Here is a 130,588-nt window from a genome sequence, read left to right as displayed (position 1 = left end):
TAATAGTAATATTAGACTTTAGAAAAATGATTTAATGGAATTCTCGTAATTTAAATACTCATGTAAATATAAATAATTTTTCACAGATAGAATTTTATAAAGATCTTGTATGAGAAAAGAAAATTTACGTAAAGCAGCGAAGTTATATTTTGATACGTGAAACTTTGCATATTGATTATCATAATTTATGGGGTTATATGAAAAATATTCCTCTTCCTCAACATTAAGTACTAAAATATATTAGTATTATTATGAGATAGAAAGAAGTTGAGATGAACAATAATTGAATGTACTACTTTGCATGTAAATACTTATATTCAGAATTATATCAATCATCTTCCAAACTTGCACACAATGGTTTTGAACAAGCCACCAATCATGCTATTGCCCAACCATTACACCCATCAAGTCAATAAAGCCTTAATTCCAAACTAGTTAGGGTCGACTATATAAATTCTTTTCCATCTTTCGGCTTGTTTTATGGCTACACTTTCTTAAAGATGTAAAAGATATCAAATTCTTCCCTTTTTTTTTATCCCATATGATTTTCGATACACCTCTATTCATCTTTTCTTCTATATCAATCAAATATTCTTTGTCCTAGTGCATCTCTCGGCATATGTTATATATGCCTAAACTATTTAGGTGATCTTTCTATCATTTTGTCCTCAACTAGTGCTAATATCTATCCTTTCTGCGAACAATTTTATTTCTTATTCTATATTTTCTTTTATTATTATACATCCATCTCAATGTTTTCATTTGGGCCATACTAGTCTTGTGTGGATGTAGCTTTCTACTATCCAATAATTATATACTATAAAGCAAAGCTAGTCATGCAGCTATCTTATAATTTTTTTTCTTCAACTTGGCAGATATCCTACGATCATATAATATCTCAGTTATACTTCTCCAATTTGTCCAACTACTTTAATCCAATGGATAACATCCTCTTCAATCTTCCCTTATGAAATCAATCCTAATATTGAAAATGATCACTCTTGGAACTTCAAGATTTTTAATTTACTCCTTTCATCTTATCTCTAATTTTATTAAAAACTATATTATATATATTCCATCTACTCTTACTTAACCTAAAACTCTTACATCCTAATATAGTCCTTCATCATTCTAACTTACAAATAACTCCAACCTAATTTCATGTACTAAGACTATATCATTTGCAAATAGCATGCACCAAGAAATATCATCCTAAATATGTATAATAAGTTTATCTATAACTAGCATAAAAAAGTAAAGACTTAGAGCAAATCCTTGGTATAAACCTATTTTGATTAAAACTCACTATTATTACTACCAATAATTTTCACCCTAAAATACTGCTCCACTGTTCATATCCTTGATCAAATAAATTTAAAACTCCTTTTTTATAAACATCTTACTATAAAACTTTTTTAATTACTCTATCACATGCTTTCTCTAAATCAATAAAAATCATATGAAGATATTTTCTCTTTCTATACATTTCTTCATTAACCTTTAAAGAAGAAAAAGCGTTCATACTCGACTTTTTTTGGTATAAATCAAATAGTTCTTTGATATTTTTTTTATTACATCTAAATTTGTATTTGATTACCCTCTTCCAAAATTTTATAGTATGACTCATGAGTTTAAATACTATGATAGTTACAATAATTTGATTATCACCATTTATTATTATAAATTGATGCTATAGTGCTCTTCCTTCATTCATTAGGTTTCATTTTAGTCTTTGGAATCTTATTAAACAAATCCATAAAGTTATCCTATGTCACTTAAACACTTTCAAAACCTCAAGAGGGATTCCATTAGGTCCAACTGATTTTCTTTTTTCATCTTTTCATAGCTCCTTTATCTTAGATATATGTAGAATTAACAACTCTATCCTCAATTGAACTAGAAGGGCATCCCAAATCTTTTATATGACCTCCATTGAATAGCTTATCAACATAGCTCCTTCATCTTTCTTTGATCTCATCTTCTTTAACTAAAAATATTTTGATTTTTATCTTTGATATGTTTAACATGAGTCAAAATTTCTAGTTTTCTTTTTCTAGTCTTGCAATCTTATAGGTATATTCTCTGTATCTTTAGTTTTCAACTTGTGAGATAACTCTTTATATGCTTAAATCTAGCTCATTGTACCACCTTCTTATCTTCCTTTTTAGTCACCTTATAGCTTTTATTTACTTTTCTATTCCTACATTTAGGAAGTTTTCAATAATACTCTTTGACCTTAACACTAACCAAATTTCTCATTTTTTCATGAAATTTCTTTACCATATGGTCTTTTCCTCTTTGATTCTTCTAATATCTCTATCGCACTAAATTTATTAGCCATTTCTTTCCATATGGTATTGATTTTTTGATTTAGACTTTATTTTGCTTCCTTCAATATTCTATCCTTAAAAGATATTTGTTTTCTCTCCTCACAAATTCCACCACCTAGTTCTCATATTTCTATTCTCTTTAGTCCTTCAACACCCATTACTAATATGGATAGAAATTTTATATCCACATCCTAATAGATATTTGTGTGTTTCTAAGACACAGAGAACTCTAGTTGGTGATTCTTCTTGCATTAACCTTTGGAAAAAATAAAAAGAAAAAAGCATAAGTGAGTTTGGGCAATGTGTAGACCAATATATAACTTGCTTCACCAAGTTTACATATTAGGTAAATTAAGAAAAAATTCATTGTCGTGTTAAACTAAGTTTGAAGACTAACATTAAGGTCAAATAAGGATCTTGTATTGGAAGGTCGGTTGCCTACCAAATCTTGCATAAATGTTTATGAACTTAATGAATTATTATTTTGGTAGCATAATAATAATAACGACATGATCAACAATAGCAAATGTTAAATAAAAGAGAAAATGTACTTATCACCCACTTTTTCCTTTTTTGGTTAAACTAATATAATTGATAAATGATAACTTTCTTAACTTTTTTCCTACATGAAATCAAACACTTTTATTAATAGGTATTTTAAGAAATATCTAAACAAAAATGTGCACTACAATTCTACAATTTTGATGTGCAAAATAGATGGTTACATAGAATAACTTACAAGAAATAGGTTAATTATATGTATCCTTATTATATATCTTGTCATGCGATGGCTTGAAAATAGTGTAGAACCAAATAGCTTATGCTTTAAATTTTATATCTGCCCTCATAAGGGCTTCTAGACTTCTACATTATCTTTACAATTTAATCAAATAACACAAAATCTAATTGATATTATAGATTACATATATCCAAGGAGTTGAAATTTTGCAGCATTAGTCACTTGAAACTGCATCTTGAATAGCAACCAAAGAGATTTATCAATAGATCTTTTATGAAAAGAGTTATTGTGTCAAACTCTTTAGTAATTCAACATCAAGTGACCTTTCAACATATTTGAAAAATCATTGTTAATTGGAGCCAAGATGAGGGATCAAAACAACAAGTATTAAAGTTTATTATATGAATACTAGTTGAATAGCTATTCAGTTACTCGATACTCACATGGTAGTTATTGAACCATCTAACATCCATAAATTAGCATATCGTATATCTGATGCATGCTACGTAAGTGATAAATCCTAACATCAACTTAGTATCAAAATCTAGTGTTTGAGTACGAGTCAGTATACAATTTGATGACATCTATCTGTATTCAATGAATTTGATGCCTTACATTCATTATCCAAAAAATAGCCTAACATTAACTAACAACTGGGTGATGGAGAAGAAAGTTATCTAATTGGAGAAGTGAAAAATGAATCTAGATATGTAATTGGAATGCCCAAAACTATTTTGGTCATGAAGAGATATGTAATTGAAATTCGTCTTTTTTCTAGTGGAGCTTTGACTCTAACAAATTTATAATATTAATTTAATAGGATCTTGAAGGCACATTTGTGTTAATTTAGAGGAGTCGAAAGATTGATACTTCTCTAAAACTATATTTTTTGATTCTACATGTAAAAATGTTTGTGGCAAGGTGACTCATCATGATTATCTTTGTTTGCCATTTGTTATCGTTATTTATATTATGACTTGAACTTGTTAATATTATTAAAATCCCAATCCTATCCTAGGTAAAAAAAACGCTCGTCGAGTTTAATGTATGGTTAGGCCAAGTCTATATATTTTAGAAATTTAATATCTTAATTTGTAACCTCCCAAATTGAAAACTCAGCTTTTATGTGACTAGTCTCGCATGTCCACTAAATAGCTATAAGTGGGCTAGAGCCATGAAGGCAAAGCATAGGAAGAGAGAGAGGGAGGGCCTAATATATTGGAAGAAAATTCTCTAAAGGAGTTGGGATAAGTGATGGACCAAGAGTATGAGGGGCTTGTGGTGGTGAGGATCCTACTAATAGTGTAGACTTTAGTAACCCCAGCATATAAGCAGAGTAGGACTCATCATCTACGCTGAATTGATCGACCATGTGGTGGCCAGAGTGTGTTTAGGAGGTTGTGGGTAGATGATGTACAAGGGAAACCGAGGTGGTAGTGGGAGACACAACTTGCATCGACCACATGAAAGATTATAAAAATGGTTTAATAAGACCTTTGATTGTGAGGAGCTTCAACGATTGCAACAACCATGAAAACTCTACCTTGTTGATAAGTTTCTTGGGCGTTGGCCAACACTAGAGGTCATTGTCATGAGTAAAGACGAAGAGGAATCAAGACATAACTTCTAGCTATTGCTTGCTTTGGCTAAGATTAGGGGGTTTAGTTTATTCCTGCATTCTATACGGTGATAGAGCGTGGGTGATCATTGACCATGTGCTTGCACTAGAAGCCTGTTGTCCCAACTTCATACCAATCGTCGATATTATCAAGATAGCCTTTGTGCGAATGCATTTGCAATCTTTGCCATGGACTATTAGGATAAGGCTGTTGAGCATCAGTGGTACTCCTCTTCAAGTGATTTTTATATTGAATCTCTATCAATTAAGCCATGACTCTTGTAAACTATGTCCGGTGGTAGTACGGCTAGATCTAGCTAGCCCAATGGTGCTTAATATTTAGGTGGGCTCATTTAAGGCTGGTGTGGGCAATATCGACTACAACCTTAGCAAATGGCCTTCCTAGAGGGCCAATGAGGACAACCATCATTCCAAAAATAATGGACCAACACTGTTGGTTCCACTATAACAACTGCTTGAGTGGTGACTTCTTTGGGGTATCGATAATCCTAGCCAACCAGTTAAAGTCATCTTCAAATCGTAGCTGGTGGCTCACCATATTTGGATAGTTGAGCCAAAGCAACTTCGACGTGGTCCAATGCATCGCCAATCGGACGATTTTCCATCTTGGACAAGCCATGAAGGTAGTCTCCAACCATTTTCAAGGTGCCTCAAGGCAGTGCTGTGCAACAGTCCAACATGGACTACCGGCCCATCGAGTAGTGCACCTAAGCATTGATTTCTAAAGCAAGGCTCATAAATTCTAGGATTCATGAGACATAGTAGCAATCTGATCATGCTTATCCAGATAACCTACTAATGTGGACAATCTTGGTTTTGGTTCGTGCAGTGCCTTGCTTGCATTGGATGTTCTTGGGACAGACTCCCTAGGTCACGTGCCTTGGATTATTGGCGATTGCTAACAGATCATTGATTCCCAGACTAATCGGAAAGCAGGTAGGTATTGTAAACGAAATGACATAATTCAAATTGAACTTCGAAATCCCAATAATGGGGTATCGAGTTTGACCGTCAGTCACCTCTATGGAACTACCTCATAAGAGGAATTTGGAAAGTGGTGTCTCATCCATGACCTCCATCTTTGGCATTGCTACTTCAGTACCAGAAGTGGATGTACCGCCTATTGACATGGCCATCAACTTGGGTCCTACAACAGTTTCTCGGTCACATGAATGGAAGGCTAAAGTCAAGTAGGGACTAGGAGAGTGGCCACTAGACCCTATTATGGATGAAGGTCAATATCCAACAACTATTATTGGGTCCCCTGATGTCTACAAGGCTGTTATTGCCAACTTGAAGCCAGCCACTCGTGCATCCTGATCCAATGAGTTGTTAATCATGCTTGTCCATCTCTGATAGTGGACATCCTAGTTTTTGCTATCTGTACAACTAGACTGAATGATAACTGGTGCATCCTGGGTTAGTTTACTAGCCCTCCTATGTATCTTATTCAACCTATTGTCTGCCCACCCATAACCACCAAATTGTTTGGGTTCAGTGTCTTGAACTCATAGTGTATTGGTCTAACACATATATAGGTTACGTGGTACCCACGAGTTTGACTTTGGTATCTCTGGCCGTAGGAAGCTTCGGTACTTTTTGGGTGGGTTTGATACTTGTTTCATATTGTTTTGTTTGACATGTCGGTAGCTTTCATCCTTGCTCAGTAGGCTTATTTTGTATACATTTTTCTTTACTATTTTGTTGATACCTATGTGTTATGTTCATCTAACTCTTACTTGTATGGTTTGACTTTGTGAATAATATTATGGGCATTGCCCACTTACACATCAAAAAAAAAAGAGCCATATGTGGCTTGTTAAACGAGTCCATAGGGTGGCTTTATAATTTTTTTAGTTAAGGATCGACTTCATGGATGTTTAAGGGTGTTTTTGTGTTCAAGCCTCTTTTAGTAATACTACTTAAGTCGAGATATATAGGTACATTACTTCATATCCTTGTCCTTGCATGTTGAAATAAATTAGATTTGGTTGTTCGCTTGTAAATAGGTTTGAATATTGGGCTCTAATTGAATTTGTCCTTTATTTGCATTTTCACATTTGAAATATGATGTAGCTGCAAGCTTAAACATATTGGGATTGGCAATAGGTTTCATCAAGATAGGATTTAGTTCACCTTATGGTTGAAAAAAGATTTTATTGACATAAACTCAACCACCTACTAACAAATACTTATGTTCATATTAGTAGGTCCATTTTTTTTGCCAACAAAACAAACCTTACCTAGTTTAAAAAGAAATTTTGAATCATCAAAATTACATAAATCTTGTTAGCAAACCAATTTCTCTTAGAATAAGAGGCCTTTAAATCCTAACATGATCGAACAAAAATGTATTTGAAATGAGCTAGGACTAGTCTATTCTAATTAATTTCTAAGTTGGATCAAATCTACGTGATATTTTCGTCGTGGCAAAACTAGGATTTGGTTGAGGGGGCAAAACAACAAAGTTATAAAACCATGACACTTGGAAAATTAATTTATATATTAACTTTTCACTTCTATACATAGAAGATACATATGTTATACACTAAATCATGCCATTTTTTTAAATTCAATGTGGACCCGTATAAGATTAAGGACTATGGCATTTTCAATTGTTATTGGTTTCTTGATTTCTAGTATATGATACTGAAGAAATTTTAGAGCAATAAATCTTCTCAAAAAATACTAGAAAACTAGCATCTGGGTTTATTACATTTGAGCATATATTGCCTAGTAGATCAAATAGTCTTATGGACTCAATCTCCAACACAAATTACAAAAATGATAACTTAGATTATATAGATATCAATCATCCACAAATTGAAGCTAGATTGAGAAAGGGCAGAGAAAAATAATTTTAGAAAATAGAAACTAAAAATATTAGGTTATATAAAGATCAATCATCCATGCACAAATAAGAGCTATATTGAGAAAGGGCAAAGAAAAATAAATTTAGATAACAAAAATTTAAATACAAAAGTTCATAGTTTAAGGTAAAAAAATCTTGGAATTCAAAATAATCATTATTTGTTAAATCTAAAAAAAATACAATTCATATGGTTATACCTAGATCAGATCAAATATTAAACATTCTATTTTTTTGGTAGGCTAAATGTTAGACATAATAATATCAAACAATCATTTTTGGAGCATATTATGATCATTCACATTCCAAACTAGTTAAAATGGGAATTTCTTGCAACATACAATACCAAGATATCTATCATTAATAAACATAAATCAAAAACTTTATGTGACCTAAATCACTGCAAGAAGATAGCTAGCAAATATATTTTGTCTAAATAAAGTTCTTTTATAGATTACAACTGGATCTAGCATAAACGTATCCTTTTTAAAAATTTTGATGAACACGCAAAAGATATGATATCTCAGATCTGATCATGATTCTAGGGTTTGATTTTTGATCTATACATTAAATAAGAAAATTGTAAGGACGAAAATAAAAGATGAAAAGAGACAATAAGGTGAAAGAAAAACCGAAAGAGAGGAGAGAGAAATATATTACCTCTGGCGATCAGGAGATCTGGTTATGGAGATGAACAGGAAAGGGGAAAGTTGCCGGCTGCTAGGTGGCAAACATAGCTTCTCTATTGTTCTTTATAATAAGTTTATGAAGATTTAGAAAGTGCATCCAAAAGGTATAAGTGCTTTTAATATAATTACTATTGGATCATACGTTGTAGAAATCAAGGAAGGTATTAATTATTTATATGCAATTATCTTATTTCTCCATTGAGGGAGAGAACTAAACAAAGAGGGATGTATTTATAAATAATCTGAAAATCTTTTGGTATGTGGAGCATGCATATGTCTGGAGTTGACGGTCGAGGCCGAGAAATTTGTGTTGTATTTATATAGATGGCATAGCTTAAGCTGTCTGCAACCAAAATTCAATAGCTAACAAGATCCGATGATATCCCAAAAAATATGATACCTCAAATTTGATGACAATTCTAAGGTTTTATTTTTGATCTGTAAGTTAAATAAAAAAATCCGAAATGATGAAGACAAAGATTAAGAGAGACAATAAGGTGAAAGAAAAATTGAGGAGAGGGAAAGAAAGAGATTACCTTTGGCGATCAATAGATCTGATTATGGAGACAAACTGGAAAAAGGAAGGTGCCAACTACTAGATGGCAAGCTATGGCTTCTCTATCGTTCCTAATAACAGTTTCCCGACAATCATAAAAGTGTAGCCAAAAGGTCTAATTGCTTTTAACAAATTAGCGTTGGGTCATATGTTATAGAAATCATCAAGAGAGTTATTAATAGTTGCAATTCCCATCAACTACGGACATTATCTTATTTCACCCAAGTGGGAGAGAATTGAACAAAGAGGCATGTATTTATAAATAATCCGAAAATCTATTGGGGTTGTGGAGCATGCCTGAACTTGACCATCTAGACCGAGACATTTATATTGTACTTGTATAGATGGCATAGCTGAAGTTGTCATCACCAAAATTCAATACATAAATGGGCTTCATTACAGCTTTTGCAGCCTCCAATGATGATTGTGCTGCACTAGAACAAACTTAGGGCCTGTCGAATGAAGCTCAATTAGAACCATCCAGAATAATCGAACAGTTTAGTTGCAATGATTCAAACCAGCAAACTACAACAGCCTACCATTTGAAAGCTCATGTCCATCCCCCTATTATGCTCGGCCTGAACCATGCTCGAGTGCATTGATTTGAGTGAAATGGTAAAATAGCTTGCCAATTGCCTTTCAGCTTGTATTCACCCTTTAGTCGATGAGTGAGCTGTTGGCCAACCAGTAGGTTACTACTCACTCGCCAACGCACGGAAGCAACTCGATAGTGTAGGCTAGTGAGCATGGATAGGCCTCATGGACAGGCAAGTAGGAATCTTTGGGCTTGTTTCGTTGATCGAGACTTGATAGGTTCGAAACAACATGCTCCAAATACTTACAGCAACAGCTAAAACTACAAAGATAATGAGTGAATCTATGATCATCTATTTGTGTCTGAGTTATTGTTGAAGCCTCCTAAGCTTCCTTCTCAGCCATCCCATATAGTGCATTCTTTTGGCTGCCATGCTGCCATCCAAGGATGGGAATGTGGCAATCAGGGTGGTTCTGCTAATTGCTTCCATGCATCCTATTCCATCTGATGCCTTAGTAAGGTCCGTTGTTCAAGTATCGAGTGCCAAGTGGCTGGTACATACGGTACCGATTAAGTATTGTATTGATATAGCATACCTGTTCTATATCGATACACCATTTTCTTTTTTTTACTTTTTTATTTTTTATTTTTTTAATCTTTAGGGATTATTTTAATAAATGTGCCCGTTTGAATTACGGCTGTGATGCTAATTTGATGCTTTCTCATATCATAATAGTCTCTAGCACGATATGATGATCAACGAATGCAATTATAATATAATTGAGTGTACGAGTATATATAATTGAATATATACGTACCAACTTTTAATTTCTCATGGCATGCCTATATTGCTTGTAGATAGCGAGATCTAGGTGACAGTCTGAGCTTGAGATCTAACTCCAACCTGAATAATCTGCCCACCCATGCATGTTATAAACTGAACCTCTTAGATAGCCATGCTGACACTGTTCCAATGTCTAATATTAGGGTGGGCATACTAACTAAGGGAAGATCAAGGTAATAAAATCCAACCCATGATCTAGCTGAGGCAGTAGAGGGTAGTAGCCATTGTATGTAGCCATTTGAATACAATGCTTCAGATGAAAGATATCAATATAGGTCATACTCTAGCTGTGTGGAATAGGATCCGATATCCTACTCCGCATGTAAAGTCATTTGTAGTAGTAGCCTTATGTCCCGAACCATCTCAAGACACCCATCTCGTGTATGCACTTGTATTCTTGTAGCCTCCAAGTCATGCATCTTGGTCCATATCCTGCATGGCACTACTGAATTATGACTCTCTCCGGCATCATATGCATTTTTGCTCAAACTATCATCATTATCATCATCATCACTCATATTGTGAGATGATCTGGGCAATTAATTCCCCGAGGGCCTATTGTTCTCAAAATTAGAGCAAACATGCTTCTCATCCACTCTCTTTAATAGATTTGCAGTTCTTTGTCCTTTCTCTTTCTTGCTGATTTGAGAAATTGCTTTCTCATAATCATAGTCACAGCAGGATATCCCTTATAAATGATATGGTGGGAAATATTTCTCAGCAATTGGAAGAATTTTCCAGTTAAAGTAAACTAGGATAAGCTACTATGGTAGTCTCTCTCTCTACGCAATTCAGTTATGCTCTTGGCAGTTCCGACCTCAGATAATTGGTCTAGGCATCCAAACAGGCTTTGGCTAGTTTGGGTTTTATCCAATGGACAACGTATTCAGGCATCCAAACAGGCCAAGAGAAACTTACCTGACAGGCAAGACATCCAGGAATGGGTACCAGACGTTAGATGGCTTCTGTCCAACTTCTAGTCCATAAAAGCACCATCACTGACTTGCCCTCGGATTAGATTCCGGAACATCAAAAGCAAGCCATTATAATCAGTTGATTAGATTCCGGAACATCAAAAGCAAGCCATTATAATCAGCTCACTATATCATCTCACAATTTGAGTTTATGGATTTTGCCATTCCGGAAGCCAGCAAGGAGGTTGTCCGAGGAGGAAGACAGCACACTATATCATGGAATTATGGATTTTGCCTCCACCGGACTGCCTTGGCATAGCCAAATAATCATTTTTCCTTCCATGCAAACCGTTTGGCAAAAGACAAGCATAAGAGTGGGCAGAGCAAAGCTTCTATTACGAAATGAGAAGACTATAATAATGTTCTTCTAGAGTTTGAGCTCTCTCAACTCCGAAGGAGTTGAGTTGCAAATGAGGACCACTCTCCTTTATATAGACCTAGGTAAGGAGCTCCAAACCTTCTTTCGTCAAACTGCAAGCTTTTCTGCACACTTTTCCAGGCAAAAAGTCTACCATGATATAGAGTTCATGTCTTTCATACAGTAGCCATAGCTAGCTCGTCTCCAAGAAAAAAATTTGCAATTGGAAAATAGCTCCCGAATTTTTAGCCTGGAGTGCAATCTACTGTTCATACTGCCAAAGGCAAGGAGACAAATGATATGTGCATTAGTAAACTATAGAGTCCTATGGTGTTGATAATGAGAAAAAAAGGAATGTTGCAATTGTCATTTGGGGGCTAATGATTTGATTTTCACCACTCAGCTGGCTACAAACGCATCTTGAGAGGATGTACACTGTTCAATTTGACAAGGAATTGAAATTGTCCAGCAACTATCAAAAGCTTCATTCAGTAACGTGAAATAAAACAACAAATTGAATAATGCCTCATTGTTGTTTATAGATAATGCTTCAAACTTTTCCAGCTAAGAACTAAGCAGTCTACTTTATGCAATCTTCTATGTTGATAAATAATACAGAAATCAAGCAACACTGACTCGATTGTTCTACTGCAGAAAAAAATGGATGGATCATAGTAGAATGCTCTAAATTTCAGTAGCATCCATACAAGTTTATAGAATTTCTTACCCATCATAGCCTCATGCAAATGTTAATAGACTCCAAACAGGGAACCTTGATATCCACATCTACTACACTGTCATCTTGCCAATAAAGGAACCTGGTTAGAAAACAAGCTTGAGCCTAAGACAACTTCGGTATACGCTGGATTGTATTATTCTTAGAGTTGAATGCACTTCTGCCATCCTGTTGTGTATACATCAGTAAAAAAATATGGCAAATGTTTATAAGTTCCCTAAAATATATAGTATATGTCGAAAAATGGCTTAAACTAGAGTACAACCAGAAATGTTATCGAAACTACCCAAAACAAAACTATTTGATCTTCCAAAACTCGCATTTCTACCAAAAGTCATGGTAACACTATGCAAAAGAAATATGGGAAATGAGACAGGAATGAGAAAAGAAAAATTACTTAAGAGTCATTCTATGGAATCTCAAATCATTTAAAATTACTAATAAATACTGGTGCAGTACAGAACTATATAAGTCCCTGTTGACAGAGACTTCAGTAGATCGTAGAATGCTTAGCTGCCATTAATGTATAAAGACAACTGTACAAGGATCCAAAGCTGAAAGACTTGGGTAATTTGCAGTTTCACATTCATCCTTTGAAGGGACTTAGGCAATGATTTTCCGATCTTCCGAACCTTGATACCATTTATTCCTGGGAAGATGTTCTTATTCACAAAGGAGATCATTTTCAAACAATGAATCCACTTCCACCATTCTGAGATCTAAGTATTACGCCGGGGTGGGGGGGAAGGGAGCGAGGGAGGGAGATTCACTAGAAACTCTACTTAAGAGATAATGTATTTTACCTATCCATTTTTTCTTTAAAAGTTATTGCATAAAAAAGAGGAGGAAGGGAAAGTTATTCTACTTGAGAGATAATCCGCTAGATAACCAAGTATTTACATCTTTTCTTGAGTTATAATCACCTAAAAGAAGATATCACCTAAAAGAAGACATGAGCTGCGAGAAAGATACATGAAGCCATTACTTCAGTCAATTCAGGTACAATTACTACAGCTAGACATCTAGAATATACACAGTGCTATGTATATGACTGACAACTATGCTGATACACCAACATGAACACAGCTACAGTTACTGCGACATCATTGAGACTGCAGATATATCATGATAAGCAACTACTCTCTTTCTACATTCTCAAATATATGCAGAAACCCATTCAAAGTCATCCACCAGTTGATGTGCAGCTATGAGCGGACAGTCTAAGCACTTTGCGCTTCGTAATTTTGTCTACTACTGTGCATCAGCTCTGTAGAAATGCAGCAATTTTAGCGGCATCACCTTTTCCTGCACCAAGAGGAAATGGAAACATTTTAACAATTTTGACAGGGTGTATTCAAAATAATACAGATCCAAAAGATCTAATAATTAAACCTGAGAATTATCTACAGACTCGGAAGGAAAATGAAGACCGGTAGAGCATGTCTGCAGAATTTCAGGATTTTTCATCCATGCCTTGTGCCCCTCAAGGGCTTTCAGTTTATAGTGGAACATCTGAAAATGATGGAATGCCCCGTCAAGAAAGTGAAAATGTGTAAATATATATAATTAGGATTGCATCAAACAGAAGAAAAGGAATTTAATTTGGGGAAATTTGAAGTATAATAAACAAGGTGATAGAAGAAATAAGAACCTCAGACAATGAAAGGTCTGGTTTTTCAAGTTCCTCCCCTTTAATACATATGCCAGTTCCATGACAGTCTGGACAAAACACAGAAGAGAAACGGTCTTTCTGAGTTGCTTTCCCCTTGCGTCCTCGAGTGGCTTTTGAGTTATTTGACTGATTAGACAATATTTCCATCTCACAGAGAAGAACCCAGTGTATGAGGCAGGAAATGTGGAATAGATGAAAAGCCTACAATAAAAGGGAAGACTCTAAATGAAATCCTCATCAGAGAAAAAGCCCAATTTGGCATACAATAAGAACAGCTACAGCTAATTTAACCCATTAGAAACACTCACCCCGTTAGTGTTTCTGCTGCTACAAGCTAATTTACCAGTCTTGCAATTTAACAAGGTCGCCACATCCTTTCCAGGAAGCATTGGTTGCCGACAAATATCACAGGCTCTTTCAGACGCCAAGCGCTTCTGCTTCCTCAACTCTTGCCTAGCAGTCTTGCTTGATATAAGTCTTGTTTGAAGCTTCTCTGGAGCATCTGCAGCAGAATCATCCATCCCTGGACAATCTTGGACAGAGGACCCACAATGAATTGTCGGATCCTCAGTAGTTTTTTCCTGATTCAAGCATGATTTCTTTCTCTTCTTTCTCTGACGCCCAGTGTCATCAATTTCAAGCACAGAGCCAGGGGACGCGGGAGGGTCTTGATCATCTGAAGGCCAATTTCTGCCCAGGCCATATGTGTAAGAAAAATTAACTATAGCAAACTCACAATTTGGTGACGACTTCCACTTGTTGCTGCCGTCAACCTCCCCCTGTCCCAACCAAGCACACCACATTCTGGTTACCTTACCACAAACTTCATTGGTTTCGAGGATTCTACATGCAATGTGACCAATCCCTAAAAGCCGTACATTCAAATTTGAAACCTCCTCCTTAAGCAAGACCCCAGGAATTGTCAGACAACTATCTGTCTCGTTGTGGTTTGAAGTCTTTTCAAGACCGTTCCGAGCCAGGTCCAAACCACTGCCTCTTGAAGAACTTCTTTGGCCATCTACATCGACTCCAATACTAGGATCACCAGCATTCCTATTAAGATCACAACCAGTATCTGCAGAACTTAAATTCACAGTGCTGCTATCGGCAAACCTTGAATTCAATTCATTTTTATCCCCAGAACTATGTTCACCAGCAATTAGAGACTTCTGAGAAAATAAAACTGATAAGAATGGATCATCTGCATAAAGATTAGTGAAGAACAGAACACCATCGCTAAAAGGCCATGGGTTGGGGGCAAAGAGAGTAATTTTGGCACCAGCATATCTACGGGCATGGAGACTTCCCTTGAGATGATCGGACAGCACCCTCTCATTGTAGCATTCAGTGAGGCAGAGGGTGCAGAAGAATATGCTGTGCTTCCCAACTTGTCTCAGCTCCACATATGTATGCCCTTTCTGCCGGACATCATGAAGAGTTCTCCTAGCTGACACCTCCCTCAGATCCAGTGTGGCTGCCTTCCCAGGTACTAATTCTTTTCCCACCATCTCAGACGATTAAAGCACTTCAATCTCTTCGACTTACCCAAGAAATTTCGTTTCTGAACCAGATAAACCCTAAAAGCAACAAACCTTATGTAGAAAGTTCAAGAGACCATAGATTTACAACTCTTCTTTTCTTTATAAAGTAACTGCGCCGAGTACCCAATAACACGAAGGTATTCAAATATTTACTGCCATTTAGAAAAAGGAAACTTCACAGATCACTCAAGAACCCTGAAAATTCCTCAGATCTCTTACAAATCCTCTTTTCAGCACCCAAAACAGCACTAAGAGTACCAAATCTTCAAGAAGGCAGTTCAAGAAACCCTTGCTTTAGAATTCTGCCCCGGTTCTAGCACTGAAGACCCAAGAGCACAACAAAACAGAGGTATTCGAACATTTGCTTCCATTCGAACCCAAGAAAACCACACAAACAACTCTAAGAACCAGAACCACCACGTAGGAAATTAAAGAAAGAACTTTTTTTCCTTTGTTTTGGGGTAGGGGGCGTGGGAGGAAACAAACGACTCTAAGAACCAAAACCCGCCACGAATCTCATGAATTCCCTTGAATTGAACCTAGGAAATTAAAGAAAGAACTTTTTTCCTTTGTTTTGGGGTGGGGGGGGGGAGAGGGGGGAGGAAACAAACCCTCACAGACCCCAAGAACCACTTAATTCTTTCCAGAAACCATAGAAAACACGTTTTACAGAGCAAAAGCTTTTAACCTACAACAAGAAACCGTTCGAAACCCTAATTTCGAAAGTTCAACGTCGGACGACAACTGCATACCGTGGGAGCCCTTCGAGTTCGCCGCTTCGTCGCCGGAAACACCTTCCGTGAGTGGGAAAGAGCGCGATCGACACCGGAGCCCGCCATCTCCATGCCCATCTCCATTCGATTTCGAAGATTTTTGGAGGGAGGGAGGGAGGAAACGGAGACTTTCTCAGGCGATTCGGACCAAGGAATATAAAAACGAATGGGGAGGGGTTGGTTGAGAAGGCAAAGGCTCGAGAGATGCCTTTTATTATACTGAGATGCCAGCTAGATTCTCTTATAAGGTTGCAAGTTTGGATAAGACGTGGCTGCCTGTATTTAAAAATAAATATTTAATATAAAAATATTATTTTTAAATAAAATATTTATAATATATATATATATTAATAAAATATTCTAATATATAATTAAAATATATTTTTAAATAAATATTTAGTATAAATTTTATAAAAAATATTCAAAAATTGGTAAAAGTATATTGTTTAATTTTGTTGTTTGATCCTTATTTAGTATTTTCTAGAAGAAATTATCCTCCACGTATCCGACAATATATGTCCTCTGCAATCCAGATAAAATATATATTTTGACAAATTATATCAACTTGATAAGGTGTTGGAAGCCTTTAGTAAAAAGAACAATACTAGAAAAAAGATTGACGATATCATCGACAAAATTGAGGTAAGGCTTATGAACGAGGATAGCATTCTACATAATGGCAAAGGAGAAGGATTAGATTTGAAGATAAGGTATAGTCAACGATGGGGTTGCGTAAGAGGTTGGTGGGTAGGATCAGCCTTGATAGGGGAAAACTGAGGAGGTGGTTAGAGCGGCAAATAAGATTGGAGGCATTGGCGAGGGTTGTTTTAGATGTGGAACGAATTTCAGATCCAATGAACAACATAATGATATCGACAAAAGAGCGTATATGGTTGGGGTTAGGGTAGAGGGAGAAGAAGACACAAAGGTGACGATGAGTTTTCAAAGACATGCCATCTCCATTGACATACATGGAGAGTATTCTTTCTACATTAATAAACACATATTGACTGATATGCACAAACTATCTTTACTTATACACACCTTTTAACAGGTGGCACACAAAACATATAGAGATGCTCATGTCTTTTTTGGGTGTATCCTTCTATTCATCTACCCTCTACTAACAAAAGACCATTAGAAACATCCATGGCCTTGTTTTTGGGCAATACAAGCATTACCTGATTTCATACATTCATACTATTTGTTAATACATAATCTTTTGACCTCACAAGCCAAGTTCACAATCTCAATATATTTCTTAGTAGATTACAAAATTTCTTCAAACAGAAAAGACAAGCCTGATTGACCTTACAAATGAAATTCTTTTGGGCCCCTCAATGCATCTCTTTTGTCCTTGCTTTTGTGCATATGTGATGGTTGCTTGGCTTTATAATAAATTTTCCAATTTTAATGGGGATATATGTATAATCATGCTCCATCAATAAACCAAAAAAAAAGGAGGGGGGGGAGAGGAAAAAAGGTCATCATGTGAGATTGATCTCGGCATACTTACTGCCGTAGCCTGTTAAATACTGCCATGGTCTCTCATCCAATGGGAGACTGAACTGGAAAACTTCATCAAGTGAGCTAGAGTAGTTCCATAAAAAGCCATCAAAACTTGCCACCAGCCTAGTTCTATTTGGAGAAACTATTCGGCATGCTATTCTCCATCCAGAGCCAACACCAAAGACCACAGGAAATCCCACCCGGGATCACCAAATGGATGAGTGACGTAGATGCACGTACACCATGGAAGTTGTTACATGATTCTAAAATTATGTTCAAGATCATGCTAACAAAAAAAAATAATACTAACCGATACAGAATCACGCTAACAAAGAAAAATATTATGGGCTGATACAGGTTGTTATGTGATTCCTAAAACTAGGCTAACAGAAGCGTAGAAATTGAAGCTAAAAGAATTATTGAAACTAGATATTTGAGGTAAAAAGCTCATATATAATCCATCAATGTCCATATAGGATCAATGCTGTACTTTTTGCATGTGCAAGAGAGGTCGATGGTTCTTGAGACGCAACAAGAGCGATCTCTGTTAAGAAAAATTTTGACACTTCTTATAGATTTTATATAAGAAAAAATTGAATATACAAGACAATGGTATAAACTTCAGCTTAAACATCATCATTAGTACTTGAGATATAAAGTGCAACTCTAATACATAGGTGGTTTGTATGCACAAAATTCCCCAGTCGGACTCTGCAATCGAGCAAAAACTATCAAGATCAGCATGCTCTATTTCAGTTTTATTCAGGTGATGTTCTATTCCAATTTGATCCTTGGAGTCACCAACTTCTTCAGTGAGAACCTATTCTTTCCTCGCTCAGCAGAGCATCAAGCTCTGTTTCAGTTGAAGAATTATAATATGTGTTTCCACTTAAAAATCCTTATAAAAGAAAGAAAGAGCCTCCAGTGGAGCTTTCTTAACTTACACTTTTTTCTAACTGACTCTAGCATATTTGGTTGGTTTTGAGTTTCTAAAATAGAAATAGAAATGAATGACTTTCTTTCATCCTTCAGCAGAGCACCAAGATCTAATTCAATTGAAAAATTATAATATGTGTCTCCACCTAAAATTCTTTACAAAAGAAAGAAAGAGTCTTTAGTGGAGCTTTCTTGACTTACACCTTTTTCTAATTTAGCCTGCATGTTTAGCTGGCTTTGAGTTTCCAAAATAGAAATAGAAATTAGTGGCTCTTACTCTAGATAATTGGTTCTATTCTTATTCCAATTTCAGGAAAGAATAGAAATGCTCCGATATTCCAAAATTCAATCTTCAATCTTTTCTTATATTCAAATTTTATTCCAATTCTAGGGACATGGCTATTCCAGTTCTCGTTCCAATCTATTCCGATTCTGATTCAAATTCCAGTCACGAATCAAACACACCCTAAATGTCATTCTGATACTAATTAACAATTAGGATTAATTCCATAAGATTGGAAGTCTATAATCCCTCATCAATATTTAGCTCTCATTTCATCAATTAGATTTAATGGATCAAGTCAGCTCTGCATAAAGATCGCCGATACTTTTATATTATTTAAGACAAATTATTGATGTTATAATTCCTTAATATTTTGTAAACATCATTATTGTTGTTGTTATAAATAATAAATTGTTTCTGTTCGAAATAAGAAATAAATTTGATATTTTATTTATTAGAATTTTCAGTTAGCCCGTATAAGAGAAAATAATCTTCAATAACAAATTTTTATGGCCACTTAGAATTAGCTTCTTCAAGAGCAACTACTCATCTTAGAGTTTTTCTTGCAAAACTAAGATACTATAATTTTTGATAGACACATAGTAGGGGATCCAAAGCATTTTTCATTACTATTATATTAATTTAAATATAATTTGAATAGAGATGGAAATTTAGGAAAGTAGAAGTCCTGGATCCAGGCTAGATCTCATGCTCCCTCGCTGCCTCCCACAACCTCCACACCCAGTAGAGAAAGCCTGCCAAGATTTGAGTGTGGCTTTGCAGCTTAACTAATTATCACCTTCAAAATAAGAGAAACTCGGATGCTCTGCTCGTATTTGGACTAATTTATAGCAATTGATTTTTTTTCTTCGTTTCTTCTTTTTTTTCCACCTGTAGAAGAAGCTCCATCTAATTCCACGTTCTGTAACTCGTACTTTTCTTCATTCATTGAGAACTTTATATTTTGATTATAAAAAAAGTCACTTATTTGCAGAACTTAGATGGCATACTTGGATCGAGCTCAGTTTCTAGCTAAGTCAATGACAAGCCTATGTCAATCAGCTTAATAAACATAATTCGAAAGACGACAATCAAAGTATCACAGCTCGTGGAACAATCCTTAAAGGAGTGAACCTGTGAGATTGGTAGAAAACCTGTAAAAGAAAGCTGATAGGCATCAAGCCCTATCACCTCAGACCCAGCGCCCAGAGGAGAAGCGCAAGATATGCTTAAAGTTCTACTAAATAGTATCTGCTCATGTGTGCTTGAAGAGCTTTTACTTTTGGCTTCTTTTTAGTAGCAAGTTGCAGCTTTCGAAATGGAGCTCCCAAAAAGAAAAAGCACTATGAAAAGAAGAGCTCAAAAGGCACGGACCTGAAAGGCGGACTTGTACTTGTAGCATTAGCATCATTTCAAAACTCATGATGTAACAACCATTTTTACATTCCTGTGATCTAATCTTTACAGCTCTCTGTTCCAAAAAAGAGAGTTTGACTGCCATGACATAGGCTTTCCACCTACAATCTTTTTAATGAGCCAATATCAATTCAAAACACCATGTGTCAAACTTGAGTCAAACTTGATTTGAGTTTGATTCAAGATTCAAGAAGCCTTGTCCATGCTTCAATCAAGCTTGAATCAAAGTTTAACCTGAAAGAATTCGGCTTTCTCAAGCTAAACTTGATGGTTGATTACATAATTACTAATATTTCATGCTATATAATAAGTTTAAGCAAAAGTTTTAAAAAATACAGAAAAAAAATAATGAGAAAAATTCCATAATATCAATCATTTAGATTTAGCCTAGTGAATCTACCATCCTAGTAAATTGGAATGAGACTTTCCAGAATTTAGGCCAAGATTCTATTCAACATAAAATTGAATAAATAAATTTTGTATCTTTATGTGCTCTAATATTCACCCTAAAATTCTTGGTAGGAACCTTATTCTTACATTTTAAGTTGGATGAACATGCTTCCATGAGAAGTAGTCCAAGCGATCTAGTTTGATGAACATTAAATAAGATCAAGAGATTAATTTACATCATGACCCATATCTTTTTTCTTCCAATCCAAATAAAAATCACAAAAACTCAGAGTTTTCAACCAGAAACCATCAGATTCTCACATCCCTAGCTAACTCAAAAAACCCAGGACAAAAAAAAAAACAAAAACAAAAAAACAAAGACATGAGATCGACCTGCATAAAGCAAACATGATAACAAGAGATGTCCATGAAAGACATCATCATCATCATCTTCATCAAGTTGGTTTGGTTGGTGTCAGCCCCTGATCTTGAGGACCCTGTGCCAGGTTTTCTTGCACCCTTCGCCCACCACCTTCACCCCCTTCTTCACCAGGTGTTTCAGCCCTATGGCTCGCTCCTTCAACTGGCTCTGGAACCCTGCCATGACTTACCGAGCTTGGAGAGAATTAGGGTCACAGCTCGCTCTCTCTCGTTTCTTCCTCCTCGATGGATCTGGGAGAGTTTTGGGTATATGTAGAGGGAGAAAGACGAGAGAGCATTCGGTGGGATCGCCACATCAGTGATGACACGTGGGGACGTGTCATTGGAGGTGAGACTGATTCAGATTGACACGATTCCACGCCTCTGGAGAGAGAAAGAGTGGGGATGACGCTGGATTTGAGATAAGAATTACATGGATGTGTTTGGTTGGGTCGAGCTATATATAGGAAGCTCTATTTTTATCCTGTTTTAGAAAGAAATAAAATTGTATCACTCCTAGTATTTAAATCCAATTCCATCATATTTGCTTGAAAAAATTAATTTAAAAGAAAATCCCTCTATTTAATTAATTTTTAAAAAAATTACTTGAAAATATTTCGAGTTTTGTTTCGATTCTAATTTCAATTGAACTAAACGGTCGGGTCGAAAATATAGCCATTCCAATTTCAATTCCAATCCATGTCACGAACCAAACGCACCTAAGGTGTAAATCAATAGGCTTAAGAAAACAATGATTATGGATTGATTAGGATTTAGGAAGGATAAGAGCAAAATAATTTATTTGGAGATATGATAAAATTTAAAGTTTCAAATCATTCTTTATCTCCCAAACCCAACTCAATGTGCTACGAGTAAGCATGTAATGAAATTGGAAAGTTAAAAAAGAAATGGTGCTTCAAATTTTATCTAACAAAATAGTTTAGGATCCTCTTAAAGATGACAGGATCATGGTTACATAATTTCTCAAATTGCTTGATTGATCTACACGTCATGGTAGATTAAGGAACCCTAAGATTTAATAAAAATAATCTATGGCACATGATTCATAGATTCAAAGGTCGTTCTTTTATTATGATCTCCATAAAATCATTATTAACCATTATAATAGTTATGATAGCTGTTACTTTCGCCATCTTGCATGATTTAGAATTATTCAATATCAAAATGATAATTACTATAATCACCATTATAACGACATTATCTTCATCACTATCTGCTTAACAAAAATATTTCTGAGGTCCAATAAACTTTTTAGCTGGGAAATTTTGAAAAAATTTAAATTTGGAAATAAAAATTTCTTGGTTAAAGGAACAATGATAATGTCAAACAACTGCCATGATTTGTATTATAATGGGTTGTTGTAACACTATATAAACAATTACAACAGTTATTATCTTTTTTCCATTAATATATATAGTATATTGTTGCCCAAGCTAGCAACCCAAAAGGAGGGATGAATTGGATTTCTTAAGCATAAGAGGCGACTCCAAATCATCTGGAGATAGCTCATGTTCTTGGTCTGTCAATTCTTAAGCATTGAAGGCAGGTCCTACTCTGCAGCTCTTCTTCGAGGTGACTCCTCTTGGGCTCTTAGGCATCAGGTTTGGCTTTTAGCATTGGAGGTGACTCTATTATTTATAGAAAAGTTAATAATGACAATAAAGACAATAATAAAGAGTCTCAAAATTTGAAGTTTCAAAACTTTAGAACATCAAAATTAGCATGTTTGGGTAAATATAAATGTGGAAAAAAATTTGAAAGATAAATAGAAATGACGTAAAATGGAAATAAAATCATGAAGAATAAAAGTGAATTATAAAAATTATTTATTATTATTGATTTTAGAAGGTTTCATATTTAAAAGTTAGAGGGGAATAAATTGAAAGAAAACAAATGGAAAAAAGGTAATAAAATCATGAAGAATCAAAGTACATTATCTAAATTATTTATTATTGAATCTTAGAAGGTTTAAATAAAAATAAAATATAAAATAAATAATTGGTCATGAAAGATGAAAAGAAAAAAGGGCATATAATTATCTTTGTTGATTGAATGGGTACACATACACACATAAACCAATTGGTCCCGGCGAGGCTCGAACTCGCGACCTTCGGCTCATAAGACCAACGCTCTAACCGACTGAGCTACGGGACCAACATTTCATTAGCATATAAACATAGTAGTAGTTCATTTGTAAATTTATATGAATTTCTTCTGAAAAGACCGCTTGACGTAAGCATTGCCTCTCCCCTTCTTTTTCTCCAGATTCCAGTTCCTAATAGATCCAATCAAGAGGGGCGACGTGAACACCTTTTCAAAGGAATTGCCTCAACCAATGAGGTATCATGTACTTGGAGGTTTCCCAATTTCCAATAGGGAACATGGCAGCACTTGGTTTGTTGTTGAAGAAAATCTGGTAGGTGCCTAGACTTCCAACAGAGGACAAGGAATATAAATATCTTCTTTGAGGGGATGGATAATAAAAAAAGTATTGGGTGGGGCCGGTAGATCCAAGTACTCGGTTTTATCAGAAGTTGTAAGTCATATGATACCACCATTCATGGTTCTATGGCCCTAGATGTATATATCCTAAAGAATGACCCTTCTCATTCACTCATTTTGATTTTGTTATGATAAAAAATAAAGGCTTGTTTGGTTCGCAAAAAAAAAAAAAAAAATGGTCAATAAAAAGAATAAAAAAAAAATCTTGTTTGGTTAAAGTTTTTAAAGAAGAGAAATATAAAAGTAGCTTATTTTCATGGGAATAAAATTTTCATGTTTGATGAAAAGAAAAAACCCATGAGAAATATAAAAAAGCTACTTTTTCACCAGTTAGAAATTAGCATCTTTTTTTTTTTCCAAAACTACTCTTAAGCCATCAAATTCTATGAATAAAATCTTTTTCTTATTGTTATAATAAACCAATAATTTAATAATTTTCTATCATAAATATAAAAAATAATAACATAATTATTATACTGCAATAGCAAAAGCAAAAGCAATTTATCATTTCCATAGAGAAAATCTTACTAGATTATTTGCCGGATTATTCATCCATAGGACCAAACTCCACTATTTTGGGGACTCCCTTCCCTGAATCCTAGACTTCTGCAAAAAATACTTGGTTAACCGTAGGGCCAGAAAAAGGCACAAGTGAAACAGGAAAAGGAAACCATTTCTGTATACATTATATAAAGAACTATGACAATGCAGTTGCTATTAAAATCCCTGCATTATATACAGAGTGAACAGTAAAAGAAGAGGCCAAGTTCCCAGTCCAACAATATACAGACCCAAGAACACACCCAATGAGGAAAAGTTGCAGAAAATTCTCACCAGAAAAGTGAGCTGCGCTGAAAATACATGAACTAATGATGACAGCTTGCCACCATTTCATTGTGGAGGCAAGAGAGGTTAGCAGAAATCCACGATAAACAGTCTCTTCTAGAAGTGGAGTAATGAGACAGTAGAGAAAAAAGCATGCCATCTCGGATGTTGGGCTGTACAAAAGTATCTCCTTCAATATGGGATTATTTACATCCTGCAAGCAGCTATTCAAGTATTAGTATACAGTGGGCAACCTACAAAAAGCAATACTGATTTTAATATGGTTGTTGTATGCTAAATTACAACACAATTTACTCATTCTTCCATTGAATTCCATCATCAATCCATCTCATTATTAATTAAGTAATCAGCACTCATAATCGATTGATTATCGTAAAAACTCAATTCCATAAGGTTTGCATTTACATGGTCAAAGTCACTATCAGATTAAAATTACTGGCGGTAAACCTCCATATCATTAGTTTATGCCAACATTTTTTTATAGATAATCAGCAAGGAGGACAATAAGATATCAATGAATACACTTAGAGGATTAACGTATGAAAACACAGTAACTGTCCTGTATTATGGGCAGCTCAAATATTGTAAAACATGGAAAATGATGAACTAGCCTTTGTTGACATTCGATGACTAAAAGCACTCAGTGATAATCACCTACTTAAACTTATATCTGCACAGCCTTTCTTCCCCCAGTCAGTGCTCCAGCAAAAAAATAGGTCCTCTCTCAAAATCCTTGAACAAGAAAAAATCCCTTGCCGCATTTAATTCTTTGAAATCAGAGGCTTTGAAACTTTTCCAGAATAATCACAAATTCCACCAATACTGGCAGACCTGAATTACCAAAAGACTCCTACCAGAATAAGATTGTGGAATCTAAGCAAGGATTGAAATCTCATATGTGCTGGCCTCATACCAGGCTACCAGCCAACACATACTTACTGGTCATAGGGTCTGGTATGCGCTAGCATCAGGCAAACCAAACCTATAGTGCACTGTATCACACATTGAAGAGTATCACTCTCACATTGAGGTGTACTGGCTCTGTACTACTTGGTACACTTTTGTCTAAAAATAATTCATTGCTCATTTGTACAAATGTGTTTGAAGGTAAACCAACCCCACACCACCTCTGTTTCAAGGATTGTGCCATACTGATCAGCCACTGATACAATATTGATCCTTGAGATTTGAATCCTTGATTCTGACATAGAGAGAAATAAAGAACCGAGTAAGCTTGCATTGGACATATTAGAAGTAACCGATGCAGAGTATTAGGAGTTTGATCTAGAATATCATGGAGAAACTATTTATTACAATGTGGCTGGCCTGGGGTCAACGCATGTTGGGATGTATGAAACCCTCAACAGCTTGGTTAAGACTACCTCATTTCTTTTCCTTCCATTCATCCTAGGATGTCCATGGCGTATCCCACCCGTGTCACGGTGTAGTGTCCAGGTGGGGACGTGACAAAAAAATCTGGAAATATGCCATGTCCAGGTAACACGGATGTTGATGACCTCATTTTACTACTCAAAAAAAAAATATTTTAAATTTTGTTCACTACCTAAATCCATATTCAATATGACATTGTTACATCTTCATTCTTAAAAAGGATACTATGATACATGAATCCTTTTGACATTTCCTTGTTCTCAAGATGCGTTAGCTAGATGATACCGGGCACCATATTCAATACACGGATGTTCACTCGATGTCAGCGGAACCGGTACCGGGCACCATACCGGTTGCCCGGCAAGACGAGTCGGTACGGATCTATGAAGTGTCGTGTCGGGCCCGTACCAACACAGTAGAAGAGACAGAGGAAAGGAAGAACAAGAAAGAAAAAGAAAGAGAGGAGGAAAGCAGAGGGTGAGGAAGGAAGAGAGAGGTCGGCTGGGGCCGGACGCCGGAGGCCAGAGAGCCTCTGCATGGAGAAGGCGGAGGCCGGGAACACGCGGAGGCGGAGCTCCGCCTCCAGCCCCCGGTTTCGTTCGAAGCAGGGGCCAGGAGGGGCCCCTTTTATTTTTGCATTTTTTAAGTTGACGTCAGCAAACCTATTGCCGGCTTCACTTAATTTTTTTTACCCCAGCCTCCACCTCCTCTGCGCAGAGGCTCTCCGTCTTCTGCCAGCCGGCCCTGGCCGGCCTCTCTTCCTTCCTCTCCCTTTCCCTCCCTCCCTCCTCCAGTCTCTCTCTCTCTCTCTTTTCCTTTTGTTTCTTCTCCTTCTTCCCCTACGGCAACAGCGTCTCGGTTTCAATGCCGGAACCATCCTGGTCCGCCACCGATACGGCTTAGGACACCCCGAACTAGGCAGTTTGGAATGATTTGTGCAGACCTTGGTCTCACTAATTCAGTAGGGCCCAGTATGGTACAATGTTGCACCAAGACACAGTACACCTCCATGTGTTGGCATAGTAGAAATGGGGGTACTAGAAATGCGTCGGTATGGTACCAGGGGTGCACCAACACTGGTACTTTATTGATATGATTCACCTAGGACTACTATGCATCAATAATTAAACCCTAGCGTTGAACCTAATGCTTTTACTAGTTTGTAGCATTTCAAAAATTATTGCTTCCATGTTATCAAATTAAAGGATGATACACATGTCAATCTCTAATCACGGTTCTTTTGAACTTTTAGGTAACTTATTCATCAAATGATTCCTTGAAATGTTTTCATCTTTTGCAATTTTGCCATTCTCTACCAAACTCATATCCTTAGTATTGTTCAATTCTCCAATTTTAATCTCCCTGGATACGTGGTTTTCACTCTCACTCTAGCACTATCTTCTTTTGCAATGTTCCCTGAGCAAGTGATTTTAAAGTAGTTGCCCTCACAAATTATTGTATTTGTTTTCTTTGCTCTAGTGACACATCAAATATAAAAAGAGGTCAAAAGTGCCAATGGTATGCTGTACCATCATTGCTACTGCCATTGGTAGTTTCTATCAACTACTAGCACAAGTTGGTTTCTCCTTGATCCATTAAGCACTCCTGTGCAACATAACCATTGTCCAGAAGAGTTTTTATAATTTAGTGATCATTCACAGTTTTAAACATGTTAAGACCCATGACTAAACATAACCATCAAGCCTTGTCCCAGCTGTTTGAGGTCAGTTTTGCGATCCTCATTCATCAAGCTAACAAACTTGGATCCCTTTCTTATTATGATATGATTTTAATTTTACAATTGGCTTTTGATCTAACATCAACCCTCACCTTTTCCCTGGGCTTGGGACCCCCATAGACAGTATTATGTTAAGTCCATTTGAATTAAAAATAAGGGCTAATAGTCTTCAAGTTGCATTATTCCCTGTTCCTTTGAACAAGAAGCTTATTGATATTTTAGTAAGATGACTGCTTAATTCATCAAATCATTATTACTTACCAGGATTTTTTGCTTCCACTTTCCCTCACTGACCTAAGGCACAGTATGAAAAGCATCATGCAGCTAAGCTAGGTTAAGGCACTAAAAGTTTCTCTGCAATATTACCCTAAATATAAAAAGTACTGAGCATTTGAAAGTGGGCACACTCTGCTGCATCTCTTTACCTAAGCATGTCAGATGAGTTTTCATGAAGCAGTATAAGATTTGAATGAGAGAACTAAGTGATTTAGGAGATAAAAGTACAGAGCAGAAATGAAAGTTCCATATTATACCATGATAATTTTTTTATGCCATGATAAAATTTGGTTCCTTATCTGCTACTTGAACCTTATCAAACAACTTAATAATGAGCTTTCTCACCTTTAGAGACAAACTAAAGCCTAATTTGCATATAATTGAAAAGGCATGTTTTGCCTCTCCAAAAGCATCTGCATAACAGTCTTTCGAGATAGAAGACTAGAGAACAAAATTGCTTTTCCCCAAAAACTGATAAATAAGATATAATACATAATTAAACTCTACATCTTGGATCCCGAACGACTAAATCTTTACACTTAAAAATGTTGAAAAACCCTTAGGTGACTGCTAATTTAAGCTTTGGAATCTTAGTAATGAGGAATTGGTCATCATAAGAGTTGAAAGAAAATGGAATTCAAAAGATGGACATCGTAATTGCTTAATTCTGGATTTTTGATCCAAAGGATTTGAGAATACCATGATCTGGATCTTATGATTGAAACTGATCTCCTTCAAGGGATATGATCTGGATAATAAATGTCACTTTGATCTGGATCACATCATCTGAGTTGTGAATCATAAGATCCTCACAACAATTTTATGAACCACTGACTAGAGAAAAGCATCAAGATATATTCTCCAGTTGTAAAATTAACCAACTGGGTATTTTCTTCTTCCTGGCACTGTCATCTACCTAACATCCCATGCAGCAATTAGCCAATTTGTTCATTCAAGAAATACAAAGTGATTTTGTTTCTAAATAAGAGATATCTCACTTGGAAGTGTTTAATGGAGGCGTTGAATTAAATATCAATTAATATGACATTTCTTATTACAGTCAGGGCAGTTTTGTCCTAGATTCTTGGCATGATTTGTTGTGGTTGGCCTTGTCCTAGTAGGCTGCTTGAACAGTGAATAGAAGGTCCAACTTTTTCAAGATGCACAACTTCCAAAATTCTTTCTCTAATCTGGCAAAAATATTAACCAGCCAGCAAGGATTAGTGTTACACGCAAACTTGCCTAATAAAAGCTGTCCAACTTAATGTCATTATTCCTGTTTGTAAACTATAGGTGCGTTATACAGCATACTAGGAGAACCTATAAACTAAAAGAATCCTATGTTCGACTCTACCACTTCTCTTATTCTGTCCTATGAAGCACTAGAATTGCAAAATGTTAAGGACAGCATGTTGAGCAACAGTAGCATCTGAAATGAAGTGCATTTTGTCCCTACAGTATGCAAATTATTCCTTTCATTATACTAAAAATCAAACATAATGGTTGTGATGATAACCTGAACATTCTGTGAAAGCATTCTAATGATGAAAATATGAGAAATTGACTCTAGGCATCATCTCTATACATGTAAGGAATGTTCTTTAAAGGAAAAGGAGTCATTTAGTTGTAGCCTATAAGAAAAAAAAAACTTGCGACAAACAAAGCGATAAAAGGGATTTTCAAAATATGTTGTATTACGGCACTTTTCTTTACCTTTGGCCCAATTAGTCGATCAGCAAGAATTGATGTGAACAAAACCAATGCTATCAGAAATCCAACAGCCACAGCAGATGCCTTTATTGAGCTTCTTTGTTCTGAAAGCAACTTTTGCAGGAAGAAGCAGGAAAGCTTATATTGTGGCTTGGTTGTGTAATGCAACAGTGCCAAAGCCCCAAGGTACTCTGTTGTTTCAAGTATATTGATTGATACAGCCTGCATTGGTTCAGGAAAAATAAATTTAGTTGCAGCCGCTCCATAGAAGCTGGGAAATGTATGCCTATCCCTGATAGCAGTCTAACATAGACTGATGGTGTATACTGGTAGATATTGTAATCATGATGTTCTCCATTTCTAAGTATTTAGCGAGCATTTAACAGCAAGCAAATATTTTTCTCACCATTGTCAGTGGGTCAAGCACAGGTTGATGAAGCATTTGAGCAATGACTGAAAGTCCTCCAAAACTTAGAGGAATGTGTAAACTAAAGAAATATGCTGCAAATGTTACCCATATGCTCTTAGAATCCCATGGTATATCCAGTGAGAGCACTGAAAAACTCTGATAGCAGGATTAAAAATCAACAGTCAGATTTTCAAACTATGCATAACAAATAATGATGCAACTAAATTAACCAGTATGTATTTCTCATAGGTCTTGACAAAACTCAAAAGCTTCCTCAAGTAGAGAGCATGATGAGATATTAAAAAAAAGAAGAAAAAGAACAAGTTTAATACTGGTACCTACTTATTAATTTGTCTTTATATGATAAAGTTGACATTTAAAGACATTGAAGACTGATTATTTCTCACATTAAGTTTTAACTAGGCAATCAAAACAAAAAGAACTTATGCCAATTTTGAACAATGATTTGAGCACTATATTCTGCATAAAAAGAGAGTCCAACTCAAGGTACGCCGAACCGGCACCGATGGCGATCCGGACCGGTTCGGTACCGGTTCGGGCCATACTGAACCGGTTTGGCTGGTTCGGCCATATTTTGGCTATGGCGCCATTTTTTTTCGGCTGTGGCAAGCATGAGCGCGCGCAAAAATGCCACAACACAGCTACAGTGGCATTAAATGCCACTATAATGATACTATATCTAATATCTGCACTGTAGCTGCACTGTGGCTGTTACAGTGGCATTAAATGCCACTGTAATAATACTGAAGTTGTACTGTAGCTGCACTGTAATGATACTGTAACTACATTGTATCACCTACAGTACACTTTCAGTATTATTACAGTGGCATAAATACCACTGTAATGATACTGTAGTTGTACTGTAATGATACTGTAGCTGCACTGTAATGATATTGTAACTGCACTATAACTGTGGCATTTAATACTACTATAGCACACTACAGTGCATTTAATGCCATTGTAGCTGTGCTACAGTGGCATTAAATGCCACATTGGACTGAACTCAGTGCCGGTTCGCACCAAATCCTGGCTGAACCAAACGAAACCGAATGGAACCGGCCAGTTCACACCGTACGCCCTCTATACCGGCCCCTATGGGGCCGAAACCGTTTTCTACCACTATATCGGACCAGTCCGGTACGGGCTGAATGGGTCGGTTCAGCATACCATAGTCCTACATAAGCAATTAATGAATATAGCTAACAAAGACATTATAATCATATCCTTTTCATCTTGCTTGAGGCTTTAATATTAGCATATAAATCTATTTAATTGACAAAAAAATCTACAAAGGAAATTGTTTATGCATTTGAATGAACTAAAATACATACAGGAGTTTCCAAGTAAAGATTTCTTACCCATATAATGATAAGTAAGAGCAAGTACACTTTCCATCTCATTAAAGTCTATTTCAACTCTCAAGTCATTGAACTAGGCATCTGACAACTCTTTCATAAAGAAATGCTCATCCCTTCAGAAGAGAAGCAAAACAACCACACACATAGACACACACCAAGAACAAAAATTCAGACTATGCATGAACACATAGATATCAGGATCCCAACCAAATCTAATCTATTCAAATATCCTAATCATACATCAGTGACTTGTTTTTCTTAGCCATATAATAAAAATGACCCCACAATACCCTTCTCTTGAGAAGGGAGTGAGAATTTAAAAATACCTGGAGCTTCCACGACAGATGAGAAAGGAATCATAAAGTTCCAAGGCTGGCAATATTGATCATATAGAATTTTAGGCACCAAGCTTACCTCATTGGTTGCTTCGCAACCACCATCAGCTTCCCAAATTTTTGAAGAAAGAAATATATATTGCAAACTTCAAAGTAGTTAAAGATATAATTATAAACAAGTGATCTTGTGTAGTTGCTGTATGCCAAATTGCCAATTATACATTCAAGTAAAGCATTTTACCACTATATCAAAATGAGAGTCGGAGATAACCGTCAGCAAAACTGTCTCATTTGACTTTCAAAAGCCCTTCGCATGTTTCATTTTTCTAGAATGCTAGTGCTCTTCACCCATTTGACTCAAATCGCTCCTTGTTGACTACAGCAGAGTTAATTCGTCCAGAACATATATTTTGAGAAAAAAAATTCCAGAACATATTAACCACCATCATCTACCTTAAACTATCAGCATTTTAATGATTTCTAATGAAACCATTGTTCATTCCTGTAATGTGATTGGGCACGACCCGTGTCACCGTGCAACATGGCTTTAGAAGCAATTTTCTAGGTATGGTGATTATGGCCCAAAACATCATAACAGACCATCATTTTAGCTACAAAACCTTAGCATCACTAAAGAAGTATTTAGTTATCAGTTATAGCAGTTCTTACTGGCCATTATAATGGAAAACAACAGGTAATAGCAACTATTTAACAGCGTTGCAGATATCTTTAGATAATACTTTCATGTATTTAAACAATAATATTGAAATATGATGTCTTGAATAGTGAAAATCAAACATTGACCTTTACCATTATCATAAAAGTCCCATCTTATGTACACATGCATGGATATGCATTTGTGTGTGCATCTGCATATGCATGTATGAAGTAGTTGCCCAGAAATCATTATAATAGCCATTATTTAAAACCATATCATCGAGAACTATGTTCATAGTTGAAAGCAAGATGATTCTCCATTGTGGAGCTCGTGGAAGAAACTAATGAGATACAGAGTATGCTCTACATTCTCATAACAATCATAACATAGAGAAGATTGGCCTAGAATTAGTTAGCGAGCATTTGGTGCCTAGAATTTGCTCCATGGAAGCATGCATATGCCTTGCTTAAATGAAAACAAACTAAATGGCTTTGCGAAGTTGTATTTTGGATGAGGTTTATAATATCCTTCATAAGATGACAATCTTGGAAGGTCCACAATCTCGGTACCAAGTACCGTATTGGTACCTTATTAGTTCGGTATGATACAGTACGGTACACTCGTGTATCAAAATAGATCTCTAATTATTTTTCTCAATTTTTATCTCACCTCGATATAAGTCGGTACAGGCCGGTACGTCCCTCGATATGCTTTCATACGAAGATTATACCGACTTGAAGTTAAGTTTTGCACTGATTTTCTTCCGGCACCGTACGCCCCATATTGGATGGTATGGGGTAGTACGGCATACCATAACATAAATACTTCAAAATATTTTATGTGAAATACCTCTACAATTTTTGTGGCAGCGAGCAGTGAACACCTCTAAGCCACCTCTTTTGCTCCACCCAAGGAACTATAATCCAAAACCATAATGTAATCCAGCACAAAGCATATATCCAAATTTATTCCATTCAGATGGCTAGTCTTGTAGATTTAGGTTAGAATGAAGCATATACAATTAGCAAGTCATGAGGACTGCGTGTCTAAAAAATTTTCAACTCAATGAAGCTTTATATGGTTTTAAAAAATCTCCATGAATATGGCCTAGAAAATAAAATTACATCACCAATTGAGGAAAAAATCATAATTTTTGCAGTCAGGCTTACCTATTTTAGCAACCAAGCCCTGTTGCTCTGTTCGCATTCTTCTTGCACATATTAATGGCTTCACCAACACTAGCAACCAAGTGGATTCCATCCATCATATAAACACTTAACTAGGAGCAATTTTTATTGTGAATGCATGCCTCAAACAGTTGATGTGCTTAAGCTTACACACATATCTCCAACAAATATCCTGCTCACTGCTATCCAAACCACCTTTTGACATCTGCAGTAAGTATGGCAATGAATTTGAACAAAGGTCATTCTTCTACATTTTTTTTTCTTTTTTCACCAACTCCAGAAATCCTAAAACCAATTCAATCAGACACTGTTGCATTACCTAGAAATTTAAACTAGTCCATGTCACAATTAAAACTAACATATACTATTAACATTTGTACAGTGCTATAACGAAATGTATCAGTGAGTTCCTAGCACTTCCAAATGCTTAAAATTCAAAAAAGGGGCAACAGACAAGTAGCCAATGACATAACAGAGATGGTATCTATGAAAGTGAGAGAGTTAATCAAAGGAACAGATATAACAGTTCCGTTTTACCTCGAAGGGATCTTGGGCGCCGTTTTTCTTAGAGCAGGAGCTTCTGAAGAGAGACGTGTTGCTTCGACGATTGAAGGAAATGAGGGGACAACGGGAGGGAGCATGGGGAGCTGACAATGGTATAATCTTTACGGCAGCGAGACTTGGGCCAAATAGAGACACAGGATTCGTAGCAGCTGGTAGTGTCATCCTCGGTCGGGCTTTGATTCGTGGAGTTCTAGATCAGGCCAACGATGAGCGGTGGCCACGGGATTAAGGGGAAAAAAAGTTGGAGAGGAGCGCAAGACGCACTCGCGCGTGTAGGCGTTCCCAATTCTACCCGCGACGGGGCGGTCACGCGGCGCTTCACCGCTTCGCTAGTGGCACTTTGGCGTCACTTTTTCTCTCTTTTTTCTATTTTTAAAAACAAAAATGCAGGAATCAAGATTTTTTCTTTAAAAAAAACATAGTAAGTGCTCTTCTTCTATCTTTTATTTCTTAAAAATAATTTTTATTATTTCTAAAAAATAAAAATAATAAATTTTTATTTTTAATACCTCGAAAAGTAAGAAACTTGTGTTTTTTATACATCCAATACCATTAGTGCCTTTGCCACCGTTATTTATATCAAAAAGAATTTATCATCATTATCCCTATTTATGCTATATTGCCATCACCCCTATCATTATTATCATCGCCACACTCGAATGCCATTAATACGTCATCTCTACCGCATCACTGCTACCATAGTCCCTACCTCTACTAGATTACCACCACCAACACTATCACTAACTCCACAAATATTTTATATTTTAAATATACAAATATACAAATACTTTATATTTTAAATTAGAAAAAAAATTCAATTTTGAAAATAAATGAAACCGGTGGCAAATCAACAAAGATCTCCCGTAATTTATTTCAGATGTCTCAATTGGTTACAAGTCAAGCAACTTTGACTTTTAATATGACAATAGCCAACAAGACACTAAGAATTTACCTAAAATCAACAAGTTCTAATAGTAAAGAAAATATCATTGTTCAAAGAGTGCTATCATGTTTATCTAATAATGTCCACAAAATGGGTAGTTTGAGGGGTTAAAAATATTTAAAAACAACCTGGATTAAATATCTTTTCTTCAATTAGGATATCATTCTTTATATATATATATATTGATTTTGCAATTATAAAATAATGAAATAATTATAGACGGCCATGGAAGAGAAATTTGATTGCACTATGAAACAGAAGTCCTATTTCTCTCGATAGGCAGTTCAAAATGATCATCAGACACGACATTACTTTCTACTGCTAGTTTTTGGCTTGTTTGGGTTCTGCTGCAAGCATCTGATGGTAATGTTGATTCCAGCAAACCCAACCATGACAGCGGCAGCGAGTGAGTCAACAATGGCAGCTATCGGAACCTGAATTGTAAGGCTAGCAGTTGCTCCAGTGGTTGTTGTCAGAATGAGGGCCTTTGCTCACAAGTAATCGCTCAACACATTATCCAATAAACCTGCACAAGAGGATTAATTTAAATCAGTGAAATCAGTGCTCTACTGTCTCCTGAAGACCATTTCAAAACTATAGAATAATTTAGCATAATTTGAACACGATGCAATATTATCCTTTTATGATGCAAAATGATGTGCTAGAAAATGATAATAATATTGTGATCAGCAGATTCATACAGACTGCCATTAGAGGTACCTAACAAATACATAAACCATATTAGCTAGCAATATAGGAGCTCGCCTGGACAACTACTAAAGACTTGAGCAATCCTAATTGGACTCCTAAATGACTCATGGAAGAATAAAACGTATAACCACAAATGTAACTTTGGCTATCTTTCAGATTGTCACTCATCCTCCAGTCAGGACCTGACAGGACAGAACTGACAAGCATGTGGAACCATGTGTTTTCGACTACAGCAAGCTTATAGCTATTTACTGATGATATACTAAGCACCGCTGAGCACTGGAACATTTTAGTTCCCCATTTCAAAAGCAGATGAAGTTTTGCAGCAAACAAATTACAAGCACTGCAGATGTGTGAACTGATTCTAATTAGTGGAAATCAAATTTAATGCATTGTTTCAGACAACAGGTTTCATGGTAGATAGTCATACCAGACATCCATATTAGCACCATAATCTCTAATCTATTAACTCACATTGCCACCCTCTAGAAGCACATTCCGCCGTGTCAAAATGAATTAAAGGAAAAAAAAATAGCAGTAGCTTTTCCTTTTCCTTAAGGCTTGTTGTAGTTAGAGATGGAGAATAACACAAGTAGCATGAGCTCAGAAGAAATTGTGATGTTCAAGGTATGTGATACAGTTGATCCGTGTTTCTCAACAAGCTTTTGCGTCTTCCTTAATACCTCTATTTCTCTTTCTTGTTCACCCTTTTTTGATAATTTGAGTCTCAAAGGAAATTCCATTTAGCCACTAAAAGAAATTACAGAGATATCCTAGAGAACCAGGTACTTGAAATATTGAGAAAGAGATTTGGAGGCAACCAAATTTTCCAGACTTCTACAAAAGTCTTATATGGTTAACAAGCCGATCATGTATAGTTAGTTTCTCTTAGAGCATGTAACTATTGGTAATTAGCTTCTGAAAATGACTATCTTTCTTGCCTCCCTTACTATCTTTCTAACCTCCCTTATGATGTCACTAATCTGCCAATCCAGAGGCAAGGTGAAGCACGGTAGAGGTCACGCCATTACAAAAGGTTATTTGGCATCATGGGATTAGCTGACGACTTACATACTATATTAACTGGTAAACTCCAAACCAAATACCAACCAAACTGTCAGAAACTTTATTGTTTCAAGAATGAGCAGAGCACTTGAATAGATGGTCACTTCTTGTCCCTCTTGTTTAGGTTGTTCTCACTTTCCTTTGCATCCAACAATGCTTTTGGTATCTTCTATGCAAATCCTTCATCTATAGTACATTATGAGCTTGTGGAGGCACATCATACACATTGGTTGCCTATTATTGTATAATGTATAATTGTATATAGTTGCACTCCATAATCAAATAGTGTCTAGGATTACATATGAAGCAATGTAGATTATTATAAGGGAATATGAAAAACAAGAAGCAAGACAATTGCAGCAACAAGGAAATAGCGCTAGGTCACCCGTCACTTGAGTCTACGGTCGCTACAGGGTCCAATCAGTTCAGCCAGTTCAGTCAGCTTGATTTTATTTTAGATTGATTTCATGTTATTTGAGTTTATTAGGGTATTTTGTTATTTGACAGCCTTTAGGACTTATTTTGGTATTTCATTATTTTGAGGATCTTTTTGTGAGATTAGTTTTTTTTAGGGGGGCTTTTGCATTTTCTAAGTCTATAAATATATTGGAGCGTACATTGTTTAGGGTTATGCAATGATGAATGATGAATGAAAATTAGCCTCCTTTCTTTCTGAAGCCCTGATGTGAAGCCATGGCCAGAGCCATGTCCAGCCAGGGTCCAGTTCAGTCCGCCCAACGCACCACCCAAGCCCGAACCGCATTCCACCTCCCGTCGCCGCCGAGGCGCCCGCCGCGTCCACCGGTGCCACCCCGCCCCGAGCTTCCCGCCGAGCCGCACGTTTGCGCCACCGTGATCGCACGCCAAGCCGCACGTTTGCGCCACCGTGATCGCACGCCAAGCCGCTGTCGCCGCCCGAGCGCCTCTCCTCTCTCGCCCCATCTCTCACGGTCGCCGCCCCTTTTTGCCGCCGCCGCCCGTGTTCCACCACCTCCGTCGTCGTCGCCCTTGCCCCGTCTCCTCCAATTGCTACCGCCGAGCCCACTGTCCTCCGCCCCTTCCTTTCTTCCATTTGCGGCTGCCGACCCTATCCGCCGCCCACTCCTCCGTCCCCCTCCCAAATCGTAGCTCCCCAGGGCTTCGGTCAACACCCACAAACCGAGCCACCTTATTCCAACTCCTCTCACAAACCGAGCCACCTTCTCCTCCTCCCACCAAATCATCTGAGCCGATTTCATCAGACCACAACCGGTCCTAGCCACCCCACAAATTCCTTCTTCGGGACCAATTTGACTCAGCCCGGCCGTTCACCATTCCACGGCCCATCTTAATTCTTCTCGAGCCCATTAACCCCAATTTCGCACCAGGCCCTCTCCACAGCACTCCCATCATCAGCAAGTTCTTCATTAACCCATCATTAGTAGGTTCTTCATTAACCCGTGCGCCATCAGCTTGGTATCAGAGCTCGGTCTGCCATCAATTAGATAGCTGTTCAGGAAGACCAATGATGACCTACCAAGATAATGGGCTTGAGGTGGTAAGGGTTTATGAAAATACATACAACAACGAGTAAATGCATTAAACCAACATACACCACTGTATGCCTTCCTAAATATTAGTCATAAGTTCATCTTTTGTTCGTGTTAAAAGTATGGATATTATCCTTGAGGCAAGCCTCAATATTGAAATCCCTAGGATGGGGGCATTAACCAATTTCCCCATGGAATGGGATGCGCCACCATCCCACCCCCATCCCAATGGCCATCCTGGTCAGACATCTTGGTATTCCTTTGGATACCTTTTTAATATTCTTTTCTTTTAATTTCTCTTAGAGGTTTTATTGTTTTATTTATTTTAAAAATATTTTTGGACTTCAAAAATAAGGTGTTAGTTTAAATTGGTTTTATTCAATGTATCCTATTCATATCCATCCCCATGGTTGTTTCATATGTTTTTCCAAACCTAAATAGTAGCAATTTGGCAAGGATAATTTTAAATTAATTCTCTTTGTAGGTTTGGGTGCTACTGAACATGTTCGAAATTTATTCAAAACACGCAATAATCAAGCAACATGTCCATAATAATAATCTAAACATGCTATATTTTCTCCTGAAATTATCTTTCCATTATTTTTTATAATAATTTATCCCAAAAAAATAATCTTATAAAAAATAAATATATAATAGTTCTGTAAGTTGGTCCCTTACCCTACAACATATCATAGTTCATGCCAAACATTAAAAGGGCATGATTTCTCCCGTTTTCTTTATTCTTGGTCAAATTAATAGCAAAAAAAAAAAAAGAACAGCACATCTCTTTGATTCTGGGCTTTTCGGTGTTGAGTAACTAAGCACAAACATCGAAATCCTAAATTGCATCTCTCTCTCTCTCTCTCTCTCTCTCTCTCTCTCTCTCTCTCTCTCTCTCTCTCTCGGTTCATTGGGTAGTAGGCACTAGAGCTTGTAGCCCTCAATAGGGGCATATTAAGTGTGGGACTTGGTCACAAACATTTGGAGGAAAAAAAAAACAAAATGATCACTGAAGCAATAAACTAGTTTAGTGCTAAGATGCAACAGGTATCAAAGCCTCAAAACTGGACTTTCGTGGGCCCCAATCCTACTCTGCTTTGGGAAAAAGAAAAATCAAGCTGATCCATGAGGTGTTAGAATGGCAGGAAGATGCTGTGGACCATAATCTACACATTGGTCACCATGTCAGAAACCTTGATTGGGACATAATTGATTAGGAGAATGAAAGTGGGGCCCCGGGTGGTGAGGCCAACAGCAATGGCAATACCGTGCATCACCACCAAGTGCTGCCCTTAGAATAGCATTGGCAAGACAGCCCTCAGTAGGGGCCACAACATGTTGGCCGTGGAGGTAGTTGGGGCTAGGATCGTGTTGCTTGCCCATGGATCCGAAAACCGAAGCCACAAAAGCCAAGATGGGGCAAGGATCACCCGTTTCGCCCTCCATCCTAGGCAGGACCACCATAGGATGGGCGAAGTGCCCCATGTGCAAAGGGTCTTGAGCCCGTCCGACACCCCAATTTCTCAAAAGAACAAGAATAGGACGGTCGGGACGGCCCCCATCCCAACTTAAATCACTTGTAAGCCTGCGATGATAATAAAAACACTTGTACCACAAAAAGTATCACAGCTAGTCAATACTCCAGAGTCTAGAATAAATTACCTCAATGAATTCAATGTATGCATACAGACTTCTTAAAGATTACCACTACCTTTCTTAGTGCTTTTTCTCCATGTCAATAAAGACAAAGCCTATTCCCTTTTCTCTATACTTTTCTATTAATTGTCTACGTGCAAAATGGATAACCTGTATCACTGACCTCTAGAATTTAGCACGTGCTTACAATAGATGGATGGCTTTGATGCCATCCCAATTAACCAAATGGTTTAGTCTATTCTTTTAGAGGAAAGCAATGGCTTTGTAGGAGTTCATGAAGGATGACTGGCTTCATTTTTTTTTTGAGAGTCGGTGAAGCTGGCCTTGACCATTTTGTGCTATATATTAGCAGATTAGTTGTTTGAGATTCATATTTTTTTCCTTGAGCCTTATTCAACTACCCTTTTGAGTGGTTTATAAGGTTAGTTGCCTGATATTTGAAGCAATTACATATATTACCTTTGTCGTTATTATACACAGGTGCCACTATACTCATCCAATCGTTTGGCATTTTCTTCGTTTTCAAAATCTCATCAACTAAGGCCCTCTTTGGCATTAGTTATAGTTTCCAATTTTCAATTTCTTTTTCAAAAAAAAAAATCTGAGACAGGAAAGTTGTTTGGTAACCCAGTTTTTATTTTCAGTTTTTTGATAACTCTTTCCCAGCTTCTAGAAATTATAGAAACTAAAAAATCTAGTTCTCAAAGTTTATGAAAACCATAACCGCCTATAAGCACCATCACATCTATCACCATTGCCACCACCAATTCTATTTTTACTTGCCACCTGCAGTCCTTTGCCCGTTGCCTCCCCCACAACCACCAGCCACTGCTGCTGCCGCCACCAAACAGCCCAAGTGACTGCCAAACAAGTTTTGGATTTTTGATTTTCAGAAAATTGAAATTAGCCTTAGTTTTTTAAAAACTAAAATTGAAAACTGGAAGTGATGCAAAATTTAGCCTAAGTTTGCAAGCCAAGTTAAACCAATATCTCCCATGATTTCCAAACCTCAATAGATATTTCGTATAGCCCTAATATGTCATGCTTTTGCATCTTTTTCAAAGCTTTGACTCCTTTATATGAATTGTATGAAGAAAATCCAAAAAAACTTTTGATTGTGCCTCTTGAATACAAATTCTCTAATAATTTTCTCATTTAACAATTTTGAGAATAGCATCTCCATCTTTCTTTAGATTCATCATCTTACACCAAGATCCCGTTGCTCACTTTGATCTAAATAAATCAATATCTTTGGATTTCCTCTTCTTGCTTAGCAATATTATAAATTTCTCTCACCTTCCTTTGGATCTAGTTTATCGCGTGAATTTTCATATGCTATATATTCAGCCTTACCAGTCTTTCTGCATCTTTCGTAGCCTTCTTATATCTTTCATAGTCTTAAATATCATTCATAATTTTCCATTTTTTAAAACAAATTCTTCTTGCCTTATTGCCTATTGTACATTATTATTGCATTACCAAGTTTTTTTTTGTGTGTGTATTGTCCTTTGGCTCCCCAAAAACTTCTCTAGCTACTCTCCTAATATAATAAGTCATCCAATCCCATGTTCAAGTTGGTTCAGTTTTTAACTTATAGTTTTCCTCTTATGACAATTTATTCCTGAAATATGCAACATTTTCACCCTTTTAGAATGCACCATCTAATCACCGAGCATTAATTAGTTTGATCCATTTCTTCTTGCACTTAATATATAGATCTAAAACGACTAGCCTTTGTTGAGCGGTCAAGTTTTCTCTTGCTATCAAATTACAACTCCTGCTTGTTAATTGTTCTCCTCTCTTTATAACAAGGTAATCTATCCGTAACAAATTTATCCACTCTAAAGGGTACCTAAATGTTCATCTTTCTTCTCAAAATATTCTTTTTTGCAATTGTTAAATCATGTATACTGCAAACTCAAGAATGGAATCTTCCACAAAGTTCTCATCACCAAAATCATATCCACCATGTACCCTCTCATGTCCCATATTACTCTTCCTTGAACGCCCATTTAGGAAACAAACTTTAATTACCCATTTCCCTTTAGAATATATTATACACATCCATCAACCACCTCCCAAAACTATCTCTTACTATTGACAAAGCCTACTTGCAATGCACAAATGCTAACTACACTAATAATCTCCTCGTCTAGCACTAACTTGATGTCTCTTAGTAATATCAATTTTCCCTTTCACATCACAATTTTATCCCTCATCCACTTCTATTCCAACTCCATTACTGTTATTATCCTTCCCTAAATATAAAAGTTTGTAATTACCATTAATATCTTAGACTTTCTATCTTTCCATTAAGTTTCTTGTGAGTAAGCAATATTGAGTCTCCTTCGTATCATCATAACCACTAGAGCTCTACAATCTACAATCAAAATTCCAATAGAACCTCAATTTAATTGTGTACCGCTTTGTCAAGTTACTTCTATATGACACCCTAAACCTAAATAAGCCTTGTTTGTTCATCACCACAATCGTGGTGATAACCTAGCTAGCCATTACCCAATTCTCACCAAAACCAGCTCATATTGTCATGCACTACTTAAGGACAACATAAAAGCCCTAATTATGGGTTGAGGTGCCCAAAAGAGGGGTTAAACCAAAGGCAATGAATGGAAGTATAAACGGGGAGTTGCCAGAGGGGCTAGCCATGAAGCATAAGATACAATTTAATAGGAACAAATATTTGAATAGGATCTAGGACAACAAAAAAGCATATAAAAGACAAAGATTATTTGGTTACTTATAATAAAGATCTGCAAGAATCAACTTACTACTAATATTATGAAAGTAGGCTTTTAGAATTAGATAAGAAGATAATTGAGCAAATCATAGGATATATAGAGTACAAGATATATTAATCTATAAATTTTTATACTATAGTGCATAAGATATATTATTTCCTCCCATCATAGTAAATCTACTGTCAAATTTCTTAACTTTGTAGAATATAAGGTTCAACCAAATTGTTGATAGTATGGTTTCATATAACCTTACAGAGAATCTATAACAATCTAGTCCATTTCCATATATTTGGACTGGTGACAACAAATAGAAATTGTAAATACACTTTTCTCTCAACTTTGCTATATCGGTAAAACTAATTCCAAACCATATGCAGTTATTAGAACTTCCAAGGTTGCACTTCCCAACAAATTAGTAAACTGTTTCTATTATTGCAGATAAAATTAATACAAAATGAGAATTTTTACCTATTGATCACTTAAGAATATATTAGCATTGTTTGGCAAAGAGATGCATTTCTTATATGAGCTAGTTAATGACATAATCTATATACCTGGTGTAGTTTTTGACTATGGATAGCCTCCCTAGGAGGCTGAAACTATGTCATGCTCTGTGGGATGGAGTTGCACCAAAACAAAACAAAAGGGAAAAAACCATTAATGTGCTAAACAGCGGATCATTTATAATCATAGCCTGTAATTCTTTTTTTTCACTTGTCTTGCCAATTAGAATCTTTCAATCAAAAATTGAATATATACAGATTGAGCTGCTTGCAGAATTTTTAAGGAAAACCTGCTTGCAAAATTTAGTATATATGTCTACCAAATCAGAAAAATATTATATGATGATTAACTTCTGGCGTTAAGAAAAAAAAAATTATTTAGTAATAACCAAAAATAATAATTCATGATAAATAGTATGCAACAAACTATCATATGTATAACTGAGAAAGTGACAAAAGTGACACGAACCTTTTCCAACAATAAGACCAAATTGCTTCCATGTAAACTTCTGAAAAGGCTCTAGCTTCGTAAAACTCAACAGTAGAGCAATAGGAAGAAAGATCAAAAGATTAAACAGCCCAAGAAATCCAAGAAACTGAGATGTACTTGCTTGACCTTCTCCTTTTGTCTCATCAGGCAGCTTTTTACGAATCAGGGTGATGTAAACAGCATACAGGCCTGCTGAAAGAACAATTTGCTTATAATATTTTAATAATTATATCCATATTAAATATGTAATAATATGACAATATTATCATAATAATTCAATAATATAATCATAATACAATATATGGCATATTGTATTACAAATGAGCACTCTAACCATGGATTCTGGAAAGATGAAGACAACCATGAACCTTATAAAACAAAAGCTTGTGCAGAAACAATGCATAGATATTATACACTTGTTGACAGAATCATCCATCTAAATCACCCAATTAATTCTGTAGACTAACACTGGAAGCAACCCCAAGAATTCTTGCACGACCCCAAAACAAGACCGAGGATGTACTTCATCCATTCCATGCCATACATTTGCATTTGCTGGAAATCTGGATCTTCGACAACTCAGCTTGCCAGGACAATGCATCAATATAAGCTTTGAATAATTCTGATGATCAAGAAGATATTTTGCTTGATAAATCAAAAAATAATGAAATAATTATAGACAGCCATGGAAAAGAAATTTGACCGCACTATGAAACAGAAGTCCTATTTCTCTCAATAGGCAGTTCAAAATGATCACCAGAACTCCTATTTCTCTCGATAGGCAGTTCAAAATGATCATCAGACACGACATTATTTTCTACTGCAAAATCTTGGCTTGTTTGGGTTCTGCTGAGAGCATCTGATGGTATGTTGATTCCAGCAAACCCAACCATGACAGCGGCAGCTCCGATGTAATCCATGAGACGAGGGGCATTGCCAGTGAGTGAGTCAACAATGGCAGCTATCGGAACCTGAATTGTAAGACCAGCAGTTGCTACAGTGGTGGTTGTCAGAATGATGGCCTTTGCCCACAAGTAATCGCTCAACACATTATCCAATAAACCTGCACAAGAGGATTAATTTAAATCAGTGAAATCAGTGCTCTACTGTCTCCTGGAGACCATTTCAAAAGTATAGAATAATTTAGCATAATTTGAACACGATGCAATATTATCCTTTTATGATGCAAAATGATGTGCTAGAAAATGATGATAATATTGTAATCAGCAGATTCATACAGATTGCCATTAGAGGTACCTAACAAATACATAAACCACATCAGCTAGAAATATAAAAGCTCGCCTGGACAACTACTAAAGACTTGAGCAACCTAATTGGACTCCAAAATGACTCATGGAACAATAAAACGTATAACCACAAATGTAACTTTGGCTATCTTTCAGATTGTCACTCATCCTCCAGTCAGGACCTGACAGGACAGAACTGACAAGCATGTGGAACCATGTGTTTTCGACTACAGCAAGCTTATAGCTATTTACTGATGATATACTAAGTACCGCTGAGCACTGGAACATTTTAGTTCCCCATTTCAAAAGCAGATGAAGTTTTGCAGTAAACAAATTACAAGCACTGCAGATGTGTGAACTGATTCTAATTAGTGGAAATCAAATTTAATGCATTGTTTCAAACAACAGGTTTCATGGTAGATGGTCAAACCAGACATCCATATTAGCACTATAATCTCTAATCTATTAACTCACATTGCCACCCTCTAGAAGCACATTCCGCCGTGTCAAAATAAATTAAAGGAAAAAAAATAGCAGTACCTTTTCCTTTTCCTTAAGGCTTGTTGTAGTTAGAGATGGAGAATAACACAAGTAGCATGAGCTCAGAAGAAATTGTGATGTTCAAGGTATGTGATACAGTTGATCCGTGTTTCTGCTTTTGCGTCTTCCTTAATACCTCTATTTCTCTTTCTTGTTCACCCTTTTTTGATAATTTGAGTCTCAAAGGAAATTCCATTTAGCCACTAAAAGAAATTACAGAGATATCCCAGAGAACCAGGTACTTGAAATATCGAGAAAGAGATTTGAAGGCAACCAAATTTTCCAGACTTCTACAAAAATCTTACATGGTTAACAAGCCGATCGTGTATAGTTAGTTTCTCTTAGAGCATGTAACTATTGGTAATTAGCTTCTGAAAATGACTATCTTTCTTGCCTCCCTTATGATGTCACTAATCTGCCAATCCAGCGGCAAGGTGAAGCACGGTAGAGGTCACGCCATTACAAAAGGTTATTTGGCATCATAGGATTAGCTAACGACCTACATACTATATTAACTCGTAAACTCCAAACCAAATACCAACCAAACTGTCAGAAACTTAATTGTTTCAAGAATGAGCAGAGCACTTGAATAGATGGTCACTTCTTGTCCCTCTTGTTTAGGTTGTTCTCACTTTCCTTTGCATCCAACAATGCTTCTGGTATCTTCTATGCACACCCTTCATCTATAGTACATTATGAGCTTGTGGAGGCACATCATACACATTGGCTGCCTATTATTGTATAATGTATAATTGCATATGGTTGCACTCCATAATCAAATTGTGTCTAGGATTACATATGAAGCAATGTAGATTATTACAAGGGAATATGAAAAACAAGAAGCAAGACAGTTGCAGCAAAAAGGGATTATGATTGATGACCCAAAGATTAGATAGCTGTTCAGGAACACCAATGATGACCTACCAAGATAATGGGCTTGAGGTGGTAAGGCTTTATGAAATACATACAACAAAGAGTAAATGCATTAAACCAACATACACCATTGTATGCCTTCCTAAATATTAGTCATAAGTTCATCTTTTGTTTGTGTTAAAAGTATAGACATTATCCTTGAGGCAAGCCCTCAACATTGAAATCCCTAGGATGGGGGCATAAACCAATTTCCCCATGGAATGGGATGCGCCACATCCCACCCCCATCCCAATGGCCATCCTGGTCAGACATCTTGGTATTCCTTTGGATACCTTTCTAATATTCTTTTTTTTTTTAATTTCTCTTAGAGGTTTTATTGTTTTATTTATTCTTAAAATATTTTTGGACTTCAAAAATAAGGTGTTAGGGTAAATTGGTTTTATTCAGTGTATCCTATTCATATCCATCCCCATGGTTGTTTCATATGTTTTTCCAAACCTAAATAGTAGCAATTTGGCAAGGATAATTTTAAATTAATTCTCTTTGTAGGTTTGGGTGCTACTGAACATGTTCGAAATTTATCCAAAGCATGCAATAATTAAGCAACATGTCCATAATAATAACCTAAACATGCTATATTTTCTCCTGAAATTATCTTTCCATTATTTTTTATAATAATTTATCCCAAAAAAAATATAATCTTATAAAAAATAAATATATTAAAAAATAGCTTTGTAGGTTGATCCTTACCCTACAACATATCATAGTTCATGCCAAACATTAAAAGGGCATGATTTCTCCTGTTTTCTTTATTCTTGGTCAAATTAATAGCAAAAAAAAAAAGAACAGCACATCTCTTTATCCTGGGCTTTTCGGTGTTGAGTAACTAAGCACAATCATCGAAATCCTAAATTGCATAACTCTCCTTCCCATCCTCTCTCTCTCTCTCTCTCTCGGTTCGTTGGGCAATAGGTACTAGAGCTCATAGCCCTCAATAGAGGCACATCAAGTGTGGGACTTGGACACATAAACATTTGGGGGAAAAAGAAAACAAAATGATCACTAAAGCAGTGAACTAGTTCAGCGCTAGGATACAACAAGTATCAAAGCCTCAAAACTGGACTTCCGCGGGCCCCAATCCCACTCTGCTTTGGGAAAAAGAAAAATCAAGCTAATCCACGAGGTGCTAGAATGGCAGAAAGATGCTGTGGACCATAATCTACACATTGGTCACCATATCAGAAACCTTGATTGGGACATAATTGATCAGGAGAATGAAGGTGGGGCCCCGGGTGGTGAGGCCAACAACAACAGCAATACCGTGCATCACCACCAAGTGCTGCCCTTAGAATAGCATTGGCAAGACAACCCTCAGTAGGGGCCACAACATGTTGGCAAGGATCTGGAGGTAGTTGGGGCTAGGATTGTGTTGCTTGCCCATGGATCCGAAAACCCGAAGCCACAAAAGCCAAGATGGGGCAAGGATCACCCGTTTCGCCCTCCATCCTGGGTAGGACCACCATAGAATGGGCGAAGTGCCCCATGTGCAAAGGGTCTTGAGCCCGTCCGACACCCCGATTTTTCAAAAGAACAAGAACAGGACGGTCGGGACGGCCCCCATCCCAACATAAATCACCGGTAAGCCTGCGATGATAATAAAAACACTTGTACCACAAAAAATCTCACTGCTAGTCAATACTCCAAAGTCTAGAATAAATGACCTCAATGAATTCAATGTACGCATACACCCTTCTTAAAGATTACCACTACCTTTCTTAGTGCTTTCTCCATGTCAATAAAGACAAAGCCTATTCCCTTTTCTCTATACTTTTCTATTAATTGTCTAAGTGCAAAATGGATAACCTCTATCACTGACCTCTAGAATTTAGCGCGTGCTTCATACAAAAGGTGTGTAATAGATGGATGGCTATGATGCCATCCCAGTTAACCAAATGGTTTAGTCTATTCTTTTAGAGGAAAACAATGGCTTTGTAGGAGTTCATGAAGGATGCATGGCTTCATTATTTTTTGAGAGTCGGTGAAGCTAGCCTTGACCATTTTGTGCTATATATTAGCAGATTAGTTATTTGAGATTGATATTTTTTTCCTTGAGCCTTATTCAACTACCCTTTTGAGTGGTTTATAAGGTTGGTTGCCTGATATTTGAAGCAATTACATATATTACCTTTGTCGTTATTATAAACAGGTACCAGTATACTCATCCAATCGTTTGGCATTTTCTTGGTTTTCAAAATCTCATCAATTAAGGCCCTCTTTGACATTAGTTATAGTTTCCAATTTTCAATTTCTTTTTCAAAAAAAAAAAATCTGAGACAGGAAAGTTGTTTGGTAACCCAGTTTTTATTTTCAGTTTTTTGATAACTCTTTCCCAGCTTCTAGAAGTTATAGAAACTAAAAAATCTAGTTCTCAAAGTTTATGAAAACCATAACTACCTATAACCACCATCACATCTATCACCATTGCCACCACCAATTCTATTTTCACTTGCCACCTGCAGTCCTTTGCCCGCTGCCTCCCCCACAACCACCAGCCACTGCTGCTGCCGCCACCAAACAGCCCAAGTGACTGCCAAACAAGTTTTGGATTTTTGATTTTCAGAAAATTGAAATTAGCCTTAGTTTTTTAAAAACTAAAATTGAAAACTGGAAGTGATGCAAAATTTAGCCTAAGTTTGCAAGCCAAGTTAAACCAATATCTCCCATGATTTTCAAACCTCAATAGATATTTCATATAGCCCTAATATGTCATGCTTTTGCATCTTTTTCAAAGCTTTGACTCCTTTATATGAATTGTATGAAGAAAATCCAAAAAACTTTTGATCGTGCCTCTTGAATACAAATTCTCTAGTAATTTTCTCATTTAACAATTTTGAGAATAGCATCTCCATCTTTCTTTAGATTCATCATCTTACACCAAGATCCGTTGCTCACTTTGATCTAAACAAATCATTATCTTTGGATTTCCTCTCCTTGTTTAGCAATATTATAAATTTCTCTCACCTTCCTTTGGATCTAGTTTATCACGTGAATTTTCATATGCTGTATATTCAGCCTTACCAGTCTTTCTGCATCTTTCGTAGCCTTCTTATATCTTTCATAGTCTTAAATATCATTCATAATTTTCCATTTTTTAAAACAAATTCTTCTTGCCTTATTGCCTATTGTACATTATTATTGCATTACCAAGTTTTTTTTGTGTGTGTATTGTCCTTTGGCTCCCCAAAAACTTCTCTAGCTACTCTCCTAATATAATAAGTCATCCAATCCCATGTTCAAGTTGGTTCAGTTTTTAACTTCTAGTTTTCCTCTTATGACAATTTATTCCTGAAATATGCAACATTTTCACCCTTTTAGAATGCACCATCTAATCACCGAGCATTAATTAGTTTGATCCATTTCTTTTTGCACTTAATATATAGATCTAAAACGACTAGCCTTTGTTGAGCGGTCAAGTTTTCCCTTGCTATCAAATTACAACAACTGCTTGTTATTTGTTCTCCTCTCTGTATAACAAGGTAATCTATCTGTAACAAATTTATCCACTCTAAAGGGTACCTAAATGTTCATCTTTCTTCTTAAAATATTCTTTTTTGCAATTGTTAAATCATGTATACTGCAAACTCAAAAATGGAATCTTCCACAAAATTCTCGTCACCAAAATCATATCCACCATGTACCCTCTCATGTTCCATGTTACTCTTCCTTGAACGCCCATTTAGGAAACAAACTTTAATTACCCATTTCCCTTTAGAATATATTATACACATCCATCAACCACCTCCCAAAACTATCTCTTACTATTGACAAACTATTGACAAAGCCAACTTGCAATGCACAAATGCCAACTACACTAATAATCTCCTCATCTAGCACTAACTTGATCTCTCTTAGTAATATCAATTTTCCCTTTCGCATCACAATTTTATCCTTCATTTCTTTATCCACTACTATTTCAACTCCATTACTCTTATTATCCTTCCCTAAATATAAAAGTTTGTAATTACCATTAATATCTTAGACTTTCTATCTTTCCATTAAGTTTCTTGTGAGTAAGCAATATTGAGTCTCCTTTGTATCATCATAACCACTAGAGCTCAACAATCTACAATCAAAATTCCAATAGAACTTCAATTTAATTGTGTACTGCTTTGTCAAGTTACTTCTATATGACACATAAACCTAAATAAGCCTTGTTTGTTCATCACCACAATCGGGGTGATAACCTAGCTAGCCATTGCTCAATTCTCACCAAAACCAGCTCATATTGTGATGCACTACTTAAGGACAACATAAAAGCCCTAATTATAGGTTGAGGTGCCCAAAAGAGGGGTTAAACCAAAGGCAATGAATGGAAGTAGAAACGGGGAGTTGCCAGAGGGGCTAGCCATGAAGCATAAGATACAATTTAATAGGAACAAATATTTGAATAGGATCTAGGACAACAAAAAAGCATATAAAAGACAAAGATTATTTGGTTACTTATAATAAAGATCTGCAAGAATCAACTAAATACTAATATTATGAAAGTAGGCTTTTAGAATTAGATAAGAAGATAATTGAACAAATCATAGGATATATAGAGTACAAGATATAATAATCTATAAATTTTTATACTATAGTGCATAAGATATATTATTTCCTCCCATCATAGTAAATCTACTGTCAAATTTCTTAACTTTGTAGAATATAAGGTTCAACCAAATTGTTGATAGTATGGTTTCATATAACCCTACAGAGAATCTATAACAATCTAGTCCATTTCCATATATTTGGACTGGTGACAACAAATAGCAATTGTAAATACACTTTTCTCTCAACTTTGCTATATCGGTAAAAACTAATTCCAAACCATCTGCAGTTATTAGAACCTGCAAGGCTGCACTTCTCAACAAATTAGTAAACTGCTTCTGTTATTGCAGATAAAATTAATACAAAATGATAATTTTTACCTATTGATCACATAAGAATATAATAGCATTGTTTGGCAAAGAGATGCATTTCTTATATGAGCTAGTTAGTGACATAATCTATATACCTGGTGTAGTTTTTTGACTTCGGATAGCCTCCCTAGGAGGCTAAAACTATGTTATGCTCTGTGGGATGTAGTTGCACCAAAACAAAACAAAAGGGAAAAAACCATTAATGTGCTAAACAGCGTATCATTTATATTCACAGCCTGTAATTCTTTTTTTTCACTTGTCTTGCCAATTAGAATCTTTCAATCAAAAATTGAATATATACAGATTGAGCTGCTTGCAGAATTTTTAAGGAAAACCTGCTTGCAAAATTTAGTATATATGTCTACCAAATCAGAAAAGTATTATATGATGATTAACTTCTGGTGTTAACAAAAGGAAATTCTTTAGTAATAACCAAAAAAATTTAATTCATGAAAAATAGTATGCAACAAACCATCATATGTATAACTGAGAAAGTGAAAAGTGACACAAACCTTTTCCAACAATAAGACCAAATTGCTTCCATGTAAGCTTCTGAAAAGGCTCTAGCTTTGTAAAACTCAACAGTAGAGCAATAGGAAGAAAGATCAAAAGATTAAACAGCCCAAGAAATCCAAGAAACTGAGCTGTACTTGCTTGACCTTCTCCTTTTGTCTCATCAGGCAGCTTTTTACGAATCAGGGTGATGTAAACAGCATACAGGCCTGCTGAAAGAACAGCAAGAATGTCTCCAAGAAGAGGGTTTGTTCCAATTGCATTGGCTGCAGTATTTGAATCAGCCAGGCTGACTATTATTGTTCCCCCCATGCACAGAAGAACACTAATCAGCTTTACCCAAGCAAACTTTTCTCCTAGGAATGCTAAAGCGACCAAGAAAGTGAAAAGGCTAGATGTACTGCTTAAGATGGTATTTGACTGCAAAAAAGGAATAAGCACCCATTATAATGTTATTACTGAGATGGAATGGAAAGAAAAAAGTAAAAGGAGAAGAAACATATATTGCTCCTAGGAATGTATGACACTTGGTGCTTAAGGACACATACCGTTACAGTGGTATATTTGAGAGACAGATTGAAAGTCAGTTGTGCAAAAAACCAGAAAGGGCATATCAACAAGCTGACTTTAGCTACACGAGTGCGTGTCCATCGACCCTTTGCATCTACTTGTTTACTGCGGTCTTGACTCACAACATCCAATTCTGGTTGACCACATGCATTAGCATGACTAGATTCTTGAAGCCTGGACTGAACTCCAGATACAGTATCCTGTTTACTATGACCCACTAAAACATTGGGGTTTGTGTTATGATCACTCTCATGAAGAAGATTTACATTCTCCAAATCACTAGATTGTTGTTCGTCTGTATCTTTCTTATTTCTCAACCAAGACCAAAAACCTTCAATTGAATCCTCAAAATACCGTGAAATTTCAACAATAGGGATGTAAACCACAAACAATGAGTTGCAAATGTATGTTATCAGGAAAGGAGAAACACCAGCATCTACTACAGATTGAACTATAAAACTGGCAGCAATCCATATGGTTGCAACAGCAATTATGTACATCAAACCCAATGCCCAACGCAAGGTATCTCTATCCGTCCACCTTTCAACCCATTTCCACCAATGACTAGTTCCAGAGTCATTTAACCTGTCCATATCTCCTGTTCAACAGAAACCATTTCATTAATGCTTTCAAGCTATATTAAAGAAAATAACATTTTTTCTGAGTCTTCATGTACTGCCAGTGGAACAGGAAAATGACAGTAAATAATAAAGAAGATAATCAACCAAAAGATGAAACATGTCTTTTAAATTTATCTAAAATATATGTTGACAAGATAGTAGAGGATTAATAAGAAACTTTAAAAATAGAATTATCGTGTCACTGTTGTAATTACTTAATTTTTATTACTTCTTTTTAGGAAACCTATCAATCAGGAATCATATGATAACCAACACACGAAAAAACAACCATTTGGCATGAGAATTTGCTTTTTGTACCTAAAGCTATTTATTCCACAAAGCAAATGTTTTAAGTATTTCTTCACAACTAAAATTTTGGTTTACTATAATTTCTTACTTTGATATCCGGTGTATGGTTTTAAACTCCTTGTTCATACTACTTGCAAAAATTAATTTCTTATAAGAATAACTCATATTTCTTATTCCTGAACTTTAAATCATCCGCACTTCCGCAGGTTACAATAATGAAATTTTACCAAAAGTCAAAGGACAATCATCAATTCAACAGGTCTTCTATGTGTCATGTCTGTGCATACGAACTGAAGGTTAGTTTAAATATTTAACAGACTTGGGGTAAGGTGGATGAGGTGGCAAGTATTTTTAGCACAGCATTTGCAAGATTATTAAGTGTGGTTGGGACATGTAGTATATTATAAAACACCACTAAAGCTTGCAGAGTTGTATGAATAAGAAATAATGCATTAGCAACAGTGTTGCATGGACAAGGATATGAGAATCAGATTTGTACCTATAACCAAGTGTCAGCAACACGGGAAAAGGAGATGCAAAGACAGGATGAATTTTAATTTCAACTAAATTACATATTTATAACCTTAAATATTTTTAAACATTAAAAAATATAAAATATATATTGTTTGTTAAGATCTTTTAATATAGAAGTTTCTCACTCAAACATCTTAATTAACTTGGGGATATAGGAAAAGTAGTATTTTACAATGTTGTTTCAACACATGCATCCTTGACCAATCTCTAAAAAGAACGAGGATTCACTTTTAACATCAAAATAGAGGGTCAAACTCATTGTTGGATGATATGAGCTCTCTTCCGATCTTTAAGAGTGGCCACCAAAGAAATACATATGTGTCCGAGTGTCTGGTAAGTATTCGATATGGATATTTGGAGCTAGACATGAGTATCTAGGTCATACAAGTTATCAAGAGGGCTGAAACACGAAGAAAAAAAAAGCACACTTGCCTTTTCAATGATTGAAAAGGACCAAATTCCCTCTCCAAATGATAGTAAATATGGTATGTTTTGAAAGGATAACATTAGAATTTAGAAAAGACTTCTTGAAAATAATCAAAGAAGCTCTGTGTGAAGAACAAATTCTGGGTAAACTCAGGAAAGATGGTATAAACATGCCCAATTAATGTTTGAGGAGACTTGGGTAAGCGCGCCTTACATTTGTATTAATGAATTAGGAAAGAGAACGAAAGTTCTATTGATAATTGAAATTCATGAGAATGAATTTAAAATCTTTCACGGGCAGACAGCTTGTATGGGGGATGATTTTGACAAAGGATTTGCAAGGTTGATCCTAACTACTAAAGCAAGGCCTGTTGATTATAGCCCTTGACTATTAAAGGATGATTTTGGCCAGGTGATAGCCCAAGAGACTAGGCAACGGCCTAGGAGACAAAATTTGTCCAAGATTAAGAAAATAACTTATATCTTCATATATTTCAATTATTGATGGAAACTCAACTATCCATATTACATGATCCAACGATACACCAGCAACAATTACCTACGAGTTCTACATAAGACATAACATTTTAGTCTACTCTTCTAATTTTGCTGTTTAATCTAAGCTTGTAGAGCATAAGTTTAGAACACTATTGTTGTCTTAGAACAATATTAGAGCACACAATCTCCCATTACCAACATTTAGAAATCATATTAATTATACATGATGTTGCTACTATGATGATAGCAGTAAGACTAGTATGTTATTACTTACTACTATCATAATATTAATTACACTAGTATATTACTGCAATATAAAAATGATGAAAACAGAGCACAATATAAGAGACAAGCCACTAGGAATAATCCAACACACACACACACATACACACAAAAAGCGCCATAGAAGGAATGAAAATTCCCAACCATATACTTGATTCAAACACCCTTCTAAATTCCCAATCCAATTCAATTAAACATCACTCCATCATCGATCATTAGAAACGATCTAAACGAAATATCCTCTCAATAACATCAACTGCAACTTCAGAGAGAAAAGAGAGAGAGAGAGAGAGAGGGAAGGAGATGAACAAGATTCCCTGATTCTCTTTTTTCTCTTTTTCTTTGGATGCGAAACGAGGGCGAGCCCCTAGGGATTAGAACTCTCAAAGCCGCAAATTAGATTAATGAAAATCCTTAGCGGGGGATGCGATTGAGGTAGAAAGAAATAGAAGATTTACCTTGAGGCCGTCGTTCCCCGCCGATTCGAGGGTCTCGGTGCCCTTGTTCGAGACCCGTTGTCATCTATAGCGGACGGTGGTTGAACGGGGTCCCTTTCGTCGAGACCGGATGGGAATAGGAGTGCTCTCTCCTATTTTTCTTTTTCTTTTTTTAATTTTAATTGCCCGTAGAATGGGTCGGGTCCTGGGCTCCAATGATTTGGCCTGGGCTTGGTTAGCATGCACATACGCCCTTTATAGGCTCTTTTTTTTTTTAATATCTTTCTAAGTATCAAATTTTGCATGGATATCCTTTCAAATTGATATTTGCATATTTACCCTAGTAAAACACTTATTCGCTATTCTATTTTTCTTTATTCTTATTTTTGCATATGTACCCCACACTAATGATTAAAATACTCTTAATTGCTAGATGTGCAAAAAGAAACATTTATAAGACAATCGCGATGAGTCGAATTTTGCATGAATATCCTTCCAAAATTGATATTTGCATATTTACTCTCATAAAAAAAATATTTTGCTATTCTACTTTTTCTTTATTCTTGCTTTTTGCGTATGTACCTACGCCATCTAACGCCGTTAAAAATAACTAAAATATTCTTAATGAATAGATGTGCAAAAAAAAAATATTTATAAAACGATCGCGATGAAGACCAAAAAAGTAATTTTAAATTTTTATTTTATTTTTAATGAAAATAAATATAGTTTTTATTAATGGTGTTAGAAGAAATAAATATAAATTTTAAGAGAGTATCCACGTAAATTTGAATTTTTAGAAAGATATTCACCACAAAACCCCTCCTCTCTTTTTTTATTTGCTTATTCAAGTTTTGTCAAAACATCCTACTTTGTGTTCATTTTGGCAGATTCGGACAACTTTCATGCCTCTAATGGTACGATGGTTTTTGGAATTTTCAAACGCCCTTATCCTGTCTCATGGACACCACCATATACTGCTCCAAACGTAATCACTATAGTGTAAGGTTAACTATGCTGAATTTTGATTCAATGGTGATTGAAATGCATGAAGAGTTGGTTGACAGTCTTCTGCTATCTGGAAAGCTACAGCATAGAGTGTTAAAGGTCATCAAACACAATTTTAGATGGATTCTGGGAGATGGAGAAATCTATCCATGCTGATGTTGATAACTGCAGATCTTTGGCATGAAAGTTTCTGATTTTATATCCAATGACCCTCAGCGGAACATTCAGGCTCTTGGTCATATTTTTTCGCATCTAAGATGGTACAGAACTATATCTTCAATGCCAATATCAAAAGGTTGTTACAGACTTACAGTGCCAAACTTTGCAGGGGATTCAATTGGCTATCTGAAGTAGAGCTAAAAGATGTTTATAAATTGGTCCCCATGCAATAAACTGGCAGCATGGATAATTATTGTCTACCTTCCAGCTGGATTTGGAAATCCAAGGTGGCGACTCGTGCAATGTTCTTCTCGTGCATAGAAATTTGGAATGGAATAATAGAATGCAAGTCCCTTCTTGCTCCAAGAGGTCTTATTAACAATCAGAAAGTCACCCAAGCATGTAAATATGTAATGCTTCACTGTTCATTTCAAAATGGTGCAAGAAAAGCCTTATAATTAGACTTGATCACGAGTTGGATATTTCAAGCTTGAAAAGACTGCACTTATCCAACCACTTGGTCACTTATGCTAATAAATCTATCATCATGTATACGGGTTGGATGCTGTCTAATGGAAGGGAATTTAAGGGTCTTTCTATCTGAAAATTCAGAGTCCTTACTTCATAGTGAAAATGGCACTCCGGCTCGCACTTGAGTACTCAAAGGCTACCATTTCTTCAACCGATAACCTCTGCGCAAAACACTGGTGATCCTCTAGAACCCTTCAACCGTGACTTAGATTTCCCCTCAACTTTGATGGATCGAAAAAGGATGGCAGTGCTGGTACTGGTTTCATAATAAGAGATGATAGTGGAAGAGTGCTGTTAGCCGGTTCTAAGAGGCTTGGTCCATGTTCAGCCCCTGAAGCAGAACTTGGTAGGTGGAAGAGGAGCAATGCAGCTGCTGTGATGTTTAGGCTACTAATCTTTTGAGTGAAGGTGATTCAAAGTCAATGGTGACCACAGTTTTCACAGTCTCTTCTGCTGCATATTAAATAAATTGCCGGTTCGCCAATTCAATGTTGGTCATAATTTCCAAAGGTGGAGACCAACCAGCTGATCAATTGGCTTTCATCTCATTCTAACTTTTTTTATATCCTGGGTGAGAAGGTGGTGGTGCTTCTGCAAGCCTTGTACCCTCTTTGTTCACTCTTGTTCATGCTCCAAGATGGACTTATGTAATGACATCGAGATTCTATCAAAGAAGGGAAAGCTCTTAGATCCTATTTGGCACTGCTATTGTTTTTGTTTTTTTTATATAAATTAGTAAAATATTATACCAAAATTGATGCTGGAAAAGGTATTTGCAGAAAACTGATGCTACACCATGCTTCTAGTTGCACTCTTTTCTGAATACAATAAATCTTTGCTTCCAAGAGCTTCAAAGATTTTACAAATAATTTAAAGAAAACAAAACAGTTTTAGTTTTCATCTACGCATCACTCAGCCTTCATTTTTCTTCTTTTTGAAAACAAAACTAGAAAAGATAGCTCCTACATTTTTCTTCTTTTTCAGAAAAAAAAAAAAACAATCATAAGCAATATCTGCTAACCTTTTCTCTCCTCTTCGCAATTTTATCGGTCCCCTCCCTATGTTTAAATCCTAAAGATACGGGAAAACTCGCACACGGTTTGGATCTCCTTGTCGTCCATGAATTACAGTCCCTGTCCATTGTTTATGGACTCCAATCAAGCCAGTAGCAAGCAAGATCCCTAGACAGCCAGAACCATGACCGAGAAAAATGGTGGAAGAGAGGAGTAGAAATATTTCCAAAATAAAATTTAAGTTAAATACTTGGATTGGACTGTTCCCTCCCTTTTGTGTTTGGTATAGTCAATGAAAGGATTACAGGAAATTTCCAAAAATTGTTCGGTTATTATACTAAGGATTGGTTTAGATGCAAAGAATACTGTGACAAGCTTTTGTTTTTGGAAAATCTGGTCTCTCTATTTGTTTGTTTCCATAGACAATTAAAAATTAACAGATATTATTTTCAGACTTTTCAAAAAAAATTCCTTTTCGTGAAGAATAAAGTTTTTGAGAATTTTTTTGTATATTTCCATTTGTCCTGAAAATTTTAGGCAGGATGAGAAAATTTGCATCCAAACAAAGTCAAGCCTTTCCTCTAAAATTTTCCCTTTTGATTTTCTTTTCTTGCCCATGTTTGTTGAATAAGGATGTGCCATGAGAACACGTGATCTCTGATCACTATCAAGCTCCTACCGTTTAAAACTAAATATCCACACCCCCAACCCCCCCCCCCCCCCCCCCCCCCCCCCAAAAAAAAAAAAAAGCAAAGAAAGAAAAAGCCTAAAAAGGGCAAAATGCAAAGCATTGAAGGCCAACTTAAGTGACGATCAGATGCCTAACACCATGCAGAGAGAGGAAAAAATTGTGAGGAAATGGTGGCAACAACTGGAAAAGACAGGAGAATAGAGATTTAAATGACCTCATGATAATTTCAATGTTTTGGGATGTAAAAGAGAGTTTATCTGACACCTCTGATCACCACTATATTAAGAGCACCAAATTGTTAATTTGGCAAAAAAAACATCTGATTATTTTACACTTCATGGTGACCCCACTTTACTTGGAGGCAACTTTGGCAAATGATATCTCATTTCTGTAATAGGTATATGATTTTAATTTGTCCTTCTGATCACTCCAACCGGAGTTGAAGAATGGACATTTGAATCTCCTGGACAGATGCAAACTGCAGGGACACTGAAATGTCCAATCCATATGCTTCATGCGCAGGTATACAGTAACTATAATGCAGTATAATGCAAGATAGGTACACATTAAGTAAATTATCTGTTGCATACTAAAAGGAGTTCTTACTTGATGGTAAGAGTACTGAAGCATGAACAATTTGTAACTAGTGACAAATCTAACTTGTCTTCTCCACTTTATTGGCCGACACCTATTGATTTGTATTGGTGAGAGGGTAAACCCACAAATTGTAAATAAAAGCTAATATATTCCAGTAAAACATGCTAAAGGACTGGCAAAGTGGAATAGTAGTTTGCAGTTATAAAACATAAGTTACACGGGTCATAATGATACCTCGAGTTGAACAAGAATTTAGAAACTCCAAGTTAGCTGACATGATTGTAGATGAAATATGTTCTGACAGCAAAATTCCGCCAACCTGTAACAAAAGCTTTGTAGACCTTTGTTCAAAGGTCAGGCATCCCAATTCCAGCTTTAGCATCATATGTTTTCTCCAGTACGAGGTCAATTGGCGTATCCTTGGGACCAGCTGCACATGCATTGGCAAAATAAGATATAACTCTATAGTTAACCAAACAAGTCAAGTAACAGCTCATAATACAAACCATTTACAAAATAAGTTTGGTAGATTTTAAGAGGGAGGGAGGGGGGGGGGGGCATTCATGAGCAGATGCAAAATACATATGCAACCTTACAAAGGGGACCCAGAAGAAAAAAAATAGGGAGAAAGAGAAGTTAGGGTTTCAGACAGACTGAAATTGTAGTTCTTTTAGATATTCACGGAATGTAAGCCTTTGTTTTAGGCTCAGTAAAAAGGCCAAAGAATTTCTGAGGTTTCTAGAAATATTAAAAGGAGTAGGTTTTGTTTTATCAAAACAGATTGATGTCTTGGCAAGAAACTGAAGATTAGCTGGAAACTCAAGTAGAATGGGGGAGCCCATTGGCTTCACACTAAACAAATCCTTACTAATAATGAGTCTCGATCATATAGTTCTGATGCCCTATTGTTCTCAGCTTCCAGGGTTTGAATCCAAGCTCAGGGAAGAAGTTTCCCAACATTCTCTACAACCTAAATTTCCTTCGATGTCTGGCAATTGGGAAGTAACTAGTACACTTAAAACTAACAGAATCTTTCTTTATGGAATAGGAATGTTGGAAATGGAAGGCAGGAGCTTTACAAAGGTCAAGAAGTTGGATATTACAATTTGCTAGCTCTTAGAACAACAGTCTCTAACTGTCAATAACATGTTCCTGGGTGAATGGTGCCTTAAATAATGTGTTTAATAGTGAATAAAGAACCTGGTATCTCAGAAGTGTTAAGGTGTGTGACCGGTTTGGTCAAACATCCTGGAATATCTTGGTAAAAGTTAATGCTAATAAGCCAAAAAAGCAAATTATTTGGAAACTACTCATCAGATACATCATGGACGAGGTGTTAGTTTTAATGAAAGAATGCTCAAATTAACTACTACTACAGGCTTTTTGGCCTTATTATTGTCAATATGTCTTCTTCGCAACAATAGTCATAACAATCATGGATACCTATACTTTGGAATATGGTTCACCACACCGATCCAAACCGGACGATATAGGACGTACCGTACCATACCGGTTTAGTACCGATACCTGGTACAGGGACGTACCGACACTCAGTACGCCAAAAAAACTCTGTAGCATACCATACCATACCAACATAGTGCTAGTGTGGCACCAATACGAGATGGCGAACCTTGCTTTAAAATATTTTTAATAGATAACTTTTCTAATTAGAGTCTCAGCATATTGGTGGACGATCTCTAGATATACCAAATTTAGGTTCATCTATTAGATTATCGAGTATGCATGATGTCGTTTTGTATTTCTAAAAAAGCTGAAGATTTTAAGAACATGTTAGAGAATAATAATAAATGATAGAAAATAATAATAAATGAATAGATGCTATAAAGGTGCAGATTGATCCTTCTTACATTGTTTAGGTACTGATACTGCAATATCTACAACCAAAATGATATTTATGTATTTTCACAAATATATGCATAATTTAGGCTGAAAAGAAGAACCTTGACTCTCTCTCTCTCTCTCTCTCTCTCTCTCTCTCTCTCTCTCTCCTCTCTCTGCGTGTGTGTGTGTGCGCGCGCGTGCGCGCGCATGCATGTGTGTCTCACGGCAGTTACTTACTTATTTTGGTCTAACCCTGAGGGACAGGAGTCATTTGGTGGCTTGAGCAATATAAAAACAATTATCGATGGATTGAGATTGTCACCCCTTCAATTGAACCAATTTCACTATACGAAAGATTTTGATAGGATTTGTACCAAATGGATCCAATTCCAAACTAAATTTGAGGAAGACGTATATAGCATCTGATGAATGTAAAATATCCACTGCCAATGATATAACTTACATTAGGTCTATTAAATGCATCCAATGATTTAATTTGTTTAACTCTTACTTTGTAGTTCCTCATTTCCTATGTTTCCTTGACTCTTTGATAACCCATGTAAGGCAATTCAAATTTTTTATTCTGATAATTTTGTATGTCCTATCAATCCTATTTGTAACTGTCCATGGTAAAGTCTGAAACATAATTCCAACCTTCCTATTACAGCTCTTTATTTAATTAAAACAACATTTGTTTAAATTTTTCCTTCATTTCCTTATGATTTTGTCTTTCCATTTTTTTTATTTTTCCTCCTCTATGACTTTTTTTGGTAGAATCCTCCTATATGATTTTAATTTCCTATTCTTAAACCTTTGTTTGAATTATTTCTATATTTATTCAAAATTTAAGGCTCTATGAAACCAAAATGTTATGTTGCTGAAATATATTTACATATGGTCAGTGTTCCAACCGAAGCAGATACAAAGCTGTCATTTGCATCTAGATTAAACACATGTTAAAATAGCTTTTATAAGTACTTAACTACATCAAATAAAACAATTACAACCTGGACATTGTTCTCATCATCAAAAGGAGTTGTCCTTGAGATAAGATTAGAGGATTCTCACTGTCAGACCATGTTAAATAATGAGTGCAACGACCATTTTCATACTACCCATTGTGAAAAGATGACTTACCAAGTGATTTCATAAGCCATGTCGAGAAATAACTAGTCCAATTGAAATTGAAGTAGCCATACTTGTTATCATCACCCCTATCAAGTATTAATGCCACAACTTGCTATCATCATGCAAAAGCCTATTGAATTTTCGCCGTTTGGGGATGAATCTTAAACAATTTCAAAATATACCACCGGAATGCGGATCAAATGCAAACATTTACAGTGCGAATAATCTATATCTCCCATTTTTATTTTCTATTTTCTTCATTGTCTTCATACATAGTCTTGCAAAGTTTTAGTGATTTTGTTGAGATTGAAATTTGGAAGAGTTGATAAATAAATAAATCTTCAATGTTGGTGAATGGAAGAATGACCCTACCTTCTCAACACCTATGTCCTAGAGATAATTCACATAGCCTAATCAGCAACCCTTTCATGTTCTAACCATAAAAATGCATGTCCAAAGGCCTAGCCTATGAGGTACCTTTGGTTTCTGAACTGCCACCTCCATTTCCACCTTATGCTGTATACTACCTCTTGCATTATGAGTTTTTTGCTTCCTAAATTCTGTCCAAACATTTCAACCTGGTATTCCTAAGTATCATCTGATTAACCTTCCAATAAATACAAAACTTAGAAAATGATTGGAAACAAAATGGTTGATGGATGAGACTATCCTAGGCATAACTGAGTGGCAAGCCTTCTCTACAACAATAAAACTACTCCTCAAAGATAAATAGGGCAAGAGGTAGTTCATCCATGAAGTAAAAAAAAGTTATTCAATTAATGCAAATCTAGATCATAGTTTATGACTTTATCATATTTTATCACTTGATTAGAATGGGCTACGAACTAGCATTATTCCAATCAATTTGGACACAGAGGAGACATGCAGTGTCAAACTATGTGACATAAAACAGATTGTGCATGCACAAATATGCTCTCTATCGAACTTTTTAAGACAGCAAAACCAACTATGCAGCAAGATAAACTACAATTCAGACATCCCAGGAAACAAGTGATGAGTACAGAATGGACTAGTTCAGAAGAACTACAAGAAAAAAAATGATGCTAGTGCTCCAACAAACAGGACATAAAGTTGCTGGGAAAAGAAAAACATACGTTCGGTAGTCTTGGTTTTCTCCTTTGCTTTAAGATCTCTGGACGAGGTATTATGGCTCCAGATGCTTGTTGCCCTCTAGAGACTCTTACCTTCATTTCCATCTTCCAGATACTTGTATCCAATCTTAACAAGGTCTCCTGCATGAGCATATTACAAGCAACAATTTACTTCTGCTTCATTAAATGACGACAAAAGGGGAAATTGCCTTCATTAGGTAATTATCCTGTGACTAAAAGGCTATCGACAAAATCCATGTGTATCATACCCAGTAACTGGGTCAAGAACTTGGACATTCGAGACATGAGAGGAGCTTCAATTGAAAAGATCCCACCTTCATGTCCTTGTCCTTGCTTGATGTGTTTCTTCACCTGCCAAACACGGAAACTTGTTATCACACTTATTATCGCCTAAAATAATATAATTTACAATGTTGGAGACAGAGATAACAGACTGAATCTATAAATTATGGAATCCATGGTAATTTAATTCAACACTAACAACTAACTAAACTATGACTTTTAAATACAGTGGACAGGGACAAGAAACAAGATAAAAAAAAAAACAGCAAAAAAGTGCAGAAATGCAAGACACTGCAGATATGACAATGAGAACTAATCCAAGGGGTATCAGAACATCATGATAGCAAGGCAGGATTTAACAAGTTACAGAAAAGTTTCATATCATTTTTAAAGTTTTGCTAAGAGCTTCTAATCTATTCATTGACTAATTAATATTCAGAAAAAAATACTAATCAATAAAACCACCAATAAAATAGAGAAGAAACTGACAAATTGGATAACGTTTCTATTATTCAGTAAATTTCCAACTAGGATCTGTATCGCATTAACAAAATCAAAAAATTGGCCATTTAAGTCCATGATATTTCATAGGCGAATGAAGGTTATCTCCATTAATGGTAGTTTTGGACCAAAAGAATGCCCCTGATCCAATGCCAAGAATTAACTATAATAACATAAAAATCAGAAAATGGGCGGTAATGTCCCAATTATTCTAACTGAATCACATTATGGAGCAAAAGTCTAAAATGTGCATAAGTAACATTATCGCTGATACAAAGCATTTAGCAATTTCTTCTCAATATTGTAAATTCAAGAATGGTGATGGGGTCTCATTAAACAAAAATGAGATCAACAAAACTCTATAAAAAACTTGATTCTCATGAAAAAAATAAAGGGAAAGAAAGGAAAAATTTGTCAAACATCTGGAATTAGTAAATGGGACAAACCAGATTCTTTCCCTCAACGATGACTCGGTTCTGGGATCGGATAACACGTTTGATGACACCTGTCTCACCCTTATCTTTCCCTCTTATGATCATTACCTACAAAAAAAAGGCATCATTTCAGGGGGAAAAAAAACATATTGAAAGGGAGGGGAGGGGGAGGGGGAGGGAGGGGGGAGAGATCAATAGGTTATACATTATCTCCTCTAAGGATCTTCCAATGTTGGATTATCTTCTCAGCTGCCTTCCACCCCATCTCTCTCTTTCTCTCTTAGTTCTTTGCGCACTTCTTCCTCTCCAGAGGTCTGGAATCAAGTTATGTTCCTTTTTCATTATTTGAGAGTTAGGCATTTATAACACATAAGAAATAAATAAAATTAAATGAACCATTTGTGATTTTAACGTTTTCATTAGAATTTTTCTGTCATCTCTAGTAAAAGTAATTGTTCCAAATCCTACTTCCAGTACATGTTATTTTTGCTACAACCTCTACATAAGCATCATATGCTATTTCAAAATTATCTATCATTATAGTAACCCAAAACATAAAAGCACTCTTTTATTCTATTTTTGGCAATAGTACCCTTTCCCACGCATATATTGGTGTAATGTTGGACTTATTCTGAAATTGCAAATGGAATAAGTTTTCCAATCGGTTTGTGCATTGATGACTTTTTATTTAATCAGCTGAAGGCGTCCGGTAGAATGGATCAAGCCACAGTCATTTGCACACCCTAATTTTGCCTCTTCAGTTTCATTTCCTAGTTTTAGCAATCATCATAAATTAAGATCCAAAACTTGTTAAGTGATAATAAGGGCCTTCTCCAATCAAGAACTCATGCTGAATTTAAGATTTAGAAGCAAGTCAAAAGGATCCAAGTCTGGCAAAGCCTCAATGTGATCTTAATTAGCTTTGGGTTAAAGTTTCAGACCAGCTACCCATTCACATGGCCAGTTAAACCAGGTTTCTCTTCATATTAGGTCAGCAATGTCGAATCTAAGTCTAAAGATTAAGAGCCTAGTCTCAGATTTATGAATGAATTTTGTCAATTCCAAGCAGATTCTTTCATGCTTGACTACTCTAGTCCATGAGATTCAGACCCTATCTTGTTGGAATCCAAGTCTTTGTTTTGATCCATAGCTAACCATAGGCTCAAATACAGGTATAGATCAAGTCCAAGCTCAATCAGCTAAAGTCTGATTCAGGTCTAGATAGATAATGCTCTTGCATCTCTTTACATAAACTCAAACATGAATTTCAAGAAAAGCACCAACAATCCTATTTGTCATCCTTTTTATAGGCAATCTAGGAAACTACCATCAACCGTCCTCTAGCAGCAACATAAGAGCATGCTATCTTAATACTTATGCCTTGGCTTGTTGAGCTACTGGTTCGCATTTTCTTTCTTTAAACACTTGAAATGCTTTTTTCTTCAAGAAACCATCAAGCAGAAATGCATCAGAAGACCACCAAATACAAAAGAAGTATTTTCCTTCATCGAGTTTTGAAATGCTTGTGACAGTGACTCTGCCACAAGACTCCATCAATCCAGAGCCTCTCAAACTGTAATTCTGTAAATTGGAATGCCAATGCATTCCTAGGCCAGTGTTCAGCTTTTGAGATGGAAGATATCACCACATAAAGCCTCTTATGACTCGATAAGCTCCTAATGCTCCCCTTAAAATCAAGCAGAAACCCACCTTACTGTGTTTCCTATAGAATGCATTGTCAAAGTTCACTTAGAATTTGACAACAATCGCAGCGAATTAGGTTGTATTACACATCATATACTACAGCAGCATCATAGTCCTGCCTTTCCCATTTCTTTTACTATCATGCCTCCTTCAGACAAATCAATTTTCCTTTACCCCTGTTGCTGAACATTTATTGTTTTTGAGAAAATCATGGAAATCCAAAACTTCTTTACCGCTCCCTTGACTGTGGCTTGGTGATAAAGCAATATGTGAAAACGAAAAAGGACCACAACAAGCAAACAAAAATGGCGAGGCCTTAGAACCCAATTGAATTGATAGAAAGAACGAAATCAAATGGGAACGGATCGAGATCCATGAAAACAAGGGGAGAAGGATATGAACCTGGATCAGAATCAGGGGGAGCGGTGAATTCAGTGGCGAGGGTTTCTCTCTGGGAGCTCCGGGTCTCATCAGAAGGTAAAATTTTAGTGCTTGCCGGGTACAGCCAACTATTTTCTAAACCATCCATTCTTGTCCAAACCAGAAAGAAAATACTGTGCTCAGCTGGAGAAAAGAGAATGCATATACACCCCCAGAAACTAGAAAAACAGAGAAGAGGAAGAGGGGGCTCCGATTGAAATGGATGCAAACTGTTGACTTCGCAAGAACAACAAAAGATCGTCCAAGATTGCCTCACCATTTAGAAAAGCCATTGTCCCACTCGGCAATGCAGCAAAATCCATGTTCAAGAATCACCACAGACTCCTCATACGAGACCAGATATCAAGAAGAAGAACAAAATCCAGCGAGAAGAGAGAAAAAAAAAATGCGAGAAAGAAGCACAATTTCACGGCCGTTACCCGCCAAGAAGAAGAAGACCACCAGCCAACCGTGAGAAAGAAAACCAGCTGGAACCTAGGGTTCGAAGGTTCGAAGGCTCAAAGGGGATTCTTGATTCGATGAGACGGAAAGATCATTCCTTCTTCTTCTCCTTCTTCTCGGATGAGCGGCCCAGCTACCAATGGCTGCAACAGGTTGTCTGCGGAACAGCAGACCTTCCAGAGCTGCCTCTCGCCCATTGCTAGAAAAGAATACATGCACGGCAATGAAGAGGAGAAGAAGAAGAACCCTTAACGAGTCACCCGTCATCATCGCCCCAATTTTATACATATACAGACGAAGAAGCGGAGGAGAAGGAGAAGGCTAAGAAGAAAAAAAAAAAAAAAGCAGCGGTATAAGAGTAGAAAAGAAATCCCCACAAATACTTCTCTCTATGACGAGAGAAAGCGAGAGACGAAGCCCAGGCTTCTCCAAGAACTGATTCTTGAGAAGAGGAAGGACCTTCACATAGAGGCTCCGCGGGCGGCCGGGAAGGGGCCGGGGGCGGCGATGATGGTGGGAAGAAGGATAGCGAAGCAGTGTGTGGAGGGAAAAAGAGAGGAGAAGGAGACGAACCTGGATCAAAAACAGGGGAGCGATGAGATCGGCGGTGAGGGTTTCGCGCCGGGAGCCCGGGGTCTCGGAGGATGGAGAGGGGAATATAAAGCGAGGGGGAAAAATCATTGAACCTGGATTCACACCCATTCAGGCTTTGGTGATCGAGTCGGGTCCAATTTCGTGTAACAAAATGTGTATCCTGTTGGGGGAGTCCTGGATTACAAAATTGCGCTAAAAATTTTATAGAATTTATAAGTTGAGTTATCCATTTAAGTATGATCCTACATTAGTATCAACCAAATACTATCTAGCCAAAATTTTATGAGAAGAAAAAAAACTTCTATAGATCTTTTTTTCTTTGTACAACCGATAAACTGGGATTTGGGCTGAGTTTAAACGGGCTCTTAGAAAATACAAGATAGAAAGCTAATAAGATCGATTCCTATAGAATTTTCAGCCCAACCTATAAGAATATCCAAGCAAGTTTTAAATAATTTTTTTTCATATATACACTTCTAAATATATAAAATTATATAAATACTCTTATAAAGTTGCTATTTTGCATACTTATAAGGCTGTAATGCCAGGTAGGAACGCTATAAAGTCATAAAATATAATGATATCATCATCTCCACCCACACCGCCCTTGACTTTGAGGTCATCGTCCCATTCCAAATGCCCTCTAAATGGATTCTCGAAACCTCCTCCTCCTCTTCACCTTCTCCATTGTCATCTCCATCTCCTCCGCCACTTCTCCCACCATCCATGACCAAATGGCGGAGCTAGAAGTCCTCCAAGCCTAGTCCCCCTCTGACTAGATCCACCTCGATCACAGGGGACACTTGGCCGCTTGCTTCCTCACCCCCACTCGAATCTGCCACCCCTACTTATCTTCTTCCACACAGTCTAGCCCAACCTTTGAGCTATTTTTGAAACCCAAGCCTATCCCTTACTCGGATTTTGAGCTTCCTAAATATTTTTTCAATTTATAAAAATATTAAAAATGCTTAAAATATGTTAAATATGATTAATTAAAATATTTAATATTATGTTCAAAACTCAACAATAACTACTCCAATGTTCTAGATTTTCTCCTATTAAGTTAGATATCAACAAAACCTATAGTTTAATCATAACACCCTACTATTAAAAAATAAAAAAATGACCAGGACTGGCTTGTCGTGAGCAAGTTGGATGGACCACCCTGTGTATAGGCCTACTCCACTCGAAGCTCGACTTCCACCTTCTTTACCTTCCTCTATGAGGTCGTCTCATCTCCTTCTCCTTTCTCGCCATAACATTATATTCAACTATGTCTTCTGCTATGTCAACAAGTTCTAAAAATGTTAGACCTCCTTCTCCTTCTTCGGCATCCCATCTCTGCCATGCTGACCCCCACCACCACTTCATCTCCAACCCTATGGATCAATTTGACTTCTGCCACCTCGCCAAATCCATAGCTAAGTTCGTCAAGGTTAAGTCCAAGCTCCATGATTGGCAACTAATTTGGCAACCTGTTCTCAATAAAATACCAGGAATACCCTAGTCATGGGAAGGTAAGGATGTTTTTTTAGTTTTTCTACTTTCAAAAAATTATTGATGAAACATCCAATATATACTATAAAAATTAAATAATAAAAATGAATATTTAATGGTCAACTATATATCAATGATCGATTCAAAATGAAAATATGTACTTTACTTAAAGTCGAGTATAAACATCTAAATATGTTTTTATATGCAATTACTTTTTATTCTTTCAACCTTCCTAAGTTACATAATAAGATGTCATATGCCAAGAGTTTACAAATTGAAGAATATATAAATAAAACTAATATTCTTTATAAATTTAGTTTGTTAAACTTTCAAGTGGAGAGAAAGAGGTATTTTTGAACCAAGAGATCAAGGTAAGATATGATATCATAGAACAAAGGTAATCATTTTCAGATCCTTTTCAACTTTAGACTAAAAATAAATTTGTTAAAATGTAAAGCTACGTGCATCATTATAACTAGTTTATAATAACCTAGTCATTTTTTTATAATATAATATATTATAATTACAATATATATCACCCTATAATATTTATAATCAATTAGATATATTCATAATTAGATCCTTTATCGTATATTTTAGCACGCTAATATAATAAAAAGTATCCAATTTTTCAGTGTCTTTACCGTAAGTGGAGCGAAAATATGAAGAAATGATTTGTTTATTTATCTTATTTCAAGGTTTTTACCCCCACCATAAATAGGGCCCGGTTGGCACGGTTAGGGCGCGCCTCTGTGTCGTTTCTCTCTCTTTTGCTCTCCTAAACTCTTTTTATCTTCCGTTCGAGTGGTTTGGATAGAAGGAGGAGGAATCGAGCTGCGGCTTGGAGTGTTGAGGAGAAGGAAACGGAGAAAAAAGAGAGGCGATGTTCGTGTTTTTTTAATGGAATCCGATTCGAAGAGGCGGAAGAAGAGTTGGTTTGGGATTCTCTGACGTATCTTGGCTAGGCGATTGAGGGTTTGAGGGAGAGGGAACGGGGGGCGATTGAGGGTGTTTAGAGAAGTTGAGGCACTGGTTGAGAGGAGTTATCTGTTCGGTTAGCGTTGGACGGGATGGCGGGCGTAATCTCAGACTTAGATTTTCGCAGAGATTCTGAATCTGTAGAGGTGGTGGAGGAGATCGCGAGATTAGAAAGAAAGATTTTCCCCAAGCACGAGTCTCTCGCGAGATCATTCCTCGAGGAAGTAAGGAAGAAGAACAGTGGTCTGCTGTACCTTAAGATAGGAAAAGGAAAAGGAGAGGAAGAGATCGTGGGGTACGTCATGTACTCGTGGATCTCTTCTCTATGTGCCTCCATCACCAAACTCGCGGGTGAGCACTCGACCTTGGATTCCTCGTGATCTTTTTTTGTGGATTTTTTGGTTAATCAATGATTTTTTTTTGGGATTATTTCTGGCCTAAAATAAAAATACTATGTGTGCTTCTTAAGTTGGTACTTAGCTGTTTTTGTAATCTGAGAATCTTGTTCTTGATTCATTAAAAAGTAATACGGAATTTTCTATGAAAGGGAAAAAAGGGGTGGCCCGGAAAGCATTGTTTGATTGTTAATTTAAAAAGTTTTGTGGAACTTAGAATTTTGCTTGGTCTTGTTCCTTCAACCGAGTTACCATTATTTCATTTTGTTTGGTGTAATGTTTTCGTCATATTAGAACGGATGATTGTTGGGTGACATATATTAAGATTGTAGGAGTCCAAGAGTAGATATGGACTATGGAGTGGTTGATCTTATCTTAAAAAAATGAAGTGGTTGATATCTTTGTGACAATGACACTAGGACAGTTATATGCATGGAGACAGAGTAACAATCAGTACGATTATGATTGAAGGGTATAACCTGTAGTTCGAACTGAAGCAAACCCATCTTAGAAAGTCTATATTGATCTGATTCTTACTTGCTTTCAATTTGAAATCTTTGTTGAGCTAATTTGATGCTCATCATCGATGCTGCAATTCTAGAAGTGTTTTGTTTTCAAATTTTTGATTTTTATCGTCTCTTTTCAAAAAAAAAAAAAAAAGAGATTGAGATGCATAATTTTGTTTATCGATGAGATTATCTTACTTATGCATCAAATCCATGGGCAGTGTTAATCTATTATAGTTGCATCCTTTAAAGACCATACACCATTGCTTCATTAAAAAGTACTGTCATCTCAGAGCTTAGACTACATACTCAACCAAAGAGGACTCCATCATAAGCTAACTTTCTAAAATTTGTAGATAGTAATCTGGCTTAATAATATTGGATGAGATGACATTACCTTACTGTTTTCCTGTTATGTAATAGATCTCTTCAATGCCCTCAAAGCGTGATATAAAAGGTCGGAGACCACTTATATATATACGTTCTCCTAATATACAACAATTTACAACATGTGGCATTCTATAGCTTTTTATCGACCATATACCACTGTAAAATTATGGATATCTAAAATAAAGTGAATTTATGAAGATGATATAATCAAGTGAGCCATCTCTATCTCATCAGTAGTAATCACAACATTTTTGTTGCTTTAGATAATACTTGATCAGATTGTTCATTATATTTTTGTGATATAAGATGAGTATGGTATATAACTTTCTTTTTGCATTGCTTACTAATCCAATCTACACACTTTTTCTATCTCCCAACCCTTTAAACACAATTAAGAGTGTATTGGGCTTGGACAACAATTTACTTCAGCTTATAATCAAGAGCCTGTGCCAGTATTGTGGGTACATTCATAGATTTTATCATTTTAAATTACAAATTAATAGTAAATTAAACAAATGTAAAAGATGATATGGATAAGTTTTTTGTAAGTATTTTCTGATCAATTTTATTGAACAACTAATCTGAATGCCATTTACTGTAGTTAGTCAAAATACTGTATTCATACCTGCTATTTACCCATGTTTAGCAAACTGCCACAATTCTGGTGAAAAATATCAAAAAATCTGCCCAAAGAAAAATTATTTTCCCAACTATTATATGATTAGAAGTTTAGAACATGTATGCCTTGATGTGCATACACTAGTTACAACTTACAATCAACCATATGATATTATGTATGTTCAGGACTACATTTTTATAATATCTTAAACCAGTTTTAAGAACAATATGTTACTTAATGTTTTTTTTTTAAAAAAAATCATTGCCCTATTGCTATGGCTAATTTTGGAGTCAATCTGTCCATGTGACAACATATTTATTTGCTACATTTGTAGATCTAGAAAAACAAAACTGCTTATTAAATGTTTTAGTTGATGACAGCATTTTTCCTCCAGCAAAATATCCTTGAGGGAAAGGTTTTCGATTTGCCTTATCTTGAGATATTCCTGTACACAACAGTTTTTTTTGAGATTGGTATTGATGTATATGAATGTAAACTCAGTGTTTTTTTTTTTGTAGATATACTGTCATTGACTTCTTGTTATTACTAAACAACTTCAAGGAAGAAAGTCTGTGCCACAGTTATCCCATTATAGTATCTTAACCCAAACACCTTCCATGACCTAATTTTGTTGGATTCAAATATCTAACTTGATCCAAGTGATAAGCACCCTAAAGGGTCCGTTCAGTTTTATGAAAGTGGAATTAGAAGTCACGAATGTCAATTAAGAAGTCTGCGTTTTGGATTGGATGTAAGTCAAGGAAGTTTAAGTTTTGCCTCCCACCTTTCAGAAGTGATGTAAGTTAAAAAACCTGATATCACTTTCAGAAGTAAAAGAATGCTTGATCTTTTTTTAAAACTTTTCACCACATTTGAACATAGATGATTATGGTTTGTCATAAATAAAAAACTGTTAGTCACAGTTCACAATGTTTGACTACTGGTTGCCATAACCACAGATTATATAGTTGACCATTTTACTATTGCCAACTCTGTAGATTCCTGGTATTTAAACCCATATCGGTCGGGGCGGGGTCATCCTAACAACAAGGATAGTTTAGCATCTTCGTGAATCACTGGACCATCAGTTTTTAATTTTTATTTTTGTTGTCTGTTGTTTCTAGTGAATGTTTAGAAGGTTTCTAGAGTTTTGTTTGTCATATTTTAGGATTAAGGTGGGTTTTTAAACCAATGATGGGTTAATGCCACCACTAATGGTATTGGCACAACTGCTTTGTTTAAAAACGAGTACCTTAGGTTCTTCGTATCCCCTCCTTTCTCTCTCCCCTCTCTCTCTCTCTCTCTCTCTCTCTCTCTCTCTCCCCCCCCCCCCCTCTCTCTCTCTTTTATTAGAAAACAGGAGGCAGAGCCTCAGGCTCTTTTTTTTTTTCACCAGATACCAGCTCTATCCTAGTTGGTACGAGCTGACCTAGCCATTGACTCAGTGGGTCCTGGCTGGTACCAACCAGGATAGACTAAGACACCTTTGTCATCGTAGATCCAGGATCCTGTAGCCAGGACCCAAATCTCTCATCGGTTTGATCCAGGATGGTCAAGACAGATTGGGACGTAGCTAGTCCTGAATCCCTGGCTGGTATACTTGCCAGACAGACATGTGACTTGGTCAGATCAACTCAGATAGGCCACTTACTGGGTCATCCTATCTATCCTTTTGGCTAATCATCATTTCTTTGAATCTTTAAGAGCTTGACTGAGTCAACTAACTCAGACAGTTTGTACTAACTTGTTTCTCTACTTCTAAGATGAGTTCTAGCAAGTCTTTTAATTGCCTGGCAGCTGAATTATTGGGTAATTTAAGCTAGACAAATTTCACATTGTACACTTGTAATAAAAAAGAGCTAAAATGAGAATTTTCAGATGCCTCATAGAGTCATGGTAAATTTAGGCAGAGTAGATGAGGAATAGCATGTCAGGGAAGGCATTGGAGTTGCTTAAAGACAAAGTGTCGAGATGGTATGGGCATCTGGAACAATGGGAGGAGGGATGTGGTAAGGTGAGATGCACTTGTTTTTTCGAGGGTCTAAAACAAGGGGAAGAGCTATGCTAGCCGAAGGTAGATTTAGTAGGATAATTGGCAAACGAGGATCTAAAAGATGGTAGTTGCGATGCAGTTGATAGTGATGGTTGCTGTTACCATTTCTCAATTATTCCCTCCTCTTTCCTCTGATCCATGCTTCAGATAGTAAGAATGGGTAGTTAGTTTTTTTGGAAAGTGATGGTAACTTAAATACCTCTAATCTTTCAGGCTTCAGTGAACACTAAAATCAGAAGGGCACCAAGTGAACAACTAGACACCACGACCTGTTGTCTTTTTCTTATGACACAATTTAGGGTCTATATGGGCCAAATGCACCCAATCAAAATGCTCTTTAATTGTAAGTTGATTCCAAGTGCTCACTATCTCCTGCTGACACTTAATCTTAGCCCATGTTTTATGTAAACCGTGGAGAAACCATCACAATCAAGGTGTAGAATATTAGTTTTGGAGCTTGTTAATCCAGGATCTGACGTATTCCAGCTGATATGGACTGAAAACGGTCCTTAGGCCTCATGAGCAGTTTTATCTGGTTCCATTAGTTTTAGATGATTGAGACAGGGTCTACTTACATAAATGTTTCAGTTATGATGTACTATATTCAATCAAATACTTTATGTTCTAACAAAAATATGGGATCAAGAGCAGTTCAAAACATTAACATTCCTTTTCAATAAAAAAACCACTAAAATTTCAGCTCTCCTGCTTTGGACAAAGTTTGAACTATGATCAATATGGTTAAATATTGACATATGATTAATTCTCACAAAATAATTTGCAAGGTGCTTAATTTTGGTTTTTATGCTTGTGTGAGTGGTGATGGGGCACTAAATCCAATGATGGTCATCCTTATTAGTCACCCAGAAATCCAAATGACCTTCCAACATTTGTACTTTTGTGAGTGAACTGTTGTTATTACTGGAACAGTTTTGACGCAAACTGATCAGAAATAGGAAAGGAGGGGAGCTAGAGGGTTTAGATAGAGATTATGTTCTCATTTGTTTCCATGCATAAGAAATCTGCTGTTTTATTCTCAGACATCATTTGTTTGGTTACAGCTTATATTTGGAGTAAGTGTTGTAATTTTCGTGTCCATCCTAAGTGTCCTAATTTTCATGTTGGTCTTATATAGTGAAGGAAAATCATAGAAGGCAGGGTCATGGAGAAGCTTTGTTGAAAGCAGCTATTCAAAAATGTAGAACAAGGAAAGTTCAACGAATTTGCCTTCATGTTGATCCTATGAGAACTCCTGCAGTTTCTCTCTACAATAAGATTGGCTTTCAAATTGATGAGTTTATTGAGTGTTACTATTCTCCAGAAAGAAATGCCTATAGGATGTACTTGGATTTCAATGATTGATGTTATTCTTATTTATATTTGTAGCGTTATTAATCTCAACTGTATAATTGACTCAAATTCTTTATTTGATTGAATTGTAACATCAATTTTTCTATTACATTGTTTTGAGAAATAGTATGGAAGTGCCAACATCTAGTTCCCAGAACCTTCTACCAGAGTGCGTGGTGGATATTGGTGTCAACCAGAAGATCACCCAAACCCCATTGGTTTCTTTTCTTCCAAATTGTTGTTTCATTGTGGGAAATTTTGTCGCATTATTCACCCAAGCATTCAGGAAACTGAATGGATGTTTCTGTCCAACGGTGGGATGGCAAGTGGTCTGGTCATGGTAAAATGCAATTACCTAGTGAGGTGATATGCAATCTCCGATTTCGCTACATCCTTCTGCAAACTTGAATTTTTGATTAGATATTTTCTGAGTTTATTCCAATTAATTTTGTGAGTTTATCCTAATTTATCTTCGGTAACCAGTCATACAAAGACTGATTTTTCTAGCAGGGGAACATTTGATTCTTTAATTTGGACATAGCATATTTATTGGGCAGAAGAAAATGGGAATCTTGTTGAGGTCTGCCCCTTGATTGACAACTTTTATCTGTTTAGTGAGATGATTGAAAATGGGAAATTTTGTCGCCTTATTCACCCAAGCATTTTAGAAACTGAAAGGATGTTTGTGTCCAACTTTGGGATGACAAGTGGTCTGGTCATGGTAAAATGCAATTACCTAGTGACATGATAAGCAATCTCTGATTTCGCTGCATCCTTCTGCAACTTGAATTTCTGACTAGATATTTTCTGAGTATTTTCCAATTAATTTTATCAGTTTATCCTAATTTATCTTCGGTAGCCAGTCATACAAAAGACTGATTTTTCTAGCTGGGGGGCATTTGATTCTGTATTTGGAAATAGCATATTTATCGGGCAGAAGAAAATGGGAATCTTATTGGGGTCTCTGCTTCTTGGTTTCTTTTTCGAAACCTGACGTATCTTTGAAAATCAATCTAATCTTCCTCTTTTACCGGCACTATGTCTTTCGAGAGTTTTTTCTACATAAAGAGAGTTTTTCCATTTTTCAACTTTTTGTTTTTATTTTTTTTCTTTTCTAAGCATTTAAAGAAGATGGTTAGGCCAAATCTGCTTAGTCATAGTGCTCGTTAGAGGAGGATCAAGCTAAGTCGGGTTGTTGTATTTGGAGGATGAGATCGCTGCAGACCTGCACGTAGGAGGCAAATTATGTTCTTAGGGTAATGTATATCACACATTTCGATCTAGGCAAATTTTTCAAACTTCTAATTTTATTTTAGTAAATTATTTTTTCATAATATTTTTGTAAAATAAAAATATAGTAGTTTTTAGATAAAATATTTTTAACATATTCAAATCATCAACTTATCACGGGCCATCCTTGAAAGGTTCACAAATTTATTTTGTTGAAACCTCGGGTAATGGAACTAGCATTCATGGTAAAGCATCAGCAATGGGGCTTGCCAGGGTACTTCATGGAGACTTTCGCGTATATGCGTGTCTGTGTGTATATATATGAGCTGAGTTGGACGGTATACTTTAACTCCTTGAAAAGAAACTAGCATTTGTAAATCAATGATTAGCTATCAAAATCCAAATCAGTTAGCACTATAAATACTATTCCATTTCTATACCAACTTAATGTATAGGTTAGAGGCTATTCAGCTATATATGAATTTTTGTTTCTAGGTATTAGTTGCAGTGTTAATCATATTTAATGGTTTAGATTTTAAATTCTGATAGCGTATCATTGATTTTTAAAATTATTAGCTTCTTTTTCATAAAGTTAGCTCAAAGAATGTAGTCCAACTTACACATACGGTCTCTCTATGAGAAAAATTCATTCTCAAGGTTGGGCATCCAAGATCATCTTAGGGCCGGTATTGAGCTCAAATTTGGAGACAAGAAAATCTCTTAGTCCAGAAAAAATGGTATGCCAATATACTATTAATATATCAATATAAAATATATTATATTTATATTACATATACATATATTGTATCTATGACAAATATTGTGTTATAATAATCATATTGTTGTCCTATCATTATTCAAGTATAATTTTAAATTATAATGGAAACATGTTATTTTACTATGTATTTATATTATAAAACTATTTAACATATTGCTTCTGTTTCCCTATTTTCTTAATAAAAATAAATATTAGTACCAAACAATAATAATATATTAAAGTATAAATATTAATTCTATAATAATAATTAATATATTTTTTTAATACAATTAATAAGTTTATTTTTATGAAATATATTAATAAATATATTAATATTTTATTAAAATATATTTTATATAATTAATAAATATATTTTAATGGAATATAATAAGAATAGTTTTGGTATTATATAGTTGATGATTTTGGATTTTCATGGAATTCTAAATAGATTACTCGTGGATATTTGGAAATTTGTAATTATTGAAATATATAATACCAAATACAATGATTTTAGATTATTAGAGATCAAATTACTTTGGAAAAAAAATTATCAATGATGTAAGATTATTTTGGCGATCCTATTTTTTTTTTTTTTTGCTAGTAAAAAAAGGAAAGAAGGAGGAAGGGACAAGCCCACCCCTGCGTAGTAGCCCCCACTGGGCCCCCACCCTGCCAGTGGGTAAACTAAAAAAAGCTCACTCGTTTCAAGAAAGGCTCTATTGCCTTATGGCATAAGATTTCTTAGGTAAACCAATTGAGCCCATACTATCACTTATCCATGTTTCCAACAAAGCTGTGTTTCAATGGTTAAATATATTCAAATTTAATTATAAGCATCATGTATTGTTTGTCGGTCCTAATAAATTTGTATTGTAATATTTTTTAGTTCATATAAATTATAAATTAGATCCGTGACACCATTTCTATATTTCATCTAAAAAACTAATCAAAAAATATTATTTAAATTTTTTAATTTTGTATAAGTACTCAAAGCATGTCTCCGCATCGAATGATCAAGATCCTACAGAAAAAACGGTCTTCGTCAATCACAGCCGTTAAATATCAACAACATGGATGAACAGTGATGAGCAGGAGACAGAGGAGCTGTCCCTGTCAGCCATGGCCCCAGCCAAGAGCATGGACAAACCTTCAACAGCGAAGCTTGGGTTCTGCGTCCACGCGTTAAAAATCCAGGCCATGTGTACCAATAGCGTGTGCGAACTTTCTTCTTCTTTTCTGGCATCGGAGGTGGCGGCCAAGCCAGCGTGCCCTTGGATCCCTTCTCCTGGATTCCCCTTCTCCTGTCCTTAGTCTTCTTCTTTTTAGATATAGAAAGAAGAAATTTCGGTAATTTCCGCCTTGCTCTTCTGATTTTCGTCTGATTCTGGCTGATTCTATTCGATTTTTTGCTTAAAAATTGAGCTTTGTTGCTGGTGCTGGCTTTCTATTTAGCTTTTTACATATAGAAAGAAGAAGTTTTGGTAAATATTAGCTTGTTCTTCCATTTTTGGCTTAGGTTTGGCTTTAATTCTATATCTTATATATATAGAAGAAACTTGTTGGTAGATATCACCTTGTTCATCTGATTTTCTTCCATTTTTTTGTTAAGAATTTGATTTTGATATTTTTTCTCATTCTGTTGTAGGGATCGGAGGAGGAGGTGGGAAGGATGGGGAGAATGGTGAGGAGTTGCCTGCAATCGCTGCTGAAGCTGGTGAATTCGGTGATTGGATTGGTGGGGATGGGGATGATCCTCTACTCTTTTTGGATGATCAGGGTTTGGTTCCGGCAGGTCGGTACCTTCTGGGCCGCCGGACCCGATTCCACCCCTCCATGGTTTCTCTCCTCCCCCTCTCCTCTCTCTTCGCTTGCTTCTTAGTTTCTCGACCAAAGCATTTAATATTCCTTCCTGTTGTCCCTTTTAGGAATTTATTTGTGTTCTGCGATTAAAAATAATGCCTACTTGAAAAGAAGATTTAGTAGTTAGCTTTCTCGATTTATTATGTTGGCTATATACTTTTTTTTTAGTGATTGATTTGGGTTGGAAATTAGAGTCTGGTTTGCTTTCGAATAAAATGGATCTGGAAGTGGACTTATGTATATGTTACTTTGAGTCAGTTCATATTATATGGATTTGGGTGGGGCCTCTTGTTAAGGGAGGAATAAATAACTTACCTTTTAATCAGGGGAAAGGAGGTGTTTCTGATGGTTCTTGATTGCAGGGAAACAACTTTTTTGCCTCTGATTCTATTAAAAAGTAGATTTCTTTTTCTCTTTGTTCTCTTTAAAGAATCATTTGGAATGACTTTGCCCTCGAATAACATCAGATAGGTAGGCCATATCAAAATGAGATCAAGTATTTTATGTGCATTAAGTTATTTGTTTCTGAGTAATTGCAGTTCACCTAGAGGAACTCCAATCTGCCTGTTTCTCTACTTGGATAAACTTTTTGTGGCTTCCCTCTTTCCCCCTTTCCTCTTGCTCTCTGTCGTAGACATTCTTAGTGCAGCTTCTCTTGCTACATTTTCAATGTAATTCATTTATGAAAATTCTTATTTTCCAAGATAATCTGTTGAATCCTGCTTGTTGGAGGGCAGTGGCGAGCCTTCTAGTTATGACTAATAGGAAAATGTATGTGGCCCCGTTTATATTATGTTCCATCTTCCCCGTTAGGATTGAGCATTTTCTTTGTGATATGGTAGATAATAGATGTCCATATCTGTCCTCATACAGAGGATGATGATGATATGGTTATCTTATATATATATATGGAACATAAATCACTAAGGTGATTGATCATGTGTTCTCAGTTAAATGGAGGAATCATGTATATTCCAAACTCACTCTGGTGATTGTCTTGTGAAAATGTTCAATAACTATGTTGTCCATCAGAAGACTGGAATGTGGTGCCTTTACATGCCAATACATACCCTTGTATGAACTATATTCAGCTGGGAGCTTTGCCCTCTGAGCAACTTCTGCTATGGGGAACATGAATTTTGTTATGTGCTTGTAAATTATTTTTTTTTACCTTTGGTTTTAATCCTTCTAGAAAACCAATATGTTCTTTACATAGGAAAGGAAGATAACGATATGACACCCAGGTTATCATTTTGAAGTAGGAGAAGCTGTCTTATGGGAACTTTGATTTGAAACTGATTCACCGAGGATCATCTTACAATTTCAGTGATATGCTTCAATTTGTTTGCATGTATGAAGTTGGCAACTTTTTTGGAGACTAAGTGGTTGATATACAATTCCATTGATGGTTGATGAAGAGAAGCATCCTTTTTTTTTAAATGTCATGATAGCCTTTCATTTTCCATGGAGATCACTAGTCCTTATAAATATTAAGCAGAGGTTTATGATTTACTGCTGTTTATATGTTAAGGAAATTACATTCTCCTCGATTTTGTCACTAAATAATGATATTTACCTATGCAATATAATGCTAGTGAGAAATGCAAAAACCATGGTCAAATTTCTTTCAACTCTCTCTATAGGATAGAGACTATTTTTCTGGTTATAGTAGGAGAGCTTTTGGGATATGATCTTATGTTTTGGGTGATGTTTACTTTTTTCTGGTTCTTATGCCAGTCATTTCTGTCGTCTGAGCATCATTCTTCCATTATTGTTTGTTTAACTTTCTTTATCAGCTAATATTTTGTAAGAAAAATAGCCTCCTTGGGAGATGCAAACTCTAATTATGACTACACTAGACAGTGGATTACTACTATTAAAGCTCAATATTTCTTATATTGCTATACCTATGCAAGTCTATTCTTGTGAAGGGGGTGAATACGTCGTGCTTGTATAAGTCACCTCAAGTTTATTGCCTTTTCATGATAGTGGACATAATTATTCTCTGTTTGCCAGTATTTAAAATTTGACATGCATTGTCAAGCATTACATAATCTTTTTTATTCCTACTATGCATTTACTTGTGATTTTTCTCTTAGCTGGTTATTTATAAACTTGCAGGTTCATTTATACTTTTCTAGGTCTTGGAGTAACTTTTTGCTTGATAACTTGCTCTGGCCATGTTGCTGCAGAAACAGCTAATGGTCATTGCCTTTCTTGTGTATCCTTTTTTCTGTGAGTTAATTTGAAATCCTTCTGTTGTTTAACTTGAATGTACTTCGAATAGACCATAAGATTTAGCTTTATCTTTGTTTTTATCATTGAGAAGAATCATATTTTTAATTGTGTTTATTATTTCATGCATGGATATTATATGATAATAAACTCATGCAAGGTCCACTTGCATTACACGCTAGAAAATCAAGTGGCCATGGAAAAAATTGCAGTATAGGTTTTTTTGGGTAACCATGATATCTGCTTTAACTAAAAAGAATAGGTTTCCAAACGAATTTTAACTTTATTTTCACTTCCTCATTTAGTTGATTTAAGTAAGTTGAGAAATCAGGGCAGAGAGCTTGGTTGCATGTTTGTTATATATTGAGTTTTAAAATTTTAAATGATCATTAGGAATGATCTGTATATGAGTTGAACTGGAATCCTGTTTGGCAATGTAAAATAAAAACAAAAAATAAAAAGGCACCAGTTCATGAGGCTCTTGCCACTTTCGGATCTGGGGAGGATCATATGTATGCAGCCTTACCCCTGCATGTGGAAAAGATGTTTCCATGTTTAGACCCTGACATCCAGGTCATAATAGAGCGACCTTGCCATTGCACCAAGGCCAACTCTCCCTATGTGGCAAAGTATGCAACAAATATTGGATGATGCTAATGAATTTAGGATTGCATCTACATGATCTGAATTTAATGAACAGAACTGCAGGTAATTTAACTACTGCAAGTAGCTTTACTTTGCAGCTTGTTTGTTGAGATAGTTTTAAATTTTGTCTTTAAATTCCGAGGGAGAGAAACAAAGTATATGATGCTCCTTTTGGTGTAAATGCTCTTTCCCTTAGAGCTGTGTTTATTTGTTATATAATCGATTAAAAGGAATTCAGAATTGGATGTTTTATTCATAAATGGAATGTTAGATCAGAAGTTTGACACATCTAAACATATGATTAGATCTAGTTGTCAATGTTATTAGAAGTAGACCAAGTTATGTGGGATTTCATGATATACTCAATGAGGTTCACAGCCATATCACTTGTCTGATCTGAGTTTCTCTCTTTGATATTCACTTTTTCTATAAAACAATTGGCAATATAACATATACTAACATGCCATCAGACTGTACCACTTTCACTGCTTAATGGAAATTTGTTACTCACTATATCAAAGATTTTAAAGCGATAGAACCTTATTTGCCACATAGTCTCTGTTATCATCTATCTTCACCTTTCTTTTCTAGATACATGCATCGCTGGAAGCAATTGGTGATTATGCTACCATAATGTTGCTAAAGCATTCAAATAGGCATTGTATGGTTTCAAAATGTTATACAAGATTCAATTTTCATTTCTTTAAACATGAAATTGATGTAAAGATATGGTATAAACTTTTTATCCTTAAACGGGTGTTTAGTACATGGTGTTAGTCTTTTTGCTTGTCATGCTGGAGGCTGCAATTACTGCAGATGTATTTCTGAACAAAGACTGGGAAGAGGTACCTTTCTCCTGATGTATTTGATTCCTATAATCTTTAACTGTGATGGATGCTTGATGTTATTGATGTTTTCAATTGGCCGCGGTCTTTTGACAGGATTTCCCGGAGGATCCAACTGGGAGACTGAATGATTTCAAGAATTTTGTAAAAAGAAACTTTGAGATGTGCAAATGGGTAGGCTTGGTGATTATTGCTGCACAGGTGTGTTGTTCATACTAGTACATGCATGTGCATGTGGCAAATATAATTGTTTTTAATGAAATATATGCCTTCTATTTCTTCTTTTTCAGACATACCCTTTATTGAATGTTTATACTGCATAACTGAAGCGTCAAGACCTATTGTTGTTGCTTTTTGAATTCTTTATGAATATTTGGTTCTCAGTCAACGAATGCTACAAATATCTTTTGTTTGTGACTGAGAAAATTTTTAGGTCTCAGTCAAAGATTGCTGCAAATATCTTTTCTTTGTGACTGAAAGAAAATTTTTACTCGAGGATTTGGCTCTAGTTTTTGTATATAGCTCATTAAAAGCATATCTAATTCCAGGTGATGGAGTCCGATAAGATCAATGATGTAGATGTGAACCATTTATTTAGTCTGTTGCCTTGACACATGAACTGTTTTGTTAATTCTTATTCCCTGATGCGGTAGCCATCTGGAGAAAAATTTCTAGTACAAAATAATACTTTGCAAAAAGTCATCGGTTTCTAGAGACAGAAGAATCTGTGTTCTGATAACTCGTGATAACATGTCCTGGTCGCATGATCGGTTGATCTATTTTTTCTTCCTTTCTGCTGACCGTCTGTCAAATTCTTCTAAGTGCTGAACTGCAGAAGTATCTATGATTCTCTATATGCCTGCTCGATTTACTAATGTAAACTTCTATTTAACATATATTTTCCATTTTGTCTCATTCTTTTCAAGCATTTCTAAGTGTCAACCATCTCCTGGACGTAGCCTGTTATGCTTCTAAAGTTTCACTTTCTACAAACAAATGCTAAACATCACTAGTATCACTGCTTTACTGCCTTAAGAAGAAACCATCAACTTATCTCTGAAGCTATTTATTTGTGTTTCATTCCTGTAGTTAACCAACTTCATTACAATGATTATTTAGAATCAAAGGGTTTTAATTCATTTAATTATTGCTAATGGCAAATATTTTACCTCTATATCCAGGCATTATCCATCTTCCTGGCCATAATTATCAGGGCTCTTGGTCCAGACTGTGCAAGCTACTATGACAGTGACGATGACTATGTACCTGCTAGGCTTCCTCTCTTGAAAAATCATGTTCAGCGTACTCCATACATTGTTGATCCTCATGTCTCTTCCAGAAATGATTCTTGGAATGTGAGTATTCTTAAGCAGGTTAGATATCATTGGGCAAGAGCCATAGTTTGTTTCGTAAATATTACCAGCTCTACTGTGGAATTATAGTACATGTCTCTGTTTCACAGGTTAACAGGTGAAACCACATTGTCAACAGAAGAATGGATCTTGGCAGTTAATATCTTTGCATAGTGGTTGTCTCCTGTCACTCAACTGATATTTGAATTATTTATCTTATAAGCAGTAAGAGAAACTATTGCAGATGGTTGGAGTATCCAAATGCAAGTAAACGTTGTCTATTTGCAACTTATGCTGTCATATACCCTATTCATTATATACAGCATGATAGGGTTGCCTGTTATATGTTAAAAACATTACATGCTAGTGAGAGAGGTAATGGATTGCTATTACCCTAGCCATGGATGCAGCATAAAATGAGTGTCAGGATGTATTCTGCTCTAGTGTGCATGACCCTGTATAGGAATTGGACGTGACACCCTATTTTGTGGAATAATAAGAGTTATATGGTTCATCAAAATGAGTCATCTGGTTCCATACTTATAATGGTGCTTGCCATGGCATTGCAATTTCAGATTGCCTTTTCTTCAAGCAACTAGTTCGGCACTTTTCCATTACGATTTCAGTTTGATATCTGACACTTGGACATGTGTTTATTTAAGTCTGGATTTTTCGAGCAGGATGGCGTCACAAATGAAGTGTGTTTAATTATGTGACAAGGAGCCAAAACATTCTTCTCTCAGGTAGCTGATTATAATACTCGTTGGCTTTTGAGATGCTTAATTCTTTCCCCAGCTCTTTGGCTCCAACTGAGTTTGCCAGCACCGATATCGCAGCACTTTATCAGGATAAACAAGAGAAAGATACTTCTGTTTTGGAACATCAATGGGATGACATTTTGATGTTGTATTTGGGATCCAATCCATGCCAAACTTATATTTAGGCAAGGTCCCAGTGCAGGTATCTTTCTAAGGAAAATTTCTTGCTTCCTGAGAGCTATTTAAGTTTAACTTGGTAATGTATGTTCCAGGATCTGCCAATCTCCGGCGAGATATAAGAGCCCAACTTGGACAGAGGAAATAAAAATGAAAGGAATCTCCCTTTTCGCAAAGAAAGATATTGTGTTATTTTCTTTCTTGTTCCTTTGTGCTTATTTTTCACAATTATGTTATTTCTCCATCTGAGGGGGGTGAAAACAGCTTTTCTATGGACACCAAAGGATCTTCTGTGACAGTTTCTTCTGACCTTTCAATCACATTGCATGCTCCAGTTTTATTTCATTTCTTTGCAGTATCGACATCTTAGAACAGAGATCAAAAATCCTTTGCAACAAAATAATATAGGGTCAAGGTGGGCCTGAAAGTTAGGTTAATATCTTGCGTACATGAAAATTCAAAATTTCATGTGCCGTTGGAGAAGAAGGTTCCCAGGTTTCTCCAGCATAGCTCTAAAAACGAAGAGCCATATTACAAAAGAAAAATTACAAGAGGCTTCAGATTATCTTTGTATAAGCTACGTACTTGTACTGTTAACGTGATTTAAAATTGCGTTTTCCCGTTATGCATGATAGAGTGAGCATCAATATAAGCTCATCAGAGCTCCTACAGAGTGATCAAGTTGCTATGACCAAACGCTGGGTGAGATGACTAACCGTAACACCCACTGATGTGCATTGCATCGACAACACATCTCGATCAATTTGTTTCTGCGGAGGAGCGAAGAAAAGTTCAGCAAGAAATCCTATCCTTGAAGTTCAAGCTACTCAATCGGAGGGAAATAAAGAGCTTTATAAAAGCGTATGAAATAGCGCATGCAGGGGACATAAAGAGAATGAATTCAATACTCTTTACAAAAAAGCAAGAATTGTTGGTCTCCTTATAAATCAGAATTACAAATTAATATACTCAGGCCGGCCAAAAAAGCGAAAGGAGAATCTTTGATAGAAAGAAGCATAAATTAGTGATTGTCGAATTGATAGTAATCCTAATATGTTTGATCATGATTATTCTCCAAGACAAAGGCAATAAACTTTGTTTACTTTTAAAAGCTTACAGAAAAGATATGTTTCCAAGGATCATACAACAAGAATAGAACATGAAGAAGATGTCATCAAGTCTAAATATCATTACAAAAGATATGAGAAAAGCAATCAAATTGGTTGAATTAAGATGCATCTTGCTCTCTCATCGCTGCCCATAAAAAAATGGCTCCAGATTCTGAACATTAGGTTAAAAAGAATAGCAGTAACTGCAATCAACAAAAAAAGAACATAAAATTGCAGCCCTACTCATCTTTCTTGGTCACCCCAGCATCCTTGGATATCTTTCTCTTGATTCGGCTGTAGGGTCCTACTGTTCTGTCCATGATATACATGTATATCACTTGGCTCCAGGACCTGTGTGACTTTAAGTTGTTGTAGTACTCCGGGGCTATTTCCTTCACCTTGTGGAGCCTGTTCCCTGGGATTCTAGGGAAATCATGGTGCTCATTATGGTATCCCACGCTCCATGTCATCAGATTCAAGGGGCCATAGTATGAGTATGTCTCCTGGTCTGGATTGAAAACATAGTGCTCCGAAATGAAGTGACCTGCTATCGGATGTATGCCACCTCCGACGAATGTTGCAAGTATTAGATAAGCAAATGATTTCCAACCCCAGAAGTAGACCAAACTGGCATCAAGAGCAATCTGGATTGCAAAATTGGCGAATTCCCACAATCCGGGGGGCTTGGGTTTGAGAAAGAGTGGTCTAAGAGCATAAAAGAAGAGCTGGAATAGGACCCATATGGATTTGGTGATGGTGTTTGTAACAATATGGGTCTCAGCATAGCTGGGGATGTCCATGTCGATACCGTCAACACCCTGGAAACGGTGGTGCTCCAAGTGGTACTTTTGGAATGTGATGGACATGGGAACACCAATAGGAAGGTTGGCAAAGATTCCTAACCAGCGATTGTAAGATGGGGTCGAGAAGGCTAGATTGTGGCTGAGTTCATGGATGGCTAGGAAGAGGTTGTGGTTTAGGAAGGCACCAAAGAAATACGAAACCGTTAGTATCTTCACCCAGCTTGCACTATGGAGGTAGGTTGCAGTCCATAGCTGAAGAAGAACAACTGCAGAGACCTGCACCCGAATTTCAGATGATAATAATGTAGAATCAGCAGCTAAATCAGATGATGAATGCAACATAATGGACATTTTTCAGCATTCACTGAGTGTCTTACGATTTATTCGAGCAGGGAAAGAAAAAGAAAAGTCGCAGCGCTTTTATGAATTTTTACAAAAGGCAATTGCTTTGTGGCTCAAACATTGCTGTTTAGAAGTTTGAATAAGGACAAAAAATGTTGCTTTAATTTTTTTTGTCCCTCTTCCAGAGCAGCCAAACCTAGATACGAAGAAGTATAGTTTGTAGAAGAAATTTTAAAATGGTAAGTGTCTTGCCTCCAATGCTCAATTCATTTATAGTGATTTTATATATTTATCGAGGCAAGTAAAGGAAGAAACTACCCTGATGCAGCCAAGTCAGCAGATTGATGGATCCTTATGATATCAGAACACAACTCGAAAGAAAGATCTAAATCTATAAACATAGAAACTACAACAGTTATGTCCACAGCATCAGAAGGAACAACCACCTGGTTTACTGAAATATTTTAGAAAATAGAGCATTAGTATTGATTTTGCATCAATCACATGTTCAACTTTCTTGGACATCATATAATCCAGACATGCAGCACAACATGTTGCCATGGTAAAAAAAGAACAATTTCGTTTTGAAATATATGTATAGAGATCAAAGCCGTGTTTTACGATATTAAGAGCTATTAAAGTAAGATAAACCCCAAAGGGTTAATAACAGTAAAATTAGAAAATGTAGCATTTTTTGGGAAAACATGGTTATCAAAATTGAGGTACATTAACATTTTTAGTGAGCAGATTGATAGTATCAGAAGAATCTACAGTGTGCTCAGAAAGACCTTGCGATCGCTGAGAAGAACCCAACATAATACTCACATTTTCAAGAAAACTAGAAGAAGAACGAAAGATCTTTGCAAAATTTCAAAATTAAAACCACTTTACTAATACCAGGATATAGATAACCTTAAACTCAAACTGAAGATATCAATGAAAATGACAGGTAAACTACTACCACAATCTACTGTTAGAAAGAAACAAACAGATGGAATCCAAATTATCATAGCGAAGTTGATTATGCAAGTACTATGCTGTGGTACAGACTAATAATTCATCTCCTACTGGCCACACTACCTCCCAGTTTTACCAACATTATAACGACATCCCTATTTTCCCCTGATCGTCTCATTAGGTCCCTTTCGCTGCCCAACATTCTCATTTATAAAGTAGAACTAGTTTTGTAGCTGTCTAACATGAGTCTCTGTAAATTCTTGTTGGAAAATACCCAACCATCTTCTTGATCTTTAAAATGATGGAACCAAGGTAGCCAAACAAGATTTAGATAAAGAAAGAGATAAATAAGGCATATATTAGAGACCACTGAAACCAAAGAATTCTCAAAGTAATCTAATGTCGAACCCCCCCCCAAAAAAGAAATAATAAGGACAAGTGATGTAGACCAAAAGGAACACATCCCACCAATAAGAGGCAAATCAATGAAAAGTGGCGGATTCCTAAGCCGTAAAAAGGCACACATCCATACCAGAGGAATCATAAAGCTGATGCATCACAGAAATCAACCGGATTTCAATAAATGTTAGTAAAAACCAAGAAAGCAAATGACCAAAATCCCTTCTTTCACTATCCACGGCCAAATCAAAAGAAGATACAAATTAAACATAGACCTCGATGACAGCCAAAGAGCACTCTGATTTGAAGCAAATAAGAGGGAAATCTCTGCACCAAAAAGATAGACAGATCTCACCCTAAAATCAACATGTTTCAAGATTCAAAGCAGAAAATCCAATACCAAACAGTGTGAGTGAAACCCGATCACCAACCAGACAAAACTCCACAAGAAAAGAAATAAAAGATAAAAATCCCATTTTTTTCTATCTACAGCCAAAAGAGAGCATATAATTCAATACAAGCGTCTCATGGTTTCACGCCTGGACAAAAGCCCAGAGATCAGAATCGAAGCAGCATACTCAATCTGAAGGAAACTTGGAAAAATATACGGACAAAGATTGTCAAAAAAAAAAAAAATCCAAACTTCAGCACATGCAAAAAATAAAAAAGAAAGAAAAAAATCAAACATTGATCAATGTGCGTGAATCATCGAAGCAAATGGACCGAAACTCTTCATGGAAGCAATCAAAATCGCATTTTTCGCGATCTAGAGCAAGACCGAGGCAAGGCAGATTAAAAACAAGCAACGGATCGGTCTTGGGTGTGGTTACCTTGAGGAAGGCCCAGTGGTCGGGGCCGAAGAGCTCTCGGATCTGAGGGTACTGGGAGAGGATGAGCCGGCGGCGGGAAGCGTGCGGCTCGTCGGTGTACGACCAGAAGAAGTCCGTCGCCATCCCCCCTTCCTCCTTGCCCTCCATTTCACCCCCCCAACCAATTGCTCTCTCTCTCTCTCTCTCTCTCTCTCTCTCTCTTCTCCTAAAGTCGCTGGCTTGGAAGAGAGACAGAGAGAAAGAAGGCCTCTCTTCTTCCACCCCTTGAACACCGCCTTCACAGCCTCCGGATTGCCTCTTTCTATATATGCCGGTGTCTCAGATTTGGGAACCACTGGTAAAGGATGAACATGCTTTAATTAGCGCCGGATTTTCGAGGGAGACAAATTCGATTGCATCCAGCTCTTTAAGATTTCGCATGTTTATAGAAAATCTAATAATATTGCCCACTAAGTCACATCATGGTGGATCAGATGAAATATAGTCATCTTCGCTTGATCTTTCTACCTAATTTTATAATATTTTATTTTCTGACTTTTGTAAATATATTTATTTTTTTTATAACCATTGTACTAAAAAATTAAGATTGATTTTCTTGCATGAGAAGGGAAATCTACAGAGATGGATGAGGGCAAGAAGTATGGGTGTGTTGATTGTATGAATTATATGTACCAAAATAGGCTATGATAAAATATTATTATATACTTTTACTTAATAGATTCCGTCTCTTTTGCATTTTCTTTGATTCTTTCTGGGTCACCAATGTACCAAAAAAACAAAAAAAATTGTTCAGACTTTGATTTTTTTTTTCTACTTGTTTTCAAAAGTTTAAGTTAAATAACTCTCTTGGGGTTTTTTCTTGAAAAATAATGTTCAGAGTTATTGTTATAACTAAGCAAGAGAGAATTAGTGTGATAAATAACCTTATGCACTAACAGGCATATTCAAAGTTTTCATTTTCTAAAAATTTAATTATTTTTTTTGTTGTTATTTCAAAAAAAATAAGCAGTATATAATGATATAGTATATTGATGTCTATTAAGTAAAAGTATATAATGATATTTTATTTTGATGAAGCAGTATTTGTTTATATTTTAATATCAAATTGTAGCTTTAAGCTTGTTCATTTAAAAATACTCACAAACAACAAACTACTATATCACCTAATAGCCAAACCAACCTGTCTACCATTATTATACATATGGTGGGCCGGTTCAAGTTGGGTCCGGATACTAATGGGGTATCAAATAGCATGTCTCGAAAAATTAATCAAGCTAAATAATTTATTCTTTGAGAAATTCATAAACATCCACTATCTGCTATGTACAAAAATTATTAAATCATGAACAATAAGCAATTGATGGTCAACTATGTAATAACAGACCAAAAGTTGAATATATATTTTTTATTTAAAATCAAATATAATTATACAAATACATTCTAACATACTATTACTTTTTACTTTTTCAATTGAATGATATACAAAGAAAGCAAATTATGTTTTTGTATATGTATTTATATATATGGATATATTCATTTATATGCATTCATGCATGCATATAAATAATAAACTAGGTAATTTATATGGTTCAAGTTGGGCTGAGAGTATAAAAATCTCAGACCTCTGATCGAGCCCAAAAGTTTCAATGAATTTGACTCTGATTCTACACCCAACTAATTCATTATTAGGCTCGAGTTGGGTCTAAGTAAGCACTAGGTCAAGTTCGGATCAAGTATTAGGGCTGAGGTTGGAACATGGTATACTGTACCATACCGAATCAGACGAAACCGAACGTACCGTACCGATTCGATACCGGTGGCGTACCGACCCTCGGTAAGCTAAAAAAATTGAGTATCGCACCATACCGATACTATGCTAGTGTGGCACCGGTATAGGGTTCGACACTGATACAACGAATCTTGTGTTGGAGTGACAACCTTATAAGCAACCAGCTATTCAAAATCAATCAATTCCCAGGGTATCACTGTCCAATGGATCTGCTCCCAGATCATTCCAGCAAAGTGCTCCCCTGATTCATGTTGTTCCTAAAATAACAGGATCGAGTCAGGATTATCTTCAATTCGGACTTGAATTGAGATCTGGTCTCTTAACCACAGCCATGTATATGCTGAGCCATGGTTATAATTGAGTGAGCTTCATTTGATACATGGAACTGCATGTATCAAGATGCTACATGAGACCCATCCATTTATGACCATCATGCAACACGGATGTGTTCTTAGAAGATATTTTCATACGATTGCCATTAAAAGATCACCTTTTCTCCTTTCTTTTTTCTTTTTTTTTTTTAATTTTTTTTGTGTGATGTAAACGTGGCCAGCTTTCCAGCTTTGAATTTGATCATATATTTTGGTACTATCGACGATTATTTAAGTTTCGAGTTACCTCAATAGTGAGAAACTGTCAGTTGCCAGCCATGACACGTTGTGAGGGACCTCAAAGACATCATTTCATCGACAACGTAATGCAAGAAAGAACATGCAAGGATAAGAAACGTCCAAGAGAGCAATAACAGCTCTCACTTTCAATTCATTTTAAGCACATATTGGTTTCTTGGAAAACTTTTCAGAGACTGTGATGCTTTAAAAATGATAATTATCGCATACCCGGCTGCCAAGAATTAATTTTCTCGGATGGTATCATCTCTTACCACTCGAGCGAGCAAACAGAGTTCGATTGAACTCTCTAAGTAATAAAATAGGTAAAGGTGGGGATCAACCTCTTGTGATCTTTATATTTAATAGGGTCCTCATCGTGGAAGGGAATATACATCTGTATTACGACATGTATGATATATATGATAAGCAGCACGGATAGCTTTCCATATAGACCCTATTCAATTAGAAAAGTTTTCTATTTTTATACAGCGGCCACTCACACCACACGGGCATGAGTGCACCTAGACCTATCCGACAAGAGGAGTTGATGAAGGGTGGGAGGAACAGCCTCGAGACTCTCCCAAAAAAATTCTCTCAAGTGATGCGCAACAAAAGAAGCAACCTAGTTGGCGGCACTTTCCGAAGAATGTGAGTGACCCGAAAAGCGGCAAGCCCTCCAGGATTACAGATGTCCCAAAGCAATAAGTGCTGATCGTCGCCATTGTGCGGACCTTGAATCTAGCCGATCACCGTAGTCGAGTTATCTTGCAACTAGATACTATTTGCGCCCAACACAAATCTCGCATGCGCTATGCCTTTCCATGTAGCTCTCAACTCTACTCCGATAACAGGCTCATCGAAAATACGCCGACCGCTGGCTGCTACGAACTTGGATGCATGGTCTCGAATCACAAAGCCCACTCCCCTTCTACTTCTATCCTCCAAAACATTGCCATTAAAATTAACCTTTAAGAAGCTAGATGGTGGAGGCTCTCAGAAGAAAACAAGAACCATCCCGGCCGTTGGACACCTCAGCAGTGCGAACCAGTGCTTTGTGCACCATTGTGCTCAGATATATTCTCCCGCCCTTCAAGATCTAGCCAAATATAATAGGCCAGGCACACCTGATACCCACTCCAAAAGAGAAATATCAATACAAAATACTATGTTTGAGAGCCTACAATCTGGCCTGCAACCTGGACTGTAAGGCTTTTGTACTGTAAGTAAAGAAGTTGAAGTGGTAAGTCATCGAGGTATTGAAGTGGTAAGTCATCTAGGTACCGAGCGGACTTTTCAAACAAACGTAGACAAAAAGAAATTAAGAACGAACCGTGCGATCGATAGCTACCTTGTGTGTGTGTGTGTGTGTGTTTAATAGAAAGGAAGGGAAACCCAGTTGCTTTACAATTATCCAGGTATAAACTTTTGAGGATGCATCCTCCAAGAATCAAACCAAGGATATCAGATTGCTAAGGCAAAGGAGTGTAACAACTCAGGTGAATTCTCACCCATTCACTCAACGCACATACACCTAATAAGATCCAGGTTGGAAGCATTCTTGAGAATTTAGCTGACTGAAGCGTACAAACACCACATATGATGGCTCGAGTTTGAGCCAATTACCTGCTGACAAAAGTAAAACTCTTATCGATGACTCGGCATCACCAGCATTGCATATATATTGCCAGATATCATGATCAAAGAGCATCAAATGTTTCTAGCAGACGAATGTAGAGAATCAGCATCAGTTCCTTACCACCAGTATTTCCAAACGACCATAATTTTTACCTTCACAAAAGGCACACAGTTATTGAATGATCAGATGCAAGAGTAACACAATGGCTAGATACTGCTTACGCACTAGCACTGGCACCAAATTAGTTTTCATGCGTTTACCGTGCTAAATAGAAAGAGGGCTGTTGGCTTGCAGACCTGAAAACTATACAGGCATTTACATAGTCCTGCACACAATTTACAGATAAATACAGTATACTTCCCTCAATTTCATAAGCTGCTTAGAAATGCAACAGCAGCCTTTTGGACAGAAATTGGAAACACCTCCAAGGCATAAATCAATCAAGCTGATTGAGCTGACCGGGGCGAGCTGAAGCAATTGGCGTAGTTGAATCCAGCAGCGACGAGACCAGCACATAGCTTATTTCACATGAGAATCGTAGGCATCGAAAACAGCATCCGGGACTACAAGAGGCAACTTGTCTATGTACATGAATAGGCGTCTGAGATTCTCTCTTGACACCGTCGCCATATCGACAACATCTCTGCTATCGGTATATACCCATAAATCGCCCGAGTTGACTCTCATGAGGCTATCGCGGCAAAAGGGGCATGATCGAGATCTTGAGTTCCTGTAACGTTATGGTGATATACATAATAATATATGACTAGAAAACACAAAGCAGAAAGAAAGAATCTTGACTTCCAGAAGACAGATGAAAGGAAAAGACAAAGGAAAAAAGGAAATATGAAATACCTAATTTTCAGTTCTATATAAATACGATTATATCAGTGCAAGATGTATTCTCATCAAAACGAATAAAAAGAAATTAAGGGCTTAATCAAAGTTATGTTTGCTGCTGCTATCATATATATGGTAATGACTGGTATCTCAAATTTTGGTTCAGAATAAAAGAACCTCAAAGTGTGAAGCAAATACGGTGTCTTTTCTCCCTCCTAGTAAAATAACACGATGATAAAATGCAAATACAATTGAGGAAACCAGATAATCCCCGCCTCAGTCTGTTTTAACCTGTCCTATCTAACAACATTATACCTTTCATATGTGTATCCCTCACTTTTCATAATCATATCCTGACTGCATCGACTTTCCTAGTTAGTAATAGATATTGACAATTGGTTCCACCTGTTAGAGAACTTTGTATACAGACTTGGAATGAAGGAAAAGCTTGAGAGATGAACCACATAAAACAAGCATCAAACCAGTGGCTCCAACAGCAGGCCTTGAAGAACTAAAGAAAATTAGTATCATCAGAATAAAAAAGAGGCAAGATTACAAGAGACGGTGTGCAGTGAAAGCCCAAGCAAGGGCAGCTTCTAAGTTGGTGAAATTGGCAACTAAGCTACCAAGACATATTACAATATGTCTTGGAGAGGGTATAAACAATGAGGGCGAAAGAAAGGTTAAAATGGGTTTGGTCAAATCCAAAGCACAAAACTAAAACGGAGACAGAAGTATGATTCCAAACATCCATAAAACTAATAATTTTTTATAGATTTGTCCAGTTTCCTCTGCATGAAATGATGTTCCTAGTCATGGATAGTCCAGTTATAAAATTAAATGAATTTTCATTTAATGTGTTAGGCAATTAACATTTTTCTTTTCATTTTAAGAGTGCATCAAGGGGGTGAATTTGGTTCAGAGATAAAGTTGAATAAGACCACTTTAACCTGCCAAATACTCCTCTGCAAGCCACTTTATCTCAAGGGTAAAAAGGCCATTTTGAAAAGTGGGCAGTTCGAGATAACCCAGAGTAAGCTGTTGTAACCTATTTTGCTCCAAAGTAAGATGGGCTAGGGGCAGGCAAACCATTAAATCTAGGATTACTTCACAATCAAATGCTACCCAATGCGGTTTTCATTTTTTTCCCTCCTAAATTAGCTAGAAACCATGAATATATTTGATAATTGCAATTTCATGGAGGAGATCAAAGATGCTAAAAGACCTAACAGCCCATATTCTTTCAAGGCTCCTTCCTACATATTGCCCAGTAGAAGCACATAGATCAATATTAACCCCGGTTATTTAAAGAGAGAAACCTGGAATCATATTCTAAAAAAAGTACATCTACAAATAGTAAACTCTGAAAAAACATTAGATCTAGGTAATGGCAAGAAGAATAAACAGGGTGGGCAAGAAACTAAAAGAAGTTGCGGCCATAATTTCTTTCATCATAGGCAGGTCTCCAACACCTCTTATTTTTCTTGTCTCCTCTTCTCACATCACCCTCGAACTTGTCCTTTTTACAATTCCTCATCTGCTGTTCTATTATATCACTGGCTTACCTATTTGCTGAGCCTCCTTTCTCCTACAAAGTCTATACTACAGGCAAGAAGAATACAGGATTCTGAAGAATCTGACATGTACTGATGCAGTTGGTGTATCCCATGAGGACATGATCAAGGGACATTTCCCCCTCATCTTTCTTGAAGGTTCCCTGTTTATGGTAAGAAACTAAGAATTGCGACATAAAGCATATGTGCATTGCTTGTCCACAACTCTTACCATTTAGTGGGATTCTGCCAGGCCAACTAATACAGCAGTGCTATATAACCACAAACCTCACCAATCTCAACTAATATTTAGTATCAATGAAGTGCTAAAAATAAAAAAGGAGCCAAAAAGGTGGCTTCTATTCTTCAGGTTATCAATTATCATTTCCACATTATCAGAAAAGGGAAGCCCAAAGTATTTTTGCCCAAGGAACACCTGCCATGTTTGTGAAGGAACAGTTCACTATTTTATTGTGGCCCCTTGGACTATTAACCAACTCAATTACTAACCCATTCACCAATTTAATAAGCAGCTGCCCAACTAGCTTGTACTCACACACATTTAACCATGAACTAATTTGGACTGTTGGATTTTAGTTAACTAATTGACTGATTGAATTGTAGGATAAAAATAATGTCAAATATAAAAGGAGATAACCGGTGACCAGTACGTAAAAGATAACTTGACAATATGGGTCTCTAAGGAGAGCTACCCTACCAAAGGCAAGATACAGAAGAATTAATAATGGAAGCCTCTCACCATGACCCTTAAAACCACAAAGCCAGAAGCAACCATTACGTATTGCAACTGATACCCCTGTAACACTTCTTTTGGACATTGTGGAGTCAAATGACCACACATGTGAAATACGTGAGATTAAGTTGCCTGAATTTTAGCAATTAGTATTAAGTATTCAAAGCATATCCTGAAATGGTAAACAATTAGAGGAAACTAACAACAGCACATTGTGATGATCTTAATCAAGGTTTTCAGTATCGACACCAGTACCCAAGTGGCACCCAACTAGTACAGTGTTGGTATAGTCCAGCTCTTGCTAGCAACACTCTGTACAAGGGGCATATCGAATATCAGTTACCCTACAGATACGAGTCAGTACATCTGATACAGTCCAATAGTGAAGTCCTTGTTCTTAAGAACTGATTGGCGTGGTATTTCTCACGGGAACATTTACTAGTAACTTAAAGATAGTAACTTAAACAAGGTCAAAAGGACAAGGTGCATTTGGCATGTTTAATTTTACTGTAGAAAGACTCAAGAATTGATTCACAACCTATGGCTGTGTTATAAGTTGCACGACAGAAGTTTTGGGATAAACACAAGGCTTTATGTCCTAGCGAGATGAGGGGTGTCACAGACGTCCCATCCCATTCCTATGAGAAAACAGGACTGGGATGGGTAGGGGGAGAGGAAAGAAAAAAAGGAAGGAAACACGAAGAAGAAGAAAAAAATGAAAGGAAAGAAGATGAAAAAGGAAAGAAAGAAAGGGAGAGAGAAAAAAAGGAAAGAAAGGAAGGAGAGAAAGAAAGGAATGAAGGAAAGAAGAAAGAAAGGAAAGAAAAAAAAGAAAGGAAGGAGTAAAGGAGAAAAAGAAAGGAAGCAAGGGATAAGAAAAAGAAAGAAGAAGAAAAAAAGAAAGGAAGATAGAAGAAAAAGAAAGGAGGAAAAAAAGAAAGAAAGGAGAGTAAAGGAAAAGAAAGAAAAAGTGAAAGAGATGGAGGGCACCTACCAGGATGCTTGACCACGACTGCCTCTAGGATGGGGTGGGACAGTGGGTTGCCCCGTTCCATAGAGAAACCACGAAACCCCAATCCCACGGAATTTAAAACCTTGGATAAAAGTAGAAAAATTGCTCGTAGAATGAATAAATGCACCAAAAGGACCATTATTCAGAAAATACAAAAAAAGGATTATCACTAGATAAGAAAAGGATAGTTTTTCCTCAAAAGTTTGAGCTCCTTGCATTTGCATGTGCATCTTTGCCTTATTATGCTAGTTTTGCAAGCGTGAGAGTTGAATTATTTCAAAGCAAGGTCCTCCATACCGGTACTATGTCGGAACAGTGTCCATATGCCCAATACAGGGTCAGTTTGACGTACCAAGATTTCGTACGCCCCTCTACTGAGTTTTAATTTGGTACTAGTATGATACAATATGCTTGGTACAGGGCAGTATGCTCTGGTATGACGAACCATTCTTCAAAGCAGTGCTTTAGGTGGGCCATATACCAGTAACTTGTATGGTAAAATACACCCCTTGTATTCATACTAGTACCGTATCAGATCAGTACAGTAAGCCCATAAAACCGGTTACAGTTCAGTACCTAAGGATGTTGCTTGGGAGTATCGCATATCTTTTTAATGCATCCTCACGTACATGCATAATTAATTTTACTGAGATGCTATAGAGGATAGTCAGTTTTTATTTGAATGTCCAAATAATGCCTATCTCCTATTATAAAGCAGTTTATAAGTAGCTTATATGACTAAACTTCTAGCATCTTTGATTATCACCGGTGAAATTTCCCCACAAGAATGTCATATAACATTACAAATGCTAAGGCCCTGTTTGGGGAAGCTGTTGGCAGTAGAGCTATTGGAAGTAGAGCTGTCTGAAGTAGAGCTGTTATAAAAAGCTGTTTGCTGTTTGGAACTACATTCGTAAAGTGCTGTGGTAATTTGTTTTGTGTTTGGTAAACAAACTGAGAAAGTACTTTTGTATGACAAAATTACCATAAAGGACATTGCATAGTATTATACAACAGAACATAATAAAACATAACATAAATTAATACATAAATATACGATATAGTATAATATTATTGTAATATAAAATAATATTATGTTAATATAGCATAATAGTAATATAATTATTAGAGTAAATTAATATTTGGTAATATAACATAATATTAAATTACATAACATATTAATGTATTATGATATAATGTAATATATATTATATTTATAGTATAATACAATAATAAAACTATAAAATATTATAATTATTAGTATAAATTAATTTCTCATAATATAACATAATATTAAATTATTTAAAATAACATATTAATGTATTATAATGTAATGTAATATAATATAATATTTATAGTATAATACAATAATAAAGGTATAAAATATTATAATTATTAGTATAAATTAATTTTCCATAATATAACATAATATTAAATTATTTAACATAACATATTAATGTATTATGATATAATATAATATGATATTATATTTATAGTATAATACAAAAATAAAGGTATAAAATATTATAATTATTAGTATAAATTAATTTTCCATAATATAACATAATATTAAATTACTTAACATAACATATTAATGTATTATGATATAATATAATATGATATTATATTTATAGTATAATACAAAAATAAAGGTATAAAATATTAATGTAAATTGATTTTTCATCCTCCGAATGACTATTTAGGTTTATAAAGGGACAAGCTATGTAATTATTATATTTTAATATGGGTATTTTTGTCAAAAATACAGCTTTCCGAAAAAGCTGAAACAGCTTCCTCCCAAAAGCTCCAAATTGGAGATTCCTCCCAAAAGCTATTTTCAGCTTCCCGCAAAAGCTGAAACAGCTTTTTGAAAAATTTACCAAACACAGTTTTTCATCTAAAAGTACTTTTGGAGGGCCAGAAAGTGCTTTCTGGCCCTCCAAAAGCTCCCCCAAACAGGGCCTAAGTGTTGGCAGTAAACATGTTACATGTAAAATATGTGTATTTTGTCAACATAACCAAAATACTCTGAACCTTCCCATCAAGAAAAGAACATCAATAGAAACTGACTCCTAAACTTTACTGATCTTTATAGATTCTAAAGAACACTGTCACTCTAAAGGCTGCTTCTTCTCAAACCATATTGGCAATTTCTTATTACATTTTCCAAATATATGCAAGATTTTCACCTTGGGCCCTTTTCTCTTGGTACTATGCAAATGTCTGTACTAACCCAAGTAAGAATCTCATTTGCATTCTCTATCCCATAATAAATATTTTTAGACAGTTATGTTCTTTCCCCACAATTTCATAATCCTAAACATCAGAATGCCTCCAAGTGAAAGAGGCATGTGTTCCGCTAAAAGCAAATACAGGTCTCATCTTTCTACAGGTCCAAAATCCAAATTGGGTTTGCTAGAACTACCAACCCTAACAACCCCGCTCCGTCATCCTAATTCTCTACAAACCACTTAATCAAGACATATTTCAGAATGCTTGGTTTCCTATATTAAATGTTACAAAATCTTAGTAGCAGGAGTCTTTACTTGGGGTGTTATGATCTCTTCAAAATCCCCCAGAAACTTGTCCTTGCACCCACTTCTTTATTTTAACAAATTAAATTAATAGACCTGCTTCCCTGCACCCATCCCAGAATCTGCTCCTGCGCCTACACCCAATTCTGGCAAGCACAAAATATAAGACTGGCATTAACATAATAACGATGCATAATAGGATAACGTCGTTCCTCCTCTACAGACATCTACTTTCCAACTAGAAATCATAATCTACTTCCAACTGGTTAGCTTATATTTGTTGACAGCTTTTCTACATATTTTGTTACCCCTCTATCCCAATGGTTTAGTGTGTAAGCAGTTGGACTCTCGTTGTACTGTAAAAAGAATTTCTTCAGCAAGACATTGTTAATCAAGATTGAGAATGACACCAAATTCATGCAATTACAGACTATTGCTTATAAAAATGCAGAAGTAAAGATGTAGAACATCAATTACAGACTATTGCTTATAAAAATGCAGAAGTAAAGATGTAGAACATCCATCAAACCAATTTGGCCATCACCATACCCTACCTTCTCTAATTGCAAACCTGATGTACTTCAATTTTATGCTGTTATAACCCCCCCCCCCCCCCCCCCCCCCCCCGCCCGGGCGACATTTTCACTTCCAGTTTTGCTTGGATTCAATGATTGGCTGTCATAAATTATACAAAATACATGCATATTTTCCTAAAAGTAGGAAGCTTAGACATGGGCCCTCATTTTATAAGGACAGTCAATAAGCACAACTTCTCTTAATAATCTAAGTTACTCCCATTAGATTTGCAAAATCTTTTAGTGATCATTATATGGTCCGTAAAACCATAATACCCAAGTGCATGTGCGTTTAAATATGTTCTAAAATAAAAAAAATCCCATCTGTCTTGCATTTAAGAACTTGGAATACCTAGTTACCCAAAAAAACCCTGAAATATCTCCTCGATAATCATAGCTGTTTTACTTCTTTGTGATTCTCGAGCATATTAAATCATAACTTTCTAGATTAAATAAGTTATGTCCATAAAATGCATAGTTGTCAACTAGTAATCTTTTATATGAAGCTAGCAAACAAGTAACAATTTATATAATTCTGGAATGCTTTAGTTATCCTTCTACTTGGATCAAATATACAAAGAGCAATATAATCAACGACCGTCGAACCATCCCAAACGGAGCAGTATAGGGCGTATCGAGCTGAACCGTTCGATTACCGGAACGGTTTGGCTAGTCAATCCGGTTCCTAAACCAAACCCTTTTTTATTTAAAAAAAAAACCCTCCTTATCCTCTCTCTCTCTCTCTCTCTCTCTCTCTCTCTCTCTCTCTCGATTCTCCTCTCCCAATCTTCCTCTTCCCTCTCCCCCTCTCTCAGTGCTCTGTGACAGCGACAACACAACGATGACGTTGGCTAGGTTTCCATGACTACGTGGCTAGGGTTAAGGCTCAGTTTGACAGAGCTATTGGCAGTAGAGCTTTCAGAAGTAAAGCTTATATAAAAAGTTATTTTTTGCTTGGTTAACTACATTTCTAAAGTGTTGTGAAACTTTAATATATTTTTGGCAAACAAACTGAGAAAGTATTTTTAGTATGATATAGTATTAATACATAAATATATGATATAGTATAATATTACTGTAAAATAATATAATATTATTCTAATATAGTTAATATAATATTGTATACTATAGTATAATAATATAACATAATTCAATATTATATAATATAACATATTAATGTATTATGATATAATGTAATATAATATTATATCTATAGTATAACAATATTTTAATATAAAATATTATAATTATTATCATTATATATTAATATTTTATTAATATAATATTTTTAGAAACTAATTTCGGAAAAAAAATAGAGGCACACCTTGCAAAAGTGAGATTTTACAATTCTTTCTTTTCAATACTTTTTTTGTTTAAAGCGATGAATAAATAAATGGAAGAAAGAAAATATACCTTGATCACGTGGCAAGGAAGAAAGCCAAGGCCGATTGGGGTTTCTTGTTTGTTGAGGCTCCTGCAGATTTCTTTTTTTATGCATTATGATATAAAGGGACACTTCCTGTAATTATATGATTTTATCATGGGTATTTTGGTCTATTTTTTTATATAAATCTAAAACAGCTTTCTGACACGTGCTAAAAGTACTTTTTCGAAGAAGCTCCATTTTGGAGCTTCTCTCAAGTAGACATTTTCAGCTTTCTGACAAAACTAAAACAACTTTTCGATTTTTTTACCAAACACCCCTATTTCATCCAAAAGTACTTTTGGAGGGTCCGAAAATGCTTTCTGGCCCACCAAAAGCTCTGCCAAACGAGGCTTAAGATTCCATCGCGGCTGCCAACGAGGTACGCCTCTCTTCCCCTCCCTCTCTCTCTCCCTCTCCCTCCCCCTAGTTCCAGTATGCCTTGGCTCGATACAGTACGTGCCAGTACCATACCAAACCAGTTACCGACAAGTATGATCCCGGTATTGGTTTGGCGAACTTTGAATATAATCATTAGTTTATAAACTTTCCTTAGACACCAATGGACTTTATTTCTTAATTTAACTATCATCTAATTGGAATCAAAGAATTAGATTTTTTTCCCCCTTTCCCTTCTACTTATGGTTTCAAATGAATTATAAACATGAAGTATGTAAACCCAATGTTTGAGAATGCAACCAACTAATCCATATGCCAAGTCACCTGCAAGTTTCGCCGTTGATTTCAACCATGAAAAAACCTGCTTGTGCTGTCCAATTAAAGACCAACTCACCTGACAAAGCAAGAAGGTCTACCAAGCTATCATTCTGGACAAATAACAAAAGAAAATAAAAGGGCAAGTTCTAAATATTATTGCTCTAAAGTTTAAACAGAAAGACTACATGAAGAAGATAAAAAGAAGAATAACGATTATTTCATTTTACCTACCCCTAATTAGGAATTAGAACTTTCAACCACTAGCTATTTCTCCATTTATTTTTTTTATTATTACAAATTTTTAGCTGTTCCCTATCCTCAAATATCCTTTATGCAATTTATATAATTGCATGATGATCACATGATTTAGCTCCATCATCTTTCTGCTTTTTATTTCTCATCCAGCCCAGTCAAGTACAAGATCAAGTCTAACATGACATATGGCTACTACAAAACACTCAGAAAAAGGAGAAGCCCTTTACATGGCTACTACAAAAGACTTGGAAGAGAGGTGGGGGGGGGGGGGGGGGGGGGTCTTGCACAACATACTCAGAAAAACAAAGAAATGACAAAATGAATGATAGATGACTCTGCAAGCAAATGATAGTGTGTGATTCAAGGCCTACAGATACAGCCATATCCATGGATGTATTACAGAGTTAAACATGCACATTTAACAAGGATATAATCTTAGGTATAGCCAATATATCATGTCCCAAAAGGCTGATCTTTTGCTACAGAATGATTAATCTTAAAGATAAGGGACTTCATACCAATCACGGTAGCAGTTCATGCACAGAGCATGGCTACAGTTGGGCAACACAATCTTGCTATTCATTTCCATGCAAATCCCACATTCTTCTTCTCTTTCAGCATCTATATCTGATAACTGCTTCCTCTCATCATCATCTCTTCTCCTATACCTTTCCATGCATACTGCCCTTTGCTTTTTATCTTCCATATCAGTGATCCCTCTTTGTAGTTGCAGCAAAGAGGGAAAAATTACAGCTGGATATTAACTCCCATAAGAACCAAAATCCAAAAAATAAATATTAAGAACAGAAAATAGAGAATAGAATTCAGGTGGAAGCCAAACATTTACCATAAAATTCTTTAATACTTGCTTTCCTTTCATGGGTTGACATGGTTGTCGTTCCATCAACATAAACCTGCATTTGGAAGAGTTCTTCAATTGAAAAGAATATATGAAGCAACAAATGAACATGGAAGAAATTCACAAGTTCATTATGATCACGTGCAAACCTTATATATCAGAATTCTCAGCAGTCCAAGAGCCCCAGCAAGGCTACAGTCAGTCCATTGCACCAGAAAAAGAAATAAGTGTGCAGCTGGACTATATGATACTCGCATCTGAAGACATGCGCCGTCATATTCTCTGGGAAAATCAGAAGCCCTGCACATCACAATGAAGGATTATAACTTATTAAGGCTTTTGATGGGTACAATATAACTAAACAAGAGATCAGATATTTAAAAATATACAAGAAAAGGCACTATTAGAATAAAAACAGAACATATGTTTGAATAAGTCAAGAATGAAGCAACTTCACAAGGCAAATATCGGCATTTAAAAAGCATATTTCAAAGTCAGAGAAACTTTAAATCCTCTCTTCAATCAAAAAATTAAATAAAGGAATACACTAAATTTTTGTCATCAAAAATTACATAGCCCAACCCCAAATAACCACTACAGAACAAGAGACCACGACATACAAGTGCTTCTCTACTGGCCCAATCCTCAACTAGGTTCTTTACTAATATTGCTGGGACCTGAACTCCATCTAGTACCTGAGTGAATTAAAACAGCATTCCTTACAGCTGAACCTACAGGCTCCTTTCTCTCTTCCTCCATCCAAAAATACAATCACTCCATTCTCCTAAAACATTTTTATGGAGAACTTTCATGATTATCCATCTAATGCAGCTTCCTACATGCTTTTTCACCCTCACCTAACCCAACAACTACAGGCAAGATATAAATCAACAATGTAGTCATACAAAAAAAAAAGGTAGACGGTCGAAGCAGCAAGAGAAGTAACTTTGAGTCAATCGCCATGGTTCTTCACTTTAATAACCTGCTTATTCTCTAAGACAAAATTACAAATGTTTTCAAGCAATGCCAATCAAATTTAAGAATGTGAAGTAAGAATAACTATTTAACCCCAAGCCTACAGACAATAATTGAAAGAGAAAAGTAAAACACACACACACATAATGCATGCACACAACTAAACATGGAGAAGAGGGTAGTGTTATCATTCACTAGTTGATAAAGCTAAATCCTCTTTTCTGGAGAGTAAAACATGTTTTACAAACAATACTGATGTAGATTAAAAGGGGTACGCTAAATAAAATAAGCATGTATCATTCATTCATTAACAGACATAGCCATCCATTGATATCACTTTCAAAGCTAAATAGGCAATTATCAAGTCAAATGGCAGAAATCCTTCGTAAAGCAACTAAAGAATCATAGACAACTTAAGCAAATGTTTCCAGAAAAATGCGAAATGCTCTGCTTACAAGCATAGATCAAAAGGAATACATTTAGCAATTAATTATATCAAAGAAACAAGGCCGCTAACTTTTTTTATTCAAAAATATACTATATTGACATATTCTTATATTCTTCAATTTAACAAGCAAATCACAATCTACTCAGTCCTGGGTGAGATTGATATGGTTGCCGGATCAAATCATATCAAGTTTGCTAATTTCCGAAAGTGAACTTCACACAATAAAATGTTCACAAGTTCCTTCCATATAATTCTTTTCTCTGAATTAATCCTCTCATTTTTTCCTTCTCTAATATCATCCATACTCTGTACATCCATCGATCCAAACCTAGAGATCATAATTCATAAGAACCAGTGAAAAAAACCACCACTAAACAAAGACAAGCTCCAGTCAGATGGAACGATCCACACTTAAAATTTGAAAGTTTAAGGTAGATTAAGTTAAAGCTTTAGGTAATAGAATAAAGAACTTTATGACAAGGATCATCATCTCTCAATGAATCATGAACATAGCATAGTACTGAAACATAAATGCTTGACAGTTTCTTTTTCTCTCCCTCTCTTCTTTTTTTTTTCGTTTTCTTTCTTTAAAGGCAAAGTTAAAGGGGTCTCCTTAGTCCATCACGAAAGAAATAATACCTAGTCATGATACACTCAAGCTGACTCAAACAAGAATGTGGCAACCTGCACATGACAACAGCGAATGATGCACATCATCTGGAAGATCAAAAAGGAAAAATATATAGCATTCAATTGTTTAGCAAGGTTTTTACATGACCAGTCCATCATATTGTAGAATAAGTAAAACAATTAAATGGTTACTTATCAGGTTAGCTTAGACAATGTAATGAATAGATTAAGGCCATAATCAGTGCAATGAATTCCATCTTTGGCTTCAATTCAATATTTGAGTTGTGCAACAAGAATCACACTCATCTTTCCTTGAGAAACACCATTCCCTTGAATAGAAGAATTGTAATTCCATTCTTAAAAGGGAGGATTTGTCATTCCTATTTCTATGGGATTGACAATATTTTTAGTGTACATTAGCGAGTAGCATTGACAATATAAAATGGGAATGAATCGAACATATTTAGCATGAACTCTGAGCAGCATTTGTGTATGAATGGGAATGAATGATTTATTTGTTATTTGAATTCCCAAATTAATTATTAAACCTTAGTTCTGTTCCTTAGTCATGTGCATAATCAAATTTTTACAAAAGATCAATTCCATTCTAGAATATAACTGGCTATCATCAAACATTAGAATGGAATCATCATTCCTGTCCCACACATTCCTTCCTTTTCTGCCGAAACAGTAGAATAGGATTGCCAATTCCAATTCCTAGTTTTCTATCTCATTCCAATTTTGACTCTTAATTAAGATCTTTTATATTCCAGCAAATCAAATATAATGTTATCATATAACTTTGCTTTTAATATGGTGCAAAGGAATAACATAAACAATTAAATCATTGCTTCTGCTACTCAAATGATGAGTTCTACTGTGCTTCTTCAGTTTTCTGAAAGTATGAGATACACTCTGTCTATCAAGCTCAACTTGTATAAAACACAAGCTCTTATTCCTTAAACTATGTGCACCCACTTATCCTTCTCTTAACAAAATAAATTCCATAGAATGTGCTTATTATTTTGAATTAAGTAAATGAACTACAATTTCCTTATCCCTGAGGCAGCTGAATACAAGTTACCAAATCTACTCATTCTACAAGCCATCAAGAAACAGACACTCTCCTCCATCAAATTAAACAATTTTTGGAGAATGCAGCAGCACTTCACTTGCGTCTCATGCCCAGTCCATCATATAAGTGGATGCCTCAAATTGGCTCCAGCCACTGAGCTGCTTTGCATAGTAAACAAGAATACTATGCTTCTCTTTCCCAAAACTACATAATGTTTCAACACTATAGCACTGAGCTGAGTTAAAATGCTTGAGTTGGTGATTATCTGTCTATCGGTCTACTAGGTGAGCAATATTTTCTTTTACAATCCAGGAAGGAATTTTAGATGCTTCCACTTACAGGTAAGCCTTGCCAATGCAATAAATCACAAGAGAATTATCAAATTCCTCTTTTATATCATCCACAGAATGGTCAAAAGTCATTCAAAACAAAAAATTATAAAATTGTCATTAATCCTTCACTTTCTTTGGTTAAAACACCGAATAACCACGATCACCTCCTTGTACACTCAAATAACACATCCTGAGTTAACAAAAATTTAAAATTTCCCAGATAAATCAATTAAAAAAAAATAATTTTTGCTTCATGAGACAGTTAACCAACCACGAACACCCAAAATAATCAACACAAACAAATATGCCCACACAAAGTGATAATTCCAGAGAAAAACATTTTTTAATGAAAAGATCATCCATATATCGCAAGAACCATATTATAAACTGTACCATAATTGCCCTCCGTTTTAAGTACCCGAGCGATGGAGAAAGCTCTCCTATCTACCAATATGTAAAATAAGAAGTGGCAAAAAAAACGACCTTTGACCAATCTTAGCATGTTATTATTTATGACTAACACATCCATCTCAACCGGCACCTCCTGAAGGAGCACGCGTACGCACAAAAGAAAAAGAAGAAAAAAAAAAAACCCTCCAGCACTTCATATCCGATCACAAAACCACTAATCAACAGAATCGAAGAAGAAAAGAAGAAGATGATGATAAACCAAAAGCACTCTCCGCTTACAGCGTGTTAGCATGCTGGATGTCAGCTTCCAAAACTTTGAGCGAATCCTTGAACGATTTCCGCATGGAACCCAGGAACATCTCCAACTCTAATCATCCAGCGCGGCCCCAAACCCTAGTGCCCCCTCCCTCTCTCCCTCTCTTTCTGCAAACCCTAAACCACTTCCTCTCCAAACCCTAAAAACTTTCCCTTTTGCTCTCTCTCTCTCTCTCTCTCTCTCTCTCTAACTCTCCCTCTAAGTTTGTGCTCGTCTGCGTTTTTGCTTTCGGGAGAGAGGACAAAGACGGAAGGCCTCCGTCGCTGCCACGTGGACGGAATCGGCGCCCCGCGCGTCAAGATTAGGATGGTGGGCCCACACGAACCCCCCGGTATGACCTTCCTTTCACGGTTAGATACATATATACCAGCTGTGGGCCCACCGCGCGTTTACTGGGGTCCCACAGCCGGCTTGAAACCCGGTGCGGGAGGCGGCTTCGGGAAACCTCCTTTCCTTATCCACTCCGCCAAAATACCAGAGGCACCCGGTTTCGTGAGACGAAGACGTTTGACTCCCCACCCCACCGTGGATTCAATTTCGGGGATAGGGAATAGGGCAGGAGGAGCTTCTAAATAAACTCAGATGCGGAAGAAGGAGGATGAAAACACAGAAGATTGAAGAAAAAAGTGCTTCATTTCATATTTTTTCGCCTGCCTTGGACATACCCCAAGGATGGCTTTTATAGAGGAAATAACCCAGAAACCATTCTTACAAAACCATGGGTGCACACGGATTTACAAAACCAGGGGTGCACACAGATTTACAAAACCAGGAGTGCACACAGATTTACAAAACCAGGGGTGCACACAGATTTACAAAACCACTAGTAAAAGTAACAAGACAGAATCAAGCTGTTGGTGAACCCATCATTTGTTCACTGTGTACAAAAGGTGTCGGTGAAGTGATTTCTTCACGGGTGTACTATCCAGAGCTTGACGTGACCACTGTCTTTCCTTTTTCTGTTTGTGGGACAGATTTTACTGCTCCCTTTTGTCCAGGTCTTCTGGTAAGAATTGTTTGCCATACTTCCTCCATTGGAGTAGGGGTATTCTGAACTTCTAGATCTTCATTTGGATCTTGGGCTTCTCCTGCTAAACATTCATAAGGATTACTTGTATTCTCAGGAGTATTTGATGAAGATTGTTGGGATGAGGCAGATTTCATGGATTTATCATCAAATGCCTCAAAAAATTCCCTCTTAATTCTTTCCAGGCATTTTGCCTTTACCTCTTCTTCAGATATATTAGGATATCTCCTGCTTAATGTATGTTTCATGGACATAAAGAAGTTATCATCATTGGTACTGGATTGTTGAGGAGATCCAAATATTTTTTTCTCCTTATATACCTGAATATTCTCTTTGATGGTAGTTATTATACCATCTAATTTGTCGTTGGGCATTCCTACCCACCATTTGTAGAGAGCATTTCTCTTTAAAACTGGAATATTGTTGGAGTCAAATCCGGTAGATAAGGTCCATTTCCAGATCCATGGAATCTTGTTCTCTATGAAATACATCATAGGACAGGTAGCAGTACAAATCTGATCATCGGTCATTTTATTAATGACTGGATGTGTATCCACCCATTCTTCAAAAAGACTGAGTAATTCTTTAGGTAAGATTCTTATGTCAGGACCGAAGAATGTCCACCATTTGTTGAACCAACCCGGAACGGGTTTGGCCAGAACATCAGGATGTACCTGCAGAAACCAAGAGTGTTTTCTCTTGGGATTTTCATAGAAAAATAGGTTAGTGAAAGCCTCGACGTAGTCCCAGTATGTTGCCATGATTTCATAACCATATTTGGTTATCATGATTGGCCTGTTGGGATCCAGTCCCCATTCTTGTGGCTGCATGATCCTGCAAATAGTACATTTACTATAATTGATATAATTAGTTATATTATTATTATGGAAATTATGATTAATTTCCACAGATTCAGTAAGGAGCAATAATTTCTCCATTATCTGTCTGTCCTTGTCGTTCATTGAAGGATATCCTTGCTCATCAAAATATTTTTGACGAATGCACCATGGGTCTTCCATTTGCTCAATGTCACTTGGACCCAGGTACATTATAATGGTCTCGCAATTATTTTGCAAGAATGAGGTGTCAATAGTACTTTCTTGAAGCACCTCTTTCATTGTTGGCTTTGATGATGATGAAGAAGAGAGATTTTCTCTTGCAGCATTTTGCTGTTCAACCTGCTTTTGTTTTTGTTGCCCCAAGTAGGTTGCTAGGTCCACCATTTGTGGTACCCTTTCTGGCTGTCTATGAAACAGGAAATTAGCTGTATTCATGGGAAGTGCATTGGCACTGCGTCCCCTGATTCCTCGAGAAGAATTTCTTCCCCGAGCATATGTTCCTCTGAGAGGAATCATCCCTGTAAAAATTCACGCGTTAAGAAATCTGGAAGAGAATTCTCTTTTGATTTAATATATTCAATATTAAAATCAAAAACAGACAATTGTGCCTGCCATCCAGCAAAAATTTGCTTGGATACCAAATTTTTTATATCTTTCTCTATGATCTGCTTTGCTGCTGTGCAGTCTATCCTCAACAAAAATTGTTGATTTAGCAGATCGCTCTGAAATTTTAAAATACATTTAACTATGGAAAGCATCTCTTTCTTAATAGTAGAATACTTACTTTGAGTAGGATTCCATTTTCCAGAGACAAACCTGACAAGGATTTCTTTGCCATTATTAGGATCTAATTGCTTTAAGATTCCTCCATATCCGATCTCAGATGCATCAGTTTCGACAATTTTAAACCAATTAGGGTTAGCTAGTGCTAAGCAAGGTAAACTTTTAACCTTTGACTTGATTTTTCTTACCTGTTTGGTATGCAAATTACTCCAAGGAACCGGTCTTTTGTTAAGCCTTTTATACAAAAGAGCAGTATCTTCTGCGAGATTCTTGTAATAATCAGATATGTAGTTCAAACTTCCTAAAAATCTTTGAAGTTGTTTAACATCAATTATTTCATCTGGAAATTTAGATGCAAATTCAATGCTTCTTTCAATAGGAATTATCTTCCCTTGAGAAATATAGTGTCCTAAGAACCTTATCTTGGTTTGAAATAAGCTCATTTTCTTTTCGGATATAACTAATCCATTTTTATGGGCTACCATCTTAAAATGTTTAAGATGTTTGATGTGATCTTCAAATGTTTGAGAAAATATTAAGACATCATCTATATACACAATTATGTATGATATGTCATGGAAAATTTCATGCATAATTCTCTGAAATTCAGAGGGTGCATTTTTTAATCCAAAGGGCATTACGTTCCATTCATAATGACCAAATGGTACTGTAAAAGCAGTTTTGTATCTATCTGATTCTTTGATCTGAATTTGCCAATATCCTGATTTTAGGTCAAATTTTGAAAAGATAGTTGCCTTATTTAATCTATCTAACAAATCTTTTTTATTTGGTAAGGGATACCTTATCCATTTTAGTACTTTATTCAAAGGTTTGTAATTAATTACTAACCTCGGACTTCCTCTTTCCTTTTCTGCATTTTTATTGACATAAAAAGCAGTACAACTCCAAGGAGAAGAAGATTTTCTTATTAGCCTTCTATTGAGAAGTGTTTCTATCTCTTTTTTGCATAATTTGAGATATTCTTGATTCATTTGTGTTGGCCTAGCCTTAGTGGGAATATCTTGTTCCTTAAAGGATTCTTCATAAGGTAGACTGACCTGATGACTTTTTCTATTCCAAAAAGCATTGGGTAATTCATTGCAAATTTCATTTTTGAATTGCTTTTCTATTATTTTGATCCTATTTTGATTATAAGGATCATTCAATTTTTCTTCTATATTATAAAAGTCTACTTCCTCCTTTAGAAAGTTTAATTGATTTTCCTTTTTCTTAAGGATGTCCTTGATTTCATTTATCATTTTAGTGTGCGGATCTGTTATAAATGGAAATATTAGCTTCTTTCCTTGGTTTTCTGCATAGATTCCAGTGTTATCTATTTTAGTGATTGGCATGATATCATTAAGGAAAGGAGTTCCTAGAATGATATCTTGTGTTAAGTTTTTTATTAAAATAAAAGATGTTTCAATACAAACATCTTGATTGCAAATGTGTGCTTTTGGTATTTTATATTTAATTGATAACTTATTTCCTCCAGCTGCAGTTAGTGTCTGTACTGTTTTTTGGAAATAAGTTGTTGGGATAAGTCCTTCTTGGATGCAGTTCATATCTGCACCACTATCTATTAATGCCTTAGCATTTTCTAATACAAAATCCTTATTGATTACTAAGTTTATCTTTATATACCATTTTTGGTATGTTATTTGATTCAATATGTTTAAGTATTCAGGAAGATCATTTGATTCCTGAGTTTCTGGAAAAGATATCTGAGTCTCTTTTTTTGCATTTTCTAGGCTAGATATTCTAACCTTGAATTCCTTATTTTCATGTTTTAACATAGATATTTCTATTTTTAATTGGTTTATCTCATATTTCAAGTCTTGTAAGGAAGCAGGTTTTTCTTTTATTCTAGAATGATTAAATCTATTCATTACTTCCTGAAATTGATATCCTTTATTGGGTAATATCAGCTTTGATGATTCCCTGTTGTTTGGGTTCTTCTCTATTAAAAATTCTAGTAGCTGTCTTTTAACATTATGATCAGTAACCTGATCTATGATTTTTAATATTTCCTCCTGACTATTTGTCAGTACATTTAATGATTTCATTCCCACCAAAGATTTCCAATAATCTTTGTTATATTGAACTATATTACATTGACATTCTTTTCCTGATCTTATTTGTTCTTCTGCTGATGAAGATATAACTTCATTGATCTCATCTTCCGATGAACTTGAATAGTTACTATCTTCTTCTGAAGATGAATTTATCATAAGTTTCATTAACTGATTTTTCAGATTTTCATCTACTTCTAAGGAATCAATTTTCCTTCTCATTGAACATCGATTAGCATAATGTCCAAATCTACCACACCTATAACATTTAGGATCTTCTTTAATAATCCTTTTTTTCTTCTTTTTCTTAACAGCCTGTTTTTCTTGCTGTTGTTGCTTTTTCTTAAAGTACCTTCTTTGTTTATATGCTTTATACTCTTTACGAGGTGTTTTGTGTACATATTTTTTGTACTTTCTTTTCTTTTTCTTAGATCCTTCTGGTTTTTCTTGCATGTCATATGCAAACTGGTGACAGAAATCACCTAATTGGTGTTTTTCTGTTTGTGATTGTTTCTTAATTTGTTTTTTAAGCTTTAGATCATTGCATATATTTAAACCTTCTTGAACACATACTCCTATGATTTGTCCATAAGTGTAGTGGTCATAGTTGATGTTTATTCCACCTTGTCTATCTCTTAAAGTCTTTTTGACTCTTGCAGCAAATAAATATGGTAATCCATCTATAAATTTAGATTTCCATAATTCAGTATTAGGATCACCTACTTGGAATACTCTAGTCATAAAGGTATCTTTATACCATCTAAAATGTGTTAAAGTTGGACATTTTAGGTTAAGTAATAGAGTTCTCATTGAATCTCCATCTTTTAATTCTAATCCTACAAAGTGTTGGATTATCGTAACACACAGTGTATATACTGCATCTTGTTCAGTGTCTATTCCTGGAGTGCCACTGCTAGTTGGCCTATCTGGCTCTACTTTTATAGTTTTTATATGTCCCAAAATTTCATTCTTTTGGTTTTCATTTAAATATCCCTGCCACCATCCTTTTAACTGACCTATAAACCCTGCTATTATAAATTTAACAATTTCATGATCAGTGTTTCCATTTTGCTGGCAGATTGTTGAATACATCATTATTCTATGTATTACATCTAAGATTTGTTTATCAGACATTCCATCTATGTTCCATTCATAGATGTGTTTTCCAGAATAAGAATTCTGATATGGTTCTCTTTCTTCATGTAGTACATCTAATGGAGAAGGCCTTTTATAGTAATATTTTTCTAGTGGTCTAGGCTCATACTTAATAGGATTAACATTTAATTCATTCATTTGTTCTTCAAATTTTTCTAAGCCTAGAATATTTTCTTCTGATAATTCTTCATCTGAATTTATTTGAAGATTTTGTTCAATCATAGTGCATAAGTCTTCCGAACTACTTTCATTTGTCTGTTCGCTATCAGGGTTAGTCCTAGAATTTCTATTGACTACTCCTATGTGAAATCCTTTTAGTCTTTCTTCAAGGACTTTGATAAATTCTGCATTTGGTTTTTGTAATTTAAAGTTTTTTACTTCTGGTGGAGGCTGAATAACCGGAGTCATTGGTTCCTTATTTTTCTCAGGGTTTTCCTTTAATTTTTTTAGAATCTGGATGTCTCTTTCCATATTCTTTTGTATTTCATTTAATTTTTTCTCTAGCTGTAATAATTCTGTTCCTTTCTGGCTGTCTATGAAACAGGAAATTAGCTGTATTCATGGGAAGTGCATTGGCACTGCGTCCCCTGATTCCTCGAGAAGAATTTCTTCCCCGAGCATATGTTCCTCTGAGAGGAATCATCCCTGTAAAAATTCACGCGTTAAGAAATCTGGAAGAGAATTCTCTTTTGATTTAATATATTCAATATTAAAATCAAAAACAGACAATTGTGCCTGCCATCCAGCAAAAATTTGCTTGGATACCAAATTTTTTATATCTTTCTCTATGATCTGCTTTGCTGCTGTGCAGTCTATCCTCAACAAAAATTGTTGATTTAGCATATTGCTCTGAAATTTTAAAATACATTTAACTATGGAAAGCATCTCTTTCTTAATAGTAGAATACTTACTTTGAGTAGGATTCCATTTTCCAGAGACAAACCTGACAAGGATTTCTTTGCCATTATTAGGATCTAATTGCTTTAAGATTCCTCCATATCCGATCTCAGATGCATCAGTTTCGACAATTTTAAACCAATTAGGGTTAGCTAGTGCTAAGCAAGGTAAACTTTTAACCTTTGACTTGATTTTTCTTACCTGTTTGGTATGCAAATTACTCCAAGGAACCGGTCTTTTGTTAAGCCTTTTATACAAAAGAGCAGTATCTTCTGCGAGATTCTTGTAATAATCAGATATGTAGTTCAAACTTCCTAAAAATCTTTGAAGTTGTTTAACATCAATTATTTCATCTGGAAATTTAGATGCAAATTCAATGCTTCTTTCAATAGGAATTATCTTCCCTTGAGAAATATAGTGTCCTAAGAACCTTATCTTGGTTTGAAATAAGCTCATTTTCTTTTCGGATATAACTAATCCATTTTTATGGGCTACCATCTTAAAATGTTTAAGATGTTTGATGTGATCTTCAAATGTTTGAGAAAATATTAAGACATCATCTATATACACAATTATGTATGATATGTCATGGAAAATTTCATGCATAATTCTCTGAAATTCAGAGGGTGCATTTTTTAATCCAAAGGGCATTACGTTCCATTCATAATGACCAAATGGTACTGTAAAAGCAGTTTTGTATCTATCTGATTCTTTGATCTGAATTTGCCAATATCCTGATTTTAGGTCAAATTTTGAAAAGATAGTTGCCTTATTTAATCTATCTAACAAATCTTTTTTATTTGGTAAGGGATACCTTATCTATTTTAGTACTTTATTCAAAGGTTTGTAATTAATTACTAACCTCGGACTTCCTCTTTCCTTTTCTGCATTTTTATTGACATAAAAAGCAGTACAACTCCAAGGAGAAGAAGATTTTCTTATTAGCCTTCTATTGAGAAGTGTTTCTATCTCTTTTTTGCATAATTTGAGATATTCTTGATTCATTTGTGTTGGCCTAGCCTTAGTGGGAATATCTTGTTCCTTAAAGGATTCTTCATAAGGTAGACTGACCTGATGACTTTTTCTATTCCAAAAAGCATTGGGTAATTCATTGCAAATTTCATTTTTGAATTGCTTTTCTATTATTTTGATCCTATTTTGATTATAAGGATCATTCAATTTTTCTTCTATATTATAAAAGTCTACTTCCTCCTTTAGAAAGTTTAATTGATTTTCCTTTTTCTTAAGGATGTCCTTGATTTCATTTATCATTTTAGTGTGCGGATCTGTTATAAATGGAAATATTAGCTTCTTTCCTTGGTTTTCTGCATAGATTCCAGTGTTATAGAATCTTTGGCGGCAGTAGTAGAAACTAGTCTGTGCCATGGACCAGTATATTTTAACTGTGTTCCAAACCTTAGTCTGTCTCTGACAGACACCAATTTATATGAAGCTTTAAAATTAAACATAATAACATCTGGCTATGATTTTATTCCAGGATCTGAAGTAATAGCAATAAGCTATAGACTCCATTTTAAGGTATTAAACACCTTAGCACCTAAAAACATAATAGATACCCAAAAGGGTCAAACAACTCTAGTATATACAAATCTAGAAACAACTAGGATAGCCACAAATAGGTTAATCTCATGGAATGAAATAAACTTTCCAGAATCCTGGTCATTGGAAGAAGAAATTCCAACACCACCAATAGTAAATACGAACATAGACCAAATAATTCAAATGACTGATGGGTCTGTAGAAATCATGTTTAATAATTCTACAAGAAAGGTCAAAATTCCTGAAATTGGCAGGTCAATGTCAAGTAGAAGTCTAGATACAAGGCCTTCTACTTCCAGAACTAGAAACAATGAGACAAATGTTGTAGAAGAAATAAATATAAGTAAAAATAATATTCCCTATCCCCGAAATTGGATCTTGGGCTTCTCCTGCTAAACATTCATAAGGATTACTTGTATTCTCAGGAGTATTTGATGAAGATTGTTGGGATGAGGCAGATTTCATGGATTTATCATCAAATGCCTCAAAAAATTCCCTCTTAATTCTTTCCAGGCATTTTGCCTTTACCTCTTCTTCAGATATATTAGGATATCTCCTGCTTAATGTATGTTTCATGGACATAAAGAAGTTATCATCATTGGTACTGGATTGTTGAGGAGATCCAAATATTTTTTTTCTCCTTATATACCTGAATATTCTCTTTGATGGTAGTTATTATACCATCTAATTTGTCGTTGGGCATTCCTACCCACCATTTGTAGAGAGCATTTCTCTTTAAAACTGGAATATTGTTGGAGTCAAATCCGGTAGATAAGGTCCATTTCCAGATCCATGGAATCTTGTTCTCTATGAAATACATCATAGGACAGGTAGCAGTACAAATCTGATCATCGGTCATTTTATTAATGACTGGATGTGTATCCACCCATTCTTCAAAAAGACTGAGTAATTCTTTAGGTAAGATTCTTATGTCAGGACCGAAGAATGTCCACCATTTGTTGAACCAACCCGGAACGGGTTTGGCCAGAACATCAGGATGTACCTGCAGAAACCAAGAGTGTTTTCTCTTGGGATTTTCATAGAAAAATAGGTTAGTGAAAGCCTCGACGTAGTCCCAGTATGTTGCCATGATTTCATAACCATATTTGGTTATCATGATTGGCCTGTTGGGATCCAGTCCCCATTCTTGTGGCTGCATGATCCTGCAAATAGTACATTTACTATAATTGATATAATTAGTTATATTATTATTATGGAAATTATGATTAATTTCCACAGATTCAGTAAGGAGCAATAATTTCTCCATTATCTGTCTGTCCTTGTCGTTCATTGAAGGATATCCTTGCTCATCAAAATATTTTTGACGAATGCACCATGGGTCTTCCATTTGCTCAATGTCACTTGGACCCAGGTACATTATAATGGTCTCGCAATTATTTTGCAAGAATGAGGTGTCAATAGTACTTTCTTGAAGCACCTCTTTCATTGTTGGCTTTGATGATGATGAAGAAGAGAGATTTTCTCTTGCAGCATTTTGCTGTTCAACCTGCTTTTGTTTTTGTTGCCCCAAGTAGGTTGCTAGGTCCACCATTTGTGGTACCCTTTCTGGCTGTCTATGAAACAGGAAATTAGCTGTATTCATGGGAAGTGCATTGGCACTGCGTCCCCTGATTCCTCGAGAAGAATTTCTTCCCCGAGCATATGTTCCTCTGAGAGGAATCATCCCTGTAAAAATTCACGCGTTAAGAAATCTGGAAGAGAATTCTCTTTTGATTTAATATATTCAATATTAAAATCAAAAACAGACAATTGTGCCTGCCATCCAGCAAAAATTTGCTTGGATACCAAATTTTTTATATCTTTCTCTATGATCTGCTTTGCTGCTGTGCAGTCTATCCTCAACAAAAATTGTTGATTTAGCAGATCGCTCTGAAATTTTAAAATACATTTAACTATGGAAAGCATCTCTTTCTTAATAGTAGAATACTTACTTTGAGTAGGATTCCATTTTCCAGAGACAAACCTGACAAGGATTTCTTTGCCATTATTAGGATCTAATTGCTTTAAGATTCCTCCATATCCGATCTCAGATGCATCAGTTTCGACAATTTTAAACCAATTAGGGTTAGCTAGTGCTAAGCAAGGTAAACTTTTAACCTTTGACTTGATTTTTCTTACCTGTTTGGTATGCAAATTACTCCAAGGAACCGGTCTTTTGTTAAGCCTTTTATACAAAAGAGCAGTATCTTCTGCGAGATTCTTGTAATAATCAGATATGTAGTTCAAACTTCCTAAAAATCTTTGAAGTTGTTTAACATCAATTATTTCATCTGGAAATTTAGATGCAAATTCAATGCTTCTTTCAATAGGAATTATCTTCCCTTGAGAAATATAGTGTCCTAAGAACCTTATCTTGGTTTGAAATAAGCTCATTTTCTTTTCGGATATAACTAATCCATTTTTATGGGCTACCATCTTAAAATGTTTAAGATGTTTGATGTGATCTTCAAATGTTTGAGAAAATATTAAGACATCATCTATATACACAATTATGTATGATATGTCATGGAAAATTTCATGCATAATTCTCTGAAATTCAGAGGGTGCATTTTTTAATCCAAAGGGCATTACGTTCCATTCATAATGACCAAATGGTACTGTAAAAGCAGTTTTGTATCTATCTGATTCTTTGATCTGAATTTGCCAATATCCTGATTTTAGGTCAAATTTTGAAAAGATAGTTGCCTTATTTAATCTATCTAACAAATCTTTTTTATTTGGTAAGGGATACCTTATCCATTTTAGTACTTTATTCAAAGGTTTGTAATTAATTACTAACCTCGGACTTCCTCTTTCCTTTTCTGCATTTTTATTGACATAAAAAGCAGTACAACTCCAAGGAGAAGAAGATTTTCTTATTAGCCTTCTATTGAGAAGTGTTTCTATCTCTTTTTTGCATAATTTGAGATATTCTTGATTCATTTGTGTTGGCCTAGCCTTAGTGGGAATATCTTGTTCCTTAAAGGATTCTTCATAAGGTAGACTGACCTGATGACTTTTTCTATTCCAAAAAGCATTGGGTAATTCATTGCAAATTTCATTTTTGAATTGCTTTTCTATTATTTTGATCCTATTTTGATTATAAGGATCATTCAATTTTTCTTCTATATTATAAAAGTCTACTTCCTCCTTTAGAAAGTTTAATTGATTTTCCTTTTTCTTAAGGATGTCCTTGATTTCATTTATCATTTTAGTGTGCGGATCTGTTATAAATGGAAATATTAGCTTCTTTCCTTGGTTTTCTGCATAGATTCCAGTGTTATCTATTTTAGTAATTGGCATGATATCATTAAGGAAAGGAGTTCCTAGAATGATATCTTGTGTTAAGTTTTTTATTAAAATAAAAGATGTTTCAATACAAACATCTTGATTGCAAATGTGTGCTTTTGGTATTTTATATTTAATTGATAACTTATTTCCTCCAGCTGCAGTTAGTGTCTGTACTGTTTTTTGGAAATAAGTTGTTGGGATAAGTCCTTCTTGGATGCAGTTCATATCTGCACCACTATCTATTAATGCCTTAGCATTTTCTAATACAAAATCCTTATTGATTACTAAGTTTATCTTTATATACCATTTTTGGTATGTTATTTGATTCAATATGTTTAAGTATTCAGGAAGATCATTTGATTCCTGAGTTTCTGGAAAAGATATCTGAGTCTCTTTTTTTGCATTTTCTAGGCTAGATATTCTAACCTTGAATTCCTTATTTTCATGTTTTAACATAGATATTTCTATTTTTAATTGGTTTATCTCATATTTCAAGTCTTGTAAGGAAGCAGGTTTTTCTTTTATTCTAGAATGATTAAATCTATTCATTACTTCCTGAAATTGATATCCTTTATTGGGTAATATCAGCTTTGATGATTCCCTGTTGTTTGGGTTCTTCTCTATTAAAAATTCTAGTAGCTGTCTTTTAACATTATGATCAGTAACCTGATCTATGATTTTTAATATTTCCTCCTGACTATTTGTCAGTACATTTAATGATTTCATTCCCACCAAAGATTTCCAATAATCTTTGTTATATTGAACTATATTACATTGACATTCTTTTCCTGATCTTATTTGTTCTTCTGCTGATGAAGATATAACTTCATTGATCTCATCTTCCGATGAACTTGAATAGTTACTATCTTCTTCTGAAGATGAATTTATCATAAGTTTCATTAACTGATTTTTCAGATTTTCATCTACTTCTAAGGAATCAATTTTCCTTCTCATTGAACATCGATTAGCATAATGTCCAAATCTACCACACCTATAACATTTAGGATCTTCTTTAATAATCCTTTTTTTCTTCTTTTTCTTAACAGCCTGTTTTTCTTGCTGTTGTTGCTTTTTCTTAAAGTACCTTCTTTGTTTATATGCTTTATACTCTTTACGAGGTGTTTTGTGTACATATTTTTTGTACTTTCTTTTCTTTTTCTTAGATCCTTCTGGTTTTTCTTGCATGTCATATGCAAACTGGTGACAGAAATCACCTAATTGGTGTTTTTCTGTTTGTGATTGTTTCTTAATTTGTTTTTTAAGCTTTAGATCATTGCATATATTTAAACCTTCTTGAACACATACTCCTATGATTTGTCCATAAGTGTAGTGGTCATAGTTGATGTTTATTCCACCTTGTCTATCTCTTAAAGTCTTTTTGACTCTTGCAGCAAATAAATATGGTAATCCATCTATAAATTTAGATTTCCATAATTCAGTATTAGGATCACCTACTTGGAATACTCTAGTCATAAAGGTATCTTTATACCATCTAAAATGTGTTAAAGTTGGACATTTTAGGTTAAGTAATAGAGTTCTCATTGAATCTCCATCTTTTAATTCTAATCCTACAAAGTGTTGGATTATCGTAACACACAGTGTATATACTGCATCTTGTTCAGTGTCTATTCCTGGAGTGCCACTGCTAGTTGGCCTATCTGGCTCTACTTTTATAGTTTTTATATGTCCCAAAATTTCATTCTTTTGGTTTTCATTTAAATATCCCTGCCACCATCCTTTTAACTGACCTATAAACCCTGCTATTATAAATTTAACAATTTCATGATCAGTGTTTCCATTTTGCTGGCAGATTGTTGAATACATCATTATTCTATGTATTACATCTAAGATTTGTTTATCAGACATTCCATCTATGTTCCATTCATAGATGTGTTTTCCAGAATAAGAATTCTGATATGGTTCTCTTTCTTCATGTAGTACATCTAATGGAGAAGGCCTTTTATAGTAATATTTTTCTAGTGGTCTAGGCTCATACTTAATAGGATTAACATTTAATTCATTCATTTGTTCTTCAAATTTTTCTAAGCCTAGAATATTTTCTTCTGATAATTCTTCATCTGAATTTATTTGAAGATTTTGTTCAATCATAGTGCATAAGTCTTCCGAACTACTTTCATTTGTCTGTTCGCTATCAGGGTTAGTCCTAGAATTTCTATTGACTACTCCTATGTGAAATCCTTTTAGTCTTTCTTCAAGGACTTTGATAAATTCTGCATTTGGTTTTTGTAATTTAAAGTTTTTTACTTCTGGTGGAGGCTGAATAACCGGAGTCATTGGTTCCTTATTTTTCTCAGGGTTTTCCTTTAATTTTTTTAGAATCTGGATGTCTCTTTCCATATTCTTTTGTATTTCATTTAATTTTTTCTCTAGCTGTAATAATTCTGTTCCTATGCAATGTAAGTATGCATTTGTATAATTTTGTGCTCTAATAAGAGTATTTAATTCTCTTATTGTAACATGTGAATGTTCCATCTTACTTAAGTTGGAATAAGCCATTGCTTCAGTTGATTGAAGTTTTAACATTTGTTGTGGAGGAAAAGGTGAATTTATTATTTCATCCTGTATAGTTGTCCATGTTTTCTGGAGAACCGCTATTTCTTGGGTTTTCTCATTTGCATAAAATTTTAAAAACCAAGGGGTAAAATATTCTATCTTTTGATAGTATTCTAATTCCTCATAATATTTATTTTTGTAATATACTAATTCTAATGGAGAAAATTTTCCCAAATACCATACTCTAAATAGTTTATTCCTTTCTGACTGAAACTCTTCATTGAGTTTTCTTCTTATATAACTTCCTTGGGTGTAATCCATTAAATATGAAAACTCATTTCTGATCGAGTAGGAGATTCCTTACTCTTATAAATTCCATAGGGAATATTATTTTTACTTATATTTATTTCTTCTACAACATTTGTCTCATTGTTTCTAGTTCTGGAAGTAGAAGGCCTTGTATCTAGACTTCTACTTGACATTGACCTGCCAATTTCAGGAATTTTGACCTTTCTTGTAGAATTATTAAACATGATTTCTACAGACCCATCAGTCATTTGAATTATTTGGTCTATGTTCGTATTTACTATTGGTGGTGTTGGAATTTCTTCTTCCAATGACCAGGATTCTGGAAAGTTTATTTCATTCCATGAGATTAACCTATTTGTGGCTATCCTAGTTGTTTCTAGATTTGTATATACTAGAGTTGTTTGACCCTTTTGGGTATCTATTATGTTTTTAGGTGCTAAGGTGTTTAATACCTTAAAATGGAGTCTATAGCTTATTGCTATTACTTCAGATCCTGGAATAAAATCATAGCCAGATGTTATTATGTTTAATTTTAAAGCTTCATATAAATTGGTATCTGTCAGAGACAGACTAAGGTTTGGAACACAGTTAAAATATACTGGTCCATGGCACAGACTAGTTTCTACTACTGCCGCCAAAGATTCTTTAAACAAGTTACATCTTCCATCTCTGATGGTTGACATTAAACTAGTATTATTTCCTAGTAATGTTAACGGTTTAAATGCTACTTGAATCATTCCTATATGTAGGAATTGATATTTTTTTTTATATTTCTCAATATCCTCTTTCCTTAGTAATCTAAGGGTTTGAGGGGTTCCATCTATTTGGAACGTTTGTTCAATCGTTTTTATTATCATTTTTGAACTAAAATCCCACATACCTATATGATAAATTTCATTAGGTGATATTTTTGGAATTGTCCAATTATTAATATCATCCATTGATTTTGGATATTCAATTAGCTGAGCATTTTTCACAAGATGATTATCTTGTTTATGTATGGAAGGGGTTTCCATAATTTTAGCAGAATGGCAGATAGGAGATATGGATATATAATATTATTGATCTTAGATCTCTTTATCTTATGCTTTCTTCTATAATCATTAGACTTTGAATTATTTATCCTATCACAGGACTTTGTCTTCTAAATCTTATCAATCTTGCTAAGTTTCATACCATATCTGAGCTTTGGTCTATAAGTCCCTCACGGATGCGGCCTAAACACCCTAACTCGCCATCCCGGCATCAACGGGTACAAATGGCCTTCCTACGGACCATCACTCAACTATGATATTAACCCAGCATGAGACTAGATTATAAGACATGTAAAATAACTAAAGTCTAATAATTATGGAAAAGCATATGATAAAGAGTTCTAGGGTCTGAATATTATGCCTCCATATGCTCCTTCCACCAACAGCCTAGCCAGCCATTCTGGCTATGCTCAGTTCCCTACCTAAGTAAGGTTGGCTTACCGAGACTTTTTCCCGGCGCTTATGTCTCGGCCTATTACCCTTACTGTAGATAGTTGCCTACAGATTACCGACCCGAGGTACTACCAGTAGCCTCCCTCTTGGGTTCGGGGCTAATGAACTGAGAATGCCAAACTTGGCTCTGATACCAATTTCGGGGATAGGGAATAGGGCAGGAGGAGCTTCTAAATAAACTCAGATGCGGAAGAAGGAGGATGAAAACACAGAAGATTGAAGGAAAAAGTGCTTCATTTCATATTTTTTCGCCTGCCTTGGACATACCCCAAGGATGGCTTTTATAGAGGAAATAACCCAGAAACCATTCTTACAAAACCATGGGTGCACACGGATTTACAAAACCAGGGGTGCACACAGATTTACAAAACCAGGGGTGCACACAGATTTACAAAACCAGGGGTGCACACAGATTTACAAAACCACTAGTAAAAGTAACAAGACAGAATCAAGCTGTTGGTGAACCCATCATTTGTTCACTGTGTACAAAAGGTGTCGGTGAAGTGATTTCTTCACGGGTGTACTATCCAGAGCTTGACGTGACCACTGTCTTTCCTTTTTCTGTTTGTGGGACAGATTTTACTGCTCCCTTTTGTCCAGGTCTTCTGGTAAGAATTGTTTGCCATACTTCCTCCATTGGAGTAGGGGTATTCTGAACTTCTAGATCTTCATTTGGATCTTGGGCTTCTCCTGCTAAACATTCATAAGGATTACTTGTATTCTCAGGAGTATTTGATGAAGATTGTTGGGATGAGGCAGATTTCATGGATTTATCATCAAATGCCTCAAAAAATTCCCTCTTAATTCTTTCCAGGCATTTTGCCTTTACCTCTTCTTCAGATATATTAGGATATCTCCTGCTTAATGAAATGCTCAGCTAATTGAATATCCAAAATCAATGGATGATATTAATAATTGGACAATTCCAAAAATATCACCTAATGAAATTTATCATATAGGTATGTGGGATTTTAGTTCAAAAATGATAATAAAAACATGGCAGATAGATTTAGATTAATAGGTTAATCAAGAAGGTTTAAATCTAATCATCCAGCGCGGCCCCAAACCCTAGTGCCCCCTCCCTCTCTCCCTCTCTTTCTGCAAACCCTAAACCACTTCCTCTCCAAACCCTAAAAACTTTCCCTTTTGCTCTCTCTCTCTCTCTCTCTCTCTCTCTCTAACTCTCCCTCTAAGTTTGTGCTCGTCTGCGTTTTTGCTTTCGGGAGAGAGGACAAAGACGGAAGGCCTCCGTCGCTGCCACGTGGACGGAATCGGCGCCCCGCGCGTCAAGATTAGGATGGTGGGCCCACACGAACCCCCCGGTATGACCTTCCTTTCACGGTTAGATACATATATACCAGCTGTGGGCCCACCGCGCGTTTACTGGGGTCCCACAGCCGGCTTGAAACCCGGTGCGGGAGGCGGCTTCGGGAAACCTCCTTTCCTTATCCACTCCGCCAAAATACCAGAGGCACCCGGTTTCGTGAGACGAAGACGTTTGACTCCCCACCCCACCGTGGATTCTTGCGGGAGTTATGAAAGGGTGTTGCGAGGTGTTTCTGGGTCTAGATGTGGGTGTGAACGAATTCCGCTTCGAGGTTCCACCCTTTCGTATTTATTTGGTCGACAAGGTTCGGGTGGTCTCTGCACGGAATTATATGCCATGTCTGATTGTTGAAAAATTGCCCCTAGCTTGCAATAGAAATACAAAAATACCACCAAAGAAGGATAAGAATTTCGTATGCTGCAAACCTCTGCGTTTGAGAGTTTTTGAATATAAAATTATACGATCTTATCTCAACCAAACAAGAACTTTTGGTAATTATAAATATAAAACAATAAAAATTATTCAATAATTTATCATCAAAGTTCATCCAATCAATTGACTTAGAGAATACTCGTTACGTTCCACATCAAAAAAATAGCCCAAGATTTTAATTAAGATAGTTGACTAAAATCTAATCTAAATTCTAAAAGATCTTGAAGATAATAATTTATATTAATTTTTTTATTGCATTATATCTCATCTTTACTTCTTAGTTCTCTTTCCTTCTTGGAAGCTTTTAAGGTATCATTTTAAAAAAATTATGAAGTTTAAAGGTGTTTTAAATTATTCCAATGGGAAATTTGGTTAGGGTTATTTTTGAAGTTGAAAATTAGGAAATCAAGCCATTTTTATATAGCCTAGAGATGTGTAAGAAAAACATATGAATATATAATATGTTTGTTTTTTAATAGGATCTAATTATGATGCATCTATAGAATAATTTTATTAATATAGAGAATAAGGTTATATTTGGAAATGAAATAAGCTAACCTAGAATAAATGGGTTAACTACTGCAACTCTTTTTACTCCAAAATAAACTATTAATTAGATTTTAGTATTTCCTTAAATACTAGTAGATTAATTCCAATAATCTTCAACTCCAATGGTCATCTTATAGCTCCATGTCCACCTTGGATGTTAAATCTCTGTGATGGGTAGAACTGGATAAACAAAATTATAGTATTTTCAAAGAAAATATCCACTACGACAAAAAAAAAATCCTTAAAACCTAGAAGGCAACATTGATATTTCTTTGCTATAAACAAAATTTAATATGCATAACTCCAAACTAGGAGTAACTCCAATTGATTAATATAGGGTATATTCAAATATGGAAGTATAATTTTCAAAAATATAGAAAGATGAATTCAATAATGCTAGACATCGTATAAATATTAAATATGGATTGGTTAATCTTTAATTTCAAAAACAAACCTCAACTATATTTTCTAAAAATGAATTCAATATCGCTGGACTTTGAAATTTTTTGATTTTCTTAAATTCTTATCCATAATCCTTAAATCCTTCCCTTAAACTATAAAAGCAACTTGATTTCCCATTTTTCAATTTCAAAAATAATCCCTATCTCTTTATATAGAAATATCATAAACAAAGGGTACACTGATTATTTTTTCCCCTTTTTTTATATAGAGATTAACCTTGATCTATACTTCAACTATGAACAAAGATCCACAAGCACCATCCCTTATGCTGTCAATTCCATGGGACCCATTCTTTTGCTACTTTTTTGAGCCTTTGTGAGATTGGTGCATGGATTCATCTCCTCAATATTTTTTATTTAATTACTCTTATAAAAGAAACGAATGAAAAGAAAAGAACCAGAATAAGTGGCTAGCGGAATACTTGTTTGAATGACATAAGAAACAAAAAATTCATCACAGGAGACATACTTGTCTGGTTAGTCAAGAGAGAATATGTATTCTCATTCTTTCCTTATTACCTGAAACTTGCTTTTATTTATTGGTGTGGTTTTCTCTTGCATTCATCTTTCTTTCGCATTTTTCTTGGTAATAGCCTCTCTTGTATAAATCCCTCAAGAAGTGTGCTAAGGTCTAGATAAGCAATGTAGTCCTTGTAAGTTACATAGTTTTTTTTTTTTAATATACATTTTGGGCAATATTATTGCTATGGTATCATTTAAGAAGTGGAGAGGAATGTCCATCAGTTGAACTAAGGTTAGTTATTCTTGTACTATATTATCATAGTAGGTCTCTAGCTCCCCAAACGAACATAACTATACTTTAGGATGAAGCATGTTAAGCTTTTGTATGCTGTATTATAGTCATCACTATGAGAACCGATTTGAGAAATAATATGAAAGTGGAAATACAAAATGATGGTTTTAAAAAAAGTTTTTGGAGCAGGAAATGGGAAACATTATAAAAATGAATAAAAATTTATATATTCTGGGGGCGGAGTTAAGGACAGCTTGGATCGGCTTGAGGTATGATTGGCGTATACTGCAAGCCAACACCTTAGTGCTCGAGGGTGTCTCGGCTACTGATATTGGATGGATCCAACAGAGCGCGGGAGGGGTGGGTGATTACCACCCGCACCTTAGGGATATTCGAGCGATGGTGAGGGGTGGGATGGCATTGTAGGTTAAGCATGTGTATTGCGAGGCCAACGGGGCAACAGATTGTGTAGCATCCTATGTGGCTAACCATTCTGAAGAGACCCGATGGTTGGAGGAGAGGGGACTACCCAGTGTATTCCGGAACTTATTATTCTTTGATTTCTTTGGGTGTATTTGTACCCATTATGTATGATACATCTGTTGCAGCAAAAAACTAAAAATAAAAATAAAAATAAAAATTATATATGTGGATGAATAATTACAGGAAATTAGAGACAAATAATAAAATATTAAATTGTCAATAATTAATTTATTGAAATGGATAAATAATTCAAATAATTCAAAAAAAAAGATTTGACTTTGACCCGGAATCCTCTCTTTTAAAATTATCCCACCACTTCCTGTCTAATAGAATTTATTCAACTTCTTTCTTTATCTACCCAGACAGTCTAATTTGGTTTAGTTCCAATAATGACAATCTGATTTTGTTCGGATTTTATCACCGAAAAATCTATTATGTTATGGAATCTAATCTTATTTCCAGTATCCGAAAAATAACAAAAAGAGATCTAAACTTGCATAGATATATGGCCGTATTGGTTTCTTGGAGTACAGGAATTACGTATTTCTTAAAACTTCTTTCCTTGTCTTCCCCAATGACCTATCCACACAATCTATTTTGATTTACTTCCAATTACGTAAGATCTGATTTGGTTTGGATTCTATTTTTAGAATGTCCATAATTTTATGGAATCCAATCCAACTTCCAATTACGTAGCCAAAAATAATAAGAAATTATAGACTCACCGGCGTATTGGTTTCTTTGAGCGTTTTTGAAACGTTGCTTTCTTAGTGTGGTTTCCGGAGAAACTTCTATATAGCTCGCAAAGGCATTTGCCGGAAACTATCATGTAATCTTAATTAGCAAAAGGGCCAAGCTAGAGTTGGACTTAGCTTGTTTAATCTCTCTCTCTCTCTATATATATAATCTTAAATATATATATATATATTTCATTGTGTAAAAATATTTTTATATTTATTACCATTAGTTAATATAATTTATGTAAAATAGACTGTATTTCAGCTATAAGATTAAGATGTAATCAAGATAATTAGCTCAAAATATATAAATGAAAATCTTGAGTGACCTCAAGCTCTCGCCATATCTCTTAAAGGCATTATTATCTGTGAATAGCTTGATTTTGGCTTCAACTTAAATGAGCTAGGACGAGCTCGATTCAATTATACAATAAGACAACTTGAGCAAGGCCAGGCTCAAACTTGAGCTTGGCTCCTTTGTGCACTTACATGAAACAAACAAGAATTCTATGCACAACCTTCGATATTCAAGTTGAGAAAGAAAAAATATTGTCCTGGTAAGTTAAGCCACATCCATACCCAGATGTGCATATATAAAAAATGAAAGAGAGATTATATCTAAAGTGAAGTAAAAATGAACATGTGGTTCAATTTCACCCTGCCAGAATTTCAATGCATTATATTTGCAAAATACATACAAAACAAAGTAACTTGGATGGCTGTTAAATGAAGCTTCAGTGTTACTATTGGAGGATAATCCGCTAGCATGTAGCCAAAGCATAAGATGTCAAAAGAGGTAACTCGTAATTTGAGGTAAAATACTCAAACATATTTACTTGAGAATCTCATCTTTCAACTCATTACTGCTGAGATGTGATCAATAGTTCCCTG

The 130,588-nt window shown here is 35.7% G+C and overlaps 8 protein-coding genes and 1 non-coding gene across 16 annotated transcripts in view; 2 read left to right on the top strand and 7 right to left on the bottom strand.

Moving 5' to 3' along the window:
- Window positions 1–13,159: 13,159 nt before the first annotated feature.
- Window positions 13,160–16,458, bottom strand: LOC103719200. The gene is made up of 4 exons (XM_008808325.4): window positions 14,250–16,458; window positions 13,921–14,142; window positions 13,662–13,781; window positions 13,160–13,574 (listed from the first exon to the last, which is right to left on the bottom strand). Exons 1-4 carry the CDS (start codon window positions 15,447–15,449, stop codon window positions 13,521–13,523), a joined length of 1,596 nt encoding a protein of 531 aa, XP_008806547.2. The 5' UTR covers window positions 15,450–16,458; the 3' UTR covers window positions 13,160–13,520.
- A 6,852-nt stretch (window positions 16,459–23,310) lies between these two features.
- TRNAI-UAU lies at window positions 23,311–23,384 on the bottom strand. The gene has a single exon. It is a non-coding gene; the product is annotated as a tRNA-Ile (tRNA).
- A 1,000-nt stretch (window positions 23,385–24,384) lies between these two features.
- On the bottom strand, window positions 24,385–34,566 carry LOC103719198. The gene is made up of 4 exons (XM_008808324.4): window positions 34,200–34,566; window positions 30,101–30,259; window positions 29,698–29,916; window positions 24,385–24,771 (listed from the first exon to the last, which is right to left on the bottom strand). The coding sequence occupies exons 1-4, from the start codon at window positions 34,386–34,388 to the stop codon at window positions 24,430–24,432; spliced, it is 909 nt and encodes a 302-aa protein (XP_008806546.1). The 5' UTR covers window positions 34,389–34,566; the 3' UTR covers window positions 24,385–24,429.
- A 9,578-nt stretch (window positions 34,567–44,144) lies between these two features.
- LOC103719197 (uncharacterized vacuolar membrane protein YML018C) lies at window positions 44,145–67,556 on the bottom strand. The gene is given in 12 exon segments (XM_026809290.2): window positions 44,145–44,945; window positions 52,016–52,436; window positions 52,565–53,184; window positions 59,923–60,118; window positions 63,774–63,866; window positions 63,868–63,900; window positions 63,902–63,911; window positions 64,040–64,079; window positions 64,082–64,142; window positions 65,021–65,116; window positions 65,214–65,322; window positions 67,115–67,556. Coding segments are annotated over 11 exon segments (1,986 nt in total). The 5' UTR covers window positions 65,274–65,322; window positions 67,115–67,556; the 3' UTR covers window positions 44,145–44,589.
- A 2,872-nt stretch (window positions 67,557–70,428) lies between these two features.
- Window positions 70,429–76,133, top strand: LOC103719195 (mycothiol acetyltransferase). The gene is made up of 2 exons (XM_008808320.4): window positions 70,429–71,014; window positions 75,762–76,133. Exons 1-2 carry the CDS (start codon window positions 70,756–70,758, stop codon window positions 75,986–75,988), a joined length of 486 nt encoding a protein of 161 aa, XP_008806542.1. The 5' UTR covers window positions 70,429–70,755; the 3' UTR covers window positions 75,989–76,133.
- Window positions 76,134–79,151: 3,018 nt separating this feature from the next.
- On the top strand, window positions 79,152–86,133 carry LOC103719194 (tetraspanin-19). Of its 7 annotated transcripts, XR_005510743.1 has the most exons (9): window positions 79,157–79,310; window positions 79,609–79,799; window positions 81,945–82,044; window positions 83,468–83,548; window positions 83,645–83,749; window positions 84,730–84,921; window positions 85,011–85,643; window positions 85,737–85,860; window positions 85,931–86,133. XR_005510743.1 is itself a non-coding variant. In XM_008808319.3 (7 exons), exons 2-7 carry the CDS (start codon window positions 79,633–79,635, stop codon window positions 85,020–85,022), a joined length of 639 nt encoding a protein of 212 aa, XP_008806541.2. In that variant the 5' UTR covers window positions 79,152–79,310; window positions 79,609–79,632; the 3' UTR covers window positions 85,023–86,133. The 7 variants fall into 7 exon arrangements, 4 of the variants coding, with proteins under 4 accessions (XP_008806541.2, XP_008806539.2, XP_038979670.1 ...); XR_005510742.1 differs by having other exon boundaries at window positions 85,737–86,133; XR_005510741.1 differs by having other exon boundaries at window positions 85,011–85,860.
- A 769-nt stretch (window positions 86,134–86,902) lies between these two features.
- LOC103719205 (sphingolipid delta(4)-desaturase DES1-like) lies at window positions 86,903–90,686 on the bottom strand. Its single transcript, XM_039123741.1, has 2 exons — window positions 90,276–90,686; window positions 86,903–88,023 (listed from the first exon to the last, which is right to left on the bottom strand). Exons 1-2 carry the CDS (start codon window positions 90,420–90,422, stop codon window positions 87,184–87,186), a joined length of 987 nt encoding a protein of 328 aa, XP_038979669.1. The 5' UTR covers window positions 90,423–90,686; the 3' UTR covers window positions 86,903–87,183.
- Window positions 90,687–94,406: 3,720 nt separating this feature from the next.
- Window positions 94,407–109,226, bottom strand: LOC103719193 (E3 ubiquitin-protein ligase AIRP2-like). Of its 2 annotated transcripts, XM_008808314.3 has the most exons (6): window positions 108,984–109,210; window positions 106,896–106,940; window positions 104,983–105,133; window positions 104,822–104,888; window positions 104,493–104,727; window positions 94,407–95,041 (listed from the first exon to the last, which is right to left on the bottom strand). In XM_008808314.3, the coding sequence occupies exons 1-6, from the start codon at window positions 109,061–109,063 to the stop codon at window positions 94,831–94,833; spliced, it is 789 nt and encodes a 262-aa protein (XP_008806536.1). In that variant the 5' UTR covers window positions 109,064–109,210; the 3' UTR covers window positions 94,407–94,830. The 2 variants fall into 2 exon arrangements, with proteins under 2 accessions (XP_008806536.1, XP_008806537.1); XM_008808315.3 differs by lacking the exon at window positions 106,896–106,940 and having other exon boundaries at window positions 108,984–109,226.
- A 21,117-nt stretch (window positions 109,227–130,343) lies between these two features.
- The window catches only part of LOC103719192 (protein Rf1, mitochondrial-like), a 2,549-nt gene continuing 2,304 nt past the window's right edge, over window positions 130,344–130,588 (bottom strand). The window contains exon 1 of the mRNA XM_008808313.3: window positions 130,344–130,588. This exon is cut by the window's right edge and continues 2,304 nt beyond it. Within this exon, the coding sequence (XP_008806535.3) occupies window positions 130,558–130,588 (31 nt within the window). The 3' untranslated portion in view covers window positions 130,344–130,557.

This window comes from Phoenix dactylifera, chromosome 2 (genome assembly GCF_009389715.1).
Source record: "Phoenix dactylifera cultivar Barhee BC4 chromosome 2, palm_55x_up_171113_PBpolish2nd_filt_p, whole genome shotgun sequence".
Taxonomy (NCBI): domain Eukaryota; kingdom Viridiplantae; phylum Streptophyta; class Magnoliopsida; order Arecales; family Arecaceae; genus Phoenix; species Phoenix dactylifera.
The sequence above is the reverse complement of the archived record's forward strand: the minus strand, read 5'-3'. Positions and strand labels throughout refer to the sequence as shown.

Coding starts and splice junctions, on each gene's coding strand:
- LOC103719200 (XM_008808325.4), bottom strand. CDS start 15,449: ATGGTGGGAAAAGAATTAGTACCTGGGAAGGCAGCCACACTGGATCTG. Junction 13,782..13,920: donor CAGACCTTTCATTGTCTGAG/GTTCTTATTTCT, acceptor CATCATTTTCAG/ATGTTCCACTATAAACTGAA. Junction 13,575..13,661: donor AGTCTGTAGATAATTCTCAG/GTTTAATTATTA, acceptor CTCTTGGTGCAG/GAAAAGGTGATGCCGCTAAA.
- LOC103719198 (XM_008808324.4), bottom strand. CDS start 34,388: ATGACACTACCAGCTGCTACGAATCCTGTGTCTCTATTTGGCCCAAGT. Junction 29,917..30,100: donor TGCTTGACCCACTGACAATG/GTGAGAAAAATA, acceptor GAACCAATGCAG/GCTGTATCAATCAATATACT. Junction 24,772..29,697: donor ATCGACTAATTGGGCCAAAG/GTAAAGAAAAGT, acceptor AGCTGCTTGCAG/GATGTAAATAATCCCATATT.
- LOC103719195 (XM_008808320.4), top strand. CDS start 70,756: ATGGCGGGCGTAATCTCAGACTTAGATTTTCGCAGAGATTCTGAATCT. Junction 71,015..75,761: donor CTCCATCACCAAACTCGCGG/GTGAGCACTCGA, acceptor GGTCTTATATAG/TGAAGGAAAATCATAGAAGG.
- LOC103719194 (XM_008808317.3), top strand. CDS start 79,633: ATGGGGAGAATGGTGAGGAGTTGCCTGCAATCGCTGCTGAAGCTGGTG. Junction 79,800..81,944: donor CCCGATTCCACCCCTCCATG/GTTTCTCTCCTC, acceptor ATAAACTTGCAG/GTTCATTTATACTTTTCTAG. Junction 83,549..83,644: donor TGAACAAAGACTGGGAAGAG/GTACCTTTCTCC, acceptor GTCTTTTGACAG/GATTTCCCGGAGGATCCAAC.
- LOC103719205 (XM_039123741.1), bottom strand. CDS start 90,422: ATGGAGGGCAAGGAGGAAGGGGGGATGGCGACGGACTTCTTCTGGTCG. Junction 88,024..90,275: donor ACCACTGGGCCTTCCTCAAG/GTAACCACACCC, acceptor ATTCGGGTGCAG/GTCTCTGCAGTTGTTCTTCT.
- LOC103719193 (XM_008808314.3), bottom strand. CDS start 109,063: ATGTTCCTGGGTTCCATGCGGAAATCGTTCAAGGATTCGCTCAAAGTT. Junction 104,889..104,982: donor TGAGAATTCTGATATATAAG/GTTTGCACGTGA, acceptor TTCCAAATGCAG/GTTTATGTTGATGGAACGAC. Junction 104,728..104,821: donor AAGTATTAAAGAATTTTATG/GTAAATGTTTGG, acceptor GTTAATATCCAG/CTGTAATTTTTCCCTCTTTG.